We start from the raw sequence: 128,628 nt of genomic DNA, 5'->3' as shown, positions 1-128,628 counted from the left end.
TGGTGTCAAGAAGGACAGCAAAGAAGCCACTTCTCTCCAAGAAAAACATCAAGTACAGACTCGGAGATCATTACACTGAAATTTTGGATCCGTGGCCAGGCAAATCCCCGGATCTTAATCCCATAGAGAACCTGTGGTCAATCCTCAAAAGGCGAGTGGACAAGCAAAAGAAAACAAATTGTGATCAACTCTAGACAACTAATAAGGCAAGAATAGATTGCCAGCAGTCAGGATTTGGCCCAGAAGCTGATATCCAGCATGCCAGAGTGAATTTCAGGGGTTATGAAGAACAAGGGACAACACTGTAAATATTGACTCTTTGCATATATTGAATATTTTGCCAATAAATGCGTTTAAAACTCATGAAATGCTTGCTTATCATTGTTTTCCAGTATACCATAGAAACATGTGAATTATCGTTTTGATACTCTGCTGCCTGCCTTTTAACCTTGATAAGTTCCTGGAGTACACTTTTAATTGTTTTCTGCCTGCCTCGACCCTCTGCCTGTTTTGGGACCACGATTATTGGATTTGCCTACAGTGCTGTATACTTTGGGAACAGCCCACTGCCTGTTGTATATTCTCTGTGACTTTACAAGTAAAGCTGCAAATGGATCTAACTTCTGGTTCTCCTGAGTCTTTGTTACAAGAAGTATGAGATAAATGACATGAGATATCTAAAATATAGTAACATTTATGCTTATAACAAGGGGGGAAAACCCCAATTTGCCTATTGGGTAAGGAAAAAAACACTTTATTTAATGGTAAAGTAAATTTATTTAATGGGTCAGCTCGAACCATTCTGGCCCTTTTCCGTTGACCTCTCTCATCAACAAGGCGTTTCAGTCTGCAGAACTGTCGCTCACTGGAGGTTTTTTGTTTTTGGCACCACTCTGAGTAAACTAGAGACTGTTGTGCTTGCAAATCCCAGGAGATCAGCAGATCCAGAAATACTCAAACCAGCCCATCTGGCACCAACAATAATGCCACGGTCTACAATTTTTCCACATTCTGATGGTTGATGTGAACATTAACTGAAGCTCCTGACCAGTATCTGCATGATTTTATGCATTGCACTGCTGCCACATGATTGGCTGATTAGAGAATTGCGTAAATAAGTAGGTATTTTACTTTTCTAATTTTTACAGATTGTATGATCTCCCTAATACTGTTCGAGATGCAGACACACTCCTGCAGTTTAAGTCTAGACTAAAGACTCATCTATTTATCCAGGCATATACCTAATTTATCCATCAACACACAATTAGGCTGCTTTAGGTCTGCCGAAACCAGAAACATCTATCATGATCTATAAATCTGCATAAAATTGAATGGCATCTATGCTAATATTAGTCTATTTTTTTCCATGTCTCAACATTGGGATTCATATCCTTAGGTTACCAGAGCTCCGCTACTGCTTGGTGTCGGACTCCACTGCTACGTGTCACTGAGTGATGACGACAAACTACAGTGACCTGCAGGTTGAACTGCGATGCACCGCATTGATCTCTGCCTGCATCACCTTTGTCTATTGATGGACTACACTCTTATAATGTAATAGATAGTTTAACATTTAATTGCCAACAAAAGCCTTCATTAGCCAACTAACAAAGGGCAATGCATCAATGTGAACTTCTGCAGTTAATCCAGGATGAACTTCAAAGCCATTAGTCATTAATCTTAAAGTTCATTAAAAAAAAAAAATTCCCACCAGGAATTAGCTATTAAACATGATTAAAAAATGTAAGTTTAAATAATTTGTGACTGATGGCTTCAACAGAAGCACATACCATTGATTAACAACCTCGGATCCCACGGTAGATCTCTATTTAAAGGTTTACATGCTATTGTATAAATCAATTCCCCTATGGAAAAAAGTATTGGACTGTTACTTCCAGAAGCTGACTGCTGCATTCTACTGTATTGTCACATCAAAAAGTTTGCATTAAGCTACGTTCACACTGCCAGTGACACGCAGTGACAAAACAACCTCATCTCATTAATTTTCAATGAGAGCTGGCGACTTTCGGCAACATGAGCGATGGCGACCGGATGTGGGCGTGTCCTGGGACGTGAGAAAGTTGAGAAATGTTTAACTTTATGCAAATGAAGAGCGACTTTCGGGAACGACAGCCAATACGAGAGAAGATGGTAGAGCTCACATGATCCTAATATTTTAATAATAATATTTATTGTAAAGAAACAGTGCTATTTAGACTCTCCATACACGCCACTAGCGACCTAACCGCCAGTCACAGTGAGTAGCTGGCAATGTGAACGCAGCATTAGAGACAGTTTAGGCCTCCAACACAGTCTGTAAATTGTACTAGTACTTTTCTAGTGCACAATCTTTAAAAGCTCTAATAAACTTTTTGACAACTTGAAGCATCTAGAATTGAGTTTCTGAGAGCATAAACTGTCAAGAGGTAATGATTGCATTGGGTGTATTTTTACGGCAGTCTGTAGCAAGATCTTTTGGATAAACCCTTTTAAATGCCTGGTCAAAGAGGCCGGCCCTCTCCTTTAGAGGGTTGGACTGTCGATGAGATAGAGGAAAAGTTTCATGCACACACACATGCATGCATACACACACACAAACACACACTGTCAGTTAAGTGTACAGGGTGATAATAAAATAATGTCAACTCAAATACATATTTCATATCTGTATAATAATAATAATATTTGATATCTGACTGTTCATTATCCCTCACTAGTTATAAGATATGTAAAGAGCTCTTTGTATTTGTTTGAGAGTGTCTGTGTATGTGGAATGGTTCTGACCACAGTTGTCCTCATCAGCTCCGTTGGGGCAGTCTTTCTGTCCGTTGCAGTGGAGAACCTGTGGCAGACATATGCTCCCATTGCCACATGGAAAATGGCCCAGCGGACAGTCCTCTGTAGGCCTGCTGTCCAGCCCTGGACAACAGACAAGAGCATACTTGAGAAATCACGTCAAACACTTGCTAATGCTTGTTTGTGAATATCTTTTAAACCCATTTTCATGTTAAAGGGATAATTCACTTACTCTAGTGTTGTTTCAAACACAATGACGTTCTTTCTTCCGTGGAACACAAAAGAAGATGTTAAGCACAATAACAGCCATACAGTCATAATTTTCATTGCATCTTTTTTTTGTCCATACAATAAAAGTGAATTGTGACTGTCAGGGACTATATATTCTAGTGGAATGACGCCATTAAATTATTTTAGTAAAAAAAAAAAAAATTTGAATGAGCATTTGTGTCCAAAATATTAAACGGATGGTCTATTTGCACACTGGTGTAAATAGCATCTGCCACATTGGGCAGCTATTTTCACCCCAATAGTCTGGTGCAGTGGTGGAAAGAGTAGTGATTTTTTTTACTTAAGTAAAAGTACTGCTACTGAAGAAATAATTCACTCGAGTATAAGTACTGAGAAATATTTTGACTCAAGTAAAAGTAAATAAGTAGTTTGCTGAAAAACAAGTAATTACGTTACAAGTTATGAATATTATGTTATTTATAGTATATACAATACAAAGACATTTTTGTTCTTGAAAGAAATGGATTCTTCCTTTCACCAAGGATGCATTAAATTGATTAAAAATACTGCCAAAATCATTCATTGCAAATTATTATGGATTGAAATAATTGTTTGAAATAGTATTTATTCCATTTTTTCTTTGCCTGTGATGGCAAACATATGTTGTCACCTATTCCTTACAAAAGCATTCTAATGTGCTAATTTGATACTCAAGAAATTATTCTTAATATAAGAACAATTGAAAATTGTTGCACTACCATGCGGAAATTACAATACAGTGGGGTTTTCCCCATTTGCTGAGGTATTGAGATCTTACAAGTTGCTTTACACTTGCATGTCAAATTTTGGTTATAAATATAGGCAAAAAGAAACTAATTTCTCCTGAAATCTATTGTTTTAGCGAGATGAAGGCTATTCCATCCATTACTGTTTTAAAAAAAGAATTTCTAACCAGGATAGAGATGGAAGTGGATGGCCATACTCAACAAAAAGACAAGTAAATCACAATCTCTAGTTTGAGAAACAGACTCCTCACAAGTCCTAAACTAGCAGCTTCAAAATACCTGCATTGCTGCAAGAGGATTCTTGGACAAACAAAATATGTTAAGAATACACATTTATTTAAATAGAAATAGCCGTTTGTAACATTCTAAATGTCTCTTAATCGTCTCTAAACTACATAATGTGCATTGTGACTGAAACACATTCCTATTTTAGGTTTATTCTCATTCCTGTATGTCCTTAGTAATTTGGCTATGAAGTTAACATACTGTACAAAACTAATATAATGCAATATCATAGATGAGGAAATGTAGCTTGTATAACAGGGGTGCCCAATACGTCGATCGCGATCTACCAGTAAATCGCAAAGGCAATGCTGGTAGATCGCACAAAATTTAAATGTACTTTAGTTAAATTGTAATAAAAATAAATATAATGTCTTTCCTTCTTTTAGTTTCTGTCTGACTTGCACTTGACGAGTAATATTGACCAGGCGAGGTTTTGTTTATTCAGTTGCCATGACAACTAGGTTTGCGCATACGTGCCTTCCAAGGACTTCTGAGAACAGAGCGCGAAAATGCGATGCTACAGCCTGGATTAGGCAAAACTGTCTGATTCCATTCAGTGCAAGTCATCAGAATAAGGTATATACCCTTGCTATTGTAATCTATTGTGCTGTAGGTGTTTTGGGTTTAGTTTTAAAACTGAATGATATCAACATTGAACATTATTTTATATTTTTTTTATTAATTAATTAATGAATTTAAGGGTCCGTCAAGGTCTGGGGCGGTGTGTCACAGCATCATCGGACTGAGCTTGTTGTTATTGGAGGCAATCTCAATGCTGTGCGTTACATGGAAGACATCCTCCTCCCTCGTGTGGTACCCTTCCTGCAGGCTCATCCTGACATGACCCTCCAGCATGATAATGCCACCAGCCATGCTGCTTGTTCTGTGCGTGATTTCCTGCAAGACAGGAATATCAGTGTTCTGCCATGGCCAGCGAAGAGCCCGGATCTCGTTCCAATTTAGCACATCTGGGACCTGTTGGATCGGAGGGTGAGGGCTAAGGCCATTCCCCCCAGATATATCCGGGAACTTGCAAGTGCCTTTGTGGAAGAGTGGGGTAACATCTCACAGCAAGAACTGGCAAATCTGGTGCAGTCCATGAGGAGGACTTAATGCAGATTGTGGCCACACTGAATACAAACTGCTACTTTTGATTTTGACCCCCTCCTTTGTTAAGGGACACATAATTCCATTACTGTTAGTCACATGTCTGTGAAACTTGTTCAGTTTATGTCTTAGTTGTTGAATCTTTTTATGTTCATACAAATATTTACACATGTTAAGTTTGCTCTTATAACTTGCTGATTTCTTCTTCCCAAAAATTCAGAAATAATATGTAATATTTTGCTCTTTGTAATTGTGGTGAAAAATAACTGTAGCGAAGTTCATTTTAATCAACTCAAGTAAAATTACTATGAATTATTTATACTTTTTTCTTTTTCTCCCCAATTTGGAATGCCCAATTCCCAATGTGCTCGAAGTCCTCATGGTGGTGTAGTGACTCGCCTCAATCCGGGTGGTGGAGAATGAATCTCATTTGCCTCCGTGTCTGAGACCGTCAATCCACACATCTTATCACGTGGCTTGTTGAATGTGTTACCGCGGAGACATAGCACTTGTGGAGGCCCAAGTGCACGCACAACTCACTCCTTGCCCCACCGAGAGCGAGAACCACATTATAGCGACCACAAGGAGGTTACCCCATGTGACTCTACCCTTCCTAGCAACTGGGCCAATTGATTGCTTAGGAGACCTGGCTGGTGTCACTCAGCTCGCCATGGCTTATTGCTTAATGTTACGTTGCTTAATGTCCCAGGACGTATTTGTTGGTTCCGTTCTTTGTCTTTATCTGATCTTTAAACCTTTATCTTATGCAATTCGTTAAGATTTAAGACTTGCCATGAATCTTACAAGTGAAGGTGAACATTAAAGTATGAATTTGAGAATGTCATGACAAAATGGACTAAAGCCAGGCCATCCTCCTGAGATCAGTCTGAATCCTCAGTTGTAATTGTCTGTTCAGAACATGGCTTGAAATGTGTTCAATGGAAACAGAGTCCAGTATTCTGTAAGCCAATTAAGGCTAGTCAACTAGCATCCCGTGGACCAAATCCGACCCGCCCAATCATCTTTGTCTGGCTCTCCGACTGATTTTTGTTCAAATTGTCTCGCCATCTGAAATACCAGAGTGCTCTCTGTGCAAAATGAGCATGGCATCACAGTTTAAATGTAAACTTTTATTAAATAATAAACTTTCTTACTTTTGTTTGGAACAACCTTTCAAGTGGCGTCCCCATCCCGAAGTGCCCTTCAATTTAATCTCAGCAGAGCATCAGCATTCAGCGGTGAGTTTAACAACACACATTCATGTGCAACAGCATTCAGTCGGCATTAGTTTTGCGGACCGGAGACCGTGCTTAAACTATCTAGCGATAGTTTAGTTACACTGTTTTGCTAAACATGGATCACACCGTTTTGGCGAGCATTTGACTGCGTCTTTTACAATAAAATGTATTTATATAAAACTGCTTAGTTGTTTGGAGTGCGGTCAAATCTACAGATTTAAAACATGATCACCACAGTTGTGACAGAAATTTTGTCAGCACATGCGCACATTAGGCAATTAAAACAAATGTTTATGAAAACAGAACGTCAAAAGAAAATGCGCTGAAAATTAGCTTTAATTAAATTATTCTACTATAATTAAACTATTCTTGAAGTGTCAAACGATAGTGTCTCATCAGTTCAGAGTCTGTAGGGCTTGTAAAAAAGTGATAACGTAAAACGAATCGGTTACTAACGTAACCTCGGTTCTCTCTAGATGAGGGAACGAGTATTGCGTAAGCTAGCTTACGCTACGGGAAAGATTCATCTTTTCTGAGATATTGAAGCCAAAAAATTATCCTTAATTTTGTATCCATTGTCAACGCAGTGCGGCAGCTGCAGACCTTGAGCGGGCTAGCTAGCGAGCTCATTGGTTGCTCTGTGGCAACTGCTGCAGCCTATAGACGAGCTTGGGCGAACTCGCATCCAAAGAGAGGCGTCCGCGCGCTCACTGCATCAAAGCCCGCCAAAAAGGGCGTGACTAGAGTGCATATAAGCGTAGTTCATAGGCTGGAACCCTGGTTTTCATTGAATGAAGTGAAAAATCGCTCGAGTTACGCAATACTCGTTCCCTCATCTAGAGAGAACCGAGGTTACGTTAGTAACCGATTCGTTCTCTTACGAGAGGTTCTCTCGTATTGCGTAAGCTAGCTTACGCTACGGGAACCCTTTGTCAACAGCGTGCGCGCCAAGCATCCACTGCATGAGCCCCAGGGAATTAAGGGGGACACGGGGGAGCCCTTGTGAGTGGGGAATTAATATTTGGCCGGCAAGAGAGAGGGCCAGTGTGTGTGTAGTACATAAGCACATAGACAGAGCAGCGGTGCCGGTGTCCCATTAATGCAGCTCACCAGGGGAGCTGTAGCGTATTAAACCACTAGCAGTTTAGCCTGCAGAGCGGGTACTTCCAGATTGTAAAATCTGACAAAGGTGGAGGGGGAAGCCCAGCCCGCTGCCACACATATGTCGTGAATGGAAATCCCGCTGGACCATGCCCACGAGGAGGCCATGCCTCTAGTGGAGTGAGCCTTAATGCCTAGTGGGATTGGTAGGTCTTTTGATGCGTATGCGGCAGCAATAGCATCCACTATCCATCTGGACAGTGTCTGTTTCGAGGCGGCGAGACCTTTGGTGCGCCCTCCGAACGAAACGAAAAGCTGCTCGGAGCTTCTGAAAGATGCGGAGCGCGCAGTATAGAATCTCAGTGCTCTGACTGGGCAAAGGAGATTGGCGTCGCGTTCGCTATCAGATGCTGGTAGCGCCGACAAGGAAATGATCTGTGCTCTGAAAGGAGTACCGACCACCTTGGGGACGTAGCCGTGTCTAGGCTTTAAAATGACCTTGGAGTCACTTGGTCCAAACTCAAGACACGCAGCGCTGACAGATAGCGCGTGAAGGTCTCCCACCCGTTTAACTGATGATAGGGCAGTTAGAAAAACGGTTTTAAGTGAGAGGTGTTTCACATCCACGGATTGAAGCGGTTCGAAAGGGGGGGCTTTCATAGCTTCGAGAACTATAGAAAGGTCCCAGATAGGAACCGATGGGGGGCGGATGACCAGCTCGTTTTTACCCTGTGACTGGCCGTGCAGGGGTTCAGCGAACGCCGCGATGGCCGCCACGTACACTTTGAGCGTGGATGGGGATCTGCCCTTATCCAGCAGCTCTTGTAAAAACACGAGCAGCGGCGACACCCCACATGTCCGTGGGTCCAGGTCTCTGTCGGTGCACCATTTTGAAAACACAGACCATTTTGATGCATAGAGTCTTCTCGTATAGGGGGCTCTAGCGTGTATGATGGTGTTTATTACTCCTTCTGGCAAAGCGACGGGTAGTCGTTGATCACCCACGTGTGTAGCGCCCAGCGCTCTGGGTGGGGATGCCAGATCGTTCCGCGAGCTTGCGAGAGGAGATCTGCTGTCACTGGGATGGGCGACGCCGCTATCAGTGACAGCTGCATAAGCTCCGGGAACCATGTTTGATTCTCCCAGCGCGGGGCTATGAGGAGCACCGAGTGGCGCGTTTCCCTGATCCTCTGCATTACCTGTGGCAATAGCGAGACGGGAGGGAAGGTATAAAGCCGGCGGTTGGGCCAGTCCTGGGCCAGCGCATCCTCGCTTTTCGAGAAAAATATTGGGCAGTGAGAGTTCTCTTCTGACGCAAAGAGGTCTATTTCTGCTCTGCCGAATATGCGCCATAACGTCTGGACTGTTTGAGCGTGCAGGGACCATTCCCCTGGGGGAATATTGTCTCTGGACAGTCTGTCTGGGCCGTCGTTCAGGTGGCCTGGCACGTGCGTCGCCCTCAGCGAGCGCAGGTGGCGCTGGGACCAACTCAGTATGCGTTTCGTCAGATGGAAGAGGTTCCTGGATCTGACACCGCCCTGACGGTTTAGATAGGATACCACAGACCTGTTGTCCGAGCGGACCAGGATGTGGTGACCCTGAATGATCGGGAGGAAGCGCACGAGCGCGTACTCGACCGCTATCATTTCCAGACAATTTATGTGAAGGAGCTTTTCCTGAACTGACCATAGGCCAAAAACCGGAGAGCCCTCGCAGACCGCGCCCCAACCCGTGTTGGACGCGTCTGTCGAGATGACTTTTCGGCGAGATACAGCTACCATCATCACTCCCCGCTGATACCACTCGGCCACTGTCCAGGGCTGCAGAGCTGAAATACAGGTCTGAGTCACTCTGATTGTCTGGCGGCCTGTGGCCCAAGCCCGGCGAGATGCGCGGGTGTTTAGCCAATGCTGAAGCGGGCGCATGCGCAGTAAACCCAGTTGAAGTACTGCTGCGGCTGAGGCCATGTAGCCTAGCACTCTCTGAAATTTCTTCAGAGGTGTGAGGCTGTTCATCTGAAATGATGTGGCTAGTCGCTGCACACGGCGCGCGCGCTGTGTAGATAAGCGAGCCGTCATTGCCACTGAGTCTAGTTCTATTCCAAGGAAGGAAATTGTCTGACTGGGCTGTAGTGAGCTCTTGGTCCAATTGACTGCAAGGCCCAAACTGTTCAGATGACTGAGGAGAACTGTCCTGTGAGACAGAAGCTCCGTATGTGATTGTGCCAAAATCAGCCAATCGTCCAAATAGTTCAGAATTCGCAAACCCTGACTCCGCAGGGGTGTGAGCGCCGCGTCCATGCACTTCGTGAAAGTACTGTTGGCTGCTGAATCTACCACTGTAGTAGCCTGAAGGAAGGGGACTGACAGGGGGCGAAGCTTTGACGGTGGTCCGGCCGCAGCGGGACTGATCCGTCGTTTTGTCAACAAAGCTAGGAGGACTTCGGTTGTTCACGTTTCAGCGCAATTCTAGTCCGAGGCCCGCGGGGGGGCGGCGGTCTGCGGCGGCTGTCTGAGCGCGATCGAGGGCGGCCGCCCTGTCGACGCTGAGAAGTCTGGCTTTGTTGAGCTGGGCGCTGTGAAGAGGCTCGTGCAGGAGGCTCACGTGGGCGGCCTGCAGAGGAGCTAGCGCGACGAGGCAGAAAGAGATTCATGGCTTGTGTGGCTTTTTGGACCTCTGAAAACCGGTCAATGATACCACTCACCGCGGAGCCGAAGAGACCGGATGGAGAGAGCTGTGCGTTGAGGAACGTAGAGCGCTCTGCTTCTCCCATGTCGGCTAGCGTTAGCCACAGATGTCTCTCGGTCACAGTCAGCGCGGCCATGCACTTCCCTATAGCTTGGGCTGCAGCTTTGGTAGCGCGGAGGGCGAGGTCCGTCGCACTTCTTATGTCTGCAACCGCCTCTGGATGCCTGCTTTCCTCATCCAACTCCCGCAGAAGGTCCGCTTGGAGGATCTGTAGGACGGCCATAGAGTGCAGAGCAGATGCAACACAGGCGGAAGTTGTTCTGCAGGCCTTAGACGGGAGCACTGGTTTAGACCGGCATCTCGCGGAAGGCGGGCAAAGGTGTGCTGCTACCGCATCCTCGACCGGAGGGATGGAAGCGTAGCCCTTCTCAGTGGCGCCGTCCACCGAAGCAAGAGAGGTGGAGACGTGGGATCGGACCCTGGCCGAGAAAGACGCGTTCCATGATTTGGAAAGCTCGGCGTGGAGTTCCGGCAGGAAGGGAGCGGCCCGGGTAGCAGGTGCTGCGTGGCGGCGGCTCTGTAGAAATCAGCCGTCAAGTCTGTTGGGTGCCTGCTCAAGGGACGGTGACCACTCGAGCCCGAGGCGGTCGACGGCCTGTGTGAGGGGGCGTGTTAGTTCCCCTTCGACTCCGGCGCGGGTCCTGCTGGATTCCTGGGCCGAGGAGGAGGCGTGTGAGCCTGACCACTCCTCGCTGTCCGAAGCCATGATGGAACAGCCCTTATCCTCCGCTTCTTCGTCCGAGATGGCAGCAGAGCAGCCGCTCGGCGGCAACTGCGTGTCCCGGGTGGGCGGGGAGGGTGAAGGCGATGCTCGAGGGATGGGCTTCGGCGAGGCAATCGCTTCTACCACTGTTTCCGGCAGCCTTTGAGAGCGGCGCTTTTTTTCTGCGCGGCTGAACGGAAGGCGGCGCGGCGGCTTCGGTCCTGAGCGCTTTCGAGTCGAGCCTGCAGGGTCAACATCGGCAGCTCCTCGCAGAGATCGCATCCGCCTTCGGCGAGGGCGAGCTCTGCATGCCCCAGTCCCAGGCAGAGAGCGCAGATGATGTGGCGGTCTCCGGTGCTGAGAGGAGCGCGGCATGAGGCGCAAGTGGAGCGAGGACTCTTAAAAAAGACGCTCGTACACTTTTGTGAAGTTCTTTAAGAACTAGCTTGCTTTTAAAAAGAATACGTCGCCGGATGGCGTAGCTCGCAGGACGGCTGAAGGTGGCGAAGACAGCCGGCTTCTTCGAGCGCTGTCCACGCTTGCTTGATGCCCCTCGAACGGCGACGCGGCTTCCGGTTCAGTGATGCGAAGAGCTTCGCTGAAGCGATGAAAATCAGGGTTCCAGCCTACGAACTACGCTTATATGCACTCTAGTCATGCCCTTTTTGGCGGGCTTTGATGCAGTGAGCACGCGGACGCCTCTCATTGGATGCGAGTTCGCCCAAGCTCGTCTATAGGCTGCAGCAGTTGCCGCAGAGCAACCAATGAGCTCGCTAGCTAGCCCGCTCAAGGTCTGCAGCTGCCGCACTGCGTTGACAATGGATACAAAATTAAGGATAATTTTTTGGCTTCAATATCTCAGAAAAGATGAATCTTTCCCGTAGCGTAAGCTAGCTTACGCAATACGAGAGAACCTCTCGTAAGAGAACTGAACCTGCAAATATCCTGATTATATTTGGTTCTAAACAGCTGTGAGTCAGCCCTCTCAATCACAAACAGCATCATCTCAGTTTGTTGTTCTTTTGCCAATGATTACCTACACAAAAATCAGGCTCCTGCATTGGCTATTGCATGCAAAGTCACAATAATTGCAGGACTCATTTTTTCCTCACTGAACAGGATGATATTTTATAGAACAAATGGAAGAATAGACATTTTATCTTTTTTCCCCCAAAAATATCAATTTAATTTAAATACATTTTTAAGTAAACATGACATTTTTATATGACCATTGTTTTCATATGTGGTTTGATATTGTGAGAGGGCTTTTTTTTATATGAATAAATGTACTGTAGTATGAAACATTTTAAGTAACATGTTACTTGCAATGAAAGTGTTAGCTAAAATAAATACGGAAAAACAAAATTGGCCCCCGCCAAGTTTTCATCTGGATAATCTGGCGGCCCCGGCAAGAAAGTAGTTGAAGAGCCCTGCTGTAAAACATTATACCATCTGAAGCCAACAACAAGAAAAGGCAGCATCTTGCACTTTCATATTCCACATTATTTCACTAAACTTTCAAAACAAGAATATATACATATTCTGTAAGTAGGCTACTTGATCAACATCTTATAAAAAACATAGATAGATAGATATAAGACAGATTATTAAATACTCTAAAGATATATCATACTGTTCATTAATTCCATGATACCTAATGCAATGCAACAAACAGACACTTATTGTAAAGTTTTACCAATTTATGAAGCAATCAAATCATGATAACACTTTTTTGTGAGCAATAACACATCAATTACAAACCTTGACTTGTTTAAAAAAAAGAGGGTAACACTTTATTTTACGTAGTCCTTGATACAGAGTAATTACTTAGTTAATTACTTAGTAATAAACGTCGTAATTACATGTACCAAAATGTAATTAACATGTAACTAAGTTATGGTACAGCCTGTACTTACAGATTGTAATTACACACATGTAATAGGCAGCTACTGTTACACATATGTAACAAGCCGAGTCTGTTACATACGTGTTACAAACTTGGTACACTGTAATTATGTAAGAAAGTACTTAGTACCACACAAGGTAACAAGAAGTACTTAAATATATTAGGCTACTAAGGTCTGCAGTTACACATGGCAAATGTGTAAGTTTTGTAGCATTACATGTATGTAACATAAAATAAAGTGTATCAAGATTGTACTTGAGTGCAATTCATGTGTATCTACATACCTTATCCATCTTAAATAACCCACTAGTTCACTGCTAAAATACATGCATTAGCTTCTTTATTACATTAAAATTACAGAAAATTACACAGGTATAAGCTACGTAAATAAAGTGTATCAAGACTGTACTTAAGTGGACTTCATGTGTATCTACATACCTTGTCCATATGTAACTTAGTTTGAATTAACTCACTAGTTTACAGCTTAAATACATGCATTAGCTTTAGGGCTGGGACAACGCGATGACGTCGACGCAAAAAATACGTCGACGCAAAATATGAGCGTCGATTCGTCAGACCCAAAACAAAGATGGCGGCGCCGGAGCGTAGTAGCAACACGAGTAGCTCCTCAGACTATCAGAAGTACAAGGCGGCACGCACTCGCTCCTCAAAAGTATGGGAATTATTTCATTTAAAAGTAAACAATTCCGTGATATGTCGTCTTTGCAAAATGGAGATGGCCTTCCATTCTAGCACCACGGCAATGCACCAGCACCTGAAGAGGCGCCACCCGGCGCGCGCGCGCACGCACGCACACACACACACACTATTCTTAAGGTGAAAGGAAAGTGTAAGTTGTTATTTGCATGTGATGCTTTTTTTCAGTAAGCTAGGCCCATAAATGTTGAATTCTGAATGTTTATTTTCATTATTTATTTTTTGTTGGAAAAGCACTTTCTGTATTAGCTTAAAGCCCTCAAGTTTACATTGGTTACTGTATTCTTTCAATTGCTCTAAACAAGTATTTTGGGTGACCATTATTTTTTTATTGAATGCTAGACATTAAGTTGTTATTTTAATCTGAAAGAAGAATTACAAGATGCACTTTTTCAGTAAGCTAGGCCTATGTGTTTTCAAGGCTTCAAGGTTTTATTGAATGCTAACTCTGACTAAGAATGCATTACTTTGCACTTGTATAGTCTTTTATTTTGGAATTTTAAGAGCAATAAACATATATTGCAATGTTAAGGAATTAATGTTTTTTTTCATTCAGATATGTAAATCAACATGTATAAATTGCTATTAGTCAATTCATGGGTAGATAATCTAATCGAAATCGAATCGGACTGGAAAAATGAATCGTTAGATTAATCGTTTAAAAAATTATCGTTTATCCCAGCCCTAATTAGCTTCTTTATTACATTAAAATTACACAGGTATAAGCTACATAAAATAAAGTGTATCAAGACTGTACTTAAGTGGACTTCATGTGTATCTACATACCTTGTCCATATGTACCTTAGTTTGAATTAACTCACTAGTTCACAGCTTAAATACATGCATTAGCTTCTTTATTACATTACAATTACAGAAAACTACACAGGTATAAGCTACGTAAAATAAAGTGTATCAAGACTGTACTTAAGTGGACTTCATGTGTATCTACATACCTTGTCCATATGTACCTTAGTTTGAATTAACTCACTAGTTCACAGCTTAAATACATGCATTAGCTTCTTTATTACATTACAATTACAGAAAATTACAAAGGTATAAGCTACGTAAAATAAAGTGTATCAAGACTGTACTTAAGTGGACTTCATGTGTATCTACATACCTTGTCCATATGTAACTTAGTTTGAATTAACTCTCTAGTTCACAGCTTAAATACATGCATTAGCTTCCTAATTACATTGCTAATTATATGTTGTATTTGAAGGGGAAAAATAAATTTACAATTTGACTTGTCATTTTGATAATGTCACCTTTTGTGTGCAGGCAGGTGGATGGAAAGTGTAACCACATCAATTCAACTCTACACTATTGAGTTAAAATACAGTATTCTGTAATTGTAATGTAGTTGGGAAGCTACTGCTTGTATTTATGCTGTGAACTAGTGAGTTTACCCAAACTAAGGTACATATGGACAAGGTATGTAGATACACATGAAGTCCACTTAAGTACAGTCTTGATACACTTTATTTTACGTAGCTTATACCTGTGTAATATTCTGTAGTTGCAATGTAATTAGGAAGCTAATGCATGTATTTAAGTTGTGAACTAGAGAGTTAATTCAAACTAAGGTACATATGGACAAGGTATGTAGATACACATGAAGTCCACTTAAGTACAGTCTTGATACACTTTATTTTACGTAGCTTATACCTGTGTAATATTCTGTAGTTGCAATGTAATTAAGAAGCTAATGCATGTATTTATGCTGTGAACTAGTGAGTTTACCCAAACTAAGGCACATATGAATAAGGTAAGATAGAAATGAAGTCCACTTAAGTACAGTCTTGATACACTTTATTTTACGTAGCTTATACCTGTGTAATATTCTGTAGTTGCAGTGTAATTAGGAAGCTAATGCATGTATTTAAGCTGTGAACTAGAGAGTTAATTCAAACTAAGGTACATATGGACAAGGTATGTAGATACACATGAAGTCCACTTAAGTACAGTCTTGATACACTTTATTTTACGTAGCTTATACCTGTGTAATATTCTGTAGTTGCAATGTAATTAGGAAGCTAATGCATGTATTTAAGCTGTAAACTAGTGAGTTAATTCAAACTAAGGTACATATGGACAAGGTATGTAGATACACATGAAGTCCACTTAAGTACAGTCTTGATACACTTTATTTTACGTAGCTTATACCTGTGTAATATTCTGTAATTTTAATGTAATAAAGAAGCTAATGCATGTATTTTAGCGGTGAACTAGTGGGTTATTTAAGATGGATAAGGTATGCAGATACACATGAAGTCCACTTAAGTACAATCTTGATTCACTTTATTTTATGTTACATACATGTAATGCTACAAAACGTACACATTTGCCATATGTAACTGCAGACCTTAGTAGCCTAATATATTTAAGTACTTCTTGTTACCTTGTGTGGTACTAAGTACTTTCTTACATAATTACAGTGTACCAAGTTTGTAACACGTATGTAACAGACTCGGCTTGTTACATATTTGTAACACGTATGTAACAGACTCGGCTTGTTACATATGTGTAACAGTAGCTGCCTATTACATGTGTGTAATTACAATCTGTAAGTACAGGCTGTACCATAACTTAGTTACATGTTAATTACATTTTGGTACATGTAATTACAACGTTTATTACTAAGTAATTAACTAAGTAATTACTCTGTATCAAGGACTACGTAAAATAAAGTGTTACCAAAAAGAGTCTTCAGTGTTGCCTAATGAATGCATGTTCATTTGTTTAAATGACAACTCTTTAAAACAATTAGACCTTCATGAACAGGTTATATGACAAATACTCCCTCTTTGAACTGTTGCCCTCTGGCCGGCGCTACAGAGCACTCAGCACCAGGACATCCAGTCACAAGAACACCTTTAACCCCAAGGCAATTTTCCTCATGAACAATTAAACTGCCTCAGGACGCAACCATAGTGCAATAATGTAAATACACATCTCGTGTACATGTGTAAATTTAATTCCATAAATGTACATACCCCTACATTACCACTTGGACCTGTGCATATGCAATTCTGTTATGTGTCCTATTTCTTGATTGTCTGTTTATACTCTTACCTTGTTTTATATTCTGTGTCTCACTGTAATGTTCTATGTGCACTTTGTTTCTCCTATCAAATTAATAAAAAATTCCTTGTGTATGTGAGAACACTAGGTAATAAAGCTCATTCTGATTCTGATACTACAGCGAAATATTAAAATATTATTAACGGCAGCTATATAGTCCGCATGCAAGAGTGAACTAAAAACACAACGAAGACCTATTTTTGTATATGAACACCCAGCAATGGTTTTATTGGCATTGATCATATAATACAATATTTATGAAATATTTATAACATACCTTTGATCGTTGATGTCGTAAAAAATAGACATGTCAAAAGTAAATCCAATGCAAAAGCGGACTCAACACACTTAACGAATCTCATCGTTAATGGTTAAAAGACAAACTGAAGCGCATTACTCTGTGAATGAACGCGCAACCGTTGACGCACCCTCAAGCGCGCGAAAGCGTCTGGAGCTTCAGAGTGCGTTCACGACAAGATGGGAATGCATTTTAGAGGTAATATGCGCAAAAGTTTGAGAGAGAGAGAGAGAGAGAGAGAGAGAGAGAGAGAGAGAGAGAGAGAGAGAGAGAGTCTGTGCTCACTGTGACACGGGTGAGGTCGAGACAGAGACACACTTTCTCCTTCACTGTGAGAGAGAAATACTCTCAAACCTCATGCCACAGTTTTCCAGTTTGGCAGGAACAGATCAGATGCTGGAGTTACTGGGGGAGGACTATCATGCATCAGTTGCAGCTAAATTCATTTTTCAGATGCACCTCCTCAGAAACCAATTACTGCCTTAATGTAGCTTACTTCAGTCATAATACTTTTATTTTCTTCTGTGTAGCCTAATGAGTGAACTAAAAACACAACAAAGACCTATTTTTGTATATGAACACCCAGCAATGGTTTTATTGGCATTGTTCATATAATAAAATATTTATGAAATAATGTGGTGTTAAAGGCTTATTTTATTTTATATTGTATAGTGTATATTGTCATTATACTTTTAATTTATCTTATTTTAATTCTATATTTATTGTTATTATTTTAATTATTATTATTATTTGTCTTGTCATTATCTGTTTTGTGTATTAATGCTTTGGCAATATTGTATGTAAACACATTCATGCCAATAAAGTACTTTAAAATTAAAAATTGAAAATTGAGAGAGAGAGAGAGAGAGAGAGAGAGCATTTGGCCACCTAATTTAACTAAGTTGTGCATCAGTCTCATCTTCTTGTGTGGTTGCTATGGAGTCTGTTCATCCTCACTAACTGCTGTGTGCTTTTTTTACAACAATGACCATGAGTTGTCGCACATACATGTTGTAAAACACAAATACCCATTACTCACTTTCTATAAGATTTAGTTAAAACAATACGACCACAACAACTTACTCAGGTTTTTAAGATCAACCCCTATACATTTTTAACTTTGGAACATAATACAGTAAGCAATTCATGCGAAATCATGTAAATTGTGTGCTTGCATTGAAAGACAAAATATGTATTTACAGTGAACAAAGTAGAAAGAAAATGGTAAAAACACCCACATACAGTAAAATATTTATCTTAGAGTTACAGTTCCTACACAGTAAAAACTTAACAGGCAGTATTTGGGGTTCTTCAGCGGCCACTCTGTTAAATCCTGCTGGAGACCGTCCAGACACACTTTAATCCTCTTGTTACTGCAGTATATGTGTGGTTTATTTTTGACCTATTTTAGGTCAATGACACTTGTTAAAATGTATGCAATGTCAGGATGTTTTGGGTGATTACTAGGGCATTGCTAGGTGGTTGTTTGGGCATCACTAAATGGTTGCAAGATGATTTCTTATAGGGTCAAGTTAAAATGACTTACACTATACATAAGTTATATTTGCATTATATTCATGATGTTAGCCAGAGGGGAACTGGCCCCAGTGAGTCTGATTTCTCCTAATTATATTTTTCTCCATTAATCAACATCTTATGGAGTTTTGTGTTCCTTGCCAAAGTCGCCTTCGGCTTGCTCACTGGGTTTCTAAATACAATTATTATTTAATTAGTTATTTTTAAACACAATTCAAAATCATATTTGATCAAACCACACAATGATGACTCTTAAGACATCACAGTTTTATCTTCTGTTAATGTATGATTTCCGGTAAAGCTGCTTTGAAATGATGCGTGTTGTGAAAGGCACTATACAAATAAAAATGACTTGACTTGACCACCCAAAATCTCTATCCTGCAGATCTCTATGTGTGGGGACATAATGGATGGTTTTTCACTCGTTAATCGTCTTTTTGATAATATTCTAAATTATTCAATGGATAGCTCTGGTCCTAGATGATTGATCTATAGTTGTGCTTTAATAATGATGAAACACAGCTATGACCTCTTCACTGCGCTTTGCTGCACATCACCTGTAGATAACTGTTGATTTTATTTCATAGCAACATACAACAAACTGTCATTTACTACACTGTGTCTTCTAGTGCAAGAATGCCATTTAAAGGTTTAACAAAAAAATTAATAAATGTGTCCAATAATATGTATTTTTGAGATAACAGTTTTATTCAAGAAATAAGGCTGTGCTATATTGTGAATATAGTCACAGCCGAACGGGTTGAATGTTCTTCAGCCACAAGGGCATAGCCAGGAAATTACTTTTGGGTGGGCCTCAATAAAAATGGATGGGCCAAGTTTTTGCTCAATTATTATATTTTTTGTTTTTGTTACAAAATTTGAGAAATCAGAATTTATACATTTTCTAAACTATATTATAAATATATATTTGAAGTCAAAGAATAATCTCTAATATTCTGGGTGATCCTCTAATTACTCTTGACTATGCCACTGTTCAACCGTGACAATATTCACATTATAGCATGGCCTCTGTAACTTATTGATTAAAGGAATATTCAGGGTAATCGAAAGCATTTGTTGAATACCACACAAAATGAGTTTGGCTCATCCCTTCTTATTTAAAAAAGCAAAAACTGAGGTTACAGTGAGGCATTTATGGAAGTGAATGGGGCCAATCTGTAAATGTTAAAATGTGTGTTAACATGATTTTAATGTGTTAAAATCGCATATTACTATATCTGTGTAAAGTTATATTTTTATGTTACAACTTTGTTGGCATGACTAAACTCTGTATTCTCAGCACTGGATATATATTTACACAATAAGGCTAGTAAGCAATTTTATCAGACTAAAAACAAGTTAACACAAAGAATGTGTATTATACTAGAAATATTATTGAAATGGTGCATATTTATGTGTTCATGTACTGACCCCATTCATTTCCATTGTAAGTTCCTCACTGTAACCTCTATTTCCTTAAATTAACATTAATAGTTTTCACTCTACAATAGGGTTTCATTGTTTAACATTAGTTAATTTAGGTATGATGAACGAACAATAAATCATACATTTTTACAGCATTTATTTATCTTTGTTAATGTTAATAAAAATACAATCATTAATTATTTGTTAATGTTAGTAATAGTGCATTAACTACTGTTAAAAAAAAAATACATTTATATTTATACATTTGGCAGATGCTTTTATCCAAAGTGACTTACAGTGCATTTATTACAGGGACAATCTGGAGTTAAGTGCCTTGCTCAAGGACGCTGGTTCGATCTGTGGGGATCAAACCAGCGACCTTCTGATTAACAGTTTTGTGCTTTAGTCCACTACGCCACCACCTTAGATACACCTGTACATAGAGTAGATTGGGAAAACTGTCTTTCCTTTAGCAAATGGTGCAATCATGATTTGGGATAATTTACTAATAAAATGGATTTTTATTGTGAATAAAATTGTGAAAACTGGCGTGCAACTTTCAGCTGTCTGTACATAGACTCTTCCAATCAGATTTCAGAGCTGAAATAGTTTCATAATGACACTTCTGTAAGTTGCATAGCCAATATATTCAAATCATGTGACACTTTTAAGTATGCTTACACTGACAAAATAAAAACTAAAATGTTTGAAATCTGTTGAAACATCCAGAATATAAAATGCCATGAAAATCTTTACCCTTCTCTTTCATTAATGGGCCTAAAAATTCAAACATTTATTATGCTTTTTATAACATAATTTAGAGTCCTCTTCCACCCTGGAGATCATCCTTGAAAATCCATTTTCTTTCTCCTCATTTACAATTGATCAGGTGACTTAGAGCTACCCACCATCTTTTGAGTTTAAACTGAGCATTGGAGTTTTCTTCTCTCATTTTACAGGGCTCAGACACAGCCCCAAACTTGCTGGTTAGCATCTTACATTGAAGCAAACAGCAAGAATATTGGCAAGACTTTGCCATCGATTTGGTGCAGATTTAAATTCAGTAGGTTCTTTTTGAGGAGTACATAGCTCTGATAAATTGTTGAGCAGACAAGCTGGGACAAGATGCCTCATCTTGTGATGTTTTATTCATCACCAAACATTTTAAAAATGAATAATTCATTTTAATTAAAACATTCCTGGTCTCTCAATTTTTATTTAGTAGTGATAACGAGAACATCTTGTGTTGTTGTATCATGGTGTTTATAACAAGTCAATGTCAGATAACTTCCACCAAGAGTGCAAACACTGTAGTGAATTCATCATATGGCTCTGATTGTTTGAGTGGTATAATAATTTGGGTTTAAACAACAATGTGAATTTGGGCTGGACCTACTTGTTGTTCCAAACAATGGAAGGAGGAGTGATTGGGAAACCAATCTGGAACCAGTTATTTGTGCAATTCACTTTGGTGCTTAGTGGCAAACAAATTCCACGTTTCACCTTTCAATTTCATTTTACATTTATCATAGTGAACCATATTTTATAAAGGCTAAGTAAGACTCTCATTTCCATGGAAACAACCACTTCGATCTAGAAATGTCATAGACTAAAATAGAAATCTCTTGAGGCTTGTGCTTTGGTGTACTATATCATTTTAATATTCTAGCTAATTATAACCAATTCTGCTCTTTACAGTATACCAGTTGATACAATGTTTTTAAAGATCAGTTGTAGCTTTATGGACCTAAAATGACCACCCAACACATTATGTTGCGAAATGCAGTCGATTTTGCTCGTAATAATGAAAACAGGACTCTGCAACCACTCATTTAAGGCAATAGGAAAAAGTTTATAATACATTTCAAAGTTAAATTACACATGATTTACTTTTTATTTTTTTTTTAAACAAGTGTTGAAAAAAAAAACAGACAGATTTATTTTCCAACATACTTCCATCTGAGACATGCAACACTTGGCAAAACACAGTAAACGAGACATTCATACAGACCATTCATGTTTGTACAATATTCACAATATAAAAAAAACAAGATACAAGAATGGAGATCAATGGTAACATTTGCCCATGTGCCAGACCAGAACACACACATACACACATGCACACACTATAATTCCTCTTTAGTGCCGTTTTGTTGTCCATCTGTGTTTTTGTCCTTCAACCACTTGTTAAAGACTGCAATTGGGTCCAAGTTCCAGTGTTTGTGGAAGGAAACTGGGGTCTGGTGGACCAAAAACTCCTTTGCATAATCTTCTGGACGGGCCTGAGAGTATGAAAATAAACAAAGACACTGATCTGATTATTTATGCTATAAAAAAATAAAACTCCAATGACTAATATCTTCTTATTTGGTATACCCAGTATATACTGTATATCAATGCTGTAATAATTAAACTGAGACCTTTTGTGACTCAACCATGCTGTTGACATACATTACAAAGAAAAATGATACATATTCACATTTTAGGATGACTGTCTCTTACAGGACAATGAGGAAACTTAGTTGATATAAAAACAACATTCTAAGCAATTCATTGTATTTCAGAAATAAATCAGAATGAACCGTCTGGACAACGTTGTCCACACAACTTTCCATATGTAAAGATCTTGGATTTAAATGATTTAAGGTATTTGGGAAGAGCAGTTACAGAAAAATCTGTATTGACTGTACTATATTGGAACACTTCTAAAATGGTCACCTTCAAATGTTAAAAAGAAAAGTAAATCGAAGTAAATTACTGTGAAGTTCAAACAAAAGTAAGGTTTGAGCAATGACATAACCATGGCATAATGGCTAACCTTATCCAAGACACACAACAAAATGAAATATAAAGACTGACAGGAAAACAAATTGTTATGGTGGTGGGGTGCATGCGGTGCTGCCTGCCCTTTTTGTCTCTTTTGATTACTGGACAAATCACAGCGGGACAACACTGTGAGCTGGCAGTAAGACGGGGCTGCTCTTGAAATACTAAAGTAGTTTGTGCACATGTATTTGTGTGTGTGTGCTTCTGACGTAGTTATACTTTGGGGGACAAAATTGCTAAAAAAAAGTTTGCCCATCAGTTTACTTAAATTATTGTTACTGCATTAGATTCACCCCAGTCAGATTTATGCAAAGTGAGATTTGTATTTCTGAAATGGCAAGATAGTTTCTTTTAGGGGTAGAGCTTGAGTTAGAATAAGTGTCATTATAAATAGCTTTAAAAACAATAGTATGTTTACCTGGTGGAAGAGTGGACTGTGTGTAACAGGGACTCGTAGAGCATTAAGACACATGCCTAAAACCATGTCATCGGGGGCGTCGTTACTGTAACACTTACAGCCGCTGGCCAATAACTGGACCACAGCGTCTCGACTAAACACCATCCTATATAATACACAGCACAACTTACTACAGTAATCATTGACCGCTCCAATGTACAGTAGTATATTTAAAAACACAGTTCAAGCACAATATGTATATTTCTCTCACATGTGAATTTAAATATTGGGGAAACTAAAAATAATGGAAAAAGCACAATTTGTAGACACTCACCCTCCACCACCAGTGATGTAACTGTAGCCTCCCTGGCCTAGTCCATAACCATAGCGCTCTCCCAGACACACTGCCTCACTGGAGTCATAACAGCTCAGCAAGGCCTGCAGTCTGGGCAAGCTGGGAAAACCAAACACATTACGCCACCCATTAATGTGTTAATTGATATAATAGACAGCTTACCTGACACTTACCTTATAAGAGTATCATCATCCACAATTAACAGCCAATCCGTCTTTGGCACCGCACTGCTTAGAAATCTCCTCAAGATAGCAAATGTTTTTCCACAGTGACCTTTAAGTGGATAAAAGCAGAGAAATCATTGGGGTAGGAGATGGCCCAAAAAAAGGGAAAAATCATCACACTCAATATGGTGTCTGTAGTTCCGCCTCATAGTTAAAAGAGCCAATCACGTTTATGATAAAGTAATGCTAGTCCTGCCATTCTTACAAAAACACAAAACTGTTTTTCTTTTCTTTTTAGCTTTCGATACATGGTATTTTATACCATTTCAAGGAATTTTCCAGGATCAATACAAGTTAAGCTCCATCGACAGCACAAAAATTGTTTTCCGACTTGCCCCTCCTATTCTTAAAAAAATACAAATAAAAAATAAAATAATAATAATAATAATAATAATATATATATTATTGTACATAATATATTATGTACAAGTGCTTACTAACCATTTAGTAAAGCTGTATTTCATCAACTTAGTAGCCATGACGGCGTAATGCCATCTAAACGTTTTAGAGAGCGTTCAGTGGGAGACGCAGATATAAATAAGGAGAGAGTGCGCAAGAGGGAAAGCCGTTGGGTTAGCACACGTTGGTGGGATTGACTGGTGGGGGCCCCCTGAATACATTTTGTACTGGGCACAAGAACTTAAAAAGTAAAACTAAAATAAAAACACAACACACTGAACTAAATTCATTAAGTGAAAGGTGACACAAAAGGAAACTAAATTAAATAGACAAATTAAATAAATAAATAACAATAAAACATTTAAAACTATAATAACCTTAATAGTCATTTTAGTAGATAACTGATGACTGGAACTACTGTAACTGCCGATGGGTGTCACCAAGATGGCCACAGAACAGAGAAAAGGGACGCTGATTAAAAGTGAAATACTTAATATGCCTTGAAAATTCTGAAAGGATTTCTCCCATTAATTTTAATAGAAGTGGCCAATCTATCCATAAATAGTCTCGGTACCAATGTTTATCTCAGCAAACTAAATACTGACAAAACACTATTTTACTGTCTTTCAAGTACAAGTGTACATATCTGATTGAAAAATATAAATATGACTGTGGTTTGTGTGAATTACATTTTTCATGTATTTTTCTGGACAAAAATGAGCATCATTGACCCTTAGGACACATGGCCATAATATGCACCTGTTACCATCTGTTATTGTATTTTACGATTAATTTTATGAAAAGAATCCACATTATGATCATGAAAGTTAGAAGTTTTTTTTCTAGGTAGCTCGCCCACTGCTGACTGCAGATTTTTTCTACTCCAAAATACTACTTGACCATGTATGAAAGTGTATGAAACATTTGAAAACTTGTGGCATAAGTTTTATTTTACAGTGTTTACAGTGTTACAAGCATTTGTTTTGCATTGGGGAGAGAGCTTGCATGCTCAAGGTTGCCAGATTGCGGGACTAAAGCATCACCCTGGCAGCATATATCCAAACTGTACAAGTGTCCAGATCTGATTGTGGGATTTCACCTAAAGAAATCTGGCAACCTCAAACGTCGAAATCTAATTCTGACCGGCTAATCACTCTTATTCAAATTCTGTTATATATCAAACACATTACAATTAAATATGACATTTATTACTAATACATGACACAATTGCTCTAAAGGGGATGGTGGTTTTACAAGGGGGATGCTTTTTGGTATTTCTTGCAACAAGGGGAATGGCATCCCCTCACACACCCCCCCTCCACCTCAACTCGAAACCCCAGTACCACAGACATGATGTGACATCTCCAAGTATCTGAGAGAAATCTTTTCATTAGCAAACAATCACACAATGATATTGAATAGAGATATTGAATACAGAAGTTCTACTAAGAAAGAAAATAAAAGAGAATGGGAAGACCCCGAAGGCACTGTATACATAGAAGAATGCAAGTATCAAAAGACAATGGAGTCTGAGGGAAAAGGACAGAACAGGATGTGCTGCAGCAAGACTTCACAGGGAGCACAGGAACCTCTTCATAACACATATCACATGCCCCTGTAGAGTGGCGGCTAGGATAGGCTTCAACTATTTCACTACTGAGTTAAACTGTTCTTTACAAGGACACCAGCTGAGGTGTGACATGATATATGAGCAAACCTTGTATACGTAATAAATTCACGACATCCTGAGTGTACAACAACATTACAAACTATACCTTAAGTATACAGTAAGTGGCAATATTAAAGGTTTTCCCTTTATTAAAGGATTTTCCTTTCATTTTTCATGAAAAATGAACAAAATGGGTTTGATTTGGCATGAAATTGCATGTTTATAAAGAAAGAAAAGAAGGTCCAGATGAACCTTATGCTACTTACTTGCTAAGACAACTTTTTTTCCCGGTTATACGTTTTGGAATTTCTTCTTAAGAAAGTGACTCTTGAAGCGCTTTTCCACCATCTGACCAGAGCACAGAAAGTAATGGCTCCGGTATTTCCACTTGATCATGGTTCAGTACAGTATAACAAACTGTTCCCGGTCTGGAATTTTCAAACTTTTTCAGGAATTTTCATTTTAACCATACTCAGGATAAAGAACTGTAACTATGCAAACAAGCCTGGATCAGTGTGAAATGGTATGGTTCCACAACGATAACGGTTCTGCCCAATGGTGGAAAAGTTCCTTGGATGTAGCTAGTCAGATTCAGTCTGATATGATCACTGAAAATAATTTAAATACCTCAAACCATCAGATTCATCTGCACAGAGGAGTATGCAGATTATTTGATGCAGAAAATCAATTATTAGAAGAGTCAATTAGAGACCTAAATAGTGCAAAATTAAGATATAAAGGATAATGTACAGTCAGCCAGTGTTGTCACAAAATAAACCCAGACATGGTGATCAAGACCCCAATGCGAAGCATTGTATTTATTTTGTGATAACAACTGGCTGACAGTACATTATCCTGCTTAATGCATGGCTACTAATGAAATAAATAACTACATGGGCATAAAATATTTATTTGCATTGACATTATGTAATTATGTGTCATGTAATCGCTGAACTGCTGAAATCCACCTCTGGTTTGCAACAGAGTTTTGTTTGTGTTTATTTTGTGAAAATGATCATCTGACTGCCTATAATTTAGCCTATAAAAAAACTATTTGCCAAATTAACAAATACATGGCCAGCAAGCAGGAAAGAAGCAGGAAAGATGGCTTAGATACCCAGATGAGCAGTCTAATACATTGATGTGCGGTTGTTATAGAGCAATATCAGACTACTAGATGGCGTCATTGTCTAATCAGAATCAAGCATTTCAGAAAGCTATGTAATAAGTGGTACTGTTCACTCTTGCTTATTAAATTATAAAACATGAACTGCAAATGGACTAACATGATTACATTAGCAAACAGCAGTATTGCTTTAGTTACAGTTTTACCCATAATACAAGATCTTTTTCTAACCTTTAGTCAAACCCTATTCTAACCCTCAAATTTAACTCCAAATTCTAACCAGCAAACCCCAAAGGTATAAATATGCACTCGCACACATTCACAGGGTAAAGTTACTCCATGAATCAGTCTATTGCCATTGTCAAATGGGAGGCAGTTGGTATGTCTCTCACCCCTCTTCTAGTTTAAATCGATGTGTAATATTTTTATTTAGCTTTGAACCAGCTAGTGCGATGCAAGCTTTACACATCAGATGAGCTATCCAGTGAAACACACAGAAATCGAAACCAAGCAAACAATAGAACTTCCTGTTGGCTGTCGCAGCTGGTTAGGACAAAACCACTGATTAACATGGAAAAGATAACTTTTATCATGTGTCACGGTGTCGTGTCTGGTCAGGACACAGTATTAGACTACCTAACCCCAACCACCCCAACCCTTACCCTAAATACACCAGGAAACATAATATTGTAAAGCTTCTCAAAGACAAGCATACTGATTTATTAAGTCCTTGAATTTCAGAAACCATTAACATTTTGATAACCATATCTGATTCAAGAGTATTTTTTTAAGAGTACTATAAACCCAAAATCCATGCCATCCAAATGCAGTAAGCAAGACTACACTCTACCAACAATGATTAAAGTAAGAATCCTCTTGTTGTTTGGAATTGACATCAGGTAAGAATATGAGAGCAACCTAATTGAATGCAGAGAGTGGGGTTCTTAGTCACAAACATGCCAAATGTATACCCTTATGAATAAACAAAGAGGAAGAACAGAATGTGCCAACAGCTTTTCATAACATCAAACAGAATGTAGAAAGCACTCAAACAAGGGGTTGACCCATAAGTGAAGGTACTTCAAATAAGACTTTTCTTTTTAATGCATCAACCTGCAGCATACAGTGTTGGAAAACCCTCAAGAAAAGATATACAGTCTAAATGGAGTAGTTGTTGATCAGTGTCAGAAATAAAATAAAAAAATGTAATAAGGCAATATTTGCCATTGGACTGGGTTTTCACTTTTAACTTTTATGAGGGCACATTTTTCCCCTAACCATTTAAAACAAAATGTATAATCCGTTGACTTCAATTTAAGGAACATTTCACTCAAAAGCGCATTATTCACTTATCCTGATGCCATCCCAGTCTTTCTTCAGCAGAACACAAATTAAGATTTTTAGAAAGATTTTGAAGCTCTGTAGGTCCTTATAATGCATGTAAATGGGTGCCATCAGGCTGCTGGCTATTTGACGGTTCAAAAGGCATATTTAAGCAGCATAAAAATAATCCACATGACTCCAGTAAATCAAGTAATGTCTTCTTAAGCAAACTGATAGGTAGGTGTAAGAAACAAATCGATAATGAAAAAGTTCTTAACTTTAAATCGTTGCTTCCACCCAGTGCTGGATTGCGATTTGAAATGAATTAACTCTTGCATAACGTTCGTTCCTCTATTGTGTGTGGTCCTCTTTTGTTTTAAGAAGACATTAATTGATCAACTGGAGTCATGTGGATTATTTTTATGCTGCTTAAATATGCCTTTTGAACCGTCAAATAGCCAGCAGCCTGATGGCACCATTTACATGCATTATAAGGACCTACAGAGCTTCAACATTTTTCTAAAAATCTTAATTCTTGTTCTGGTGAAGAAAGACAGTCATACACAACTGGGATGGCATCAGGGTAAGTGAATAATGAGAGAATTTTCATTTTTGGGTGAACTATTCCTTTAATCAATACATTAATGCACATTTTCAAGATTGAGAATTTATTACTCTTGCCCTAAACTTAAATCAACATAAACTCATATTTTTGCCATAATCTGTTTAACTAGGGCTATAATATGCTGTATATTTATACTAAATAAGTTACAAAAATCATACTTTAATAAATTATTACGAGGGCTTTTTTTGCCTCCACATTTTCAATTATGGGGGAATTTTTGTAATATTAGGAGGCATTTTTGCCCCGAGCCCCCCTTAATTTCTGATGCTGTTGTTGATGAATCATCATGATTTTTTAGATTTTTTATTATCTAATCAACATCAAGATATGTATTTCATATTGCCATTTCCTTTTTTTTTTTTTTTTCCAGTTTGTGATAACCTTGTTATCAACACAAGTTTATTCTACATTCCTGTAGTGTGACAACTTTATTAAATGGTATAAATATATGTAGTCTCCTTATTAAAATGTGTCCATAACAGCTTACATGTATACAGTAATAATAATTATAATAGATTTGCAAGTTGTTGTTTAAAATGGTTTTAGATAGAGAATAGGCATGCCACACCGCAGGACAGTCAAGTCAACCACCCTTATAATTAGTGCACAGAAAATTTAAAATTATAAGTATACAAAATATAATGTTCTCCCACTTTGTGGCTCTTAAAGGTTTTCCTATAAGGTTTTAATTAGAAGCCAAGAAGAGTTCACTTTAGCAGCATTGCTAAATTGTCATTAATGTCTCAGATTGTGGGTTGGGAGTTCTGGAAAGAGATAATGAATGTTGACCCTCAATAGATGTCCTGACACAGCATTTACTGACTGCTTCCTGTATTGACCGAATCACCCCATGAAATGACATGCTTCCTAATTAACATAAAACAGCTGAAAATATTTTTATGAAATCATAATTTGAAAAAAGTGAACTGTGAACTGGCATCTTCAGGTCCTTTTTGCTTGTGTGTCACAAAATATTAGGCCAACAGAAACACATAACGCTCCTGTAGAGAATGCAATTTCAGTTCCATAATTCATCCTTCCAATGGATAAAAATAAACAACTAAATATTTATTGATTCATGAATTTATTAATGAAGCAACACTTCATAGGAAATTAAGACGTATCTTTAGGGAACATGCTCAATGAAGTTTATTTGGTTTACCCCATTCCCAAATTGTCATTGTTTTAAGCATCAATGTAATAACAATTGGTGAAATGTGTGCTTAAAAAATAAATAAAAAAATAGAAATTGCTAATGAACTAAGAAAAAGAAACTTAATTCAAGATTAATTCTTATTATTAGCCTTATTATCACAATTCTGCTTCTCAACTCAATGAGCCCCCAAAACTCATACACTGCAAAAAAAAACAAACAAACAAAAAAAAACAATTCCACCATTGCCAAACTTTCCTCATTTTAAGCATAAATGTAACCACATTTAGTCAGGGTTGTGCTTAAAAAATAAATACAAGTAAGAATAATAAGAAAAATAAACTTAATTAAAGTAATATTCTTATTATATTATACAATTATTCTTCTCAATTAAATTTCTCAATGAAAACATTTAATAAACTCAATGGACCCTATAAATTGTTATAGCTCCACTAGATCCTGTCTGAGGCACCATCCACATGACCTAAGGCTTTCCCTATGTTAAATGTTTTAGTTAGAGGTTTTCATGCTTTTAAAGTCATTTTGAACATTCCCTTAAAACGTTAGAAAATGACAATGTCTATGAAAAACAAATAATGAGACAATAGTATATCTCTGTTCATATTGATATGAAAAGGGAAAATGAAAATTTCCCAAAGTGCAATGCAGCTGTTGCGCAAGGGAAAGATACAGTTTCCGGCATAGCAATAGAACATAAGATTGAAATATAGGACCATTTTTGTGAAAATCGAAAATGAACAATTTGAATACAACAATTGACCGAAAGAAACGTACAGAGGCACCAAAATGTATTTAGACGAGTCGTACTTAGAAAAATATGAATTTCATGCCATTAGATAACAAAATAACAAAGTGGTATTTGCAAACAAATGATGCTCGACCTCCAAACCTTTTGATTATTAGTGGATGTATAAAATCAGTTCCCCTCAATTTCACACAGGTGTCCTAGCAGAGGAACCACAGGTGTAGTTCATCACATTCACTATGGACATGTTCCACTAACGTCCAAATACATTTGAACAAATGTGTCTATTGTTTTATCATTTTATCAGTTTTATCATTTTAAACCAAAATAACTACTTTTTGTGAAATGTTTTGCTTGAAAAGTGTGTTTGTTCTATGTTTATCCAAAATAACTGACATTGGCTTGTCATTTTTAAGAGTAGCTACAGTGTTCAAAAATTTTTTGGGCCATAATCTCACTTAATCAATATAAAAAGTTATGAGAATAAAAGCATTTTTTTTTTTTTAATTTTAAAAATTTTAAGAGTACTCACCTCTCTCTGTGTTGGGCACTCCCAGACTAATGGTTGGTATAGAGGGATCGGCGTAATCGCTGTAGTACTCAAGAAGCGTGGCCTGTTTACCCCATGTTTTCTTCACCACAGGGACTGTCATGGATAAACATGGAATCAATTAATCTTTGAGAGATAAAGCAAACATCCACAATCCTCATATTTACAAGGATGACAGTGATCAACATTCAATATCCAAGTCTTTGTAGGACATTAAAAATATATATTTTTTTAATGTTGGTGTTTAAAATGACAATTCACCCCATGAAACATCCAGATAAACACAACCCATGTTTATACCATTATTAGATCAAACTACAAATGTCTTACATATTTACATACTACAAATGCCTTTGCATATTTAGCTTGGATAATAAAAAGTACACCTATTTCAGGCCTAAAATTGCACACATTTAAATGGTGTGAATAAGAAATAATGGGATTACATGACCAGAGACATTCACGAGCACTTCACATTGTACAGGATAGAAAGGCTTAGTCACTGCACGCAGATTGTAATGACAGTTTGATCTGATTCCCTTGGAGTAATAATAATTCCTACATTAAGAACAGGAGTTGGTGGATGTAGCAGTTATTTGTATCTAAAAATAATTACAGGGGAAATATCATGTCCCCCCTTATACCATCCTTAAAACTGTGACTGGTGAGAGATAATTATGATAATTGGTGCAATTAGATGCAACTGACATGCCAGTTGTTTTGGCAACAGTTTTTTTTTTTTTTTGCCTTCCCAGACAGCTCTCTGAATTTAAACTACAACACTTTTCCTGTCTCATTACGTTGGATTGATGCCCGGTGTTTAGTGACTGCCATGAAGGGCCCTAGTAGTAGAGAAAACTGGAGAAATGCCGATAAGGGAACTTAGCCAAAAGACTAGTAAGAACAGCTTCAGAGGTTAAACTAAGTGAGACGCTCACTGAACTGTTAAAGATAAGGGTGCACTAGACTTCTTCAGTAGTGTGAAAAGAGGATAGTTAGAGTTCATGGCACCAAATGCAACTTTTAGCATTGTTCCTGGCATTGCAATGTGCTCTTGTGATGAACAGACAGACTCTTTTGAAGGAGGCAATAACTCAAGAACGTAGCACTAACCTCTGTCAGAATGGAACTTCTTACAAGTTTTCACCGCTACGAAAATGTTGTCGCTCTTAACGGGTTGGCCCTATAGATAAAGAGAAATTTTAAACAAACTCAGTTCTATAATAAAACAAATATTTGACAACAATCAAACATTACTCAATGCAAGCAAACAAACAAACAAAAACTTTTTTTTTTAAAGTCACACAGATTTATGCGAGGAACTGACCCAAATTGCAAATGTGTCATTTTCAAAAACGTTTGACTTTCCAACTTAGAAAATACTGACATTTTCCATTCAGTTTTTGCCTATAATGTTGAGGGTAAACATTTTATAACAGTGGTTCTCAACCGGTGGGGCGCGAGTAGGCTACGATGGAAGAGAACAAAACTGAAAAAAAAAAAAAAATAATTTTATCACTAAACTACTGTCATAAAAAGTTATAGTTTTGTATATACATAACTCCTGAATAAAAATTAAAATGTGTTTGGACTGATTTAAAAAAAAAAGTTTTGAACAAATTTGATTGGTTTGTCGATAGTGAGTGCAAATGCAGGTGATAAGCATAAGCGGTTTCATTAAGCGAGTCATTGAGTCGTTCTTTCAAACAATTCGTTCAAACGGCCATTCATCAAGAATGAGACAGATGTTTGTGAATGGGTCATTGAATCTTTGACTCAACCGATTCGTTCACAACACTGAATCATTCAAAACACGATTGAGTATTGCTGTGAGATGCGCTATGCTAAATAAATAACAATACATTGTTTTAACAGCAATATCTCCAAGTTTTGTTTTTCACTGTAAAAATGTTTGATTTGCCAAAGCAAAGAGAGTGCCGCCACCTTTCCCCCCACTTCAAGCATTGATTATAACACAAACAAATCATCCTCTTGGCGGCTTTTTTTTTTTTTTTTGTCAAAAGCGACAAATCCAGCAAATTTTCCTGGTGTTTTTGGAGACTTTTGTGGTGTTTGGAGACTCGAAAGCACGAATCACTCTGCAGTTAGGCCTACTGTGCTCAACGAACAGCGGGTGCTGCCGTGAGTCCCTCTCCTGTCCAAAAGCACTCACAGGCGGTCAGTCTCTCAGTAGCCTCGTGCAGCAGTCAGAGCAGAGAGGAGACACACACACCCCTCCGCGTCCAGGCTGCAAATGAATCGCGCATGCGCATGGCCGCCGCCGTTCCCGCCCTGGCTTACAGAGCGGGGTATAAATGTAAATGTTCTAAATGTAAATGACATAGCTTTCCATTCACTCTAGTCTAGTCTCTTGCCAAGTTCACTTGTGCCAGCTCTCGCTAGTCTTATCAATCTCGATTTACATAGGCCTTTACTACAAAACCCCAACATTCTTTTTAAAGACTAAACCCACAAACATTCTTTTTTAAGATTAGATCAAATCTCAGCCCTAGCCAGTATTTTTTTTTTTTAAATGCTAGATAGTAGCTACACTTAGCTAAAACTACTCACACGACTAAGACACACACACACTGACGAGGACTACAATCGTTAAGTATTAAAATAAAATCTGAATTGTCTGCAAAATAATTATTTTGTTTGTTTAATTAAAGATTGTGCCTAAGTCCCGACTGATTAGCCCCTGATACGTCTCTCAACATACACCACACACACAGTTACATATTGCCTAAACTTTATTGAAAACACATCAAAATGGAGAAATTTCTTGTGAGGACCAACAAGCCAACCGACGCACCACCAGCTGCAAAAAGCTTTGAAGGTACGATGAAGCATACCTGCAATTTGGGTTTACAGTCACGGCTGATCTGAGACCTCAGTGTGTCAGTGTGTGCCGAGGTGCTGGCAAACGACAGTATGAAGCCCTGCAAATTAAAAAGGCACCTCGAAACAAAGCATGCTGGCATTAAAAATAAACCAGCTGAATATTTTAAAAGAAAGCTTGATGGCCTCCATCAGCAACAGGCAACCATTTCAGTGCACAGCACTGTGTCTAAACAGTGTTTGGAGGCATCGTATGTAGTGGCCAAAAGGATCGGTAAACTGGGTAAACCGCATACAATCGCTGAGACTCTCATTTTGCCGGCAGCGCAAGACATGTGCAGAATAATGATAGGCGATAGTGCAGCAGCCAAACTCGGTGCAGTACCACTGTCCAATGACACAGTCAGCTAGGAGAATTGTAGACGTGTCCAATGATATCAGAGAGCAACTGATAGAGTTCGTAAAAAAAAGAGTCCTTACTACGCGCTGCAGCTGGACGAATCCACTGATATTGCTGGGCAGGCACAGCTCCTCACCTATGTCAGGTATCTGCGGGACAAGGCGATTGAGGAGGATGTCCTGTTTTGCCGGCCTCTTCAGTCGCACACTACAGGAGAAGCCATTTTCAATGTCCTTGATATTTTTATCCGTGAAAATGGTTTGGCTTGGGACTGATGCGTTGGCCTATGCACGGATGGTGCGCAGGCAATGACGGGGCGTGAGCGTGGCCTAGCTGCTTGCGTTCAGCAATTAGCTCCACTTGTGAAATGGACACATTACATGGTCCATCGCGAAGCACTAGCTGCTAAAAAAATGCCGGTTCTCTTTGACTCCGTGCTGAACCAATCCGTGAAAATAATAAATCTCATCAAATCACGGCCGCTAAACTCTCGCTTGTTTGGGGTCCTCTGCCAGGAGATGGGGTCAGGGCATGAACAGCTGCTTCTGCACACTGAAGTTCGCTGGCTCTCCAGGGGGCGGGTGTTACAGCGGCTGTATGAGCTGCGAGAGGAGGTGAAGTGGTTTTTGACAGAAATCAAATCAGATCTGGCGAAGCATCTGGATGACACTATGTGGCTTGCGTCTCTGTCCTATTTGGTCGATATATTTGACCGCTTGAATGGCCTCAACCTGTCTTTGCAAGGCCGCGAAACTCATATTTTGCTCCTTGCAGACAAAGTGCACGCCTTCACACAAAAACTAGACCTCTGGCATGGCCGCATCAGTCGAGGGAACTGCGACATGTTCCCCAGCCTTGCAGACTTTATCACTGATGCAGGCACGTCACACGATTTCCCCTCCCTATTTCAAGACAGAGCACCTATTTCAAGACAGAGCACCTGTCAGCAATGAGAAAACAATTTGCGACATACTTTAAAGAGGATTATCACTCTTTTGCGTGGGTTCGAGATCCGTTTGTGTGCACAGCAAACGAGCTATCAATTGATATGCAGGAACAGCTTATTGAGCTGAAGAGTGACAGTAGACTGAAGGAACTCTTTAGCTCCTGCCCTCTTTCGTCATTCTGGGTAGCATTGATGCAGGAATACCCTGAACTCTGTGACGTCGCCTTGAAGATTCTCCTTCCTTTCGCGTCGACATATTTGTGTGAGGCAGGATTCTCAAAAATGACTGCACTCAAAACGAAATACCGCAATCGTGCACAAATCGAGGATGATTTGAGGCTATGTATATCAAACATTGAGCCAAGAATTGAGGATCTTTGCAAGGCAAAGCAGGCTCAGGTCTCACATTAACATCACCTACCAGCAAGCTTCTGTAAAAAAATGCAGATGATGCCTACTATTAGGCCTAGTAATAATAACAATAATAACGCATAAATTAATATCAGATGTCTGGTGCCAATTCCCAATTATAGCAATAGCCTAGTAATGATAATAGGCCTACTACTACTCATAATAATAATAATAATAATGCCTGCAAGCTCACATTAGAAGTCTGGTGCTACTGCCAATTATAATAATAATAATAATAATAACAACAACAACAATGAAGCATGGGGCGGGGGCCCAGTTTGCAAAAGGTTGAGACATCTGATATTAATTTATGCGTTATTATTGTTATTATTACTAGGCCTAATAGTAGGCATCATCTGCATTTTTTTAAAGAACCCCTGTTTTATAACATATTGACATTATATTTATTCATAAAGGACAACTTGGCTGCTTCTTTTATTATTTCATTTTGTTTCACAAATGAAGCAAGTAAACACTAATGAGGGCTAAATGGGTTACAACGGCACATTTTGAGAGTTCAATGAGGTACAACACCAGATATTTTTGTGTGAAAATATTAGTTAAAATGTAAATTAATAACTTTTTAACATGCTGGGAGAAATCACAATGTGCATGTATTTAAGCAGCCTCTGAACTTTGACCTTAATTATTTTCCACAAATTTTTGTATTTAAAAAAATAGAAAAGAAAAAAGATTTTATCATGACAAAACCAATGCCATGAAATCAAGGACAAACATTCCTTTTAAATTATTTAAATGATTAATAATAATAAAAAAAAAAAATTGCATTTTTTGCACACGTTCACCCTTGTACTAATGATTTTATATTAAAAAAAAAGTACAAAATAAACACATAAATCAAAAGTTTATAGAATGATAAATTTTTTTTTTTGCTTTTGTGAGTTAAAGATGGAGCAAAGTGAAAATAAAGCTGAGATAGTAAGATTTTGATCAGTCTTTTTTGGCCTGTTTTCCAAAAATAATATCTAAAACTCCTTTAAAACAATGTACATTTACATTAGTAGCTATATTGCAAAAATAAATTGTTATCGGAAAATGTTGAATATTTAAAAATTAATTGAATGTCATTTAGAGGTATTTTTAAAAGATAATTTAGTCCACTTTATTGTTAGTAAGCACATTTAATACAACCTTTTAAGTCGGGACACAAGGAGAATAATCATTTAAGAGCTAATGATTAATCTTTGCAATAATCGACATATAGTCGAATAATCGTTCCAATAATTGTTAGATTAATCGATTATCAAAACAATCGTTAGTTGCAGCCCTACTAGGGGTATAAAAGGTTTTCAAATTAGACTCTTTGGTTCACTTAATTCAGAGTCCTGAACTGATTATGAATTCTGTAATGCAATATTTCAAAACAAAACCTTAAAGTGTCATACAAATCAGTAATGATTCATAATGGAAACAAGCTCTTTAAGCTGCTCTACATTCTCTCCCTTGTGAAGTCCTCTTAAAGTTGCTCTATTGGAGTTGATCCTGATGCATTTAAACAGCCTTCACATATTCATAATCATTTGTGAAAAGTTTGAAGCATATCACGTCTACAGGAACAAATGGCAGCCGAGACTGAAACGGGATAAAAGACCAGGATCATGACAAGGAATATGGTTCCAAATGGATTTTTAATTTTATTTAGAATATTTGTCCAGGCTCAAATCCAGATGCTCTTCATCATACTCATGTACTAATTAATGAAATTGATTTTTCAAAGGCTTTAAAACTAAGGCAAGCCAACAAGGCTGTTAGACGTATCTTGGAGCAGGTCACCTTATAGCGGCCTCCGTGCTGAGATACTATCAGAAAAGTCGAATATTACTCACTTTATCACTATAACCCCATTCTCTGACAATTTTAGCCACTGATTAAACTAATCATGGCTGACTGTACAATGGCAATAATAACTGAAATCATTTGCTTTTGTGAGATGTTTAATCCTTGCCACAAGATGCCAGTTTGTGAAGTCTGCCAGCACAAAAAAAAAATATTTTTTTTCTTTACCAATAAAAGAAAATGACATACTATATAGCTTCATACTTCATTTACTTATTCACCTAAAAATAATTCTCTCACCATTTACTCACCCTCAGGCTGTCTCAAATGAACTTAAAACAACATAAACCATAAACTAACACAGACACACACGCAGCGGGCCGCATGCATCTCTCTTGCTCTCTAACTGCCATCTCCGGCTCATCTTTATCCCCCTCCTGGCTAATTAGCCCGATTCAGGGCCGGCCGTGTGTCCTCACGGCCCGCCCCGCCCTCCTCCTCGTCACAGACGTTATTCAGCAAAATATAAACAAAGATATTTTGAAGGCTGTATGTGTTTTTTTTTTATTCATACAAAGTCAATGGGGTTCAAATCTTTCAAGCTCCAAAAAGGACATAAAAGGCACTCTTGATGCTGCACACGATTGCCAGGTCATCTATCCCTGTATCATTATACATCAATAAGGCCACACACTGCAGCTAAATTTGGTTGACAGTTCACCTATTAGTGCTTAATCATGTCCTGTACACACACAATTCGAAAAATATGGGAGCGACAACCGCATTCCACAACCGAATTAGCTACAGGTAGGGACATTTTTAGAAATTCCATGTAGTATGTACGGAACTGAACTACTAGTAGTTAAAAGGAATATTTCACCCAAAAATGAAAATTGTCTCATCATTTACTCACCCTCATGCCATCACAGACGTGTACGACTTCTTTCATATACTGAACTCTAATGAAGACTTTTAGAATAATTTCTCCGCTCTTTTGCGCCATACAAGTGATTCAACTGGTTCAAGTAAAACAGATCACAGAATGAAAGTCATACACATTTGGAATGGCAAGAGGTGAGAGAATGATTTCATTTTTGGGTGAATGATTTCATTAATGACATGATCTATAGTGTGTGTGAGATGATTTTGTCTTCTCCTGCTGCACATCACACAAATAGAGGTCTTCATTCATATATTCCATAAGAGTCTCTAATGAACATGCCAAGGAGACTGGGTGTATAAAAGACCAAAATGTAAGTCCTTATTCACTATATATCTTGACACCCACAAAGTGATCGTATCGCTTCTGAAGACTTGGATTAAGCCACTTTTGTTGTATGGATTACTTTTATGCAGGCTTTATGTGCTTTTTGGAGCATGAAAGTTTTGAACTCCATTGACAAAAAAACCTCATCCATCCTTCAAAATATCTTTGTGTATGTTTTGCTGAAGACAGAAAATCGATCGTTTGAGATGGTATAAAGGTGAGTAAATGAGAGCATGATCATTTTTGGATGAACTATCATTTTAAAAATAAAGCTGTAACAGCCTAATGTTCTTTCGGTTAAGTGCAAATCATGGTACAGAAACTCTCATATTCCCGGCCCAAATCCCATTGATCATGTTTCCCTGGGCCCATTGAAAGCCTGTCTCACATCAATTTGCAGCCCAATGTTTGCACTTTCTCCCATCAGCCATCTTCACATCACATAATGTTTGAAAGTTTTGAGTGCGCTTGCTAGGTGTCGAGGTTACCTACACACTGTGGTGAGTGGCTGTTGACAGTGGTTGCACAGTGTTGGGCTCCAGGAGAGTGCTCAGGCAACGTGCAAAGTTCTGGAACCGCCGTCAGTCGAGGCCCCTTTCCATCCTCCCAGATATACAGAGCCACCTGTAAGCAAAAAATCCCCAGTGCTTATGAGCAAGTGTACTTAAAGGAATATTTTACCCAAAAATGAAAATTCTCATAATTGACTCACACTCATGCCATCCCAGATGTGCATGACTTTCTGTCTTCTGTTGTAGAACACAAACTGAGATTTGTAGAAGAATATCTCAACTCTGAAGGTCCATATAATGCAAGTGAATAATGACCAGAACTTTGAAGGTCCAAAAAGGACATAAAGCCATATGATAGGTGTGGGTGAGAAATAGATAAATATTTAAGTCTTTTTTTACTAACCAACAGAGCTGAGATAATATTCTACAAATCTTTGTTAGTGTTCTGCAGAAGACAGAAATTCATGCACATCTGGGATGGCATGAGGGTGAGTAAATGATGAGAGAATTTTCATTTTTGGGTGAACTATTACTTTAAAAAAAGTTCTCCAGCACAGCTTCAGGCCTAACATGTGAACAAATAAAACAAAACACAAACAAACAAGTAGATACAAATCCTTGTCCAAAGTATCATGTTGTGGTATTTAATTATTAATTCTTCAAATATTGCAGCAAAATATACATTTATCATTCTGCATGTTCGACGAAAGGGACATGAAAAATTCTTCAAAAGCAAGGTAAGACATGCTATTATTTCTATGTATAAAATGAGGTCCCACACAGTACACAGTAATCTCAAGGTGCATCTTAATAAGTTATCAGACAGTCTGTCCAAAGCTCTGCAGGGGGCTCTGTGGAAAGGGACAAAAGTAATGAGAACTGTGAGTGAAAAAAAAAACATATGAATAATACTGCAAAAGGTACAGTGAATGTGATGGTTTTCAGAGACTATGGACTTGTCTTTTTTCGAGAATAATTGTATGGAAAGAAAGAGTGTGTGAGAGAGAGAGACAGCAAAAGAGACTAGGGAAGAGGAAAAGATTGAACAAGTTTGGCAAAGCTTTCCACAGCAATGACATAGTACAAGTACATAGAACAATATGAATAAAGCAAATCAACCCCTTCATTAAAATTCAAATAATGACCAAGCAACCCATCACTGGAGCTGATTGGATACACGATTGAGGGAGAAGAAAATTCTCACCTCATGTTTTAGATCTATAGTGAAGTCCGACTTTAAAGGCTCTTGTTCAATTTTGCTTGCCAACCTAAAGGGTGAAAGAGCAGTAAAATTGATGAAATAAAACGATAATAAATAAATAATAATAAAACATAATATAAGATTTCAAATCAGACAAAATTTTGAAAAACAATCAAGTTCAATGAAAAAAATACACCATGATAATTTGAATAATTTCGTACCAAGGTAACAGTGTTGAGTACGGCCTGGTCTCGTGAAAGTTACGTGAGCTTGCAGTGTTTTTGCAAAACTGAAATTACGTACTTCAATTCACTTTGCCTGCATTTTTAAAGTGAAATGTCCAGTGGGGGCGCAAAAATTGAGCGAAATGATGTTATAATCAGACAACATTTTTAAGGTGAATATTAGTTGGAGGTTTTTTTGTAAAACGTATCTAACCTAAAACTTTACCCTAACCAATATTTTCAAAAAAAGATAAATAAGTGTTTAACAAAACAGACATCCTTACCCTTAACCCTAACTGAGTGTATTCAAATGCAAATTCGAAATAACAATAATAATAAAAAAAAAGAAAAGAAAACACACTATCTGAAGCAACCATGTCATTTTGTGCCACTTATATGCCACTTTCACTTCCTTGCGTCTTTGGCTGGATTCGAACCGCAGCTGTAGAGCTCAAAGCCCAACACTGTATCAGGTGAGCTACCAAGCAATCTTATGACACAGAAAAAGTGTGTATATGTAGGTGTGTCTGTCACACAAGTGTTAAAATGTATTGTTTTTCAAATCATGTGTTAAAGTAAAAGTGTTTTTATATCATAACATGGCAGGGGGTGAGAAATAGAGTGGAAATTAGGTTTTTATAAAATCAAAATCAGCAATGAAACTTGTGATGTGTGACAATGATTAAACCACAAAGTTGTTGAAGTGCCTCTAGTATTCATTTCACCAGGAGACTGCAGTAAAATGTAGAGCGGCACGTACAAGTCAGTTTGCAAAACTTTATATACAGTAACATTCATTCTGTGAGAGCAGGTTGGTTGAGTAAGTTACACAAAGAAAGTAGTCCACTACAATTTACTAATTACTTCCCTTAAATTATCATGACATTACTTTACTGATATGAATCAAAAAGTAATCAAACTATTCAAAAAAAAATGTTTAAGTTACTTTCTAAAACTTTTCACAGATAACTTTTTTTTGCTAAACAGTCAAAATAATGTCTGTATTTCATCTTTGTTCATTGTTACACGCAAGTCATACACAGCCTTTAGCTGTCATAGAGATGTACAAATTTACATGAATCATGATTTAAATGTGTTTATTTATTAATAATATATATATATATATATATATTTAAATACTGTATGTGTAACCCAATTAATGTACTTAAAAGTAATTAACTTGTAATCAGATTACAAAAACTTAAAATGTACCATGTTACTCTGCTTCTGACAAAAAAGTACAACCCAAATTTGAAAATAGTTTGGACAGTATGGAAAATGCCAATAAAAATCAAAAAGGAGTGATTGCAGATTCTATTCACCCGGTGATGTATTTAAGCACTCCAACAACATATTAATTGACGTTTGTCCTCATGAATTTAATTTGTGTAGATTCATTGGTGCATGTTAATCCAATAATAAAAACAAGTCTGTCTGCCTAATTTTCCCATCAATATTTAAAACGTCCTTGCCTCTAAAATATCATCACATATTCCTTTTATTCTCCTCCTTGCCTCTATTCAGGCATGTAACACTAACTTTTACAAATCCAAATAACTCCTGATGGATAAAATCAAGTAGACATTTTTCTAGTTGAATATAAGAAAATATTTTAGATGTCAGTAAAATGTGAGCAGACTTAAAATAAAATCTTTTTAAATAACCTTTCAGAAACTGTAGGAATAATACAAATACAGGTATAATAGTTTGAATACATTTTATTTAATGGGACAATAATCTTTAAAAGCATATCAAAGTAACAAAACAAAAAAATGCTAAAGTAAATATAGAAACGTAACAAAAGCATATAAAGCATATATTGGAATAGCTTAACCTTCGAGCATCTGAGTGATTCATTCTAACCTGTTGACAAGAGGTATGCTGAGCGCCCATCCAGCAGAGAAGTCTGGGTACTTGAAGGATGTGGGGTTTTCAGAGAAGGCATAATGATGGATGATGGTGGACTCCTCATCATGTAGTGGTTTGCCAAGAAACCACTCCTGAGGATGTAAAGAGGAGATCAATTACTCAGTGATGGTCATCTCTGGCTATATTACACGGTAACAGCTGACACCCATTTAAATGCCACTGTGTGGTGGCCTCAGCTTGCGCGCGCACACACACACACACACCTAATGTATGTTTCTCATGATATACAGTGAGGAAAATAAGTATTTGAACACCCTGCTATTTTGCAAGTTCTCCCACTTAGAAATCATGGATGGGTCTGAAATTGTCATCGTAGGTGCATGTCCACTGTGAGAGACATAATCTAAAAAAAAAAAATCCAGAAATCACAATGTATGATTTTATAACTATTTATTTGTATGATACAGCTGCAAATAAGTATTTGAACACCTGAGAAAATCAGTGTTAATATTTGGTACAGTAGCCTTTGTTTGCAATTACAGAGGTCAAACGTTTCCTGTAGTTTTTCACCAGGTTTGCACACACTGCAGGAGGGATTTTGGCCCACTCCTCCACACAGATCTTCTCTAGATCAGTCAGTTTTCTGGGCTGTCACTGAGAAACACGGAGTTTGAGCTCCCTCCAAAGATTCTCTATTGGGTTTAGGTCTGGAGACTGGCTAGGCCACGCCGGAACCTTGATATGCTTCTTACAGAGCCACTCCTTGGTTATCCTGGCTGTGTGCTTCGGGTCATTGTCATGTTGGAAGACCCAGCCTCGACCCATCTTCAATGCTCTAACTGAGGGAAGGAGGTTGTTCCCCAAAATCTCGCAATACATGGCCCCGGTCATCCTCTCCTTAATACAGTGCAGTCGCCCTGTCCCATGTGCAGAAAAACACCCCCAAAGCATGATGCTACCACCCCCATGCTTCACAGTAGGGATGGTGTTCTTGGGATGGTACTCATCATTCTTCTTCCTCCAAACATGATTTGTGGAATTATGACCAAAAAGTTCTATTTTGGTCTCATCTGACCACATGACTTTCTCCCATGACTCCTACGGATCATCCAAATGGTCATTGGCAAACTTAAGACGGGCCTTGACATGTGCTGGTTTAAGCAGGGGAACCTTCCGTGCCATGCATGATTTCAAACCATGACGTCTTAGTGTATTACCATCAGTAACCTTGGAAACGGTGGTCCCAGCTCTTTTCAGGTCATTGACCAGCTCCTCCCCTGTAGTTCTGGGCTGATTTCTCACCTTTCTTAGGATCATTGAGACCCCACGAGGTGAGATCTTGCATGGAGCCCCAGTCCGAGGGAGATTGACAGTCATGTTTAGCTTCTTCCATTTTCTAATTATTGCTCCAACAGTGGACCTTTTTTCACCAAGGTGCTTGGCAATTTCCCCGTAGCACTTTCCAGCCTTGTGGAGGTGTACAATTTTGTCTCTAGTGTCTTTGGACAGCTCTTTGGTCTTGGCCATGTTAGTAGTTGGATTCTTACTGATTGTATGGGGTGGACAGGTGTCTTTATGCAACTAACGACCTCAAACACGTGCATCTAATTTAGGATAATAAATGGAGTGGAGGTGGACATTTTAAAGGCAGACTAACAGGTCTTTGAGGGTCAGAATTCTAGCTGATAGACAGGTGTTCAAATACTTATTTGCAGCTGTATCATACAAATAAATAGTTAAAAAATCATACATTGTGATTTCTGGATTTTTTTTTTTTAGATTATGTCTCTCACAGTGGACATGTACCTACGATGACAATTTCAGACCCCTCCATGATTTCCAAGTGGGAGAACTTGCAAAATTGCAGGGTGTTCAAATACTTATTTTCCTCACTGTACATTTTAACCTAGATGTTTACAAGTCATATGACAGTTCCAACCACAGCGCAAATCAATTCCTCAGAAAAACAGTCAACATAAAATTGGGTTTAACATTCAACATAATTCACATCGAAATCAATTTGAAAAAAGATTTAAAAACTGCCTCATGAAAGTTATAGAGATACTGCAATAAAGCAGGTCAAAGACCAAAAAGATTTAGGTCGTTTTGTACTAATTTTGGCTGCATGAACATCAAGAGAATGTCACATAAGTCTTCTAATATGATCAGGCACACCACAGAGATGAACGTTTCTTTGGTAACAGCACAGCCAAAGGAAAAACCTGGATGGATTTTACACAGAGTGATTGCACACGAAGAGTTCTTACTTTCCTGCGGTGAAATTTTTTGAGGACTTGATGAAGTTTTTGAAGTTTCACCCTGGTGTCCTCCTCCAAAAACATGATCCAAGAAGAGTTCTTCCCAAACTGGGATGACAAACTAAAGAAAAGAACAGTATGTCTATTCAACATTTCTTCTTTGATCCATTTAACACAAACATATCACTTAAGCTATCTGATACAGAAAAAATACAGTCTGGTCCAAAAGTATTTGTCCACTTGTGAAAACGCTTCTACTTTGCTTCTATAGTATAGTATTTTTATTCAATTAAAAATAAAATTATTTGCATAACAGTTTGAGCGAAAAGTTGTATTGACATGGACAAACTGATACATTTGATTTCAGCAAGATAATTTTTCAGAGATTCTTGTGTGCTTCAATTGAAACATTGATATCTGACATTTTATACAAAAGGACTTACATGGTCAACCTCATAAATGTATTTATTTTATTAGGAACCTAGAAATTGTGCAGAATAAATATTTGACTAGAATAATATCAGAATGATTATTAACATTGTTCTTATAACATTTTATTATACTATATAGCCTATAATATCCATCATAAGACACATAAAATATAGTAATACTATGAGCCTAAACAACAATATAAACAACAGCTATACATTTATCCAATACAGTATTTATTATATACTATCATATAATAGTAAACAGTATGTAATTAGACTAAATGCAATTACTGTATGATAGTACTGGAGTGCAAACAGTATTTACACTGAATGCGAATAGCATCTACCTTTTTTACACTAAGTGTAAGTTACCTCTGGCAAAATGAAGCAATAAACATTGTGATCCTCACTGTAACCGTGAACAATGATTTAACCTTGATGAGTTTGTATAATGTCAGTTTCAGCACTTACTAAGGCAATAGAGGGAGAATGCTCCAGTCTCCTTCATTGTCTGACAGCGTGTACAGGTGGCGGATAACAGGAGGACTCTGGAAGAGACAAAAACTGTTACAGCCATGTCAGATGAGGAAAAAAATGGAAAGATTCCACAAGAACTCTCACAGCTATCAAGCGGGTCTGTTGGATTTGAGAAAGCAGTTTACTTTCAGAGCACCAGCCAGCTGTTACAAGTGTGGACGAAGACAGAGGAGGCAGAGGCAGATGGGGAGTTTAGATCTAAATGCGGTTTAATTATAAATCAAAGTGAGGACAAAACAAACAGGAATGAAGGAAATAACCACGATGGGTAACACGAAACTAGAACACGAAAACACTGGAGGAACACAGAACTGGGAACACACGGCTGGAATGAACACAGGAAGACAGGCAAGGTAGGCAGACACATCCAGACACATCGAAACAGTGGGAACAATGAACGACAAGGGAATGGAAAACAAACAGGGTTTAAATACACACAGTAATTGAACTAAACATCAAACAGGTGAAAACAATGAGTGATTGCTGGCAGAGATGAGGGCAGGGAACTATGGGAAACGTAGTGCATGACAGGTGACAGGTGAAACACGGGGCAGACAACAGGGAATCGTAACACCAGCACACTGGATGGACTTTTAAAAGAGAGATGTATCACACAGAAGCAGACCAGATTTTAGTCCTCAAAAGTATGGAGCCAGAAATATGACAAAACTATTCGAATTTGAATTGTGTAAATTTGAATTATAGACTTTTGAATTTGAATTATAAGTGTGATTTTGCCAAATGAAATATTACGTTGTATTTTAAATAGGTTTGAATTTGAATTTTTTAAACTCCAATCCTGGACATTTCATATTTAACTAAATTGAATATATTTTTTTTTAACGGCACAATTTTATAAATATGTATTTTCAAACAGCACATTTTTGGTTCTGAATTCTTACACTAAATATCCCATTTAAAAAAAATACCGCTTCAAGTTTTCAAGATGAAGAAATTCAGAACACCAAATTCAATATTCTAAAATTCAAACTGCAGAAATTCAGAACTACAGAAAGTGGGTCAGAGGTCAAGCTTCCGGGTTCCACAGGGAAGAGTAGAGGGTCTCGGAAAAGTCGAACAGAGCATTTTGGCCAATTACAGGTCGAGGTGCAATAATTCTCTGACACGAGCGTGATTCAAAAGGTCGCCATTCTGACCATGAAGTGGTTCTTAAACTTTTATGATTTATATTTTTATGGTTAGCACGTTAGCACATTCTCAGCACATGAGACATTTGTCTAAGCGGACTCTAGTATTTGTTTTAGTATAAAGTATATTTAGTATGAAAGTGATTAGTATGCGTAAGAGAAAGCATCACATATAACTCAATAATGAATGTAATTCTGCTTCATTCTGTGATCGGAATCCACATCAGATCCAAGTCGGATGTTATTTCAAACACTTGTTGGTGTTTGTAGGTGTACGTAATATTACATTTGGCAAAATCACACTTATAGTTCAAATTCAAAAGTCTATAATTCAAATTTACACAATTCTAATTCAAATTGTTTTGTCATCTTTCTGGCTCCATACAAAAGACTCATTTAGTGGATGTAATTTCTCCAGTTGTTGCAAAAACTGGCAGTCTGCATCAGCAAAATGTTTACTTTAAATATACAGTTGCAGCAATATTTATCTAATGTCTTCAGCTTAGATTAATGTGATATTGATTATAATAAATATACTACAGACACCTTTGCTGGTCTATTATTTTGTAAATAATCTCCCACAAGAGGGTCAATATACCAAAGAAACAAGTGAATATAATGGCACATTGTTACCAAAAATTGCTTTCTCATCCTCACCTTAGACACTAAGAATTTACTCGCAGTTCAATTAATCAACCAAGATGCATTTACAAAGAATTATCTTTTTAACACTTTTTGAAAGAAATTGCTGTTATACAAATTTTAAAGGGGCTACTATATATAAACTACTATATGTAAGCCTATGGCCTTTCAGGGAGCTTATGTTGTGCAGAGAGCTAGTTTAGCACAAAGTAAAATGTGTAGTACAATACGCACTCTACAAATAATGTTGTCTACAAAATCATTTCTTCACACATTCATTGAAGATAGGCACATATTGAAACAGTGGTTTTAACAGCCCAACTAGCCATATAATTATGCATACTTTCTATAACAAAACAAACTTTAAACAACTCATCTTTTACAAGGAAGAATAAAAAACTTTTCATGCATGTATCTTTTGTTGTTGGCATTAAAGGCTGAACGTCAAAGTTGGATAAGTTGCTTAAAAACGATGAACAAACTATGCACCATAAAATAAAATACAACCCCAGCTGTATTAAATATGGGTTAGGTACTTTTGAAGCAAAGCCAGATCAATCTTGGGATTTTCAGAATCAAATCTTAATCATTCAAATAATATTTGCAATAAATCATAAAATCAATATTTGGACCCAGTCTTACACTGGGAATGAATGTAAATTCTTAAAGCCTTAATTATAATATAGTTTAGTATGGCAGAAACAGTTTAATTTTACATCCTGTAGAAATGCTTAAGATCCTGAGCGGCATTGATACAGCAAACAGTTAAAGGCATAATTGGTAGAGAAGGCAGTACAAAGAAATTATCAGGTGAACTTTTTAAACTGGCACACTGAGGATAGACAAAGCACAGCTAATCTGTCTGTAGGCAGCAGAAAAGACATTATTAATGTTATCGCCAACCTGAGAATCATAACCTTGAGCTACAAAAGACCTACTTGTGACACAGTGGTTAAATGCAATTAAAAAACAAAAGCACTTGTCAACAGTTTCCACATCTCTACTGCACATATGTCCTTGCTTAATAAAATGTTCAGCTTTTAATGGGAGTGACTGAGAATAAGTGACTGGAGAACAATCTGGACACTCTGTATTGAATGTATGTTTTTCATCATTTTAAAGGCCAATTGATCTAAAGGCTTCTGCTTAAATGAATGATTCTTTTTTATTTGTTATAAATTAATTAGACCGGATGGTGAAGGAAAAGCAGCAAACAAGTATCCAGCATTCATGGGATACAGCATACCCCTTCAAAACTGTTTAAAAAGCATCCCAGGTGTCTTTCTCATTAAGCTGTTTGAGAAAATGCCCAGTGTGTGTAATCTAGATAAAGGGTGGCTACTTTGAAGAAGCTAAAATACAAACTAGTTTTTATCTGTTTAACACGTCTTGGTAACTCCCGTTCTTCCTTTGTGCAAACCCATGGTTTTGATGACTTTATTCAAAAATGTGGAAAACAAAAAACTAAGTTTGAATAGGTGTTGGTAGTGTACATCAAAAGATCCCAGTTGTGCTCATGAAACTTTATCCTAATGTCTAAAGAGACATGGCGGACTAAATATAGATATGAGAACTGATGACTTTGTGACACTCATTGAGTGACTTTATCCAGCTCACGAGGATGTGAAAAGAGGCGAGGATGATAAAAATGGGGGTCAGAGAGAACTCGCTACCTTATTTTACCTCTTGGAAACAGAAGGTCACTCTAAATCACATGGAGACCAGAGATGACATCATCGTGAAATTAGTGAGCGAGTGTTGTTCTAATCTTAGGCGTGATCTGTCTGTCTTACTGTTTGCTGTGGGGAGAGACTGTACATAAAGTAAGCCAAAGTTTGGTATAAGAAAGTTTAATGACCCTAACAGCTTGTCCCTTTTATTTTATAAAAGTTTATTTAGGGCTGTCACTATTATTAAATTTGGCTGATGATTAATTGTCAAACAGATAATTGTGATTATGACGATTAATTCTCTCTTTTCGGGGGTTTTCAAAATTAATTGTGATAAAAATTGTCATATTTCTTAAGGTGCATGTGTGCTTACGTACACCTTAAGACGACATTTATATATATAACTTCAATTATAAAAATCTAATATTAAAGTAGGGACAAATTAATTCTTGTAAGGCTTTAAAAATTAAATTATGTTTTATATATAAAAATTACTTCTAAATACTTAAAATATGTCTCTCTTTTTGGTCAACTGTAGTTTTGGAACTCAAATATTTTATATTATAATATATATTTTATAACTGAATGACACACATTGTGTTCCATGGAAGAAAGAATGTCCTATGTGATAGAAATATATTTTATTGTATTTTTTTGTGTGCATTTTTTGTGAACTAACTATCCCTTTGATATTTAATCTTAATGGAAAACAAATTTAGGTTTTTATCATCACCAGAAAAGTTCAATTTTTCAATTACAGGCATGGTAATTAACCTTTGTGCCATTTTCAGGGTGACATTTTCTTTACCTTTTAATCTAAAAGGGATACAAATGTGCTTAAATGAACCAATGAAAAACTAGACTAATAGCTTAAAATACAGTTAACGACAAATACAATCTGAGGCATGTTGTGTCCAGCCAAAAATCATTTTAAGCAGAAAAATTACAATGTGCCCTTTAATCTAATCTTTTAACAATTTATTATGTCCTCAAGAATATATGAGCAGCATTTCCTAGCCAACAGGCTGCATCTAAACTGTGCTTTAAAAAGCTCCATGTTTAATAGAAATCATTATGTGGATACATTACAATTGTGAGGTCTCTGCCCATTCTGCTTAATTACCATGGCGATTGGGGCAAACATAATATATGGCATTGCCCTACTAAAAGGTACCGAGTCTAACCATGTCTGTGTATTGTAATTTATTAAGCTAAATTTAAGCTAATGGCCCAAAAACATCCTCCTCATTTTTTATAATGAATTGCCCAGCTGCCTTTTTCCAAGTAATTTGCAATTACAGAACTCACTCCACTGCTTCCATAAATTAGAAGGCATACTTCAATTGTTATATCTTGAGAATACATCAATGCTCATTAAAGTCACTACTTTTCAATGTTTTATAAATGCACACTGGGACCTCTCTGCGAACTCCATGGCCCTGTTCCAAATGGCACACTTGATATGGACTTGCTGTCTTGTGGCCTTCATTTGCTCAAGCCTGCATTTGTGCTCAGAAGGAAAAAATCATGGTTTTATGTAATCATTATCTCTGTAAATGTCAGATCTCTTGCTTTTAATTTGATGTGTATAATAAAAAATAAATATAAAAACACTGTCGCCCCCTTCAGAGATGAAGGGGGCGGCTGTGGCTCAGTGGGTTGGCCGCTAATTGCAGGGTTGGTGGTTCGATTCCCGGCCCACATGACTCCCCATGCTGAAGTGTCCTTGGGCAAAACACTGAACCCCAAGTTGCTCCCAATGGCAGGCTAGTGCCTTGCATGGCAGCTCTGCCGCCATTGGTGTGTGAATGCGAGTGTGTGTGTGAATGGGACAGTGTAAAGCGCTTTGGTAATCTCTAAGGTTAATAAAAGGTACTACATAAGTGCAGACCATTTCCATTTCCATGAAATTACTTGTTCTATTTTGTCTCTATTAAACAGTTTTCTTGGGAACGTTTTAAGTTATAAAAGTAAGTAACTGTGGCAGGGTGGAGGGCGGGGCCGGGTCGTGATCCTACACACCCGTTCCCGTATTAGGCTAATCAAGCCTCCGAGAGGGATAAAGGTCGACTGCAGAGGATCGTGCGGGACAGAGAGATAGTTTACGGACATGTCCATCATATGTGTGTGTTTGTCTTTGGTTTATTATTAAAATATTATTTATATTATCAAGCCGGTTCTCGCCTCCTCTTTCCATGGATCCCTTTATAGTAACTTAAAACTTAATCTTTGCTGTCATTGTTTCAGAGGATTTTAGCATTATTGTGAGTCTCTAAACTATTAAAACAGAATTAATACTTTCCCATACACTGTAGGTTGCAAAATTGTTCAATCTACCATCTATATACTCTATATACCTGAAGAGTGGCTGGTGTATGAGATGTGTGTTCTCCTTTCTATACATTTGATCTTGCTTTAAACACCTTTCTGCAACCATCTAAATTATTAAAAAGATGGGTTTTGTTGTGGTTGTTACAGTATGTCACTTTGAATTTCAAAGATTCTTGATTAAACGTAATGCTTGTAACAGTGTGTTGCTTGGAATTATAAAAAACAAATATCCAATAGTGAATTTAAAATCTGTTACTTTACGATATCAATGTAATGACTTTTTCAAAGATCAAATTGTAAAATGTATGTGTATGATAAACATAAACAGGCACACTGAAGAAGGCACACGCCGAAACGCGTCTGTGCAAAATAAACAATATATGCATAGTGCGGCCACTTTTTCCATTTTAAGATGTATAGTGAAAAAGGAGTTATATTTTGGTCTGTTCTCACCCAAAACGATTGCATCACATCAGAAGACACAGTGTCTGTTCCAAATCTTAGTGAGCTGCTTCGCTGTCTCCTACCTACATAGGCAGCTGTCTTCTATGGAGTATCCTTATTGAAATGATGCCTCATAAGAGAGGGATTTGGAATGCTCTACAAAGGCAGCAGCTCCGTGCATTATACAAATTATGCTCCTCAAGAGCAGCGCACAGGACACTTGTCTTGCAACTGATTTCAATACAGGTGCACGAGAAACGATGCGATCCTTTAAAGGGTTAGTTCACCCAAAAATTTTAATTATCCCATAATTTACTCACCCTCAAGCCATCCTAGTTGTATATGACTTTCTACTTACAGCCAAACACAATTGGAGTTATATAAAAAAATAGCCTGGATCTTCCAAGATTTATAATGGGAGTGAATGGTACCTTAGATTTTGAAGCCCAAAAAAGTGCATCCATCCATCAAAAACGTAATCCAGGGGGTTAATAAAGGCCTTCTGAAGAAAAATATCCATATTTATAACTTTATAAACTATAATCACTGGCTTCAATTCTGGAGTATGTCATAGGTGTAGTAAGCTCTGGTGAGAAATGTCGATTGTGGAAGCGCAGAGGATAGAGGAAGCCAGTGATTATAGCCACAAATATCAAGAAGTTTTCTAAGGGTTGCTTCATTTGATCTGAACAAAACTTTTTCCTGCTTCTGTATGGTTACACCTCTTAGACATTTCGGAAAAATATCAAAATGACTTTGAACACAGAAACTGAAAACATGTTCATCATAATAAAGAAACTGTTCCCCTAATTTTCCAATGGGCGGATAAAATAAAACACCTGCCCCAAACTCATTCGTTCAGCCAATGCTACTATGCCGGGATACATCCCTTTTAAGGCACCAGTTGCTGCCAATGTAAGTACTTCTGTGTACACTTCTGTTCTCTCTCTGGGACTTAGAGTTGATGGATGAATAACTCAGTTACTTTTTTTTACCGACTCTGTAGGTTTGGGACTTATTGAATTTGTTTGGTGCTGTGTGCACCCACTGTTCTGCTGCTTTGGCCGTCCAGTGGTGGAACAAATCCCCACACCTTTTACAGCACAGTCACTGCTAACTGCACACCGAGCCTGAACATGAGTAAACAAGCAATGTTCTGGAGCACTTTAAGGTCACATAGGACCTATGTCACAGGTTATCTGGAGCACGCATGGTAACAAAGAGTGGTAAATCGGAATTGTGATTTAAACTGACAATCCAGGAGCTGACTGGGTTCATGGACTGACACACAGAGAGAGAGAGAGAAATAGAGAGAGAGAGAGAAAGAGAAAGAGAAAGAGAGAGAGAGAGAGAGAGAGAGAGACTTAACCATGTAGAGTGTTAAGGCTGTGATATATGGGCATTTCACTGTAGCATACAGGTGTTGGTCCCCCAACCCCAAATAAAGGGATTCAAATTGCTCTATGGAGAGCAATTATGTGTAGAGACTACAAGGCTATTGACTCATTTCTCAGACTAGTGCTGACATCTTGTGGCAATTCACATTAAGAAAATCAAGGGGGGACCTTGTGCACAAGTTATGAGAGGTTTTTCTCCAATGGTTTGAGAGTACAGTGAGGTTTTAGGGACTGATAATGTTGTATTTTATCTCTTAAAGGAATATTCTGGGTTCATTACAAGTTAAGCTCAATTGGCAGAATATGTGGCATAATGCAGATTACCAACAAAACATTATTTCAACTCATGCCTCCTTTTCATTAAAAAAATCAAGGTCACTTTGAGGGACTCACAATGGAAGTGAATGGGGCCCATTTGTGAGGGTTTAATAGTCAGAAATTGGACGCTTATAATTTTACACATTTAACTTTTGTTTTGTGAACTACACAGGCTTTCTCTTTGTGTATTACGTTTTATAGCTGGATGTTTTTAAATAATATATATTTTTTTGCAATGGGGTGGCTAAATTCTTCCCGACATCAATAGAACATGGCACTTGGATTTACTAAGGTTTATTTCCTAGCACATTATTTATTCTCTTTGAGCTTAAAAGCTGTATGGAATTTGGTTACATTATGCATCATTGTTTTTGTGTCCTTGCCTATGGACAAAAGGCCTTCAAATTTCCCAATGCTTAGAATAGTCACTGGCTCTAACTGTATGCTTTGTGCTTGAAAACAGAACATTTTTGACATATCAAAAAATCATAATAGGGTATGCTGTTGGTTTGATAGTTGTTGATTTTAAAAATTCAAGATGGTCACAGGATGTCAACAATAGCAGGAATTACAAATAAACTAAAATGCATACTTGAGCTTTATAGGAACGTTCCTGGTTCAATACAATTTATCTCACTCAACAGCATTTGTCACATATTGCTGGTTACCACAAATGTATTTCGACATGTCCCTGCTTTTCTTAAAAAAATTAAAGAAGCTAAATCTGTTTTACAGCGAGGCACTTACAATGAAAGTGAATGTTACAAAAGTATAGCTACAAGACATGATTTTAGAGTGATACAATAGCTTACTAACCCTTTTCCGTGTAAAGTTCTAGCCAATTTTTCAACTCTGATGCCCTGACAAACGTCTGTGACAAACCCATCCAGCTAGAACAATAGTTTCCGCCACAAAAGCCACAACTTTACAGCTAAAACAACACAAAGTTTTTTTTTTATAAAAAAATGTTTTAAAGGAGGGACAAGTCAAAATTAATATTTGTGGTAATCAACATCATGCCATAAATGCTATCGATTGAGCTTAACTTGTTTTGAACACAGAGTATTCCTTTATGCTCCATGTGATAACAAACACACTTGGTCACTTGTTACTACGCAGTTACTATGATGAAACTGTAATAAACTGCACTACAGTATTACATTCCTATCCCCTCATTAGTGCTCAGAAATACCTCCTACCCAGCAACTAATCTGATAAAAGAAAACAATAGAATTGGAAAGTACTTGCTGCGATTTAACTTGTGTCACATTTAATGAGAAAAGGTGTACATCTAGTGTACATCCTTTAAAAATGGTTTTCAGGGGGAAAAGAAAAGCCTGAAAATGAAAGGAAGCGGAACGGATATGGTGAAGGTTAAGAGAGGTTTCTTAATCTAGTTTTGATTGGATCGGAGGTTGACAGTTCAGTGAACTTGTGGAGAGCTCGGAGTTTATTGCAGTGTGGCACTGCAGGTTTTAAGAAGCAGCAGTCAGAAAGAGTTAGTCTACAAAAGCAGTAAACGATCAGGTTATGTTGTTGGGGGTGGAAAAAAATAGACTGTATTACAATTTCACCCTCAATGGATGGTCTCCATGCTGGGAAATAAATGGAATGCAGTGTTGAGGGTGGAATACTGAGGCTGAACCAAACCGTTTCTCTCAATGCAATAAAGCTTTTAACATTTTGAAATGTCAATTCCACCACTTTACTTACTGCAAATGTCACTTTAAGAACAGACCTTGCCTTCTCTGAAATGAGAATTTCCAAAAGGACAGGCTATGAATATGCCAAAAAATGAGGTGTGAGAAAGCTACTTGAATAAAATCTTAAAACACAATGTCCAAATAAGTCAAATAATTTATTTTTTATCTTAATTGTGCAAATAATGTTTTATAAGTGCTGAACTGATGTATGATAAATGTTGCGTACTAATGTATGATAAATGTTGTGTCAATGTAGTGTTAGGCATGTGGTGTAAAAGTCATGAACAATGAAAGTTAAAGTGTCAATAAGAAAACATCGATTATAACTCTTCTGTACCTCTTGTAGAGCTTGTATCTGAAGAAGAAGATCTTTTCTGAGTTTCTCTGCCTGCCGCACATGGAAAGAATTCCTCTGGCTCTGAATGATAAACACCACGTCTTTTAAGTCTACAACAAACACAGAGAGAGAAAAAAATACTAATAATGTCATACCATTCATTTGATTTCAGTGGAGAATTCACAGATTTCCCACTGAGAGTGATGACATTTAATTTGTGTCTGATTGATTTTGCTGTAGGGGGAAGTTTATCTATGGGAAGCATTCCTTCAAACTCCAAACACAGGAAGGACAGGTGGATTGTTTGTATTTTACTGTACAGCACTTTGGTGCAACTCTGTTGCTTTTAAATATGCTCTACAAATAAATATTGACTTGACTTGTTCATCTAATACATCTAAATTCCAAATTCTTGTGCAAAATATTAACCACATATAATATGTCAAGTAGTTCAGAAATCCAAAATGAGTTTTTAAACATCAATTAAAGGGATAGTTCACCCAAAAATGAAAAATCTCTAATTCCCTCATGATACCCAGGAGGGTATGACTTTCTTTCTTCACCAGAACATTGAAATAATAATAAAAATATAAAAATATAAAAAATAAAAAAAGTTTTATATTATATATATATACACTGTATATCTCAGCTCAGTAGGTCCTTAAAATGCAGGTGAATGGAGATTTCTCTTTCGAAGCTCCAAAAATCACAGACAGTCAGCAAAAACTTCATCCATACGACACCAGCTGTTAACTAAAGCGCCACGATCACTTTTGGTGCGAAAAAAGACATATTTATGTACTTTCATATTTATGTTTTTAACTCTAAATAATACTTCCGGTCAGGAGCAGGACATGCATTTGATGTAATTGCATTGACATTTGAAAGACGCGAGAACTGAAGCATGTGCATCACAGCCAGAGGAGCAACGCTGTTTACAAGTAAGGAGGAGGAATGCTGTACAGTAGCTTGGTTAGTTTAGATCTTTATTGATCAGTTTCTTTACTCACAATGGTGTGTTTCTCTTCTTATTCTGGATGTCTCAACAGAGTGGAGAACGTGAGATTATGTCTGTATCATGGCAACGTGAATACGTCACATGAGAAACCGCGTGGACTCCACCATCTTGTAAGGCTTACCCGAAGCATTAGATTATGTTAAAAAGTACTTAAATATTGATCTTTTTACGCACAAAAAGTGATTGCATCGCTTCAGAAGACATTAATATAACCGCTGAAGTCGTATCGATGATGTTTATCCTGACTGTCTGTGATTTTTTGGAGCTTAAAAAAAGAAATCAACATTCACTTGCATTTTAAGGACCTACTGAACTGAGATATTTTGCTATTTTTGTTCAAATGTGTTCTGGTAAAGAAAGTCATACACAACTGGGATATCATGAGGGTGAGTAAATAGAGAGAGAAGTTTCATTTTTGGGTGAACTATCCCTTTAAAGAAATGATCATTACTGTAAACATGATATATAAATGAGTTCAATTACTGTATGATTTAATTGCCAGCATGCCACAGATGGTGTCGACACAGTTTTCTCTTATATATACAAATAAATAAAATGTCAGAACCATGGCAGTTATTGACAGATGTGCTCGTGAAACATAGCATCATGGTGCTAATGTGGATGATGCAGGTTCAAGTCAAGCATGCAGCACATCCCTACCGCATTCCACCTCTCTGTCAAGTGATTTCATGTCACTTTCTACTACATCTGTGCAATAATGAAAAAAATGGTGAAATAAAAAAGATATTCATGCTTTAATCCTAAAGGATAAAAATTGATCCAGTTTGGCAGAGTCTGGAATTTAAGCCCCACAATTAACACTGTAGAAGACAAAGGGCTTAGAGTGGGAAAGGGCATAGTTTGTCGTTTGAAGGATCCATGGCACAAATTAAATTGAAAAATCTAGTCTTCACTAAGCAGAACTCTCAACCAGACTCAAGGTCAAGACCAAACAGTTATGCTGCTCTTCCACAATATCAGCTTTGCTCTTATAATAACCTCTTGAAAGTCTCTTCAATAATACATACATGATTAAATTACAATGAGTTCTAAAAACAGAGAATGAACTCGCATAACCTCGGAATAAATGTGCCAAACTAACGATGAATAGTTGCGAGTGGGCCTGATGAAAATGACTCTGTAAGTGGTGATGCTGATATGGGTGTGATTAGACACTGATTTAACACATTGAGACACTGATCACGCCGAGTACAATCTGTGACATTTCACAAATGTCACAACAGTCACTGTGACCTTTGCATGAACTTTATATTTACCATCATACCACCAGTGCCATGGAACAACCTCTGCATTTATTTAGTTATTTATTTGCAATACCCTTTTATGACACTAGTATGACAAAATCTCTTATTATATATTTTTTAAATGACAGTTTAACCAATAAATAAATTAATTAATTACATCCTTATTTACTTGCCCTGTTTGTGTAAATAATGAGGTCATTCTAAGCCTGTATGATTTTCTTTCTTCTGTGAAACACAAAAAGTAAATGTTTTGCAAAATGACGAATTTGCTGTCAAGCTCCAAATAGGGTTGCAGTGGTATACCAGTCTCATGGTATGAAAATGGATTGCTATCATACCAAGTACATTTATTTATCTATGGTTTTGAAAAAAAGAAAAAATGCAACCGGACGGAGAATCGCGGGCGCATCTCCTTTCCTCCTCGACTGCCTGTCAGACTCGTCAACTTGTGCCACACACACACACATGCAGTGGAGAAAATGTCAAAGAGAAGAGAGGCTGATATCACCACTCTCCATCCCCCTCCGAAAAATAACTTAAAATGGGGGTGACATAAGTGAGTGTCTGTTAGTAAAGTCTAGCACCTACATTATATTATATATTAATTGTTAATAATCATAGTACATTATTTTATTTTAGCTCCCATTTATGTTGTTAAAAAGGAAGTACAGTTTGATTTATTTCTTAAGACAGATTACTTTTTAAAAGTCTTTTTTTTATTTTGTTCAAACTGGAGATGTACAGCTTTTTATTTATTTTCAAAAGGGAGACTTTTTTTTTTTTTCAAGTTTCAATTTTAATAAAGCGTTTGTTCAAGCAAAAAAAAAAAAAAAAACCCTTCCGTTTTAATTTCTTTTAGGGTTGTTGTAACTGATGATAATAACAATAATTGTGTAATTCTGTATACCATGATACAGTTATATTTTCTGAGACCGTTATCGTACTGAAAATCTCGTTGCAAACCTAGTTCCAAAAACGAAAAACTGCGCTAAATTCCAAGTATTCTAAAGCCTTATGATAACTTTGTATATGAAACAGAATGAGATTTTAGTTGTTATTCACTGAAAACCTTCCCCTATGCTGTAGCTCTTAAATTTGCATTTGGGTACATTTAAGAAGACTTGGAATATAGATCACGAGTAGGACAAATGGACTACTTTTATGGTGCTTTTGTTTTCATTTTTGGAGCTCGACAACCAATGTGTCCTTAGCATCACAGAAAAAAGTATGTCACACTGGTTTGTAAAGACATGAGGGCGAGTACATATTGGGTAAACTATTCCTTTAACAATCAACACAAGAAGAATTTATTCAGCATCATTTTATATACATGAACCCTATAGGAAACCATATACAACATTAAAAGTTATAGAATACATAATACTTTATAGCTTTATTGCAGGTGCAGTGTAAAAATAACAATAATTTCAATAACCAGCCAAATGCAGGTGTATTCATATTCCACTTCATTACAATAACACTCATACACTGAAAACACCCAGTAAATCCGTAGGCTGTATAAGAGAACTAACTTTGCTTTCATATGTTTTCCAGAGCAACAAAGCTCTGGCGTGTAATAAAACCCACACGGCAATGATAAGCATCACTTATTTAATCAGTCTAGCAGTCACTTCATCATGCAATCCATTCCTGTTAGATAGACTTAACTCCAGTGCACGAACAAGGGACTCTGCAGCCATGGCTTTGTGGATGTCTTTTTTTTCGAGACGTTGCACAAAATGTTACCATAGAATAAATATTGCATGCCATAAAAAATTATTAAACAGCAAGAGTTTTCCCCATTTAGTGAAATTTTTAAGCAGCTCTTAGAAATTATGCTCATTTGTCAACAACACAAACAATATGCACAAGGAAGGCAACACCGTGGTAATCTTTCTCCACGACTGACCGAGAGAGTGGGAATGCACAAAACAGCTGACGTGAGTAAGACTGGGAGGAATTCACAAAAAATTAATTGCATCTGCTGTTATGATGTTTGTTTCTAAAATGTGCACTCTCTGCATTCTTTTGCAACCAACATATGCAAATCAGGTAACAGCACAGACAAGTCAAAAATAAAGGAGCCCAATAAACTGTGCAGATATAGTTGTGATAGTTGTTTTTTTTTGTACACTTTCACTTTCACTTGTGGAGAGATTGATTTTAAATTATGGTTCATGGTCATGATTTCATTTCTCTGCGACTGTAGAGTTATTTATCACATGGCATTTACTGCTAGGGAGATTGTCTCAAAGTTCTGAGCACATAAGCAAAGATGGCATATTTCATATCGAACGCATCCTTAGGGGTCATTCACCAGCAGAGTTACTGCAACTGACACGAATGGGAATGCTAACGAATAACTTTCTCCAGATATTAAAGATCTCCTTGGCTCAAACCCTCTCCGTCCATGCAAGGCCAAGGGCAAGAGTGCCAGGGGCAGAAGCTGTACTGTAGTGTCACACTGCTTTAATTTAGTATTGCTGCCTGTCGTCTCCACTCTGTCCTTCTCCACTTCAAAGCAGCTATTGATCTGCCGGCTCTGATGGGAAGGGGATTTACCTTCTAAACCTCGCCGTGCCCATCTCCGACAGATCTGCCTGCATCAGGCAGAGAAGCTTAAAAAGAAAATGTACGGCATTCGCTCCAGCACCCTGTTCACATCCTAGAGCTTTAAGTGTCACAATTCCACTTTTATAAGCCTCAGAACCAAGTCTGCTTTCAAGTTTGTGTGTACGTGTGCATATGTATGCACACACAGAAGTGTTATAAGGTCTGTGCAAGAGTTATATTAATAGTATGTATGCATTTCAGTGTATAGCGTTTGTGCCACTTATCTATAACATCAAACTGGATTGCTAATGCAACAGTCAACTGCCAGCAGTAGGTGAAGCCACCAGAAGTGTTTGAATGGCCATATTGTAATAATGATTATCCGACCTGGAGGGCATCGGAGATAAAGCTCATGCCAATCTATCATTGTCTCTCGAATACCTCTGTGATATCAGAATGAAAGCACAGAGCGGTGTACAAAAAATGAAAGTAATTAGGGGTGAATTTCACTGGTGTGGCCTCCACACTAATGTCATTAGACTAATGTCGATTAATCATCCAACAATGGAACTGCAGAGAGATAAAAATGGCAAACTCTCTTGACATTGTATCTTTCTTCTTGACCTTACATAGTGGCCCAATCCGCCAAGCGCTCGGGTCACCATCACCACATAAATCAGAAATTAACAGTCAATATGATATTATAGTTCAATGAGTTTTATTTTGAACCTGTAGTATAACTTTCAAGTTTAAGGTTTCAATTTCATTGTTAGAATATGCATCAACTACTGTTTTAGTTAAATCCCTTTCACCAAGAAATTCTTATTTCTCTTTATAACCTTTTTTCTTCTCTTGAAACACAACCAGAAATAAAGAAATGAAATTACATCCACCTAAATAAAAGAATCTGACAAAGTAACAGCAAGAATGAATTTCACAGTTCACAGAGTGGTTTCAAAACAAATCTAGTTCCGCCATCAACTTTCCTTTCTGAAGTCTCGGTTTCACCAATTTAAAATCAGTATTTTGAGACCATCAATCCAGAGATGAACAGTGGTAGAATAGGAAACAAAAATTGAGAGGTATCTTGGTCCAGTTGATACAGCAGAACTGATCCAATAGGGAGAACACAATAAAACCAGGAAAATCGTTTGTATATTTTCTCTCAATTTCACCAGGAAAAAACCCAATTGGTTGGTCCACCAGTCTAAGCACTGCACCAGTATTTGGATACCCACAAGGGAAGGACAGTTCTTTATCCAGATACTCAATGGGACTCTCTCATGAAAGGAGATGAAAGGAGAGAAGAGAGAAAGGGGACAAGAGAAAAAAACCCAGCCAAGGAGGATATATTTCATATCACAATGCAGAAAATTGCTTTCACAAAGCGAACTTTAGTTAGAGGCTCTGTTTCTCTGTTCTCCGTCAACAGTTTCTCGACTCAAGCTTCTCTGAATCAAGGTCTCTACATTCATAGATTTCTATATTAAATTTTTGTTTAAAATCTTTTAGCATCTGAGCAAAAAAAGGCGACCTCTCTCATTCAACATCTGGCAGCTTCTCCCTCACTCTGCCTAATGGCCTCACGGAGGCGGGACTAACCGCCTGTTTCATTCGATGAGCATTCTCGTTAATTATCTTTTTCACATAAATCCTTTATTTTAGCCAACATGAAAATATAAATTGTATTTTTATTCATCTCTTTTTAAATGCATTACATTTTTTGTAATATTAGTGTGGCTACATCAATTATATATATATATATATATATATATATATATATATATATATATATATATATATATATATATATATACTGTATACATATTTTCATTTACACATTTTTATTACATAACCAACTACATTTACACACTTGTTTGAGCATAAGAAAATGTTTTCACTTGTGATGCAAATAAGTCCAGAAGTGCAGGTGAGTCGACATGTAAGCAAAGTTTCATAGAAGCACAATGAAATGGTGTTGTTGCTTCAGCAATTTAGTTTTTGGTCACACTTTGCTTCTCATGACACTATTGGTTAAGTTCAGGTTTAAGATTTAGGGCGAGGAGGTAGGTTTTGATTATCTAAAACTCAGAGCATTAACCTTAAAAACTTCATCCGTTTCTAAGAAAATGTAACTTGCCTTAACTTACACAGAGGGCAATTTAACTCGGAAATTAAATTATACGTGTAAAGATTCACTTAATGAAGTTTTGATAAAAATGTGCCACAGTCATGTAATTTTAAGAAGATCAGACTGGATACATTTGATGCTGCCTTACAATCTGGCCAAAACAAGGTATCTTAAGAGGCAGCATAATTAAATCACCTAATATTTGGAATAGCCTTTAAATTCGGAGTGTGCCTATGATGCATTTTCCTTTGCTTTCTATCAGTCTCCCACCCTTCTCGTTTCTCAATCTGTATTCTATGGAGGGTGCGATTTCAAAGATAAAGGGACTGAATCTTTCGGATAAAAAAAAAAAAAGATGTACTGAACGAGACGTGAGTTAATTGAGCTTCAGTCAGCCGTATTGTTTTCCCAATTCAAAGCCAGTATCTTTAGAGCTACTCCATGTACTTATGGCTGTTCATTCTCAGGGCCCTCATATTTCACAATGACCGGTACCTAGTAAGATATTGATAAACATTAAGCCAAGTCTTTAGACTTTCAGCATCTGATGAACGCAAGTATACCATTACATTCACACCAAGTCGAGCAACTAAAGATGAAACAACTCAAACAGGACAGACTGTAATGCATCTCCCAAGAACCAAAACCAATCAGATTCCATCCCACTGCACCACAACAAGATGGAACTACAAGACGGCAAGACCTGAAATGAGTTCTACAGCAACCCAGCAGAACAAAGTCAGGCATGATTGTGTTTGGTTATGTATTAAAATGGAAAGAGCAAGAGAGAAGTTGACAGAGAATGGGAAAGGGAGGAACGAAATGAAAGAGTGCACTAAAAATTTTTGAAGGGAAAATAGCACATCGTTCCCCAGAGGGTGGTGAATAAGAAAGACCAAGTAGGAAGACTGGAGTGAAAGAAATGCGAGTAAGTAAATATACAGCCCTGACAAAGCAGACTGATTACAGAGTAAACTTCTATTCAAGATATAATATTTAGGCCTAAATGGAAGAAAACCTTGAGCGATAATGATAACCATTGGCAAATGCATGAAACCACTCTGCCGATACAGTAAACAGTTTTCCAGAGGACAACTAAACAGTTTGTGGCATCGACTTTGTTGAAAATGGGGTTTGGGACATTTAAAAATATTGTGCACAACAAACCCACAGATAATCAAGACTTCACAGAACCACTTTGCTTGGACCAGCTCAAAAAGCAAAAAGTCTTTCATGTGCATTCATGCAGTCTCAAATCGAATTACTGCAAGACTGGGCAGTCAAGATATATGGCAGTTGCTGAAGTGAGAAAAAGGGTAAAAAATGTATTCAGCAGATAAGCGTGCTTGAAGATTCCATCCAAGTATGTACTGCAGGTTATTGCCACTGGAGTAATTAAAAGTAATGTTTCAAGGCATAACAGCAGAAGGCACAAAATGCCCCATTTAACCAGCCTTCCTACCGCATCGGGCTTATGCACCCATCTCTGGCCTTTGTTGAGTTTGTCCTGGCTCTGCATTTCTCATCTCTGGGCTTAGATTTATGTAAGAAACAAGTCATTTTTTTAAACGTTTTTAAACTTTAAATAGGCGCTTCTGTCCAGGGCTCTGATGCTGTTTGAAAAGGCTGAACTCTTGTATTACGTTCATTCTTTTGTTTTAAATAAGTGCCACTTCCGAATTCTCGCATGAACTACTGGCAGGAAGTGCTTTTTAAAAGTTAATATCAATTTATTTTTAAAAACAAACATATCGATTTGCTTCAGAAGACATTAATTGATCGACAGAAGTTGCATGGATTACTTTTACGCTGCCTAAACGTGCCTTTAGGACTGACAAAGTGCTGGCTCCCGTTTACTTGCATTATAAGGACCGACAGAGCTCTATCTTCTTCTAAAAATCTTTATTTGTGTTCTGCTGAAGACAGACAGTCATACACATATGAGATGGCATCAGGGTAATGGAATAATGAGAGAATTTTCATTTTTGGGCAAAATATTTCTTTAAGTAGACATATCTCATCAATAAAGACAGAGATTAAAAATGTCCCTGCACATGCCTGATCGAATGCAAAGAAGCCAAGTTTACTGCCCACATGTGTGTGTGGTGGTTTGTCCATTCACCTGGCACAAACCCATGCTGACAGATCCCAGCGCCTGAGGTGGCAGAGGAACACAAATGACAGTTACCTCGTGCCCCCCACAGAAGAGTTTGTCAATTCTTTGAACGTCAGTGAAACGGGTGCAGAGAACTCTCCATGACACACTTAAAAGGATAGTTCATCCACAAATGGAAGTTCTATGATCATTTACTCACCCCAATGTTGTGCCAAATCCATATGACCCATTTAAATCAGCAGGTCTTAAAGGAACAGTTCACCTAAAAATGAAAATTGTCATAATTTACTTGTGTTGTTATTCATGTTGTTCCAAACTAATTTGACTTTCTTTCTTCTTGTGGAACACAAAAGATGGTATTTTGGCAGAATGTTCGATCTTAGTCACCAATTACTTTCATTGTATGGAAAAAGGATGCCATGTAAGTGAATGTGACTGAGGCTAACATTCTGCCTAATGTAAAAAATGTTGTGTGTTCTATGGAAGAATGTCATAGATGTTTGGAAAAACATGAATAACCACAACATAAGTAACAACAAAAGTACAAGTAGTTTAAAGACTTGCCTATTTAAATGCAAAAATAAGCTGCACAATTTTGAGTCTACAAAATTATGCACTTGTGTTTCACATTTCACATTCTCATTTTTGGGTGAACTATTCCTTCAAAGTCAATGAAGCAAGTCAATGCTAACTAGATATACAGCTAAAAACAATACTGGCCCAATCTTCCACCTATTGCTTACTTGAATGGTGTTTATACAATAACACCCAATTTTCTTAATGACAGAGCCACACAGGAAGGGCCATTATATACAGGAAAAATGAGAATGTCAAGAGTGGATTTTGCACGCTCTGTGGCAGGTGATAGGTGACAATAATGGATGTTGATGGCTCATTTCCTTGAGCAGTAGCATAGTGCATCCTGGCCCATAGCTGATTGTTTCAGTGTAGGACTGGCTGTGCTCTAGTGACTCAGATCATTGTGCTGCTGTAGATGTAATGATTTGGAGTGATCCAAGTCTGTATGCAAAAATGCTCAATCCTTTTCTACTTACTGAAGTTATGAGTGAGAGTAGGGAGTGAATGGAAGGGATCGAGAAATATAGAGACAAAAAAGATGGGAGAGATGTAATGAAAGAGATAAAAAGAGAGCAAAGAGAAGCCAACACAAGTGTTCAGTCCAATAAAGGCCTGCTGTATCAACCAGAGCAAAAATAGCCCTTGTGATATAAGACCCCCTTAGGTGAGAGAGGAGGATAGTAATTCTAATGTGCGGTATTGAACCATCTTAGGTTTACAATGAAAAGCTTTCTGGTGGAGAAAAGGAAAATATGAATATTCACAAAGAATGACTAGCACACCATGATCTACGGATTATTGAATTTATAATGATTTCTTACCTCTTTTCGTACACCTGTAAATGTGTCTGTAAATAGTGTTGTATGCAGTACCCAATTGTCATAATTAAGCAACAGTAAAGATATTTAAGAAAATGTACTCAAGTAAAAGTTAAAGTATCTCATTAGAAAAATGGTTAAGTATTAAAGTAACTTTAAAGTAAATTTAATGTATTTAAGAATCAAAAGAATAGATAAAAGGCTTTAAGTTAATGGTTTCAGGTTACATGGTATGAAGACAATATGATGCACGATGTGTCAAATTATGATTTATGACTCCCAGGTGTGATTCACACATTTGACAGCATTTTTAATTAAGCAAAATATAATTTAAATGTATTAAAATACTCTTCAGTGGTGTTCTCTTGAATATTTCTTTTATTTATTTGTTTGTTTGTTTTTTAACTCAAGGCCCCCTATTTGATACGTGCTTGTCATTAATAATCTGGTGTGTAAAATGTATAAATCTCCAAAGAACACCTGACGTGAAACAGTCACTGCATCTGGAGGAGCACATTTTTGTGAAACATGTTACCATATGACTGTTCATGAACATGAACAAAATGTGTGTGCTTATAAAAAGTAAACGAAATAGTAACCAATTCAATTTGGTTGAATTGGTTGAAAGTGGAGTGGTGGTGGCATAGTGGGCTAAAGCACTAAACTGTTAAGCAGAAGGCTGTAGGTTCGATCCCCACAGACACCACCATTGTGTCCTTGATCAAGGCACTTAACTCCAGGCTGCTCTGGGGGGAATTGTTCCTGTATTAAGTGCACTGTAAGTCGCTTTGGATAAAAAAAAGCATCTGCCAAATGCATAAACGTAAATGTAAATTTAAATAAAGCTATACATTTCCCAATATCATTTAAAACAATTGAAGTTGCAGTAAAAGGATCATGCTGAATTAGGTGGTCAGTCAGTGAATAATATGCTATTCACATCACAAATAACAGAGATATAGTTTATAATAACAATAACAAATTAGATAATGAAAACAAAAGTATTACTCTCTATAAAACAGGACAACAATGAAATACTAGTAAAATAAATTATAAATAGAGTGATCATAACTAATCCCAAATAGTTTTTATTTTAAAAAAAACAACTAAACTTCTGCCAATACATTACTAAATAATGTTTTCAGTCCTGTATTTACGCACAAATCTTTTCCAAAATCACGACACAAGGTGCCCTATATTGTTATAACAATGAGCGTCATAATATATAGCAACGTGAGAGCCATGATAAAAAACAATTCTGACTTTGTGTTATCCTACAAAATAAAGTTGAGATCTAACATCGTGTTTCATTGCAACAAACTGATTTTGAGATGAAATTTTTTTTGTTTATTGTAGTGATATTCTTAATTGTGAATGTTTCGATCCCCCCTTTCACCCAATTTGGAATGCCCAATTCCCAATGCGCTTTTAAGTCCTCGTGGTCATGTAGTAACTCACCTCAATCCAGGTGGCGTAGGATGAATCCCAGCTGCTTCCGCGTCTAAAACCGTCAACCTGCGCATCTTATAACGTGGCTTGTCGAGCGCGTTGCCACGGAGATATTGCGCATGTGGAGGCTTCACGCCATACAATGCGGCATCCACGCACAACTCACCACGCACCTCACCGAGAATGAACCACATGGGGTTAACCCATGTGACTCTACCCTCACTAGCAAACGGACCAATTTGGTTGCTTAGGAGACCTGGCTGGAGTAACTCAGTTGTTTATTAGAATGTTCTTATTTAGTGTATAAAAGTTGTCCGTTTTGACACATTTTCAATACATCATAATACTATGAAAGTCGCTGTTAGTATTTGTCATTTACAGTATAAAGGTTGTTATGCCATACATGCACATTAACTTCTACCACAATAAAAGTTTCCCCAAACCTGGAATAACAGAATTGGGCATAGTTCCAGTTGATATTTAATTTGTTAACCAGCAAACTTCCAGGTCAACTAGTGTTTATCTGAACATAAGTGTAATATCTAATTATGTAAATATTACTCACATCGCAATACAATGTGGGTTTAATGGTATGTAACATATGACTACAGAATGTTGCATGTGAATCACAATTTAAAATAATGACATTTTAACAGTGAAACTTCATGGTTGAGTTTTTTCTAGGATGCTTTTTGCATTTATGTGCATATAAGATCTCTTCTTTTACATTTGTCATCAATGTTTTCACAAATCTGGACACTACAATTGAGAATGAAATAACAGAAAACAGATGTTTTATCACTTTGATTTATCATAATCACTGCTTTGTTATTTTTTCTTATCAGAAATGTCACTTTTACAATTTCTACAGTCACTTAAAGTGGTACTGAACTGTCAGAAAATGGCAGAGGTTTGTACATTATATTGAACAACAAAACATTATTTACTTTTAAACTACTGAAGCATAAGGAATTGTATGATAGGTGCTACTATTTTGCTCGGGATAAAATCATAATGAACGATAGATAAACGCATGCAGGTGCAAATAGTGTGTCAGTACAATAGGATTTTTTTCAGTACAATAGGTTTGTTTTCTTTGTGCATGTGTGTAGTTAGTAAAGTGTTTATATGGTGTGTGTGTGTGTGTGTGTGTGTGTGTGTGTGTGTGTGTGTGTGTGCATGCGTGGATATCCACTACAACATTACAAAGAACAGGATGCTTTTATCAAATACTTTTAAAACAACAAGTCTTGAGCGGCTTCAGGGAAAAACCTTAATTGAATTACATCCAACTTGAGCAATTTTAACAGCCTAATTGTCAAAAATGTTGGTTCACATGTGCCATGAATTTCTAAATATTTAGTATTTCACAACCTGAATAAACTAATATTAAATAATGCAATTAAAGAGGGTTATAAATTATTTAAAATTTTATGATATTACATGGTCCTCATTCAAAAACGTGCCTAGGCATACTGAAATGAAATGTAATTTTGTGGCTATGATTTGGCATGTGAAAGGATGTACCGACAGAAAGACATATCTCTAAAATGAAATACTCCCTGGAACAATTGGCAGTTTTGGAGGCCATATTTTGATTACCACTACAACTCTAAAAAGAACATTTCTAATTTTCGAGTTTACGTAAGTAACAAGAAAAGTCGTCCCATAATTTGCAAACTAAGAAAAATAATGGAGGGAAATGCAACTTTTTGTTGTTGTTGTTGCTGAATGTACTTCTTAGTCAGAAACAATCATCTCACTGATGGTATTTTGACCATGCCATTTGCAATACACTTTGGGGTACTATTTGACCTGTTTGTCCTGACTTGTGCATCCTGTAGAGCAGGGGTGCCCAATACGTCGATCGCGATCTACCAGTAAATCGCAAAGGCAATGCTGGTAGATCGCACAAAATTTAAATGTATTTCATTAAATTTTAATACAAATAAATATAATGTTTTTCCATATTTTAGTTTCTGTCTGACTTGCACTTGACGAGTACATTTTGACCAGGCGAGATTTGTGTTTATTCAGTTGCCGTGACAACTAGGTTCGCGCCTTCCAAGGGCTTCTGAGAACAGAGCGCGAAATTGCGATGCTAGCAGTTTTTGAGGCTAGCTACCAGCAGCTAATGCCCGGATTACACAAAACTGTCTGATTCAATTCCGTGCAAGTCATCAGAATAAGGTAAATGTCCTGGCTATTTTTTTATATTGTGCTGTAGGTGTTTTGGGTTTACAGTTAAAATGGAATGATATCAACATTGAACATTATTATATATTTTTTTAATTAATTAGAAGATGATTTCCACGTAGGCATAAATGCAGTAGTCCCAACAAAACTGTGTTTTTTTTTAGTTGGTAGATCGTATTGAGTTGGTCATTTAAAAGTAGATCATCATGTAAAAACGTGTGCGCGCCCCTGCTGTAGAGAATGTAAAACACCATGTATGAGAATGTAATACAACTTAAGTCAGTGAGCAAACATTTAAGATCTACATGCTTCTGTAAAATATTTTTTTTTTGTCAGGTAACCTACCTTTTAAGGGTTAGATAAAGTAGACATAGATCCTTAAGGTAACGACTGTAGGTTACCACAATTTGCAATATATCCCCATAGAAACAAAATGTAAACAGACTCTCAGAAAACCAAAGCAAAATCGGTCAGAACAGCCAGAACAGACCAATATCTTATTATATCAGTCGCCGTACCTCTTGATGATGATGCTGATATTTAAAAACTAATTCAACTCAACAGAGGTGTTTCTTGGTCACAAAATAGTGATAGAGAAATGAGGTGAAAGCCATTTCACAAACAATAAACTGTAAGTACAGTAATTAAATATTTGCACTTCGTTAATATACACCTCTGTTTTAAAGGAATAGTTCACCGCAAAAAAAAAAATTACAATTCTGCCATTATTTAATCACACTCATGTTCTTCCAAACAACTTTTTTCCTGTGAAACACAAAAGTGTCAAAAGGAATTTTCAAACAGCTCTTTTTCATTAAATAGTTCATAGTGACCATGTCTGTCAATCACCGAGAACAGACATAAAGCTCCATAAGAGTAGTTCATATGACATGTTTTCTATATTCCAAGTCTCCTGATGCATACTCCAGTTTAGTGTGAGGAACGAACTGATATTTAAGTGGTTATTCACTTTGGCAAAGCTCTGAAATCTAAATAAATTCACATCAAAGCACCACACTAGGTTGACATCCTTGATGCCAAAACTTCTTTGGTTCTCGCATGAGTCGAAATCAAACATGACGCACCAGTTCAGAATAGGCAGAAATGAGAACGACATTTGAAAGCTACAGCAGAGGGGAAAAGTGTTATTGAATATTGCCTTTTGGTCTTTTCCTCACACAAAGCTATAATATAAAAAGGTCATGACGTAAATATCGATTTCAAAAGGAGAAAAAGAGTGTTAGAGAGAAAAATGAGATCGAAATGTGCTGGAGGAAGGAAAGGAGAAAGAGACTGGAGGGTGCATACTTTTTTTGGTTTTGGCAGAACAGGAAAAAGAATAACACTCATCATTATTCTCAGCAAGGGTTCAACATCAGAAAACTGCCTGGACTCCAACACCTGAAGTTAGACGAGGGTGTTCCAGCCAGTTTAATCACGCTCATTATAATGCTCCTGTCCCGGTCCCTGTGCACAACTCACCCAAAGACTAATGAGCATTGACGGCAGTTTTAAACCTCCTACTTTGCATGAATAAGTCTGGGCCTGGAGGCAGAGCCGCTTTAAAAGTTTCCAAATCCGTGAGCCTCATTATCAAGCTTTAAACTTGTTCTGCTTCAAGGAAGTGGATTGAGTAAACATGATCTCCAGTACTTAAAAAAATGCAGAGTATAGCTTTAATCACTCCATTTTCACATATTCAAGGCGAGGAGCAGGGAGGAGTCTTCAGGAGATGTAACGCCACAAGCTTTTCCGAGCAGATCCCAAAAAAGGAATGCAAGACACTCAAGTTCAGAAAGATTCAAGAAAAATGTGGGATGAAGAGAAAGATAAATATGAAGAGGATGAGTAGCTTTTCTTACTCTCATGGTCTATCAGGCAAGATCAACCCAGTGGCACTTAACGTTTTTTTTTTAAACAGTAGTGCAGCTAGATATATAACAGACATCTTAAACATTCACTACACCAATTTCTAGACAGCTTGAAGTGTTCTGCACAGTTTCCGAAAGCATAATATCGGTCATACTTTTGTGTGGAGGATATATTTAATAATCAATATGATTTTGCTGGCCAAAATGTTACAACACTGTGAATAATACCGCAATGATTTTAATGTGCCATTAAGTTTCATAAAAAGTGTGTTACTAGACCAGCTGCTGTATTTTGACTTCAGTGACTTCTATTAAGTTAAGTATCACTAAAACATTGAATTTTAATAGGTTTATTATTTAACAATCAATAGCAAAAAGCAGCATTAGAGTTAAGTTTGATTCATTTGATTATTTAAAAATAAGTTTGATTCATTTTTGTATGTTTCAATCTATTATAAATTCAGATTAATTTAGTTGTGTGTGTTAGTCCTCAAAAATTATTCACAGAATGTCTTAGATAACGAATAGGTAAGTAAATATTTCTGTTTATTACAATGTGTTGCTTTTAATGGTTGACCGTTTTTTCAATTCTGATACCGATATCTAGATAGCAGGATGTTCGATGTGGAAAAAAACATTGATAACAAATTGTTTGCTATCATTAAAAAAAACTATTTGTAGATTTTGGAACTAACAAAACACCTGAATTGGTATTTTTGTATTATCATTTTGCATTTTATATTTTGATAGTTCCTTCTAATTGACAAAAATCACTCTATTTGGCCATTTCAGAGCAAATATAAATAATGAGATATAAATCAAATATCGTCAAAAGTCTAAAAAATATTGAGATTTAATTTATTGCACAGCCATCCTTATATCAAAGGCAGAAATTGTAAAGACTCTTAATAATAACTTGGCATATCCCCAATGAATAACTCTGATGTCATTGCAGTATGAACCATGGCCCGGGTTTTACTCATATTTACAGTTTTAATCACATTAAAAATAAGAGACCGCTGCACATTGAAGGTGTGTGTTATGAAAGCAAAGTGCCCACAGTATTTCCGCAAGCACGCAATTAAAGCCAGGTTAATCAACTGTTATAGTTTGGCTTGAATCTAAAAAGCTATTTTTCACGTGATCCCTTTGGACAAGTTCCAGAGATGATCTACGATGAAGAGAGACATCTGATAAATGAAGTGAAAAATGGGCTAATGGTACAGAGAGCAAAGTAGGAGGATGGATAGATAACAAGCTTCAGAAAATGTTCGAGCCATTTTGCACTATTATAAGGATAGACTTGGTGTTTTTCAAAGCTTAACTTGTTAAGTGAAGTTTACCATACATGAACATTTGTGCATAATTGACTTACCCTTATGGTGTTCCAAACATGTACCATTTTATTTGTTACATAACACGCAAAAGGAGTTTTGATTATGCAAACAACAGGTTTGAAAGGAATGATTGGTTACGAGACACACAATATACAGATACATTAAATTGAACTAAATTGATTTGAAATCTGCAGTGTTGCATTTTGAGGCAGCAAGTTTGAATGTGCATAAGGGCAAACAGGAAATGAGAGCTATGGCAGAGGGAAAACTTCAGTGAATAAAGACATATTTCTGTCTGTTCCTCATAATAAGCCATATAGTTTTAGAAGAATTTTAATATAGTGTATTTTTATATACAGTATATTGTTTTATGGACCATTCTTATGGAGTTTTTAGTTAATTTCCATTGTATAGAAAAGAGCAAGTTTGGACATTCTCAAAAATATTTCCTTTTGTATTCCACAGAAGAAATACAATCAAATAAATGACACAAGGATGAGTAAATAATGACAGGATGTTCATTTTTGGGGTAATCTAGTCCTTAAAACGGTTTATTTCTGATCAAGTGTTATCATTCATAGCACAAAGTCGGCAATTGGAGTAATTTTGTGTAACATCCTTTTCTCTTTAAGACTTTGAATGGGATTGAATGCAGTCAAACACACATTATTAAATTTTTTAAAAACCCTTGAAAATTCTCCCTTTTGAAAACAGGAAACTCACAGCTTTGAGATATTGTTATTGCACCCTAATTGCACCCTCCCGGATGCTCTTGAGAGACAGCATTGTACTGAGAGGTACTAAGTGCACCATGTGATTGTTTACCATAAGCATTCCACTGATCTTCAATGATGCGTTAAAAAAGTGTGCATCAGCCCTGACATTCAATCAGACACAAAAAAATATTAAAGGACACTCTAGAAACAACAATTTTCAATTTTACAGTTTGAAGCACAGAGTAAATAACTTACAAAAAAGTATGCTTTTATCCCTTTCTGAATGTTCAAATAGCCCATTTTCTCAACCACTCAATTTCTTCCTTGATGCTTCATTAGATAAAAAAAAAAAGCCCCTTGACTTTCAGAAAGATAAGACAGGACCAGTATCAAATCACCACCATGGTAACAGTAACTATGTTAAGTGACTGTGATGCACAGGTTTAAAGAGCCATTGTGTACTACAGCCATGGTTCGAATTACGTGGGAGCCAGTGGGAGCTGAGCTCCCACAGAGAGAGGATGAGCTCCCATGAAAGCAGTAAAATCATACACCTGTGGGGGTCTCTAAAAATCATCAGCACCATTATTTTAAATTACAAATAAAGCATTTTTTCCTTCAATATATTCCTTCAATGTTTATGTTAACCCTTTTGCACGTATGATCGATCAACACCGGTGAGATTAGAACGGTCAGTGCATCACGTGATCAACTGCTAAATTCAAACGTGCTTTCGCGCTTTGGCTGGCGCTGAGCCAGAGACAGACGCGCTCAGTGCTGCTGTCATGTATCACAACCATAGACAGATCAACTGTTCTGTGTTTTCAACCACATAATGTTTATTTTAGGTTTCAGACATTTAAATACACATAAGTACTAGCAAAAAAATATTTTGAGTTTGTAAAATACACACTGATGTCTAGGGAAGCGGCAATAATAATCCTTTCCATTAACGTTACGTTACAATAAGACACGTTTTCATATCAGATACACATTGTGTAAGTAGCTTTACATTTTACTCTATTCTTCTCCCAGTTCACCGGCCACTTACTTTCATGTATTTCGTGAGAAGTTGAGGAACTGACGTGTTGTAAAATAACATGGCGCCGCCCATCGCACATACAGCTCAACTAACTTAACGCGATCGTTATAAAGGCGTTTAAACAACAAAACACATCCACTTGCACATATTTGACAATCGGAATATCAGTGTTTCATGTTATAGCTAATACATTTGTGAATATTTTGTATAAAAAAGGAAAAATGACATAAAAGCAGATCATCATTCATTCAGCGCTGTGTTGTGGTTGCGCTGTGTAACGTGACAAGCGATGATGCGTCACCATGGAAACATTAAAGTGACAGGTTCTAAATAACGGTCACCTAGAATAACTCACGCTGGGGGATCAGTTAGAATATTTTAGAAATAGTGTAAAGTTCACAACCAGCAACCATGCCACCAAAAATAAAAAGACTGCTACCAACATCAGGTACAACTTTGGCAAAATTCGGGTTTATTTAAAAAAAACATCATCAGAGGACAGTCTACTCGTTTCTCTACTCCTGTATTAATAAACATTGAAATCAAAAGAATCAAGTGCAGTGTTAAGCAATTATTTATCACACACACCACGCCTGCTTATAGGCTACTTTTTTTTTTTTTTTTAAGAGACCCCCACAAAGATGAAATCATAATTCGAACCCTGACTACAGCACTTAAGTGGTGGATGAGGAGAGCAAACTCGACTTGTCTTGAGGGGATCTTGTTTCGATGATGACCAATTCAGGAATTGTGCTTGCTTTTAAACCCTTCTCAAAAGCAATATCTGAGATGCACAGCACTCAAAACAAACATTCTTTATGAACTTTAGGAAATTCTTCAGGGAATGATGCATTTCAAACTCAATGGTGCCATGTGAGATCTGCTCTGAAAACTTTGCTCTGTGTTTATAGTGCAAACAAAATCCAGATATAATTTACAGATTATGCAAGTATGGTTGAATTTTGGTATCCGTTGAGCACACCACAAAAGAAAAAGCTTAAAGGATGTCTTTTTGACATAAAAGCATGAAATGCTTCAGGCAACCAACCATGAAGGTTATTGTTCTGCGTCACTCACAGCAAAGGCACTCAGAATTGTCTTTCTCATACTACAGGTTGAAACATAAGAAATACCTATTTGAAAAAGACTTCAGTGAAATTATATAAGCATCACTGCACTATAAGCTTCTTTAAACAATTTGATGTTTGAAAGTCTTTATATTTCGTCAGACTCAACCTTCACTTGAAGTTGATTAAAATCGTTTTCATTGTATAAATAAAATAAAGGTCTGCGTTTAACACTCTTAAATCTGAGGAGATTTAATGTTTTGTTCAACAATATAAATTACTCGCAGTCAAACCTCAAACAATACGATCACACAGGAAGTTGGCATGTTGTTTCCGAGAGTTCCAGTACTGTAGTATCGGATGCATTATTCAGACGTAATGACAAGTGGCATCTCTGGCATGTTTATCCTCCCTTATAGTAGGGCTGGGTGTCGCCAGCCACCTCCCGATATGTATTGCGATACACATCACGATTCTATACATTTTGCTTTTAATTTAAATAAAATTTGGGTATAGTTCAGTTATAATGTCTATTTTGCTTGCATCCACTGATGATATTTTAGCTATTTAAAAAATGCAGTCCATTTATTACATGGTATTAAATATGATGCATTTAAATTGCATATATAGAGTATATTGCTACCTGTTTGTTGTTTACATGCCTAAATTGTACCATTTACAAGAATTTACTTAGATATGTATAACAAGCGCTAAAATGGTACTGTCTCTTTAAGAACATCGGCAGGGACTTTGACAGTAGTATTTGTTTGATCGAATGGCTTCTTTACGGCATCCATGCGATGAGTGAATTAAATGTTTATAAATAACTGACTGTAGTGAACAGAAATGATATTGAAAGAGACATTAAACAACAAATGGTTTGCTTGGATCTAGTTTTTGGACTCACACTTCACAAAAAGAGTCAAAACATTTACTCTCAGCATGCAGTAAAAAGATCTCAGTGCTGAACTTCTTCACCACGCCACTTAAACACTGGTGAATTAAATCTGCCAGTGGCTAATCAAAGACATTTTTTGTAGCAAATGGGAAGACTTTTGGGGATTGCAGATAGAAAGAAACAGCAATTTTGGCATTTCAAGTATGGACATTGTGATCATACAAAAGTCAAAATTAATATAGAAACCGTGAATCCAGCAGGATCAATTTATGTCTTTCGTGCCTCATAGAAGCATCTCTGACTGCATTGAAAATATCATGATATATCATGATACATGGATCTAAGCATTGATACGATATCGTGAAAAAAAGTATTGCTATATTAAGGATTGGCACGAGTATTCGAGGACTCAGGTACTTGGACGTAGCAGCAACGATCGATCATGAAAACATGATTCAGTTCGAAATCCAGTGACAATTACCTAAAAAACTAAACACAAACGTGTCAAAGAGGGAGCTTATTTAAAATTTTGAGATTGATTACGTTGTGACTGAGTACATTGATTATCAGACACTTCTCATGGCAATTCCATTGCACTTTCCTCAGCTGAAAGGTGGAAATTCAGACTCTCCGAGTTGAACGGAACGCAACATACATGCCGGCGAGTGTTTTAAACAGCAAGACAGAGTGCAGTTAAATGGAACACAATGCAGCATCTACAAAACTGAACTTCAACTTAACATGCATATTAAAACGCAATGGTTATGGCATCTCCTGTTATTTGAAAATATACTGTTCAGACGGTCACAAAACAAAACTGGTGCACATTTACTAAGATAACCTGAAGGAGGAACAGACAGATGCGCGTTATACCCATCACTATGCGATATATCAATATTTTAATGTATCGACACAGCCCTACCTTGTGGCATGACCAAAATCGAGTTGAGTGTGAGACCCAGGTTTGGTGTTGGCATAATCAGGGACGAGCGCGATTTGGAGGTTGCATTTTATCCCGCTAACATTACATTTTTACTCCACTGAAGGTTAGGTTTAGGGGTTTAGGAGTACGGTTTATAAAATATGCAAATCGCCTAATAACTGAGTTTTGACACCCCACTGTGGACATTTCTCCCAGAATGTTTTTTTACAAATGCCCATGCGCCCAACAACACTTACTGCTTTGGCCACTGGGGGCAGAGTTTAGATTTTCGGTAAGCACAGAGTGTGAGATCAGTCTTCCTAACCTCAAATGTAATTTTTGAAATGGTGGTGTTCTTAAAAACTTAAGTGGCAGGCAAATGAGTCCTACAACTTTCAAAAGGTTGAGAAATACATGCTTGAGGAGTCTGTATGTTTTTCTTTAAAGTGACTTGAAAATACACATTTGAGGTTTGACAAAAAGTCAAAGTCTCTTTATGTAATGTTAACTACAGACCATGTTTTACTCAATGAACAAAAACTGCTATTCTATCAGTCCATAGGATATTCCCGAGATAACTCATGGCGAATTAACATCCCATATTGTCCCACAAATTGACGTTATGACTGAGCATCTCTAGTCTTCATAGTTCATAACTGTACACAATTCAAAACAGTCTATACTCTGACAAACTGTTTATCTGCTTTCATCTTTTAAGATATCCTGATCATTCCTTTCTTTCCTGTACCTCCTTTGTCTTTCTTACATACTTACATACTTTGTTACCAAATAGCTGCATATCATAATTGACCTTTTGGGCTTTAGAGTAATTTGTATGCTTAATGTTCTAACATAGACATGTTAAAGAAAAATCAATCAATTAAGCATTTGTGGTTACCAGAATAAAGAGGTCAAATTACATTGATCTTGTGGTCTGCATCATTTCACACCTTCTGTTTGGATGTATTTCCGTAATTGAAAGAGCCAAAATTGAACGCTTGCGATCTGTTCATTCCACCGTGTCATGCCGGATTATTCTCATTTGCCTTGCTACATTTAAATATCAAATACACATACAGCACCATGCATATGGTGACCTGAAATCAATTAGCCATGCCCTCAAAATCTAATGCTGCTGCTCTCAATAAGACAGCAGTGCCTGCTAAAGCACTTTGAAAATAAACCTCATAATTTTCTTCTTTGATAAGGCATCAGTGATATTTAGAATTACTTGATCTAAAACAAAATGAAAGGAGCTCAGGAGGTTTTGTTAGATTGTGTTGTAAGAACAAGAGGTTACCTGCCTGAAATTGTACTATAACATGGCTTGAAGCCTCTGACAGCCTGATTATTTCAGTGGGAGTTTGGTTTCTTTTGAAAACTGCTCACAATCCTGTTCATTTTTTAAAGGATAACAGAAACTGCTTGGATACTCACTGAGTTGACTCTCTGAGGGAGGTTTGTCAGCATCATGGATCTGAGAAAAGAAATTGAGAGATAAACAACATAAGGAATGTTACAAAAAGTAAAAAGTACAACCTTTAGGCACTCGATACATCTCTCTTTTTGACAAGAAAATCCAGTGCTATTAAAGCTTGTCAATAAGTAAAACAAAATACAACCTAAAAACGAAGAGAGAGGGAGAGAGAACACACACTCCCCCTAGACATTTTAAAATACTCAACTGTGAACAAATAATGATTGCAATAAGAAGTTATGCTGTCTTCAAATCCTGGGAAGTTCCAAGTTCAAGTACTACAAAGTTCAGAAATGGTAATTACAACATGATGTGCATTCAAGTGATTTTGGTTGGGAAAAATAATAAAGGTGTAATAATGGTTTTTAAAACTTTTATAGCTTCTTTATCAACAAATATGTCAAATGCATTCAACCTACATCAGTCAACACTATTTCATTATATCAACATCAACTATAGAGCATAGAAATGTTCTGCACTTATATAGCGCCTTTTTTAACCTTAGCGGTTACCAAAGTGCTTTACAATGTGTGCCATTCTCCCATTCACACACACACACACACACACTCATACATATACACCAATGACAGCAGAGCTGCCATGCAAGGCACTAGCCTGCCATAGGGAGCAACTTGGGGTTCAGTGTCTTGCCCAAGGACATTCCGGCATGTGGAGTCGTGTGGGCCGGGAATCAAACCACCAACCCACAAACTGCCAACCCTACGATTAATGGCCGACCCGCTCTACCACCTGAGCCACAGCAGAGTTCATGTATTTTATGCTCGTAAATATGAATATATTGTAAAAGCAACCACTTCAACATGACATGGAACCAAATATTCTTATATTCATATATTTGGGTGATTCTCAGGATCCTGTACAGAAAATGTCTTGGTCAAATTTAACCCACATAAATAACTAACTAAATACAAATTATATTTTGCTTTCACAAAGACCATGATGATTTTTCGCATTGTGAAATTATTTTCAGGACAATTTAACAACAAAATTTTAATTACTGTCAGACACCCTGACATTTTACTTTTACTACTGTCATTGTTTTCAATAAAGATTGCCATTATTGTAACAATAATTTTTTACTGCATTACAATAACAAAGAAGATATTGTACAATAATTTTTTTAAATAAAATCAGTGAAAATGAAAAGTCTGTACCAATGGAGAACTGCTGTATAGATACAGCACTTTACAATTTAATGTATTTTAAATGACATACTTTATATACATATATATACACATTGCAGTAATGAGAGTATTACAATAATGAGAATTGGGGGGTAAAATGTGCAGGACTTTCAGGAAATTGTCACAAAGTAAAAATGTCACAATGTAAGAAATCCCAATGAAAATCCTTCATTTTCTATAAGAAAGATATTATGTACAGTTTTATTTCTTTTTATTTTACAGTAAAATAAGACCAGGGCATTTTCTTGGCATGTTTCATTAGTATCACACATTTGCCATTCATTACTAAGTTATGTAATAGCCATTCAAATACTATTTGGCACAGTAAACCCAAATGTTGCCATAACTGGAAAAAATGTATTTGTCTTAATTAAAAATTAATTTAAATAGTTTTGCGCTCACAATTCAAATATCCAGTTATGAGCAAGTTATGTTTGATAAGAACTTATTTATCTTAATCTATAGACTTAAGATTTGAAGTTTTAATAACTCAAATGATTAAGTATTGAAGCTATGCAGAATACCGATAATCACTTGTGCTTAATTATTTAATTGAGTGTTCTTGGTCAAAGGGAACTTATGCAGGCTTTTAAATAGTTGGTATTAAGAATTAATTGAGGTTTTAGCTCTTTTTAAGTAGTTTTTAAAGTTGTTTTGTGTGATGACACCATTAGGGTCTGTGTCCCCTTTGGTGAAGTCGGTTAACTCTATTTCAGCATGTTCAACTGAAATACAGGTATATATGCAATTCAGTGGAAAATGTATTTAATGACTGACCTAGAATCGGTTATAATCTTCCTTTTTTTTTTTAGCTGTTATTGTATCATCTAAATTTGAGACAATTCAACTAAAATCACTAAGTAGAAACAACAATAATTAAATAGCAAATATGGGTTAAGTCTACATCTAGTTACCTTAACTTAAAGAGTTAAGTTCATACTATATGAACACTAAGTTAAGTGAACTTAATTACACATGTTTTGGAGATGCCATTACTCAATCAATTGAGTAAAGTCAACTTATTAGCGATTTCAGTGTATACAAAATGTGGAGCGGATTAGTTGCATGAACTAATAAACTCACCATGATTCACCATGTCATTAATCCCACCAAACTTTGTGCTTTCAGTGCCCTGAGCTGATGCGGTTCTAACCCTGAGGGCTCAGCTCAATTAGGGCATTAGGTGCCTCATTCTGCCACAAGAACTGTCTGTGCAGGCTGCCAACTGTGCAGGAAAGAGTGAATCGATCACACTTCCCCTCTCACCCCAAGTTTCAAGCCTTTAGAAAAGGAAAGAAGTGAGCAAATTCATGCAATGCTTCTATGGTCTCCCATGTCACATTGTGGCATATTAGAGGATAACGAGTAAGAAAAATGATGCGTTTTGATTTATGCCGACCACTCTGCTAACAATTATTCTAGTCCTGAGCTCCAAGCAGTCTATGGAGAGCACAATTTAAACAAGCTATATATCTTTATACAGGGCAGCACGTAGCACATCATTACAGGGTTGGGAAGGGAGAGGCTGAATCATCAAGGTGGTGTTGTGAATCATGGCACAGTTAGAAGTTCAACTCACAGCAGCATGAAGCAGAGAAATCCACAGAGTCTGATGCACTATAGGTGGTACAAACTCCACCTCCACTCGAATCATCCTTACCCCAAGGCCATAAACCTCTGGATCACCCTCTTCCTGCACTGTGCAAAAACACATTTTCAAAATCAACTAGCTTATGTGTTGTCTGAGTTGTTCTTAAAAGCATAGTTCACCAAAAACACAGTTCTCACCCTAATGCTGTTGCAAAACTGTATGACATCCTGTCTCCAATGAAAGAGAATTTCAAAAGAAACTGAGTGGATCATGTATAATAGCAGGAACATTACTCCAAGCAGGCAATTTGAAATCAGATACTAATTGTATGGATATATATTGTAAAAGGTGGTTACTTTATTTTAAGGAATATTCTGTCATCATTTACTCACCCAATATAATCAATCGGTTTAGAACAACATTGAGGTTGAGGATTGATAACAGAATTTAACATTTTTAGTGAAGTATCCCTTTAAAAAAAGAAACTGACATATTGCCAAGAACTAGTACAGCTCCCTTTCATAAAGAAAGTTCTCAATTATAAGCATGCATGTTTCTTTACATAGACTCGTTCTATTCATCATATAATCAACTGGGGACTGAAATAAATCTGTTTGAAGACAGTTGATAACAGGATGCCAGGCAGAAGCATCGGCAAGGAGTGCTTTGCACTGTCAGATTATTATTGCTATTTTTTTTTCTTTCTGATTGCAATAAGAGGAAAATGTATGCATGGGCAGAAGGAACCACACCACATCAGAGGTGATTTAATTCAGGGCCAGGGGTGGGTACAAGGCACTGACTTGATTAGGCTCCATTGCCCAAGTGAGACTTAAAGTTTTTTCCTCCAGATCTTTGCACATATTTTCTGTAAATCAACTAAACAAGATAAAATGGTCCATTGCAACAGCTGTTGTCTAGATAACTGAATTGAATAGAAGTCCAGGTGCTTACATCATGCTATTTTGCACATTACAAAACAACAGACCCTGTATTGTAGAGAGAAATATGTAAATTACAATTACACAGTATAAAGGAGGAAATAATCTGTCTTCATAAATCTTCTGAAGTTTGATTGTTTAATTGGATTTATGGAATGTTATTTTTTAGCATTGACTTTTAGCAACAGAAATATTACCTACAAGTGATAAATACTTCATTTAAAAAAGGAGTGGTGGTGGTGTAGTGGGCTAATGCACTCAACTGTTAATCAGAAGGTCGTTGGTTCGATCCCCACAGCCACCACCATTGTGTGGCTTAATTGGATTTATGGAATGTTATTTTTTAACATTGACTTTTAGCAACAGTTGTGTCCTTGAGCAAGGCACTTAACTCCAGGTTGCTCCGGGGGGGGATTGTCCCTGTAATAAGTGCAATGTAAGTCGCTTTGGATAAAAGCGTCTGCCAAATGCATAAATGTAAATGTAAATATTTGCAATGATGTACCTTTTTTTATGCCATTAAAAACCACTAAAGAGAAAAAAAAAAAAAAAACATTTCCCCTTTTTTTTTTTTATCTAAAAAAAGGTTTACATGCTGTATAGAGTGTACATTTAATTTGATACAATCAATAAACTAAGACATGCGCATTCTTTTCCTGAGGGTTATGTCTTACCCCAAATAGGGGATGGATGGATGAGCTTTAAAGATAACAGAAGAATGGGCGAAAGTGTATAAGGGATTTTTTCAATCTGAATTCTGGTTCACAGTAGGAAAATTATAATGTTTTTTCTCCCACTTTCACCCACTAGCAATCTCACACGTGCACACACACACGCACAAACACGGAAAGGAAAGGAAACCATGGCCAGCAGAGAAAACAAAAGTCAATGAAGGACGATCCCCTTCAAAATACTGCCTACTATCTTGCGATGCATGGTGATATCACAAAGAAAATAACAAATGCACCTAGAAGGGAAAGGTTGAATGTGGGCAGTGCTTAGAATATTAAATAAAAAGCAAAAGTTGCATGTGGGCTTTTAAGACTATTTACTAATGTTATATAAAAAAAATAAAAAAAGTTCTTAGGTCTGCCTGATATCTCCTTTTGTGTTTCATGGAAGCAGGGGCGGATCTATAATTATTTTATGGGGTGGCATGCAGACTATGAGGGGTGGCCACACTAAAGCAAGTGTCCAAGTATAGTTCTTATGGATTAAGGTACCAAGCTTCATTGCAAAAATTACAAGTTCATTAAGTTCATTGGAGTCACTATCAAATTACAAATGTCCATGAATTTGTGATACAACTGCATTTCCACCGGAACCACATAGTAACCAATTTGCTACTGATTTGCCAATGTGAATTTCTTTTATTTATTTTTTTTTGCATAATAAAAATTAAGTCGAAAGCTATTTCAAAAAGTGGTGAGGACACATCCCACCCTTCTCAACCCATAACTTATTACTATGTATCTAATGATCATTCAGTGAATACTTGGAAATAAGCTCATCAACACTTTAGAGCCCAAACACTGTACACACGCTGCAATAGTAGGTAGGTGATTGGTCAATGTTGTGATTGGCCAATGCAGCTGCTGTAATCAATCACGCTATGAGTCTGTAGACATTTGTGCGTTCTGTGAGAGTTTAGGCAGTTTGACATGAATAAACCCCTACACAATGTCAAAATGAACTATAATATACTTAAATTTATATTTGAAACATTTGGATACTTATGTTGGGGTAGCAATGCTTTTTCCACCCCATGCCACCCAGGTACATCCACCCATACATGGAAGAAAGAAGTTGACACTTGATTGGAATAGTATGGGGGTGAGTAAATGACAAAATGATGAAAAATGAATGATGAAAAATAAATTGTCCAAACAACTCCTTTAAAATCTTTTTTCTTGCTTTTCAAGATCATATGAGAATTTAATAAATTGCAGTGGCATCTCAGGGCTGTGCAATGGGAACCCCTTTCACAGTTGATACAATTGTCACTGGGCCAGTGTTCAATATTCAATGGCCAATGACAGAGTGTGTAACTTCATGTACCGTCCCATCTATATCCTTTAGTTTATGTAATTGCAGTCACAAAGCATCCTGTGATGACCGTTTCTAATTCTAATGCAAAAGCTTCCAAGCCATTTTTGGTCCACAGCCCATTTTTAGGCTCCAAAATTCTGTTTTGCCACCCACATAACAGAATTAAGCAATACACTTTGAAATCAAACATGTGCCAAATTACATTCTAAAGAATACAATTTTGCTTTTAAAATATTACATTTTATTATAATTGACTCTGCCATGTCTCTTTCAACATCTTGCGCCAAGAACGTGATGTTTTTAAGATGCTGTGACAAGTCAACATTTCACAAAACAATTTTAGCATGAGAAGCTGTGCATTTTTATAAATAGATCTACCATACAGCTCTAAAAAATAAAATAAAAAATGGCATAAATAAGAATGGTCATAGAAATCTTCAGCAACTCCATTTTCATCTCTGATGACCCCACTGTTGCGAGCCCAAGGTTGACAATTCTGATGTGAGCTCAGAATAGTCTTGTTTTTTTTTCCCCAGTCCCATTCGTTTCCCAGTCAAGACAAAGCAGAGTTGTAACACTCCTCTGCGGGATTCTATGAGAATCATCATGAAGGACAGTTCAGCACAGATGGTGAAGCCCAGAATTGCCAGTGCAAGCACACTAAGACTGCAAGATGCAGCAGCAAGTAGCTTGAGTGACATTTGCCAGCTGGCTCTTGATATTCTTCAGCTAAACCATCACTGACAGGGCTCAACCTGTTTGAAGAGGTAAAAATGAATCACTAGTCATTTCACATGGGCAAGATTGCTTAAAATTATGTGCCAGAACTTAATTGGAGTTGAGTTTAATGTGCAAGTTTGTCTTCCTGGAGCAATTCAATCAACAGAACCAACATTCTTGATTGTACTGTCTTTCCTTTTTTAGATATGCAGGCCAAGGTTGATTCTCACGATACAGTTGAAGTCAGATGTTTATTACACTTAGGTTGAAGTCATTAAAACTAATTTTTTAACCACATCACAGATTTAATATTAGCAAACTCTAGTTTTGGCAAGTCTTTTAGGACATCAACTTTGCGGATGACATGAGTAATTTTTCCAACAATTGTTTACAAACAAATTGTTTCACTTTTAATAGACTATATCACAATTCCAGTGAGTCAGAAGTTTACATACACCAAGTTAACTGTGTCTTTAAGCAGCTTGGAAAATTCCAGAAAATTATGTCAAGCCTTTAGACAATTAGCCAATTAGACAATGATAGGAGGTGTACAGAATCAGAGGTGTACATGTGGATGTATTTTAAGGCCTAACTTCAAACTCAAATCAAAAGAAATCAGCCAAGACTTTAGAAAAAAAATTGACCTTCACAATTCATGGGAGCAATTTCCAAATCCTTGAAGGTAGCACGTTGATCTGCACACCATGGGACCACGCAACCATCATACCACTCAGGAAGGAGACACATTCTGTCTCCTAGAAATTAACTAGTAAGGTTTTTCCCAGAATATCCCAGAACAACAGAAAATTACCTTGTGAATATGATGGAGGAAACACGTAGACAATTATCTATATCCAAAATAAAACGAGTCCTATATCGACATAACCTGATGGATCTTCTAAATGGACAATGACCCCAAGCATACATCCAAAATGGCTTAAGGACAACAAAGTCAAGGTAATGGAGTGGCCATCACAAAGCCCTGACCTCAATCCAAAAGAAAATGTGTGGGCAGAACTGGAAAAGCATGTGCGAGCAAGGAGGCCTACAAACCTGACTCAGTTACACCAGTTCTGTCTGGAGGAATGGGCCAAAATTCCAGCAACTTATTGTGAGAATCTTGTGGAACCCAAAATGTTTGACCCAAGTTAAATAATGTAAAGGCAATGCTACAAATACTAACAAAGTGTATGTAAACTTCTGACCCACTGGGAATGTGATGAAAATATAAAAACTGAAATAAATCATTCTCTCTACTATTATTCTGACATTTCACATTCATGAAATAGTGATCCTAACTGACCTAAAACAGGGACTGTTTTCTAAGATTAAATCTCAAGAATTGTAGAAAACAGAGTTGTATTGGCTGTAAATTAATTTGGTTAAGGTGTATGTAAACATCTGACTTCAACTGTATATGGCAAAGTATTCCAACACACCTTTGCCCTGGTGCTCCAGTGACCTGCCGAGTCTCATTTGCCCTTCGATCTCTAAAACATTAAGATTCAGAGTCTGGCGCCCCTACTTCGCCTGCATGGCCAATGTGGCTAGTTATTGAGAAAAAGTTTGACAGCAGAGGTCATGCAAGATTAAAAAGCTGAAGATGAAAACTGCAACCTTGGTAGATCTTTCATGATGTGTGGGTTATGTTGTAAATCAAATTGTGCTTTCAGGTTGTGCATTTTTCCTCACATTTTGAGCCAAACTTCAATTTCTGACCTATAACCAAGAGCAAAGACAAGAGTTTGTTCATCAAAATTAAGTTTGACTACAGCGTGTGTTTAATGACCCCAGACGCAGCACTAACAAAGGTAGGTTGTATATTGTTTACTACCTTAAGCTGAACATACCTGCCATTCACCATGAAAAATGTTCATATGGATTATTGGACAGCTCCATCAACCCAGAATCTGAAATGACTCCAAACTTTGCCTCTTTTGTCCTTTCCCCAAAATTCTCCAATTTGTAAATCCGCCATAACATTATTCACAACAAAACACTATGCGAAACACCAGCTGCACAAATGTAGGGGCGACAGAGGTGAGGTCTACCAAAGACATTACGTTGGGCTACATTAAACAGAAGGCCAACTGACTGAATAGTAAAGCACAAATATTTTTAAATAGTATGAATTTCTTCTGCAGAACACAAAGGATGGATATCTCATTATATCTCATACATTCTCCTCCATGCTCAGTCAATCTCCACTTTGACCTTCACATTCACATTCTTCTTCTTGTGTTTTTGGTGATGCATATCAGGAGAATTTCTAGCAAAAAGAAAGTCAAAGTGTAGAGGAAAGTCACACATCTGGGATGCCATGAGGATGAGTAAATTATGAGATTTTTCATATATGGGTGACCTATGCCTTTAAGCTATCATGCCATGGCACATACTAACGGAAAAGGTTTGTTGAGCTCCTCTTAAGATTCTCAATGGTAATGACATAAACCTCAATGACAGCGGCAGCACCTTTCTTTTCGATCCTTGATTATAACTAGTGACTCCCCACCCTCTTGATGACATGACATCAGGTTGTGTCCTTGAAAAGCATTGATTGAACTGTAGGAGGACCTGAACAATTGTTCATCCTGTCATCCCTCTGCTGTGCAAATCAAGTGTAACTTCTAATCTAGCCTACTTCATGTCCGTTTCTTCTCTTCATTCTGTCTATTCAATATACTTGTGTTTGTACCAAGTATATTGGAGTGTTTTTCCTCTATTTACACTCATAACCCATGAATATGTGGGCCAAACCATTTAGCTTTTAATTTCACCTGCTAAAGGAAAGAGAGAGAGAGCAATCAATAAAGAACAGGAAATTGCTAGTATCCCGGAAAGTACAAAAGCACCTTCTGAACCGGTGTCAAGGTATAAATGCTAACATATTACATCTTCTGTTTGTTCTAACATCCTCACTATCTTGTTTCTCAGTTTCCTGACCCAGAATGTCAGTAAGATTTCTGCTTAAAACCTACAAAACCTACAAAAGCTGCACCAGAAAACGAATGCTTTGACCATGAAACCCATCAGGGGAAAGCACAAACGGCTAATGCAATAAAAGAGGAGAGAGTTGCTTGCGGCGAGGATCATGTTCTCAGCATTTCAGCTGTGAATGCTCCTGTCAAAGTCTAGAATACTTACAGTAGATAAACTCAATGTAATGCTTATTGAAAGACAACAAAACAGCCTCACAAGATGAAGAGTTATCTGCTTTCAAAGACAAAACGAGTATTGATTAAAATGCAGAGATGTATAAAATAAAATATTTGGTTTGATTGGAACACATTTGATCAGCAGAATGTGGTAAACAGAAGCTTGCATATATGGTGTTTGGATAGGGCTGGGTGGTGTGACATCAATATCCTGCAAATGTAAATGAGTCAACTAATGTAGACATTCTGGTATATTGTTCATATCAGGGTCTATGAATGAGCATTTAAAACAAATCTGACACCAACCACAAAACTATGGTCTACCCTGCAAACTGTTTTGCAGATTGGCGATTCCAATGTGGACAGATTTGTTGAGTATAATAGGAGCGATTTAGTTTTAAACACACTGTAACTCTAGGTTGTATATTACCACATTATTACAGAATTCAACTGATCATTACAGTTGTGCAACTTTGAAGGAATCATCTTTTTTAAACATTTTTAACTGACACTGAAAATCATACTGTATTAGTGAGTCTTTTGGTATTTTTCTCAAGCTACATAATGTGAAATTTTGTAATAATGCCAGACTTATCATTCATTTGTTATATATATATATATATTATTTTGGTTTGATTTCATCTGACTGAATTCATTTCCAATCCCAATAAATAAACTAATTCAAATTAGATTTAATTCCATTCATTTTTAAAGTATATAATTCAATAAATTACAGAAAAATAGACATTACTACACTGGTATGTAATATCAAACATTTTGTTTAAGATAGCGTTATATAAATTACACATAACGTGAAAAACTATTCTGGTCATATAACCACCCCTACAGTTGGAGAAACACAGCCTGTACAAGGGATGATGATTCTTGAGACATGCATGAGAAGTGTACAAAGCAAGCAGGAGAAAAGCATGTATTACAGGTAATTTGAAACAAAAATGGTAAGAATTTATTGACCCTTACCTCTGTGTGTCTCTCCCCATCATGTCCCTTTGCATTGATGAAGGGCACTGGAGAGGAAACCAAACAGAAAACGTCAGGTAGTTACAAGCAGAGCACAATAATGAGGGCTTTGTCATGAAGTCATTTAAGAATCTGACAGAATTATGAGCCAAACATATGTCCTGGGCCATTTGCATAAACATAGCCATGAATTTTGCCTAACAATTAGTCCAACTAGCTAAAGACACCATTGAAAATCTGTAGCATAAAACAAGCTCGCAGTTGTCTTTAGTAAGATTTGCATTGCTTTGTGGGAAAAGTAATACAGTCAACAGCTTAAAAAAAAATGTCCGACAATGGGCGCTCAACCAAAGTCTTTCTAACTGGCTTAACAGTTTCTCTTTGCTGAAAATATTTGAAGAAATAACTAGAAGAATACAATGCTTAAAAAATTTACAAATTTAGTGATTTTAACCAACAGAATAAAAAAAAAACAATTTTGTAAAAATTTAAATAAAAATGGGTCTTAAATTAGACCAATCTAAATGTGATGAGGAGGAGGATGTGGCCAGGTCATAATGGTGCACGGCCAGCACTGAATCGGATGATCAGCGGGAGAGCGAGATAAAGGGGAATGCAGCCGCGTTGCATGAGTGTCTGTGTTTCTTTTAAGTTTCAGTTTTGACATTAAACATACGTTTGCTGTTCAGCTGATTCCCGCCTCCACTTTACCCCATCCTAAAACTGTAAAGTTTTTATGCAACTGACTGAAAAAGTTGAGACCATAATTTTAGACAACTAACTTTTAAAACGAGTCACAGTTTTATGCAACCGGCCCCAGGTCTAAAGCCTATAGTCTCATGTAGCCTTTGACTAGACAGCATAAGCTCAGGTCCTAATTGTAGCCAATTCAAGTCAAGTCAAGTCAAGTCAAGTGGTTTTTATTGTCGTTTCAACCATATACAGTTAGTACAGTACACAGCAAAACGAGACAACGTTCCTCCAGGACCATGGTGCTACATAAAAACAACAAAGGACCAACATAGGACCACATGAGACTACACAACGAAATAAAATACCTATATAAACTACCTATATATACCTATATAAAGTGCACGTGCAAACATGTGCAAAAAGTACAGGACAGTACAACAAATTACTGACAATGAACAGGACAATAGACAGTGCAGCGCCGACCAGTACTCAGTAGTGCAAAAAGATGACAGTTTCTAAAAATGTAAACATAACATACTATGAGATAATGTTCTATGCACATAGCAGTTATTGAGGTAGCAGACAGTTATAAAGTGACAGTAATTAAAGTGCAACTCAGGACACGTGTGTGTCAAACCAGTCTCTGAGTATTGAGGAGTCTGATGGCTTGGGGAAGAAGCTGTTACACAGTCTGGCCGTGAGGGCCTGAATGCTTCGGTACCTCTTGCCAGACGGGAGGAGGGTAAAGAGTTTGTGTGAGGGGTGTGTGGGGTCGTCCACAATGCTGGTTGCTTTATGGATACAGTGTTTTTTGTAAATGTCTTTGATGGAGGGAAGAGAGACCCCAATGATCTTCTCAGCTGTCCTCACTATCCTCTGCAGGGCTTTGCGGTCCGAAACGGTGCAAGTCCCAAACCAGGCAGTGATGCAGCTGCTCAGGATGCTCTCAATAGTCCCTCTACAGAATGTAGTGAGGATGGGGGTTGGGAGATGTGCTTTCCTCAGCCTTCGAAGAAAGTAGAGACGCTGCTGGGCTTTCTTGGTGATAGAGCTGGTGTTGAGGGACCAGGTGAGGTTCTCCGCCAAGTGAACACCAAGGAATTTGGTGCTTCTGACGATCTCCACAGAGGAGCCGTCGATGCTCAGCGGAGTGTGTTCACCTTGTGCTCTCCTAAAGTCAACAACCATCTCTTTTGTTTTGTCGACATTCAGGGACAGGTTGTTGGCTCTACACCAGGTCGTCAGCCGCTGCACCTCCTCTCTGTATGCTGACTCGTTGTTCTTGCTGATGAGACCCACCACGGTCGTGTCATCGGCGAACTTGATGATGTGATTCGAGCTGTGCATTGCTGCACAGTCGTGAGTCAGCAGAGTGAACAGCAGTGGACTGAGCACACAGCCCTGGGGGCCCCAGTGCTCAGTGTGGTGGTGGTGGAGATGCTGTTCCCGATCCGGACTGACTGAGGTCTCCCAGTCAGGAAGTCCAGGATCCAGTTGCAGAGGGAGGTGTCCAGGCCCAGCAGGTTCAGCTTTCCAATCAGGTGCTGGGGAATGATTGTGTTGAATGCTGAGCTGAAATCTATGAACACCATTCGAACGTATGAGTCCTTATTGTCTAGGTGGGTGAGGGCCAGATGGAGGGTTGTGGTGATGGCATCGTCCGTTGAACGGTTTGAACGATACGCAAACTGCAGTGGGTCTAGTGAGGGGGCAGCTGGGTCTTAATCTGCCTCATGACGAGCCTCTCGAAGCACTTCATGATGATGGGTGTAAGTGCGACGGGACGGTAGTCGCTGAGGCAGGACACTGAAGACTTCTTTGGCATGGGGATGATGGTGGTGGCCTTGAAGCACGTTGGAACAACGGCGCTGCTCAGAGAGATGTTGCAGATGTCGGTAAGAACATCTGCTAGCTGGTCTGCACATCCTCTGAGCACTCTGCCAGGAATGTTGTCTGGTCCAGCAGCCTTCCGTGGGTTGACTCTACGTAGAGTTTTCCTCACATCTGCCGTGGTAAGACAGAGCACCTGGTCGTTGGGAGGAGGGGTGGACTTCCTCGCCATCACGCCGTTCTGCACTTCAAACCGAGCGTAGAAGTCGTTCAGCGCATCTGGAAGGGAGGCATCTTTGTCACAGGCAACTGATGTTGTCCTGTAGCTGGTGATGGCCTGGATGCCCTGCCACATGCGCCACGTGTCACAGCTGTCCTGGAAGTGACTGTGGATTCTCTGGGCGTGCAGCGCTTTGCCTCTCTGATTGCTCTGTGACAGTTTGGCCCTAGCTGTTCTTAGGGCTGCCTTATCGCCTGCTCTGAAGGCGGAGTCTCGGGACCTCAGCAGCGTGCGCACCTCCGCAGTCATCCACGGCTTCTGGTTAGAGCGTGTGGTGATGGTCTTGAAGAAAGTGACATCATCAATGCACTTGCTGATGTAGCTGGTCACTGATGCTGTGTATTCCTCCAAGTTGGTAGAATCGCCATATGTTGCAGCCTCCCTGAACATGTGCCAGTCAGTACACTCAAAACAGTCCTGAAGAGCAGAGATGGCTCCTGCTGGCCAGGTTTTCACCTGCTTCTGAAGCGGTTTTGTACGTCTGACGAGCGGTCTGTATGCTGGAATTCTGGTGACCAACCAAAATGTATTTTGTTTTTACATGAAGTTTTGTTTTTACATGAAGTTTTTTTTAAGTGTTACTTTTCAAAAATGTTATGCCACTAACCAGGCAAACTTGGTCAAATCCATTGCTCATTTAATCTTCAAAAGCACTCATTATGTTGTTGTATTCCCATATTTTGTTTGAATAAAAAGAGAAGGAAAAGAGGAAGGGAAAAGTGAAAAAAAAAAAAAAAAAAGACTGTTGGTTGTGCAGATCTAAAGAGCTGTGTATATCTGCAATCATTTTATTGACTGGTCTAAAATTTCATAAAGCTGAGATTATATTATTATTATAATAACTACTACTTCTATTACTATTGTTATTATTACTACTACTACTACTACTACTACTACTACTATTGTTATTATTATTACTATTATTTCTACCAAATTAGAGCTTGACAGGTCGATGAAGTGCTTTCCAGTTTTGTGTGCGATATGCATCAGGCAGTCAACAAACAGACTGACAGCACAAACAGAGTCAAAGACTAAAAAAATCTATGCTTTCATGTAAACATCAGGTGTTGCTCCTTTAAAATCATTAAGTGGGAGTTAAAAGCTGTCTGATTAGAGGAGAATCTTTACCCCTTTAATCTGTGCCAACTGTTAGGGACTTCTGTCTGAATCACATGTATTTTGCAAAGTTTTTCATTACAGCATGAAGAGCTTCGCTCAAATTACATTGCCATTGATCCCGAGGAGAGAGTTGCTTTGCAAAGAGCCTCTAAATCGATACCGTGCATCAAAAAAGAGGTTGCAGGGATGACTTTTCATAGCAGTGAAATCGTTAGGAGCAAGCTTTGACTTCTGAGAATAAGGCAGGGTTCTGGTCATTAAACTGTCCTTGGCTCAGTTTGTAATTGCTTCTTTTAATTGTCTGCTTCTCTGGTGACATGATCAGACTCAGGCTATAAAGGTGTGCTTTAAAACTCCAGATTAACTCTTATAAAAGGTTAAAAGGCATCTGGTTCACTTCACTTAACAAGTGCATGCACAAATGTGATGTTCTTTGATTTATCAAAGTCTTTACTGCAGCTGAGGTTTGTACCTTTGGGCCAACAGTTGTGTGAATTTTATATTGCATCTTTATCACTGGCCCTGTATTCTTGTAAATAAATTATTTATGGAGTCCAGTTTTCTGCAGAAGTCCAAGGCATCCAGTGATGAATTGGGCACAGAAAAATGTCATATAAACATACAAATGTTGCCAACATCTAAAAGTAATAAGCAAAACTCTTTAGTTTCTTTGTCTAATGATTTGATCAATAAATTAAACATGCATAACAGAATGACCTCTGTGGCTCTGTTGCAAAATGAAAATGCCTTTAAATTAATTAATATGGACCGTGATGGCAGTTACACTAACACTTGTAAAAGAACATATCTGGTAAACATAACCTTAAAAAGGAAACTGAAAATGAAATCTAGACTAGCAACATTAAAATTCAAAGCTTGCTTAGAAATGAAGAAACATCGAGCAATATCACAAATGAGGGGAACTGAAAGGTCATGTGTAAATGTAACATGATTATGGGAGCTCATTAGATGCAAACGGTGCATGTGGCTCTGAGGCCCTAATTAGTCATATGGGCACTAAAATAATGCTGCTGGAAAGAACTGACATAAATAGAAATGTATTTAGTTGTATATTTGCACATATTGTATGTGGCTGATCTATCAGTATTAGACCCACATATCAAAGCTGATAATTCACCGGTATTTATGCATTTAATTAAGTCTAGACACACTACGGAATTTGTTTGTCATGATCTTAAAAAAAACTTTTAATTTGAATAAAATGAATGTAGATGAAGTTAGACTGGATTTCAGTATTGAGTTGGACTATACATAATTTAAATTCTTCCATTTGTTTTTATAGTTATGACGACTTTACTATTCTAAAATGTGAAAAATCATAACGATTAAGAATGAGTAGGTATATTCAATCTGTTGACTGGTAGTGTTTATATCAGGGGTGGCGGGTGGAGTGGTAGAACACCTCCAATGTTTTAGAGCTGCAGTTGGAGTTTTCAGATGGTCCCTTACAAGCACTGGTCACAAGCAGAGTTTTTTTATCTGCATTTTGGGATATTGCATAAAAACTGCTGGATGGAAACACCAAGATGCGAATAAATCTCAAAAATGCACATTAAAAACAATTATACTCGCTTGGTGAATATATATATATATATATATATATATATATATATATATATATATATATATATATATATATATATATATATATATATATAATTTAAAAAATGCATTTACCTAATATATTCCTATTGAATTTGTTAGGAAAAGATGCGCATCAAAAGGTCATGTGACTGAAACTCGTTCATTACTGGACTAATCAGCGGGCCAATCGTTGCATCTGAAATGCTGCTCCAGTCTAGAAAATCCAAAGCCTACAAAAGAGTTTGCAAAGCAAAAACAAACTTTAACATTTGAAAAATATCTTACAGATCCGCACGGTATAGTCATAAGGACGGATGAATGAAATATATAGTGCTCAGACGTGTGCCGCGCTGTTACTCCCAAACATGAGACAAAGTTCTTAAGTGTTTTTTCTGCGTGCTTTAAAAAAACAGTATTATATTAATAAAACACTCTACAATTTCTCTGGAAGTGACGATTTCATCCTTTTGAACACCCTTTGATGGAAACGCGGCTTTATTCGCACATTGTTTTTGCGATATGGTTTTTTGCATAAATTAAATTTAACATAGCTACTGAAAGCCCATCTGAGCATTTTTAGGCATAATTCTCCAGCTACAACAAGCGTTGACCATTTAAATGGTATGATATAGTCATATATTCTTTAATCTAATTGTGCTAATGATATTGTTGTAAAATTGTCGGCTCCAGAGAGCGTGGGTAGGAGAAACCAAATGTCAAACAAACAACGAGCCAAGAACTAACTTCTGGAGATAAGGTAGAAGTTTCAGCGTTAGTTTTGCATCTTTGGATGTGCCAGCTCCAGTTCAAATTAAATGTGTATTATAAGTGCTGGTGTTAATGCAAGTTAAGTTACTTTTACAGCACAATTTCCCATGTTGTTATTATTATTATCATCACAAAACCCAATCTGGATCTTCTACCTTATTGAATGCACCCGAGCCCCAACTCAGAGAAAGCTTTTATTTGGCAAACATATACCTCTGTTATGTTTTAATTTCTCGAACAACATATAGTAATCTGTTTTTAATAATGTTCTATAAATGTAATGTTTTGCAACGTACAATGCAGAAACAAGACAAAATGTAGTGCAAAACGTTATAAGGCAAAACAAACAAGCTGCTTAACTTCAGTGAGAATGGCTCCTACCTTACACAAAGCTCACCACATCAACGCACTTCAACCTAATACTACATACAGATTAACATTGGTACCGCTGGGTACAGGCTCAAGAATAAAAAGCAAATGTGCAGCTCACCTGGAGAGAGAAAAAACAAAGCTGCAGACTTGATCCTGCTTCTTGCATTTCTAAATAGTTTACTGGGAAGATAACAAATGCAACTTCCTCTTGATAAACACCATTTATCAATCAAATACTTTTTTTTTATACCTTTTTAAACTCATAGTAATTGGGATACATTTTAAAATTCACTTGTTACACTGGACCATTTAAAATGAAGTAGTGATTTATACAATTTTGCTTAATTCTTAAAATAATTTTAAAGGAAATGGTGACCATTTACAAGATCTGTACATGCTGATTATAACCTACCGCTTAAATTCTAAACTAAAATCTTGATATAGGTCGAAGAATTGTACTGCATTAGTCATTCTAAATAAAACCATGGCATCATGGCTTAGTTTGTGGGTAAATCCAGAATGTTAGGGTTTATTGACACGTTTGTCATGAGCCTGTTGAAGTCAATACAGTTGAAGTCAGAAGTTTACATACAACTTAGCCAAATACATTTAAACTCAGTTTTTCACAATTCCTGTAGAAAACATTCCCCATCTTAGGTCAGTTAGGATCACTATTTTAAGAATGTGAAATGTCAGAATATTTATCCTTGTTATACTACACCTCTGGTCATGGTGGTTTTTAGACTGGTGGCGAGGCTTTTTAGGTTGGGAGGAATCTGTTATCTCTGATCCAGTTTGTTTGCTGGCTTGCATGGCTGCAGCACACAATGTTGTTTTCCTGCAAACTTGTTCAAATCTGGCAATCCGGTGATGTCGAAATGCTACTGGTGAGTGGGCAGTGGGCGGGATCATATACGCAAAACATAAACAGAAATTCCGGCCCGGAATGGAAACTTAAAAGTAGACTATACTGGCTGTAGCAATGCTTCCAGAGAACCCAGTATTTCAACTTGGCATGTTTCCTAATTCTCTGATGACATATTATGGTAATTTTATCTTTTAGTACAATACAAATATTACATATAGCTCCTTTAACTTGGGTCAAACATTTTGGGTAGCCTTCCACAACCTTCTCATAACAAGTTGCTGAAATGTTGGCCCATTCCTCTAAACAGAACTGGTGTAACTGAGTCAGGTTTGTAGGCCTCCTTGCTCGTACAAGCTTATTCAGTTCTGCCCAGACATTTTCTATTGGACTGAAGTCAGGGCTTTGTGATGGCCACTCCAATACCTTGACTTTGTTGTCCTTAAGCCATTTTGCCACAACTTTGAAGTATGCTTGGGGTCATTGTCCATTTGGGGGACCCATTTGCGACCAAACTTAACTTCCTGGCTGATGTCTTGAGATTTTGCTTAATATATCCACATAATTTTCCTTCCTCATGATGCCATCTATTTTGTGAAGTGCACCAGTCCCTTCTGAATCAAAGCACCCCACAACAGGATGCTGCCACCCCCATGTTTCACGGTTGGGATGGTGTTCTCTGGCTTGCAAGCCTCACCCTTTTTCCTCCATATATATTTGTATTATTTAAGAAATCCCCACCCTGCAATCTATATAACAAACATGGCCATTGACAAACCCATATCAGTTATCTAGGTCACTAACCAAATAACCATGCATTTATCCATCCTCAGAATACTTCTCAAACAGTTACTTTTTCCCTTTTCTCACAAAATGCACAACATTAATAATAAATGATCCATGTGTGAATGGCTTTATTCTGTTCTGGACATTATAGCTATTCTTTTTTTTCCTCCCGATGGTGGAATTATAAAAGGGCCTTGGCATTTCCAGCATATAAGTGGTCAGGATGAACTGAGGCCATGTGATATATAGTTCTGATAATTCCCCCAACAGTTCCATCCAATGCATTTTGTTGTTTTATGGCTGTTTGGCTCCAACTTTTACCCTGCTATCAACCCTAATGTGTACTGTAAAAAATAAAATCACAATTTCACCTCAAATCTAGTATTTTATATACATCAGAGTGCTCTGACAAAACTGCAAAAGAAAAGCAGTCCAGGGGACACATAATACGACATCTCCCTGAGTGCAACATTAAAACAATTGTAAAGTTTAAGAAATGTATGTCTTAATACAAAGACTGGAGTGCATTAACCAGACAGACAGCACTCAGTTCCTAATAAACACACAATTGTGTTTCTTCATAATGTCATTTTAAAAAAGAGGAAGAACCATTACCAGAAATGTGACACATGAATCCTAAATAAATAATTCAGAAAAAATTAAGTATGAAAGAAAAGAGTAACTGAAGTGTGGAAAAATGGGTTTCAGCAAACAAAAGATCCATTCTTTCAGCGTCAAGACTGGCTGCATTCTCAACTGGTTTAAGAGCCTGTCAGGGTGGATTAAATATGCAACATTTGACTTAAAAACCTTAGCTTCCTTCAGGAATGGATCCAAGTTCACTTCTTATTCGACATCTGTCGCAAACTTTCAATCTTTTCATGGTGGTCCCCTGAGGAGGGATGGGTGAGAGAGAGAGACATGTGAGGGCCATTTGCCATCTCTGTAAGCACTACTTGCACATAGCTGCAAGGGCTGCTGAGACTACATTACTATGTAGCACACTAATTTAGTGGCAGTGCTGCTTTTGAAAACTTCTGGTTATTTTCTTTGTAAAACTCCTGAGAGAAAATGACAACGTTTGTCTGAACTGACATCTGTGCATATTTTTTCTGATGTCTATGAGAAAAATGCAGAGAACAGATGCGCCTTTATATGAAGAAGAACAAAGAGAAATTGGGAAATTTGAATCTCTGGATAATAGTTCCACTAGTGTTTTAAGCATTAGTGCACTGTAAACCTGTAATGTAGTCATTAATTCATTTTATTAAACATTACTTTTGTCAAGTTTTGGCTCATAACTCAAATGTCTACGTTCCTTATTTATCTTAAAATATATAGACTTAATAACTGCTAATATCTCAAATGTTTGAGTTTAAAATTGTGGAATAACCAAATTCCCTTGCACTTTATTTAATTAAATTCCCTTGGTCAAAGTGATTTCATGATGACACCATTAGGGGGATCAGTGTCCCCTTTGGTCAAGTTGGACCCAGTTAACGATTTCAGTTCACCGCATGTGTAACTGAAGAACAGGTACTGTTTATGCAGTTAAGTTGAGAATTAAGTTTATTTAATGACTGACCTAGAATTGGTTACAATATCTTTTACTTGAACTGTGTTATTGAATAATCTAAATTTGAGTGTTTGAATTAAGCAGAATCAACAATATTTAAATAGCAAATCTGAGTTACGTCTACTTGCACCAAGTAACCAAGTTACCTTAACTTAAATTGTAATATGTAAACACCAAATTAAATGAACTTAATTACACAAGTTTTGGAGACAACATTACACAATTGAATTGAGGGAACAAGTTTACTCAATCAATTGAGTAAAGTCAACTTATTAGTGTTTTCAGTGTAGCTTTTAGTCAAATTTCAGGAATCCATGATTTGAAAAGTAAGTTTGTAAAGCTAAAGTGCAGTGAAAGAAAAGATGGATGCATTTAATGTGAATGCATACTGAGCTTTGAACGCTGAAGAGACAGATGCTTGAACTTCTTTTGATCACATAAAAGCATGTGACGGTGTCAAGAGACACATTCATTTGCCTTGTTCTTTTGCCCAGGCTTCCAGACATTTCCAATTTCCCATTCATTTCCCATCCAACCACTTTTTGCCTGATTCAGATACAATTGTACTGGCACTAAATGTAATATTGGACTATTGTCCTCAGAATTGCCTTTTTTTTTTCAAGGAGGAAATTGGATTCCAAAGTCTCAATGAGAGTAGGCACTTTTTGGTTTCAGCAGCCAGACTTACTGTTCATGCATACCTTGTGCCTGAAAGCCTTTTCAATGCCAGGTCTTCTGAACATTTTCTGCACCTCATGTTCTTTGAAAGTGAGTGGAAAAAATTAGAAAATAATTCAATGCATAATTTGTATCTTTTTATTATCATTTTATTGTTATCCTTGTGGTCCACTTTCAGTGTTATTCAAGGTTGTTTTTTTTGCCAAAAACACACTCATAATTTAGTAGTTTTTGTGACCATTGTCCAACTTTGCTTTGTCTTTAAGACTTCTAAGTAAGACTTCTACTCCTTCCATGTGAAATTATTAACTATGCTTACTCACAGGCTGCGGGGATTGCGGTCACATCAAATATAGTTTGTGCTTCAAGAACAGCCTATTTGCACAGTCTGCATCGCATTGTGACAATCTGTGCTGAAATGTGCCTCATAAAATAATTAAAATCAGACTGATATGATGAACTACAAATTCATTTCAGTAACTCTTCCCGAATACTTCAGAAGGATATGCAGAGCGGCAGGTCCTACACACAGAGACACACAACACAAAGCTTGGCAGCATTTTCTGCTTTTTACTCCAAATCGCTCACTTTTATGATTATTTTTAAAGATAATATGATATCCTCACTGTGACTAAGAGGGCTAAGTTTCTAAAACCAAATACGTGCCATTGCCGTGTAATTGTGGGTGATCTTGTGCTAATGTGTTCCAAAAATGTGTCTTTTTGGAGAAGGTATAACATTTAAAATAAATCATTAGTGAGGTAAACATGTTTGATAATCACTGCTGCATGCGTTAAGTTTGGCCTGTCATTGCAAAGACAGACTTTGGCTATATATATTAGGCTATAAGCAAACTGTCCGGAAAATACTGTCTGATGCTTCATAAGGTCAGCGACAACATTTTGACAAAATAAGACAAAATTTTGCGTTACAATGCTTGAGGGAAGCAGAGGGGCAACACTGACGCTTCCCTCCACAGAGTTCAATATACTGGGCAATAGTGTTGTTACAATTACCAGCAAGTTGGTATGAAAATGAAAAAGATGTCATATAACCAGGGTTGGGGAGTAACGGAACACATGTAACGGGATTACATATTTAAAATACAAAATAATCTTTATTTAATATTTAGCCCTTTCAGATGGAAAACATTTATACAATTATGCAATCCCAAGTGAATTTGAACAGCGGTGAAACACTTTCTTATGATGTGTTACATTCATACAAGCAGATAGAGAAGTACGTTTGAAGTAAGTTTAGAGCAGATGAAATAGAAATAAACCTTGTGGAAATTGTCAGCTTTACGATAAGCTAAAATGCTATTTCTAGCCATTTTACATGCACGTTACCAGGCACGATCATCATTTTTTTAACAAGAAAATTCACGTTGGATCATAATTTCTTTTTTACTAGTAAGACCTTTGATAATTGGGCAAAAATCTTATTCCTGATAATATTTTTTTGTATTGTTTTCCTGTAAATTATCTAAAAATCCTTAAAACAAGATCAGTTTTTATAGTCAAAACAAGTGAAAAAATCTGCCAGTACTGAAAAAGTAATCCAAAGTATTTAGAATACATTACTGACCTTGAGTAATCTAATGGAATACATTACAAACTAAATTTTATAGTATGTATTCTGTAATCTGTAGTCGAACACATTTCAAAAGTAACCCGCCCAACCCTGCATATAACCCATGTTTCTACAGAATCGGTGGTACCAAGCACCACTTAATTATTATGTTACAGCATTATTCCAAAATGTATTAAATTAATAATTTTCCTCAAAATTCAACAAACAATACCCCATAATGACAAGGTGAAAGAAGTTTGTTTGAAATCTTTGCAAATTTATTAAAAATAAAAAATGAAAGAAAATCACATGTACATAAGTATTCACAGCCTTTGCTCAATACTTTGTTGAAGCACCTTTGGCCCCAATTACAGCCTCAAGTCTTTTTGTGTATGATGCTACAAGCTTGGCACACCTATATTTGGGCAGTTTCTCCCATTCTTCTTTGCAGGACCTCTCAAACTCCATCAGGTTGGATGGGGAGCGTCGGTGCACAGCCATTTTCAAATCTCTCAAGAGATGTTCAATTGGGTTCAAGTCTGGGCTCTGGCTGGGCCACTCAAGGACATTTTAAAATAAAATAATTTTTCAAACAAACCTCTTTCACATTGTCATTATGGGGTGTTGTTTGTAGAATTTTCAGAAAAATAATTAATTTAATACATTTTGGAATAGGGCTGTAACGTAACAAAATGTGGAAAAAGTGAAGCGCTGTGAATACTTTCCGGATGCACTGTAGGTACGCACATGCTGTCTGACTGACACACAACTGCTTTCACATGCTCACACGCTTACTTGATCGTGTGCTCTCATATTCTTTTTATACTGAAATGGCCAATTAATCAAATTAAAATCTAGGCTGCCATCAAATTTTTAATCTGAGCTGCATGCTTTAAATTAATGTGTGAAGCAGACCACTCATACACTGGAATCGAAATAAAAGCTAGGCATCTGGAATTGAAATCTTTGCTACAGAAATATACAGTACTATGCAAAAGTTTTAGGCACTTGTGAAAAATGTTGCATAGTGAGGATTTCTTCAAAAATAATGGCATAAATATTATACATTTATCAATTAACATTTTACAAAGTTCAGTAAACATAAAAAGCTAAATCAATATTTGGTGTTAGGTACACCTGGACACAGTTTTTCTTGATTGTTGGCAAATAGGATGTGCCAAGCTCACCACAGTTCTTCAATCTGTTTAGGCTGTCTCAGTTGCTTCTGTCTCTTCATGTAATCCCAGACTGACTCGATGTTCAGTGGGGGACTCTGTGGGGGCATTTCAATCTCTTGCAGAACGCCTTGTTCTTCTGTTCTAATCTTTTCTATTTGCAAAAGTCTAAAATGTTTTTTTCCCATTGACACACTAAAGCTGCAGTTATAAATAACCATCTTATGACAAATGTTTTTGTGAAACATCTTAAGAGTAAGAATCACTGAAATTTGAAACCCCAAAGCTTGTCCAAATGAATTATATTAATGACATGCATTGGTCATCAAAGACAATCAAACTGTAGCCACTTAACTAGTGTTCCTTGTCATTAAATGTTAATAATACTGTTCACTACCTTTGGATTCAGTCAGTGTTTATTAATTTCTGTATGATTCCCTATGAGTACCAGGCCCTGCTGTGATGATAATTAGGAACATGATTAACAGTGGGAGTACTACACAACAAATTCTGTCTAAAAACCAGAGTAAACCAGTGAGCTACTTCAAATGAATGCTGATAATTAACTTGAAATATTTTCTTGTAGCATTTTTTTCTAAATGAGTGGATCCCTTTTTAAAACAGCCAATTTATCATTGATGTATAGGAGCATTACATATTTCTTGAATCTAGTACCCTCTCCTCATTTTTACATCACTTCCCAATCTCATTTTGAAAGTGGAGGGATAATTGGGAAAAAAAATAAAATAATAAATAAAATGGCAAGAGAAGCAGCTGTCAAAAAAGGCTTAGCTGAGATTTGCAGACCTGATAATCACATCAAAAGCACGTTGTTTAATGTATATGACACATCTTCTGTTTTCTAAATAGACAAATATTGATTGCTCAACAGATCTTGATGAAAGAGCAGTTCAACAACATCATGAACAGTCTGAAACGTTATTATTAGTGATGTTAAGCGATATACGTAACGATTACTCAATCTAGTCTCATAGAAAGAACGCTACTGTAACTACATTTTTGCAAAGTAGTTACAAAGAGTTTTACATGTCACATTCTGCTTTTCGCCACAGTTTTATGGTAAAGTTAACACTAGAGGCACTACAACGACTGTATGTTTTATTCTCTTTTACACAAATCATGAGTACAATAGTTGATTATGACTTTAAGAAAAATAATTTTTTGCTCTATTACTCACACACTGCTATGTTATGATTTCCAAATACTTTTACTCTAAAGCATAATTTAAAAAAACAATACATTTGAAGGTTTTTTTTTACAGCCTATATTTCCACACTTATTTCAACGTGATTAGCTTCCGCTGGATAGTGTGTTGGACTGTGGACACGGAAGACCGAGGCTCGCAAGCATGCAAGCTGACATGCGAGAAGAAAGTGTCGTAGAAGAGACACGAAATGATGTGGTTGATTCAGAAAATGTCCTTTTCATGTCGCATTTGCTTTTAGGACACTATTGGTCAAGTTTAGGTGTTGGTTTAGGGCAGTGGTTCTCAAAGTGTGGGGCGCGCCCACCTAAGTATTGTAAGGGATGCACGGAAGACTGTCCCGTTGTGAAATCTCATTCACTTTCACACATTCAACATAAATGTGACAATACACTCTCAACAACCAATGTGTGTAATTTATTTTCCTCTGCCTTTTCTCCTGGCTTGTTTCACCCATTTAACCTAGGGTAAACTTTCGCCTGGCACCGCAGGGTGTCCTGCACCTACAGCTCTCATCTTCTCATGCCATTTATGTGGTGTCAGGTGTGCTCACAGCTGCACCTACAGTAGTGTATGTGAAAAAAGATGTTCTTGCGTGGTGCACTCAAGTTTCATATGGGTAAAAAGGAGAATTAACAGTAAAATTTCAGTCTGATCCTCACACAACACTATTGCATAACTTCAGAAATTAAATATAAGGCACGAGTGTTACGGAAGACTTTTATGGTGCTTTTGGAGCTTAGACAGCCACAATCTCATTATGAACCCGTCAATCAACTTGCTAACGCGCATGTGCATTAGCTATACAAGCTGGGAAAAATGTGTGTTTTAGTGTAATATGAGGTAAAGAAGCACAATTTATGATTCCAATATTATCAAATTGTATCGCTGATTTTAAATGTGTACTTTGATCATAATCTTGATCAACCGTTTTTGAAATTTCAGTCTCAACCATTCAAGTAAATAGGCGCTGCACTGTCATGACTGGAAATAGCCTCCCAAGAGCATTCCAAAGATGACAGAGTGGACAGACTTGTTAGAAAGACTCTGGAATCACTCAATGCCAAAATGTGCAGGACCTTCTGTCAAACAAATGAAAAAACATAGTATTTAATACTTCTGGGAATTAAAGTAAATATACTGTCCTAAAAGTGCATGTTAGTAAGTTGGAAGAGAAAACACGCATGCATTAGTATTCCTCTGCTCATCATAAATGCCTAGGTTGTCTCCACCTCCCATGGCTTTCAATCCCAAGCCAAATCCTAAGACTGCCTCTCTCTGATAAGCAGAACAGAGCTCAAGAATTCACACAGCCAAGGTGATTTTGTGCCATTACCGCACTTTCAGCAAAACTTTAGATACGTATTTGACAGTCACTTTTTCAGACACTGTGCTATGGTGTGTTTATCTTTTAACTGTCAGGAGTAAACAAAACTTTTATATTTTAAAACTGCTTGCTTAAACAGTCTCCTCACAACAGCCTCAGAATAACTAAAAGGGAACAGAAAAGCATTAGTGTGCAAGGTTTGAAAGGAAGGTTTGACAAAACCTTGATTTTGATTTTTCTTGGCGCTACCTCTTCAACTAAACAAAAACAAAACTTTTGGATTTTAAATGCCCCCTTTATTATCTGTGTCTTACTGCACAACTGCACTGCCCTATGATCATTCTTTTGCCTCCAGGTACACAGAAAATGATACTGTTGTCTCTTAAAGTATGTCTTATTCTGCTCATCATGAATAATACAGTAGGGCAGAGCTGATCTTGACATATATATATATATATATATATCTTCAAAAGCACAGAAATTCCCTTACAGGGAAAAAAGAAGTGATTTCTAACTTACAGAATTTTTACAGTAAGGTGTTGATGCCACTGAAAGTAGGTTAGTACCTCCAGTAATTTTCTGATAACTGTCAGCAATGTTAGGAAATTAGGAATACATATTATTCTGTATTAGTAACTTGGTAGGGGCTAATTCTTCTCAGAATTAAATGGTTTTAAATGAATATTTAGGGTTCAAGCTGTATAGTTGTTTATGCCGTCATGGACACAAAGCTGTAAAACTGGATAAAACTCTACAAAGAAAAGGTTATCAAGCGATTTTATCACACTAAATTCATGTTAACACACATAGTTTACATCTTGTGGCTATACTTTTGAAACAATGAGTATTTTAACATTTACAGATTGGCCCCCTTAACTTCCATCGTAAGTGGCTCACTGTCACACAGATTCTTTTTTTCTTCTTTTTTTTTTTTTTAAAGAAAAGGAGGGACGTTTATTTAAACAAATACATTTTTGTGGAAATCAACATTATGCCATTAATGCTGTCGATTAAACTGGAATATTCCTTTATCTAGTTCCTAAAACAAAATGGGGCACCTTGAGATGTGTCAAAATGCATCAGCAGTGAAACTGAGACAAAATAATGGCCACTGATAATATTTATTAACAAATCCAGTGCATAACTTGATTGTGGGTTAGCTGTAGGCTACACACAAGTTAGTAGGTTCCACATGCTCTTTACAAAACAAATGGGTAAGGGGCTGAACCTGAAAACCACAACAGTATTTATGTGACTGGCATGCAGGTATATAATGCTTAACCCAGCCTGACATTCCACTGCATCAGAAACACACAATTTATGCAATCAGGTGGTTTTGTGCTTGCCTCATGACTTATTTAGAACCCATTATACATATACAAATACTTATTTTACTGCCGGTATTAGACATTAATCAATACTGTTCTATAACTGCATTTGTGCTCTAAACATGTTCAATGCTACTTTGCTGGAAAAGAGGAGGATATCTTAATTTAAAGGTCAGCATTATTTCACCAAAAAATGTATTTGTTCCCAATCTGAATGACTTTCTTGTTTCTATGGAACACAAAATAAGATGTTAGGCACAATGTTAGGGACTGACAGTCTCAGTCACCATTCACTATCATTGCATCTTTTTGGGTTTGGAATGGCATAAGGGTGAGTAAATTACAACATATTTTTCTTTTTTGGGTGAACTATCCCAAGTCTTATTTTACAAATGCCTTGGACTTGCTGCACACATCAACAGAAAACAAATTCTACTCCAAACTGTTGTGCTTCAGACAACTACATCAGTCTGTATATGATACTATATATTCTAGCTAGGTTTTGAGACAATCACACCTATGATGGCCAAAAATACTGTAGACAGCTCAACTAGGTATTAAGACAGCCAATAATACCCATGATGTCCCACAATGCTGTTTAGGTAGGCAGCTCAACAAGTTTCCAGGTTTTTAGCCAATCACACCAAAGATGCTAAAAAATGTTGTCTAGGTAGGCAGCTAAACTATGTTTTGAGACCCAGCCAATCACACCCATGATGCACAAAAATGCTGTCTACATAGGCAGATCAACTAGGGTTTGAGACACAGCAAATAACATCTGATGGCCAAAAATGCTGCCTAGGAAGGCAGCTCAAATATCTTTCCAGTTATGAGACATGGCCAATCACACCTATGATGTTTAAAAATGCTGTCTAGGTAGGCAGCTCATTTGGTTTGAGAAACAGCCAATCACACCTATGGGGGTTGAGGGCCCTAAATTATGTCCAGTTAGGCAGCACAGAAGATTTGAGACTGACAATCGCAAATTGCCATGCTGCCCAAAAAATGCTGCCTACGTCGAAAGCATAACAATGTTTATAGACATAGCCAATAACACCTATGATGCCAAAAATTATGTCTAGATAGGCAGCACAGAATATTTGAGACTGCCAATTACAATGATGGCCAAAAATGCTGTCTAGGTAGGCAGCTCAACTACATTTTGAGGCACAGCCACTCATATCAATGATGCCCATAAATGCTGACAGACAGGCACCTCACTCTTGAGACACAGTATTACGTAGGTAAATCCAGATTTTCATATATCTACATACGTGGCAGTAATTTAAGATTTTTTAACAGTAGCCAGTGAACAGTCTTTCTGTCTACCGGACAGCTTAGTTTAAAATCCTACTTGCTACAAATATTGTAAAATCTGATTCATGGAATTGTCATATCCAGCTGTAGTAATTAATTTAAGATACATATTAAACATCCATAACTTGTGCTATATGAAGCGCAGCAAAACTGCTAAACTTGAATTAAGAAAGTGTCATTTGTACCGTTTTTTGAAAAATATGTTAACACCCTGCTCACTACTAAAAACCGTTCTTAATTTCAAAAGTTGAAATGTTTAGTTTTCCAAAAATGTTTAGTCTCTCTCCATCTAAGACACCAGCATCAAAACTTCCTGTAGATATTAGAGTAGAGAAATACTTACCAAGCGACAACAGCAAGAAACAGTTGAAAACACAGCATCCGTAACGAGAGTTTATGGGAAGCATAATAAGAAGAAGCGCGAATAACGCACACGTCAGTCAGATCGCTGTAATTGTGCTGCTGTCTGTGAGCGGAGTGTTTGCACTGATCCTTTATCCAACACTCGCTACTGTGCGTGTGGTAGCGGATCATTACAGAGCTTTGTTTTGCAGGGACATTTCCTGTTGAACACGCTTCTCAGCTGCGCCTTCTAGTGGTCACCTCACTAACTACTACAGGAGCCGCGTTTGGGGATGTTCACACCCAAGACATATTGCGTCCGTCCGCGTGCGCAACACGGACGTCTTTGGTCGTTGCGCCGCGTCTCGTTGTTTTTAAGCGCATCTTTTCAGACGCCATGACAATCAAAGTAATCATTCAACTGTTAAAATGTGTCTCAAGACACCAGCGTTATGTTTCGTGGCGCTGCGTCTAGCTTTTTCACGCAGGGACACATTCGGTGTGAACGACCCCTTATTGTCGCTACTAGTAACAAGTGTTAATATTTTTGTTTTTTTTACATTAACATAGGCGTGTTACACTAATGTTTATATAGGCGAAATTACACTAATGTTTATATAAAGTTCCATGCTTTCAATCCCAAACGAAAATAATAATTAACATATTATATCATGTTTTATAACCTTTCTAAGTTGATTTGAGAAGCCTGTTTGGTGTCTGTGAATGCTGGTCACGTAAAAACACGTTTCTAATACCTTTTCAAAACCGAGGCAGTAATTTGTGATACATACACGTGGACCACCACAATGAAGTCGTTTTTCGTGCGTAAACAATCGTCAAAATATCCGACGTCGCGACACTAAATTGATGAATTACTATGTGGAAGAACATTTTTGTACCGCCGAAACAATAATAAACCCAACCGACAGAGCCTCAATGGTTACCAGAGCAACACAAAGGACGCTGTAGTAGGTTGTTCCAAAAGCTCTAGAAACCACAACGCCATTAGCCGGGCATCGCTGCAGCGCAAATGATGATGGGTCAGTAGTTTCTGGAAAGTTTGCTCAAAATATGTATATGGTTCGCGCGCTCTGGATTACATAGACTGCATGCATGGACTGATACACACAGACGCAATAGTATCCAATATATTGGAAGCAGGGGCGTAGCAGTCATTTTAAAATGGGGGCAGCTGTCAGTAGGCGCTCGCACAGACTTTACATTTGCAGTGCAGTATTAATATATTAATATATGAATTAATATATAAGTATGATATGGATTTTATCAGAATCAGCTTTATTGTCAAGTATGCTTACAAGGAATTTGTCTCGGTGACAGGTGCTTCTAGTGCACAACAATACAAAAACAGAATCAACCAAAAATCAACCAATAATCCTCTCAGCAAACCGAACTGTCCTTTGTAGTCTTCTGATGTCTGATTTTGTAGCTGAACCAAACCAGACAGTTATTGAAGTGCTGAGGACAATCTCAATGTCTGCTGAGTAGAACTGGATCAGGAGCGCCTGGCAGGATGAACTTCCTCAGCTGGCGAAGGAATTACAACCTATGCTGGGCCTTTTTATATTAATATATATGTGTTATTTACTTTTAATATTTGTAGTATTTTAAAGATTTAAGTATTGTAAAGTAATTGCAAAAGTTTGCAAAATTAGCTGCAAAGATAAAGGGCATCATGTGGAACACTTGCTTCTGTTTCATGACAATAAAAGTCTGAGCACAAGCTGGTCCTGAATAAATTATTAAATCAATTGCGATAATGACAATTGTGCATGTGCACAATTATATTTTTTACACTGTGCTTGTGCATTGTGGGATTTAAATGTTTCCATGTGGCTCGAGTGTTTTGACTACGTTCACCAAAATACATTCAGATGCATTTAATGATTCAGTGACCATATCTGGTGATGCCAGAAGGTGCTGACAAATGAGAGTCTTGTGTGAAATGAGTTAGTCACTGAATCAACGATCAAAAGAACATTTTAATCCTTAAAGGGGATATTTATGCAAAATTCACTTTTACATAGTGTTTGAACGTAAATGTGTGTTGGCAGTGTGTATACACAACCACCCTATAATGATACATTTGCTGATTCTGTACAAAGTGACGTCACTTTGTACAGCCTCTGCCCACGACTGTTGACAACACTGCAGACGGACATGTTTGATTGTGTGTGTTGTTTCGTTATAACGAACGTTGTAACAGTATTTGTGTGTGCGTGTGTTGCTCATCCATCATTGCAAAACTGCTGAAAAACTTTACAACAAATAAATAAATGTATCGAATAACCATTTGGAAACTTCCTGGTTCATTCTCAAAGTTGTTACTTTCTCTCCCTCATCAGTGTCTGGCTCCGGTTCAAACATATAGGGCTGAACACCACTATATTTGCTGTCAGTCATATTGCTTATGATGTCTGGTTATCCGAAGCAGAGATGTCAAAACTCCGCCCTATTCTGGATACGGGGCGGGGAGCACCAGCTCATTTGCATTTAAAGACACATACACAAAAACAGCAAATAATTTTTCCCCACTCAAAAATGTGCATTATCAACATGGTATAATAAATTATCTGTAGGGTATTTTGAGCTGAAACTTCACAGACACATTCTGTGGACACCAAAGATTTAAATTACATCTTGTGAAAAGGTTCATAATAGGTGCCCTTTAAAAATGTTATGTCTACAAAGACCTACAAAGAAACTTTAGTAGAGGTTTCAAGCATTATAAGAACAGAGCAAATCGAACATTTCCCTACAGTTTGTGAGCTGCTGAGCATGACTTTTATCAAAACACAACATTAATAGTCTTATAATAATTATAATTAGTTTCAATAACGTCTGTACATTTTCATGTATAAAAAAAGCGTGTCTACAAATCTATTGACTTGCCTAATTGTTCGAATGCACACCAACATAGAGGTAAAAGCAAGAGCTGAAGTAAAAAATAGCTATACATATTTAACACAGATCTAGTATTCTGCTTAAATTTGCAAAAATAACTATTACCTCACAAACATAATGTAAAAGGCATAACTTAATGAAGACTCGTGCACTGATATAAGCTGCACTTAGCCTACAATATGCTTGAAGAAGGATTGTTCAGTTTTTTTTTCTGCATTGCATTTCACGTAATGCCACCTATCATTAACGATATGCCAATGAATAACTCTCCTTTGTGTGTTCCTCATTTCTAGATGATTAATTTAGATCAACATCAATGCCTCTTAAAAAGCATGCTAAATGAGCATTGTTGAATGCAACTTTGTAGAAATGAATGGAGCTGTTGATTAGACAGTCTGCTTACTGATAGTGTCACCTGGTGGCCAAGGTTGGTACCGCATGCATTTTTGTGAAGAGAAAAAAAAAATTGAAGAGAGAAATACAAAATTATTGAAGAGAGAATTTTTATTTTTTTTGGAACTATTACCTCTCAAACATAATGTAAAAATCGTAACTTAATGAAGACTCATGCGCTGATATAAACTCCAATTGTAGAAATGAATGGAGCAGTGGTGATCAGACTGACTGTTTACTGATAGTAGACTGTCTGACTGATGGCCTATTACGTAAAGGTTGTTTCGACTCATGAAACTCACCTGTGATTGGCTGGATGGTTGCTCAATCAGCCCAAAGTAACAAAACGCAAAGAATACTGTCTACAAATCCACCATTTCTATACAGTACAAGGACTTGGAATGGGTTTAACATGGAAAAGTGAGTGGTACAAAAATCACCATTTTAAAGAGTGTCTCCCACGTCCCCACGGCTGCTATGCCCTTGTTAGCAAAGGATTGTTTATCTGATCTCAGTCTGAAGCCCATTTTGGCTTATGGATGAGAAGAGCTTCCGGGATGGCTGTCGTGGGCTTTGATGTGGGATTTCAGAATTACAATATGAGCGGAGACATTGAGACCATATCCAATGAATTCACAGACAGATGCATGCTGTAAGTGAAAGCTGTGATTGTTTGCAAATTAATAAAGCTTGCATGGCATGTCATTTTAATGTATCAGACGCAAACAGGTTGTCAGTTGTCAATTTCATTCATGACGTTCTCCACATGATGTGTTATCCGCCTATAGTCTCAATCACACATAAGGACTTTTATGTCTACTTGATATGTAATGGATGTTTATTTATTATCTTTGTATTTTTTTAAACGAAAATAGCAAAAACGTAACCCACATGGCATGGTTGCTCTTTTAATTCTTTTTTATCTGTATTTTAAGGAATAAGTCACTCAAAAATTTAAATTCTGTCATCATTTACTCACTACCATGTTGTTCCATATCTTTATAACTTAAAACGAATCAAATGGCAGACTCAGTCTACATTCACTTTCACTGTATGGTGAAAAAAAAAATCCAGTGAATGTCAATGGTGACTGAGAATTACATTCTGTGTAACATTTCCCATTGAACAACGTGGGATTTTTAAATTTTGAGTGAAATATCCCTTTAAGTTATGGTTCCTCCTACCGTTCCTCAGCCCTCCAATGACCTGAAATAGTTGGCATCTCTACATTTAGTGCTGTTTATGTTGCTTGCCATTAAATAACACAAGAAGTTTAGGGCTGTTTGGGTTCTTTAGAACTTATATTTTATATCTCTGAACATTTCTTTTTAGATCAGTTGTATCATTTGGTTCAAAGAACAGGGCCATTGAAAATGCTGCAGGAAACCAGGTAGGCCTTTGAAAATATATGCAAACACTTCTGATCTTAAATGGGATGACAATACAAGTAACAGTGAACGTGCACGTTTGACGTAGCATCTCTTTTTTTCAGTGTGGATAACCAATCACAGTCATGCAAGCCAATAGGGACAGTTTACCATATGACCTGGTACCATTAAGTGATGGGAAGGTTGGAGTCAAGGTAAACATTTTGTTTATTTGTCCAATAAGGAGATGGGGCTAGTTGCCAACCGAAATTGGGTTTTTAATGGCCTATATCTAAAGTGCAGAATGTCAGCTGGCCAATATAATACTGATATGTAATGATAGCAAATGAGATGTGTACAAAAATGCACTTACTTTATACTATTTAAATTGAAGGTGGGTTGTACATCATGCCGGGCTCCCTGGCCTGAAGGAAAGGAGCGAGGAGTATGGCAAGGAGGAGGGCGGGGCCAGGCCGTGATGACGCACGCCCGGCCTCTAATCAGGCTAATCAAGCCGACAAGAGATTTAAAGGCCACCGGAGGCAGCCCTTCGGGAGAGAGAGAGCTACAGGCAGCTGCCATTTATGTGTTTATGTTTGTGTTTTTTTTTGTTTAATTAAATATTAGGTTGATGCTTCATCCTGTTCTCACCTTCTCCTTTTCCTTTTTACCCCGTTACAACTGTTTATAAGCTTCACTGGTTTTGCTTTCATTTGAACCTGTCAGCACACTTACGTCATGCGAGAGGCAGCGTGAACTGATTCCCCTCAAAGATGCCCATTGGAGAGTGACCAAAAGTAAAAAGTTTTTACCATAAATATCCACTTTCAATGTCACTTCCTTATTCTTATTTTGTTTTTGGCAATTCACATTATTTGTGCATATCACCACCTACTGGGCAGGGAGGAGAATTTATAGGAAAAATGAAGACTTAAATATTGATCTGTTTCTCACCCATACCTATCATATCGCTTCTGAAGACATGGATTTAACCACTGGGGTCATATGGATTACTTCTATGCTGCCTTTATGTGCTTTTTAGAGTTTCAAAGTGCTGGCTACATTGTACATTGTACATGGACCTGTAGAGCTGAGATATTTTTCTAAATATCTTTAATTGTGTTCTGCAGAGGAAAGAAAGTCATACACATGATGGCATGAAGGTGAATAAATGATGATCTATTAATTTAATGTCATGAATAGGTCAGGTACCTCAACAAAGAGCACTGGTTCAGCATTGAGCAGATCAAGGCTGTGATGTTGACCAAAATGAAATACATTGCAGAAGCCAGTCTACAGAAGAAAGTGGTGGAGTGTGCCATCTCTGTAAGTTTCCTGGAATATTAAATAGCAACACTGAATGCAGCAACTACTGTCTTTCCTTATTTGATATTTAATGTATACCAGAGGCATGCACTAGAGATAGAAGCTTTAATTTCCTTAGAAATGTGCTACCCTTTCCCTAATAAAACAAACATTTATTCTGATAATAGTCTAATAATAATAGGCCTGTCATCATGATATTTTTGAGAAAGGTTCTCTTCTCTGTTCAAGACAGCAGTAAATCTGGATCAGGCCTATTTTATCTTCATTGTACAACAGAAATGTGCAAGCTACCAATCCGATGCATAGATCCCCTCATTCTTCACTTATTCTGAAAGGAGGTATGTACTGGATGCTGCCAAAATTTCCGACTTGAACGGCCTGAAACTAATGAATGACAATACCGCCAATAACAGTACCTTGTCAACATCCAAAGCAATGTTGACAGTTCTGTATTATTTATCATCCCAGTGTCATTAAACTATGGCATATACAAGCAAGATCTCCCAGGCACCGATGAGAATCCAAAGATAGTGGTGTTTGTGGACACGGGTCGCTCAGCTCCAGGTCTCTGTTTGTGCTTTCAACAAAAGGAAACTGAAGATAAGCCATCTCAAAGTAAATCAGATGCATCTGTAGATCCCCAGGTTTGCAATTCCAGACACATCAATGCATGCTCTGTACTTTGCAGGTACTGTCTGCTGCCTTTGATCCTTACTTGGAAGGAAGAGACTTTGATCAGAGGCTGGTAGAATACTTCTGTGCTGAATTTAAGTCCCGGTACAAGTTGGATGTAAAGTCCAAGATTCGAGCTTTACTGAGACTGACACAGGAGTGTGAGAATCTCAAAAACTTGATGAGCAGCAACTCCACTGACATTCCCCTTAACATTGAGTGCTTTGGGTGAAAAGGATGTCTCTGGGAAAATTAATAGGTACAGCTTCAAGATACTAATATGTTGCCTCATTCAAACCAATTTGTTGATGATCAAAAGGAGTTGAGAACTTGCTTGCTTTTGAAGTAATATTTCAACCAAAAGTTTAATTTGTCATAATTTACTCACCTTCATGTTTTTCTAAACCAAAATTATGTTTGTTTTTTTTTAACAGAAAAGGAGACGTTTTGAAAAATCTTTACGCAGCTCTTTTCCATACAATGACAAATCATAGTGACCACATTTGTTAAGCTCCAGAAAACACCATAAAAGTTGTCCATATAACTCATGTGCTATATTTCAAATCTTCTGAAGTCTCGTGTGAGGACCAGATGAAATATGAACCATAATTCACTATTAACCCCCTGCCAAAGATTTTGAGTGGACCTAAAAAGTTGTATGGACTACAAAAATGGCATGTTCATCACGCAAAACTATGTAATGGATTATATTAAAAAAAAAAAAGCATAGAGATTTGGAATGACATGGTAATAGTAAATAATGAGAATTTACATTATTGATATAAAGTCATAAAGCAACTATTATGTAATAATACAGGCATGAAATTAACTTAACATTTACTCACTCTCTTGGCATCTCTGATTTTTTTCCTGTAAAACACAAACAAAGATTTTTAAAAGTGAATGGTGACCAGGCCTTTGAAGCTCCAAAAAGGAGATAAAGGCAGCATAAAAGTAATACATACGACTCCAGTGGTTTAATCAATGTCCTCTAAAGTGATCCAGTCAATTGTGGGTGAGAACAGACCAAAATATGACTCCTTTTTCACTGTACATCTTGCCATTGCAATCTCTAGACATCAGGGCTGGAGTGGTAATGTGGCATACCGGGCATTTTCCCGGTGGGCCGACGCACTTTGGGGCCAATCAGGGGGCAGACTGGCCATCGGGAGAACCGAGCGGGCTGTTGGGTCGGCTGGGAAACGTGACGAATTGGCTGCTATAAGCAAAAATGAGCCACCGCATTATGCAGAACGGACCACAAAAAGGTGTCACGATATGCAGAAAAGGACAGCTAACCCCAACATCTGCATTTAGGAAAAAGGTGGCTATAAAATAATCATTATCACAATGGAGACATTGTGATAATGAGACAATGAAAACATTTTGAGTTACATTTTCGTATTTCTCACACAAAACCGATTTTATCACTTCAGATGACATTAATGAATCCTCTGGAGTCTTATGGATTACATTATTGATGCCTTTTTCTGCTTTTTGGAGCTTCAAAGGTCTAGCCACCATTCACTTGCATTGTTTGAACCTACAGAGCTGAGATATTCTTCAAAAAAAGCTTTATTTGTGTTCTGCAGAAGAAAGAAAGTCATACACATCTTAGATGTCATGAGGGTGAGTAAATGATGAGTACAGTTTCATTTTTGGGTGAACTAACCCTTTAAATGCACGTTTTTGTGGCTAATGACATTTCTTCTCATATGTCACTCCAAGACTTCTTACAGGTCGCCTGCCGTAGTGATGGGTAGATGAGCAAAATCTATCGAAATTGTGAATGAAATACCTGCATTTGGTGGGCGTTAATTTCAAACCATGGTAATAAATAACCCAATAATTGATAAAGTATTTAAGATTCATGGAGTTTTGGGAGTGTCTTGTCAGCAACAGTGATACCACAGCAACCCAGGCTTGTATTCTGTCAAATAATAGGTAGTCTGTCAAAGTCTTAAGGGAGCATGTGGTTTACTTAACTCTGTAATCAAAGAATATAATTGAAGAGACCCACACTTCTGTTTTGTATATCTTAATTGGGCATCTAAGTAATTCTATGCCTGCCACATTTAATCAGCTTTCCTTCATCATCTAGCCAGTGCTGTATAGTTCAGGAATGTTAAGAACAACACACTGGATTATTTACAGCTAAATGCATGTCAGTGCAGGCACATTGCAGTCCAAGATGTATTTAAACTATTTGAGTAAGATGCGATAATGAACTTTGATGATCAACAAGGGATGAAGTCATATGTAAATGCCTTCCCAATTCTCCTAAAGGGATACATTTGAGGAGCTGTGTGCTGACCTAATTGAGAGAGTGACAGTTCTTTTGGTAGCAGCTCTAGAACAAGCTCATGTGAAGCTTCAAGACATCAGTGTAGTGGAAATTTGGGGGAGCTACCCGGATAACTGCTGTGAAGGCCCAGATTAACAAGTTCTTCAAAAGCGATGTGAGCACTACATTAAATGCTGAGAAGGCAGTGGCCATTGGCAGTGAATCTTTGCCCACTCTAACGTTTTCTTTTTGTTTTTCTGTTTCAAAATTGTCTCTTTCTTTGCAATTCTTCCCATAAGGCCTGCACCCCTGAGTCTTCTCTTTACTGCTGTTCATGAAACTGGTGTTGAGCGGGTAGAATTCAATGAAGCTGTCAGCTGAGGACATGTGAGGTGTCTATTTCTCAAAAAAAAAAAAAAAAGACTGATGTCCTTGTTAGAGCCAGTTGTCCTTTGACTTTGAAGGCTGTAGTGTACACCTTTGTATGAAATCTTCAGTTTTTTGCTAATTTCAAGCATTGTATAGCCTTCATTCCTCAAAACAATGATTGACTGAAGAGTTTCTAGAGAAATCTGTTTCTTTTTTTTTTACCACTTTTGACCTAATATTGACCGTAACATATGCCAGTCTATTGCATATTGTGTGGTAACTCAAAAACAAACAGAAAGACAATGTTAAGCTTCAGTTAACAAACCAAATAGCTTTCAGCTGTGTTTGATATAACATATTTTCTAGTACTAAATTAGCAAATTAGCATGATAGCTCAAAGAAAAATGTTGGAGTGACGGCTGCTGGATATGGGGCCTGTCTCGATTTGATCAAAAATGACTTTTTTGAAATAGTGATGGTGCTGTTTTTTACATTAGTAATGTCCTGATTATACTTTGTGTTAAGCTGATGCTATCCCATTTCCCATCTCTCTTTGGTGGACTATTTAATCAGATGACACAATTCATAAGTCTGTCAACTAGCTTACAGTATATTCTGACTATATCAGAGCCAGACATGGTCAAATGTGTTGCTGTGTTTTTAGGATGTTAATTAGAATGACAAAACACATCTGCTTGCACAGGCTGTGTGGCTCACATACTGATGTGCCTCTAGTTATTCGTCCAGTTGTCAGGAGATATTTGTCGGGAACCATCCATGTTCGTCTGCCAAAATGATCACATTTTACAAGAGCAAGCCTTTTGTTCTGGAAGCTTTTTATTCAGATCCGGCATCTCTGCCCGTTAATGAGGCAAATATTGTTGAGAGTCAAGTGGTTTTCCTTGGCATCAATAAAGCAATGTTTGTTTGCATTACAGCATAGAGATGAAACTGAAATCTTATTTGTGCATTTGTATGATTTGAGGAAAAATCTAGGTGAATATAAAGTGCAGATCATTCAACCGCAAGAGAATGGACATAAGGCATAAGTGAAAGTTAAAGTCCAAGTAAATGCCAGTGGTTTAGTCAGTGTGACCTCAGCCACTATGGTCCTGAGGGTCAGCTCTGATGAATCCACAGAAATAAATGAAGAGATTTACAAACCTGATTGCTCTGATGACATTAATGAATGAACGTCAGGTTTTTCATGACATGTTTATCATGTTTATGCTGTGCAAATGTTTTTGGCACTTGTGAAAAATGTTGCATAGTGAGGATGTCTTCAAAAATAATGGCATAAATAGTTTTCATTTATCACGTAATGTCATTCAAAATCCAGTAAACATAAAAAAGCTAAATCAATATTCGTTGTGACCACCTTTGCCTTTAAAATAGACCCAATTCTCCTAGGTACACCTGGACACAGAATTTCTTGGTTTTTGGCAGATAGAATGTTCCAAGCTTCTTGGAGAATTCACCACAAGTCTCTTTATGTAATCTCAGACTGATATTGTCTAATAATATTTTGATTTTATCTTAGAAAACATGTCTGTAAGAGCACATGTCAATAGGCAATTCAAGCTTTTAGTGACAAAATAAAAAAGAACTGAAGAGTGTTGGGGATGTGTATGGAAAATTGTCTCCTTTATGCTGTTTGATGAGTACTTGATGAATAGCATTTAGTTTGGGTTGATGGGTTTCTATGAGGGTGACAGTGGGCAACTGGCACCTTGTCGTAATGCTGAAACGGTTTTGTGTAGAATGTTTACAAATCTAACTGTCAGCTCCCTGGAACTGTGATTGTAGGACAAGACACAGAAGACAAATGTTCAAAACCAGTTCTCAATAGACAAAGAAAACCTTCCAACAGCACAGTGTCCCCCATTGAAAAAGAGCAGAATCATAGAGATACACTGAGTGTAAGTGAGCTACATCTCTCACTTACAGCTTGTCCAACCCATTTAGTTTATACTGTATATGTACACAAAATTCAGCGTATGGATAAAAAATGACCATATGCATGAATTGCAAAATACCTTAAAGAGTTCACCACAAGTAAATTTGTCATTTACACACCATGATGTCATTCCAAACCCATATGACTGACTTCCATACTTTAATTTTGGCAGAATGATTGACACTTGACTCACTGCCTAACATCTTTTATGTTCCACAGAAAGAAAGTCAAATGGGTTTGGTAAGATGACATAATTGAGATTTTTGGGAGAACTGTCCCTTTAATATGCGTATGTTATGTCAGTTTGATATCTGTCATACCATTATGCTAATGAAAGTAATCTTTTCTTCACAGATGAATGGAGACGTAAACAATCAACCCCCTGATGCCAAAAAAGCTAAGATGAAGGTCAAGCATATTGGACTTCCCATTGAGGAAACATTTACCCAACTGTTGCCAAAGGATAGCACTCAGCCCATAGAACAAGAGGTACTGCTGATTTTAATATTGCATTTCAGTTCCTGGGGATACACATGGAACAGATGTTTTAAGTGTTTTGTATGAGAACATTTCAATGAATGTCAAACGATGGTTCAAATGATGTACCGTAATATAGGCTGTAGTGAAAGATATTTTGTTGGCATCAAAATCATTTTGGGACATTGACAATGAATCAAGCTAGAAACATGATTAAAGGCAGTCTGATATTTTTGTAAATATGAAAGCTATTCAAATACAGTATTTGTCTGTCTTACCAGCTGGCACTTTATTAATTTGTTTTTCTGTCCTTTACACAGAGCAAAATTATACAGTAAGTCTGCCAAGAGTGAATCAATGCCAAAAATACTGTGGAGGAGAATGTATATTACTTCAGACACAAGCTGGCGGGCCCTATTCAGTCGTTTCTTAGTGCTCATGTAATGTATCATCCTTGTAGCTTTGAACACCTGTAAATAGTGGCTGAATTGAGAAAATTTACCAGCCATGACATTGTATTTTGCATTATTTTTTAAACAAAAAAAATAAATATATATATATATTTTTGTGCCTATGATGAAGTTATTTTTTCACAGAGTTGATTAGGCTCGAAAAGAAGAGCGAGTTAAACTGCCCGTCTCAAAACGTGGCGATCCATCTGGATTTTTGATTTGGCTTAATGAATGAATATTATATCATGTGTCATCAGAGTACTGGAGAAAAACATCCTACATAAACCTCTAATGACATATTTCCTACACTGCCATTAAATCTTTCTCTTAATTATTATTTTTGTCTTGTTTTCCAGTAAAAATATCTAACTATTCTTAAAACAAGACATATTGACTTGACAAACAAAATGTTATGTAATATATTGTCTTGTTTTCAATGAAATCTGACCACATTTTGCCAATGGGGTAAGAAATATAATCTTGTTTAGTAACTTGTTAAGTGTATTTTTCTTAGCCCATTGGCAAATATATATATATATATATTTTAAATCGTAAACCTCTTTTATTTAGATTTCTTTGAAAACAAGACAAAATGCAATTTTTCTTGTCAAGTATATTTATCCTGTTTAAATATATATATATATATATATACATACAGTGGGTACGGAAAGTATTCAGACCCCCTTACATTTTTCACTCTTTGTTATATTGCAGCCATTTGCTAAAATCATTTTAAGTTCATTTTTTTTTCCTCATTATTGAACACACAGCACCCCATATTGACAGAAAAACACAGAATTGTTGACATTTTTGCACATTTATTAAAAAAGAAAAACTGAAATATCACATGGTCCTAAGTATTCAGACCCTTTGTTCAGTATTTAGTAGAAGCACCCTTTTGATCTAATACAGCCATGAGTCTTTTTGGGAAAGATGCAACAAGTTTTTCACATCTGGATTTGGGTATCCTCTGCCATTCCTCCTTGCAGATCCTCTCCAGTTCTGTCAGGTTGGATGGTAAACGTTGGTGGACAGCCATTTTCAGGTCTCTCCAGAGATGCTCAGGGCTCTAAGTCAGGGCTCTGGCTGGGCCATTCAAGAACAGTCACGGAGTTGTTGTGAAGCCACTCCTTCCTTATTTTAGCGGTGTGCTTAGGGTCATTGTCTTGTTGGAAGGTGAACCTTCGGCCCAGTCTGAGGTCCAGAGCACTCTGGAGAAGGTTTTCGTCCAGAATATCCCTATACTTGGCCGCATTCATCTTTCCCTCGATTGCAACCAGTCATCCTGTCCCTGCAGCTGAATAACACACCCACAGCATGATGCTGCCACCACCATGCTTCACTGTTGAGACTGTAATGGACAGGTGATGAGCAGTGCCTGGTTTTCTCCACACATACCGCTTAGAATTAAGGCCAAAAAGTTCTATCTTGGTCTCATCAGACCAGAGAATCTTATTTATCACCATCTTTTAGTCCTTCAGGTGTTTTTTAGCAAACTCCATGCAGGCTTTCATGTGTCTTGCACTGAGGAGAGGCTTCCGTCGGGCCACTCTGCCATAAAGCCCCGACTGGTGGATGGCTGCAGTGATGGTTGACTTACTACAACTTTCTCCCATCTCCCGACTGCATCTCTGGAGCTCAGCCACAGTGATCTTTGGGTTCTTCTTTACCTCTCTCACCAAGGCTCTTCTCCCCCGATAGCTCAGTTTGGCTGGACGGCCAGCTCTAGGAAGGGTTCTGGTCGTCCCAAACGTCTTTCATTTAAGGATTATGAAGGCCACTGTGCTCTTATGAACCTTAAGGGCAGCAGAAATTTTTTTGTAACCTTGGCCAGATCTGTGCCTTGCCACAATTCTGTCTCTGGCAGTTCCTTTGACCTCATGATTCTCATTTGCTCTGACATGCACTGTGAGCTGTAAGGTCTTATATAGACAGGTGTGTGGCTTTCCTAATCAAGTCCAATCAGTATAATCAAACACAGCTGGACTCAATTGAAGGTGTAGAACCATCTCAAGGATGATCAGAAGAAATGGACAGCACCTGAGTTAAATATATGAGTGTCACAGCAAAGGGTCTGAATACTTAGGACCATGTGATATTTCAGTTTTTCTTTTTTAATAAATGTGCAAAAATGTCAACAATTCTGTGTTTTTCTGTCAATATGGGGTGCTGTGTGTACAATAATGAGGAAAAAAATGAACTTAAATTATTTTAGCAAATGGCTGCAATATAACAAAGAGTGAAAAATTTAAGGGGTTCTGAATACTTTCCGTACCCACTGTATATATAATGTATATATATTATTTTTTATTTTTATTTTTTTACTGGAAAACAAGACAAAAATACTAATTAAGTTGCAACAAATGGTTTCTTTAGAAAAGTTGTATGTCTTTGCTTGCATTACTTGCATACAATAATCAGTTTTACAACATTTTAATGTTTTATTTCCCAAGTTACCGGTAACTGGTGAGTAACTATTTTATTTTTGCAAAAATGTGATTCTTGGTGAGATTTTAGATCCTACCAGAGTTACATACAATATAATGTGTTCAGTTCATGAGGACTGCTATGCCTAGTTATAGATGTAGATTGTTAACAGCTTTGCAGTAATGTATTCATTTAGTTTATTTTAAATACTACATAAATAATGCATATATTCATGTTTCAGAAGCTTGTTTCTGATTGGTGATTATGTAAAGGCTATATTCCATTCATGCATAAATGAAAGAAAGAAAAAAGAATCTCATTCATTTAAATCAGTTGGTTGTTTATATGAGTTTGTTGGTAATTTGAAATTGAATGGACAACAAATCTGTTGGCTGGTGGAAAGCAAATTTTCTTTTTTCTGCAGGACCATCATATGTTCTTTGAGTTTTAAATGGCACAGAGAACTGTCTGTATGATGAGGGAGCAGACCAAGATAAGCAGATGTACCTTAGCAAGCTGGCAGAAATCCAAGTGAGTTTTTTTTTAAATCCTTTTTAAGAGCACACAAACACATTTTATCCTAGAGTCAACCTATGTGAAAAATGTACACCCCAACCAGGTGTTTTCTCATTTTGCTCTGTTTGATTTAAGTCAGACCGCAGTTAAAGTTTTAATTGACTTGTAACAGCTTGCATTGATTGGGATGAAGGCTGCAAGATTAATTTGTGTAACAACAAAATCCCTCAGTTGCACTTTTGAATGAGCACTAATTGGCTGTGGTGTACTGCAAATCTAGCAGAAGCATTCATGCTTTCAAACATGTATACTATATATTAAACCCTCATTGTCTTATTCCACAGAAACTGGGTTTGCCTGTGCAAGACCAATACCAGGAGTCCATGTTGAGAAGAAATGTTTGAGAAGCCAAAATACAGAGCCATTATGGAGGAGTATAAGAGTGGAAAAATTTTACCCAAGAGCTATACACTGTACTCTAATTTTACTAGGCTATGTGTTTAGTGTACTGTTATGTGTGACAGTAAGTTTTAACCTACTAATGTGGTAGTTTTAAACTGGTGTTTTAATAACTGAAGTATGTTCATATTTCACAAATTCTGTCCTTGAGAGTGACAGTTACTGCCGTATTAAATGGACATGGACAAGGTGAGAGTGTGTATTGAAGATACTCAGGGGTGGATGACAAACATGCACAAATCCTAGAAGAAACTGCCCCCTGATCAGGAACCTGCCATACAGAGCACTCAGATCCAGGAGAAGTTACAGGTGAGAAAAGACTTTCAGCATCATGAACATGTTTAACTGGAAAATAGATTTAACAGTAATCTTACACATAATCAGTGTTGATTTCTTTGTCCAAGCAGACACGGGGGGGTCAATCAAAAGATCAGTAGTCAATCAAAAGAGCTTTTTATAACCTCAATGCATGACCTTATGTTCATGTTTTTTTATTTTAGATTTTCACTTAAAGGAACATTCCTGGTGCAGTACAAGTTAACTCAGTCGACAGCATATGTGGCATAATTTTATTGTAACTGTATTCATTTTGACGTGTAAAAAAATGTCAGGGCTACGGTAAAGCATTTACAATGGCAGTGAATGGGACCATTTCATAAATGTTCAAATAATTACTGTTTCAAAAGTATAGCCACAAGACTTAAAGAATATGCATGCTAACATGATTTTAGTGTGATAAAAATGCTTAATAACCTTTTCTGTGTAAAGTTAGTCGTCATGACGACGTAACATCATAAACCCTAAAACAACCGTAAAAGTTGTGATTTAAACAAATTTACATCTCAAATAATACACAAGTTTTAACAGAAGAATTAATTTAAGTACATTTATAAAATTATAAGTGTCACATTTCTGCCCTTAGACCCTCCAGAAATTGGTGCCAACTGCCTCACTGTGACCACGATATTTGCTTTTTTTAAAGAAAAGGAGGGACAAGTAAAAACTTTTGTGGTAATCAACATTATGCCACAAATTATGTAGATTGAGGTTAACTTGTATTGAACCCGGAATATTCCTTTAGGTAAAAAAAAAAAAGAAGTGCATTAGGCATTTCTCAATTTAGTGCTACTGTCCGAAATTGATTATTTAATGATTATTAATCAGATTTAATATAAAAGTATTCAGAAATCAGGGTTTAGAATGTAAATCTATTGATGATCCAAATCAAACCGCATGTTTGTATGTGTTAAAGCTACTTGCATTTGTGTGCAAGACTAGTAAGACAAAAATAATTCTATAATTGTGCAGGCACTAAACAATGTTTGTGAGGAGACGGTATCCAAACCCAAGCCTAGAGTCAACTCTATCGTTGAAAATATTCAACCAGAGCACCCCCACAACAAGAAAAGTCCAGAAGATGTGACAATGGAATATACACATTTTGTTCAAAATTAAGCGATGTCAATATTGAGCAGCCTATTTCACAGGAAACTGAATATGGGCTGATTATACAAACAGTAAATAACTATTCGCACATTGTTCTTTAAGTGTTATGTAAACAAAAGTACACATTTTTATTATTATTATTATATTTAATGTTATATTTAATTTGAACTTTGTTATGTTAAGGGTGATATACATCTGGTTTGTCTGTACTTTTCGGTTATTATTTTGTGTGTGCAGTAATGAAGTAGTATCCACCTTGAAATTTTAAAAGCTTCCCTTAAAAGCTTCCTTTTTCTTCACTTTCAGTCTGGCAGCAAAGCTATTGAAACCCATGTGGAGGCAGTTCCATTGCTGGCAAAGATTATACCTTTAGTTTAATAAAACATAACTTCAATAGCTACTGTTTTTCTACTTAAGATGTTAACAGGAATGTATTTGTAATAACACAACAATATTAAGTGAACAGCAAATTGCATTGAATTGTCATTAACTGAACTCTGACACAAGCCCACTGACTGAAAGAAAGCGTATACAAAAACTAGCTAGACTGAAATGTGGCACTCCGCAAAGTGAAATCTAGCAATTTCAGAAACTGATGTACAAGGGCTGCTGTTATACGCTTGACTGTTTCTCTATATTTTCACTGCATATTCAATAGAGAATGCCTTGTAAAATTAAATTTGTATTTATGGCACATACTGATAGTGATATCTGTGCAGCTAGAAATGCATTGCAAATATTTTAAATATAATATATATATATTTCTTCCATACAATGAAGTAAAGGCTGTCCAAAGAAATATCTGAGTATTCGTTTTTTTTTTTTTTTTGGTCAGGCAGTGTATACAATATAATATAATATATTATATATACATGTAAAAGATCAAATCTATCCCTCCAAAAATTGTAGACATTCAAATCAAACGATGAGGATGACAAGTTACTTCTATGCCAATGACATAGGTCTACACTAAGGACAAGATGAAAACTGGTTGTTCCCATTATAATGGAATTAATTAGCAGTACATCTTAAACCTGTCTAAGCTGGTTTGCTGGTATTACTTGTTCTCCCAACCTGGTTGTGGTGGTCTGGTTTTAAAAGGGGTTTTGGTCACTTGTCAGCTGGTCAGGCTGAGAAACCAGTTGGTCCAGCAGAACACTAGCTTGGCCATGCTAGGAGAGACTGACTAGACCATCTAAAACCAGCCTAATAATATTTTCTGTTCTAACTGTAGCTAGATTAACCTGGGGCTTGGCAAGAGTTCCGATTTTCTTATGCAAGTCTTAAATGTAAAAATTTTGGAGTTGGAGATGATGATAGTGGGATCTGTTCTATCTTTCTTATTATATGTTCCTCTACCACTGAAAGAATGAATAAATCAAGAGAGTCCAAACTCTTAAACACAGAACTGAAAAGAGTTAAGAGAAAGAATCCTAAGTAAACATTTGAGGTTTTCTCCAATGGTGACTTTATTATGCATTTAAGGCATCTTTTTCCATAAAGATCAGGTTATCTTGTCTAAGGGCAACTAAAGCCCTCATATCATTTGGAATAATGGACTGTCACAAGGGATGAAAGAACAATCCACCACTTCATTCCAGACACTTCAGCACTCAAGCACTTTCGGTGAGGGACGAATGCAGAACTAAATGAAAAATGGAAATAGACTGAACAGCAATAAAAGCAAGAGTATTAGGGGAGAAACAGGTCATGGCAGACAACCATTTTATGAGAGCCATCTGGGGAATTATGCAGATATAAAATAAGGAAGCAGGCTGGTTCAAATTTTCCCCTTTATACTCACCAAGTAAATGTCAATACTGCGGCCCCAACCAGCGGAAATCACAAATCTGCCAAAACACATAAAAAAGCAGCTCAGCCAAAAATGAAAGGAGAAATATCCTTGGAGATTATCGCAATGAACTCACGTGTTCCTGTGAAGTGTGAGATCGGAGCAGTCACAAATCTCAGCACGTCTTCGGTCTGGGGAAAAACATAAACCAGGGCTTTGCTTCACATCAGCTTCAGAGGATGTGTGGGATAATATATTTAAATCTGACAGTCATACACAGGAAGGAGAAAAAAATCAAGCAAATACAGTACACATTAAGAACTGATGAAATATTGATCTTCACTGAGTATCTTCAAGACATTGGCCATTGTTAAAATTCCACATCTTAAGGCAGCCATCTCCTCCACCAGTCCCAAGCCTGGCAAATATAAAAACAAAATACAATTAGGCATTCAAAAAAAAGAGATGCTTTTTTGCAATATCATTCAACTGCAACAAACCCCTTCACTGTCAAATGCCATGCAGGTAAAAGCAGATCCTCTGTGAGCACGCCAGTATTCAAACACTTGAGCTCCACTGTCTATGCACCAGACTTTTACAACCTGAAGTCCAAATGTTAATGCTCTACTTTAGAGGGAATGTTCCTTTAATAAGAGGCAGAGCATTTCATGAGTTGAAATGTCAATTTTAGGAGCTGGAATTACATTTCAAATCTGACAAACCAAAAATACGGAATCATTTAAGAGCAAGTTTATGT

General features: G+C 37.3%; 1 protein-coding gene and 1 pseudogene across 1 annotated transcript; one reads left to right on the top strand and one right to left on the bottom strand.

Moving 5' to 3' along the window:
• Positions 1-21,754: 21,754 nt before the first annotated feature.
• On the bottom strand, positions 21,755-109,229 carry LOC127631857 (beta-1,3-glucosyltransferase-like). Its single transcript, XM_052110235.1, has 15 exons — positions 109,014-109,229; positions 90,155-90,201; positions 79,473-79,512; positions 56,058-56,167; positions 46,002-46,078; positions 45,109-45,220; positions 42,836-42,972; positions 40,752-40,815; positions 39,528-39,659; positions 32,487-32,556; positions 31,356-31,469; positions 23,712-23,811; positions 23,518-23,637; positions 23,205-23,349; positions 21,755-22,242 (listed from the first exon to the last, which is right to left on the bottom strand). The coding sequence occupies exons 1-15, from the start codon at positions 109,075-109,077 to the stop codon at positions 22,087-22,089; spliced, it is 1,488 nt and encodes a 495-aa protein (XP_051966195.1). The 5' UTR covers positions 109,078-109,229; the 3' UTR covers positions 21,755-22,086.
• A 3,655-nt stretch (positions 109,230-112,884) lies between these two features.
• LOC127632002 (heat shock protein 105 kDa-like) lies at positions 112,885-126,088 on the top strand (annotated as a pseudogene).
• The last annotated feature ends 2,540 nt before the right edge of the window (positions 126,089-128,628 follow it).

This window comes from Xyrauchen texanus, chromosome 38 (genome assembly GCF_025860055.1).
Source record: "Xyrauchen texanus isolate HMW12.3.18 chromosome 38, RBS_HiC_50CHRs, whole genome shotgun sequence".
In the NCBI taxonomy this organism is placed as follows: Eukaryota; Metazoa; Chordata; class Actinopteri; order Cypriniformes; family Catostomidae; genus Xyrauchen; species Xyrauchen texanus.
This window is presented reverse-complemented; position numbering and strand designations above follow the sequence as displayed.

Coding starts and splice junctions, on each gene's coding strand:
- LOC127631857 (XM_052110235.1), bottom strand. CDS start 109,077: ATGCTTCCCATAAACTCTCGTTACGGATGCTGTGTTTTCAACTGTTTC. Junction 56,168..79,472: donor TCCCTCAGAGAGTCAACTCA/GTGAGTATCCAA, acceptor TGTTTGTTGTAG/ACTTAAAAGACGTGGTGTTT. Junction 46,079..56,057: donor AGATACAAGCTCTACAAGAG/GTACAGAAGAGT, acceptor TGTCTCTTCCAG/AGTCCTCCTGTTATCCGCCA.